The sequence below is a fragment of the Pelodiscus sinensis genome, chromosome 2 (genome assembly GCF_052426305.1).
Source record: "Pelodiscus sinensis isolate ZL-2025 chromosome 2, ASM5242630v1, whole genome shotgun sequence".
Taxonomy (NCBI): domain Eukaryota; kingdom Metazoa; phylum Chordata; order Testudines; family Trionychidae; genus Pelodiscus; species Pelodiscus sinensis.
Window position 1 is genome coordinate 140,979,340 of NC_143053.1, and position 144,179 is coordinate 141,123,518.

General features: G+C 46.1%; 2 protein-coding genes across 2 annotated transcripts; one reads left to right on the forward strand and one right to left on the reverse strand.

Moving 5' to 3' along the window:
* Positions 1 to 225: 225 nt before the first annotated feature.
* SRD5A1 (steroid 5 alpha-reductase 1) lies at positions 226 to 28,661 on the reverse strand. Its single transcript, XM_006127295.5, has 5 exons — positions 28,208 to 28,661; positions 17,925 to 18,091; positions 8,868 to 8,969; positions 7,007 to 7,157; positions 226 to 5,327 (listed from the first exon to the last, which is right to left on the reverse strand). Exons 1-5 carry the CDS (start codon positions 28,519 to 28,521, stop codon positions 5,261 to 5,263), a joined length of 801 nt encoding a protein of 266 aa, XP_006127357.3. The 5' UTR covers positions 28,522 to 28,661; the 3' UTR covers positions 226 to 5,260.
* Positions 28,662 to 28,847: 186 nt separating this feature from the next.
* Positions 28,848 to 72,027, forward strand: NSUN2 (NOP2/Sun RNA methyltransferase 2). Its single transcript, XM_075921501.2, has 19 exons — positions 28,848 to 29,393; positions 29,590 to 29,747; positions 33,838 to 33,942; positions 35,981 to 36,086; positions 37,727 to 37,798; positions 39,004 to 39,088; positions 40,017 to 40,209; positions 43,129 to 43,203; positions 48,472 to 48,602; positions 50,680 to 50,753; positions 54,562 to 54,692; positions 55,634 to 55,730; positions 58,456 to 58,631; positions 62,245 to 62,337; positions 64,119 to 64,254; positions 65,840 to 65,920; positions 68,031 to 68,169; positions 69,372 to 69,411; positions 71,446 to 72,027. The coding sequence occupies exons 1-19, from the start codon at positions 28,977 to 28,979 to the stop codon at positions 71,843 to 71,845; spliced, it is 2,709 nt and encodes a 902-aa protein (XP_075777616.2). The 5' UTR covers positions 28,848 to 28,976; the 3' UTR covers positions 71,846 to 72,027.
* Positions 72,028 to 144,179: the final 72,152 nt, after the last annotated feature.

Below are 144,179 nucleotides of genomic sequence, written 5' to 3' on the forward strand. Positions count from 1 at the left end.
TACGCAATTGCCAATTTAATTATCCATGTATGGTAGACTGAGGTGTATTTGACCAGTCAGCTAGAAATAACTGTCAGTTAAGTTAAACTTGGCTAAAGCAACTGTATTATTACTGAACAAAAAGTGGGGGAATGTAGTAGGCAGAGAGCCTGAAACATAAGCCCTTGTGTCAGCCTGGTAAGAGGCCTCAGCTAAAGTAATAATCAAAGTTTTGTTGATGTAAATCAAAATCAGGCTGTGAGCTAGAGACAGGACCTGCTCACAGAATCAGGTGAGAACTGTTTTTTTTGTTTGGTTTTTTTTGCAATATCAGCCCTGTTCTTAGCAGCAGAAAGCTAAGTGGAAAAGGTTCTCAATTTGGTCTCTTCAGAAGGGTACTCCTTTTTTGCAATCATCAGTTCCCCTCATCCTGGCCTAGTTTCTTTACCTAAAGCAGCAGAGTCTGGAGGTCTCAATAAAGATGCACCTGGCCACTATTTCAGCTTTGCATCACAGCTCAGGTAGTCAGTATTTGCTAAACTTGTGATTGGCTGCTTTCTTAAGGGGCAAGATAAATTGTTACCTCAAGACAGACAGCTTGGTGCTCTTGAGGCTGATGGGCCCTCCCTTGGAGCCCCTTTTCTCTATAAACATTTTTAGAGAGAAACCTTATAAGGTCTATCCTCTATCAATTAGGGATGCAAGCAACTAGTCATTCCCTTCCTCTTCCCCTCCCCCCACTGTCTATCAGAAAGAGGCAGCAAGGCAGGGAGCACAAGCCAATGCTTAAAAGCAAGTCCCCCCACCCCAGCACCATCTCCGCAGGGACAGTGAAGGCAGGGACCAATGGGGAAACTGGGTGAGTGGGAATTCAAACAGTCCTGCTTGCGCCGGTCCCACTGCCGCTCCTCTCCCTTTGGAATGTACAAGAGCTGCCTGCAACTCTTGTACATATCAAAGGAAGAGGCACAGAGGGGAACCAATGCCAGTGGGGACTGCCTTGCTCCCCTCTGGTGCAGGTTCCGACTGCCTCTCTCCCTTTGAAATACACAAGAACCGAAGGCAGTTTCAAAGAGGCTCAGTGGGGTAGTGAGCGCCTGCTCTCCCCCCCCCCCCCCGTGTCGAATACTCAATGCGCTGATTAATCAAAGTTTAACATCCCTGCTATCAAGGAGACATGCACAGTGGTTGCTCCCCTCCCCCCACAGGTAACAATTATTTACAATGGGCTTGATACTCAAATAATGAACATCAAGTAGAGTTCATCTTTACCTTGGCCTGGATCTACATATTTTTCAAAGTTCTTCATTGTCAGGTATCCTCTTCAGGTGGGCCAGGTAGTTTCAAAGGCCAACTGAAGGCAAAGAACTAATGGCTTCCCATTGCTTAAACAGACTTTCCTACAAGGTGAGAACCCTTTGTTTGGCACCGCCTTCCCTCATGGAAAAATACCAGGTTTATAATGGATCCCAGTACTGGGGGCATAGTCTCTTTCTAGGACCAACCACAGTTCGGGCTTACAGGACAAGCCCGAACATCCACAGGTTGTTGGTTTGAGTACTGAGTCATTATGTTTCCAAAGCACCAGTAATGGCCCTCATCAGCACATTTAGAATTATAAACAGACCCACACTTCCTACTTCTAATGTCACATACAAGAATAATACATGCACAAAATTGGGATATACAGATTCAGCAGATTGTAACCATAAATTGATGTTACATGACCTGTTTTGCATAAAGCATCTTTGAGTTATGCATAAGCCAACTAGACACCCAGGTTGGCACCTCTCAGTATCAGTGTTGCTGAGAGTGATGCCCTGCTCTTAATGAAGAGGAGGATTAATCCTTCTTTTGATTTCTGGAGCATGCAGAAATCCATTTTATGGGTTCTCTTTTGAGGGCATGCAAAATGTACAATCCCTTTCCTGGCTCTATGGCTGGTCAGAGCAGTGAGACTGTCCCCACAGAATTCTTCTGGGGAGGATGTCTAGGGACAGTTAGGGTACATCTAGACTACAGGGTTTCGTCGACAGAAGTTTTGTCGACAGTATCTGTCGACAAAACTTCTGTCGACATAGAGCGTCTAGACACATTCAGTTCTGTCGACAAAGCAAGCTGCTTTGTCGACAAAACCCTGTAGTCTAGACGCAACCCTACAGGCAATAACACCTTCTGTCGACAGAAGGTGTTATGCCTCGTAAAGCGAGGTTTACCAGTGTCGACAAAACTGCTGAGTTCTGTCGACATTATGTCGACAGAACTCAGCGGTAGTGTAGACGCAGGTATAGTTTTGTCGACAAAAGTCCACTTTAGTCGACAAAACTCAGTAGTCTAGACACACCCATAATTAAGTCATTGGAAGAGGATCCCAGTGCTAAGGCAGTCTCTTAGCCTATGTTAGCAGGTGTTGCTTTAAATTAAAAGGTGGTTTACTGTAATCTGTTGTCCTTGTTAATAGGAAGGATAAATAATTCACTGTGACTTTGTGTTCCTTGCTAAGACACACCAAGCAGTGCATGTGTGGGTTACTGTTAGGAATAGTGACCTCACATGACAGGCAATGTTTCAAACCAAATACAGGCATAAACAACTAACTCTGATCTAAAGTATTGATGCCAACTGTTGGTAACTAATTTCACTAGTGAAGACTGTATCACCAGTTATGATACAGCAGGAAAATATGGAGAAGAATCCAATACAGGGAGTTCCCACTCAAAATGCAGGTGCTAAGAAGAAACTGAGTGGACCTATGGCACTGCTGCTCTTTTATAGCCTTATGATCATGAGCAGCATAAAAAAACTGAACTAAAAAAAAATCTCTAGCCTACAACAGACATATGATGCCAATATGCCAGTGTGGAATACACTTCTGCATGCACTCAAAGAAGAGCCAGTACAGGCAGTCCCCGAGTTACGCGGATCCAACTTACGTTGGATCCGCAGTTACGAACGGGGCTTTTCTTGCCCCGGAGGACTGGAGCAGCAGGACTCCCAGATACGCTGCAGTCCCGCCGCCCCCATCCTCCGGGGCGAGAAAAGCTGCTCCACGTCTCCCTGGTCTGCTGGGGGGGAGTGAGCCCCCCCCAGCAGACCAGGGAGACGTGGAGCAAAGCTGCGGAGCATGCCCGCAGCGGGCGTGCTCCAAGGCTTTGCTCCCCGTCTCCCTGGTCAGCAGACCAGGGAGACGGAGCAAAGCCGTGGAGGATGCGGGCGGTCCCGCCACCTGCGTCTCCTTGGTCTGCTGGGGGGGGGAGCAACTAGCGCCCCTCCTTCCTCCTCCCCCCTAGCAGACCAGGCTTTTCTTGCCTACGCCTGGGGTAGAGCAGCTGGGGCGCTGCCGGGTTGGTCCTGCAGCGCCACTCCTCGGCGCTACTGTACCAACCCGGCAGCACCCCAGCTGCTCTGCCCCAGGCGTCCCCAAGTCAGCCGCTGCTGAAACTGACCAGGGGCTGACTACAGGAAGCCCGAGGCAGAGTTGCTCTGCCCCAGGCTTCCTGGAATCAGCCGCTGATCAGTTTCAGCAGCAGCTGACTTGGGGACGCCTGGGTTTCTTAAGTTGAATCCATATGTAAGTCAGAACTGGCGTCCAGATTCAGCCGCTGTTGAAACGGATCAGTTTCAGCAGCGGCTGACGCTAGTTCTGACTTACATACAGATTCAACTTGAGAACAAACCTACAGTCCCTATCTTGTACGTAACCCGGGGACTGCCTGTATTAACATTTTCCCATCACTTTGCACTCCTACTTAAATACAATGAAGTCCAATGAGCCATTCAATTTTAAAGAGTTCCTCAGACAATGAGTAAAACTTTCAAAAAACGGTTTTGTTCCTTCTCCCCACTCTCTAGCTTAAAATGTCAAGCATAGAACCTACTAGGAAAGAAACAGAATTTTAAAAGTTTATATTAACCACCTACCAAAATTTAAAAATGACAGCAAAGCTGTCTGAGGGAAGGAGATAGTGTGGGAGCTTAATTTCAGTATGGGTGGGTAAAGCCTAATTTGCTCGTCAGAAATGGGAGGCTAGTAGTCTCAAATGATGTTGAAGTTAAGAGTAGGCTTTAAAGAAGGCAATACATTTAAGGTCTAAAAAGTGTCCAGGCATATTGAGAATATTTAAGGGAAAACAAAAACAACCCTCCTCTCACCCCACACAAAGGAAAAATTTGGCTTGTGCCTTTCATTAGGATTTATATAAAGGAAAACAAAACTAGTTAAAACATTTTCTGCTTCTTTTTTGCATTTAAGATTCAGCACATCTACAGGAAGGCTATGGTGACTGGAGAAGTAGGATCACCACAAGAGAAAGGAGGAGACTGAAAACTGAGCAGTTGAGAAGAAAAGGGATCTTTAACCACTATTTAAAAATTCCATTTACTTTTATAGTTCCTATTTAAAAATCCAATTAGGCCTCTATTTAAGAGAGGCTGAGGGTGGCTCTCACCACTAACTCTTGGCCCTGGGCTAGACATAATATTGAATACAAGAACTACAATCTGTGATACTACTAGCACTAGATTTTATACAGAGTGGGAGTGAAGCAAGTCAGTCCTCTGAGGCAGGATAGTGCAGAAGCACTGTGCACTGAAGTGGTACAATATGGGTGGCTGCACTCCCCAGGAGCTCTTGGAGGCACTGTGCCTGGCTTAGGCAGAAACAGTAACAGGCAGATGTAGAATAGGAAGTGGTATAGCCGCCACTGTAGTTCCAATTATGAAGATGTGATTTTACTAAGGCATTTATTACACTGTACTCCAAATAGGAACAGGATGTCTGACTCTTCTGTCAGTATCACCTAATCCAGTGTTTCCCAAATGGTATTCCGCAGAACCCTGCAGTTCCGCAAAGTGAAAATAAGGGTTCAGCAAGAAAATTCCATTACAATATTTTATGATTTACAAAAATAATTAATATGTAAGCATTTATGAATTTTATTGAAAACAATTTTTCATTTGTGTTTGCCATGATAAGTGTCCCTGTGTAATGCCATCTTAGCCATAGAGTGGGGATGATAATATCACTACTCAGCGCTGATGTCCATATATTAGGCTGTTATTGGGGGTTCTGCAAAATTCTTTCGAGTTTAAAAGGGTTCCGTGGCCAAATAAAGTTGGAAAACACTGACCTAGTCCATTAGCTGTATTTTATGTTAGGCACCAAACATAACTGGCACTGAATTAGAGTCTGTCATAATGTTCAGAAAAAGACTGAGCGGTTTGTGAAGTGAATATTTTCAGAATAGCAACCCCCATCATTTAAAATCAGCCAACACACACTTCAGAGCACAAATGGAATCAAAATCTTCCTGGACTTCGGGTAGTCTTCAAATTTCTCATGATACCATCTGGGAAAAAAAAAACCAAAACTACTTATTGTAGAAAACTGCCAGAACCACCCCCCTCACCACCACATTTATAAAAATATAAGTGGATTAATCTACAAAGAGACCTCTCCAAGTCTCAGTCTATGTAAATAACTTGTTTTAAAAATTATCATACCATCCTTATGAGATCAGAGTACTGACTACAAAAATTAAAACAAACCTATTATTGCCAACAATGGTGAAATAAAATGAAAGCTGTCTGTGTAGAACCAGAGCAAGTAGGTGGCCCATCATAAAAAATGGATAATGTATCACGTGTCCAGATTCCATTACAAGATAGATACAAAATATCAATTGTGGATGATGAAAGCTAAAATCCACCCACTTAGAGGCACAACAAGAAACAGCATGCGGAAAGACTGACAGGTTAGAATAATACTATATTACTCTAGTCTACACTAGGAGATAAGGTCAAATTTATTAAGGTTGATTTCTTACCACTTAATTTTGTAAAATTGAAGATCCAGGTCCTCACTGTATGCAAGGATGCCAAGTAGTTTGAAGTAATATGTGCTCACCCATGGCAGCACAGGGAACCCTGTTCCTACCACATTATCTGGGGGAACCCCCAAAATGGTGCCCTCCTACCCTCCCTGACTCATATCTGTTGCCAATACAGTGCGAGTGGCTCGGGATCCTGACATCCCACCCCAATGCCCCTTCCTCTGCTGCTGCAAACAGAGCCCAATGGCAGTAGGGAATCCATCTGCTCCACTTCGGACCAAGGGTTCAGGCTTCCTGACCTTGGGGAGCTGGAAGCACTGGGGTTCCTCCATCAGTCTCCATTTGCCATGAGGCTGACTGCATGCTGATGTGAGGATGCAGTGGGAGCAGGTGTGAAGAGAGGAGAACTCAGACAAAAAAGTTGACAAAGAAGCCAAACTGGGGTGGGTGGGTGGGAGTGAGTGAGTGAGGGGGAAGAGGGGCAAGGAGAAGCTCCAGGTAGGCCAGCAAGGAGCACAGGAAGGGGCTGGAGAGGAGAGCCTGTGCTGCCTCCACTAGGTTGCAGAAGATTGGGAGTGAGCTGGGCGGGGGCCTGCCTTGAATAGGCCCATTGCCATCGTGCCTTTGGTACCATTATAAATCCATTATTCCAGGAATTTCAGAATTCCTTAAGAGGAAGGGAAACTGTCAAGCCACCCTTTTGATCTATCCTCCACACCTAATTAATCAACTTTACAACTAGATGTCATGTTTAACTCTTTTCTATGTTCTAGACCAGCCGTGGCCACCAACCTGCAGCTATTGTCCCCCAAAAGTGTGGCTCCCGAAGCCACTCCTGCACTCTGCTGGCCCCCGCTGGCGCCCCTGTGCTTACCAGGTCAGAGCTGCGGGCTTTTAAAAACAGCACGCAAGATGGCAGCCATCTTAAAGGGGCAGCCTCTTTAAAAAAAAACAATCAAACAAACTGTGTGTTGTTTTTGCTTGACAATCCTGTTCTGGGGGACTTTTCTTGCTTGACAATTCTGGTGCGGCTCTTCACATTTTTTCCACCGCTGTTTTGGCTCTCTTTTTGTTAAATGGGTTGGCCGCCTCTGCTCTAGAAATATTTTTACACCATAGAATTTGAGATTCAATAGTAAATGACTTAGAGAAAAAAGTGAAGAGGAGAATAAAATTTTAAAATGTCAAAAACTTACTTATGATGTTGATGTGCCCTGGGACCAAGGATACAAAGTGTGCATATGGCAAAAGCAACACTTTCAATGGTGCAGCTGGCGAGAGCAAATCCAAACCATTCAAGGACCTCTCCAAAAAAGTTAGCTCCAGTTACATATTCAAACAACCCTCCTGAAGAACATAACACACTATTATCACTGTGTACAAGAAAAGTTATAATGAACTATAACTCAGTAATGTTTCCATCAGAAACAACTGGCTAGGTTTCCTTTAAAAATCACATTTGTGGTGAGATAATTACTTGTTTACTAGGTTTCTACTATGAATGGGCTTATTTTGGGGTAAACAGATCTGAAATCTCAATTTTCTTAAATTACTAAAGTATGGACAAAATAAGTTAAGTGGTTTCAGGAAGCACTTTTGTGCTTACACATACCACTATTTTAAACTGAAAAAGGCTGACTGCTCATCCATAAAAAAGTATTTTCATACGTAAAAACTTCTAAAATGGTTGAATTATTCCTATTTGTGTGCACGCTGGAGTCTTGACTCCTCTTATTTTAGTGAGACTACTCCCTGTAGTAATAAGAGCAGGAAATGGCCTAAGTTTTTCCCCTCCAATACTAACAAGCATATCTACATTCATAATGATGCAATATATGATAAAGTCTTGTAGATATCAGTTATGTTGATACAGTGGCTCTTATGGAGAATGAAAAGCCTTCTGAAATATATTTTTGCAAGGAGATGTATAAGGATGATCAAGGACTTCAAAGCACCTATAATAATTTACCATGTGACTTTGCAAGCAATCATACAAAATATCTTGAGTGCCTAGGACAAGCTGTCATTGCTATCGTAATGGTTATAAAAAATTATGCAACACTTGGCTGATTCCTTAAAAACCATAAATACTACTACAAAATGCAGTTTTTCCTTTCTATTCTTGCAGTTGTATAATTGCAGAGTTACTAGTGTATTCTACAGGAATTATTTCACAATGGGAAATATTTTTCCCCACCTGACAGTGATTTTTATGTAACCCAGCCTTAACAAAATGGACTGCCCCCTTAAGAGCAAAGATGTATTATATAAGTAAAATAAATCAAAGGGTTCCAGTGTCCATATTCATTTAGAGGCGCACTGACTCCGATAGCTCCTCTGTGTTCAGTAAGAGTCCTCAGATGAGCAAAGGCTATTAAGTTTAAGGAAGTAAAAAGTCAGGGACAAAAGTAACAGTTTTTTTTAAGTATGAAAAATAAAACTGGTATCAGAAAAGTACAAGAGATGTGTAAATGCTGTGCTTGACATTTGACAAAAATTCTTACATTACATGTTGGGTTAAAGTTGTTGATTTTATTTAGGTAAATACATTTGTAAAAATAGCCTCCTTCCACAGAAGTTAACCTCTTTATGTTTATTGTTTCATAGTAAGCCTACAAACAACTCTTGTGTGGGTGCTTTTATTCACAATTGTCAAGATTAGTGGGTAATCTCAAATTAAAGAAAGAAGAACGACTGCCAAAGGAAAGACTGCAAAATGGATGCAAAGGATGGTTACAAAATTCAGTGGAAAAGGACAGAGAAAGTTGTGTATAAGACAAGTATCTTAAAAAACTGCAGAGCATAAAGTATAACAGGTCTTGTTCTAGGACTAGATCCTACAGAAATAGCCTTCTACTCTCAGGCAATTGCACAGATAACTGTTTATCAGACAGTTTCTTTGTTTAGAGTAATAAGCCAATCTCTTGTTTCAGGAAATACATTGGAAAATTCTTACCGTTGGATTCCTTTTCCTGATACATGCTAAGACCTTTAAATACTACAGAACCAAGTTGAGACATTCTTTTGCAATTTTAAATTCCTTAACATTTTACTTACCTCTCGGTATTTTGTAGCCTGTTTCTCCTGGTTCTCTCAGATTTCTGAGAATGTGATCAGAAGAGATATTAATTGCCATGCCACCCAGCCATCCTGCAAAACCTAAAGAAAAACAGTCAAAGTAATAATATTAAAATACAGGACCAAACACACCTATTTTAATAGAACTACGATTTAAACTCTAAAATATAAAGCAGTATTGTACCTCCATATGAACCTGTAATTCCATCAAGCAGTTCTGGTGACTAAAGCAATGGCTCCAGTCCTACAAAGAATCAATTGTAGGATTGGTTGATATGAAATAGGGATGTTAAGAAGGGGATAATTTGATAATCATGTAGCCAATAAAAATGTTATGGATCAACTACACAATTAGTCAATAAGAGAAGTTAACCTCCCTTGTGGCTCTGCAGTTTAAATGTAGTAAGAGTTGGGCAGCCCACCTGGTTCTTACTACATTTAAAACAGCAGAGCTACAGTGGGGGGTAGGTCCCAGGCAAACCAGGACCCTCCCAGACAGGGGTTGCTGCCAGAGCATCTTCTGTCCGCAGCCAGCCCAGGTTGCTGCAAACAGGGGCTACTCCATGGGATGTGGAGCAGCCTCTGCCCACGGCAAGCCTGGGCCTGCTGTGAACAAAGGCTGCTTCAAGGTGGCCTCCCCTGTCCCCCCACTGCTGCCTCTGATAAGAGGCGGCAGCAGCAGGGGGGCAGGGTGGGACAAGCAAAACCATGGAGATAGTGGTGGGGGTGGAGGGGAGAAGCTCCTGCTTCCTCTTCTCCTTCCTTCCCCCCAGCCGCCTCTGATACAGAGTGGGGGGCTCAGGGGAGAATGTGAGCAGTTGACTAGTTTAATAGATAAGTCTAGGATTATCAATTAGTTGACTACTTGCTTATATCTCTACTATAAAAGCAAGGACAGAATGCTTTCTTCTTATCACTACCTTAGGATTTAATTTATATCTTTAATATATTATACATATGATCTCACACCCATAATGTGTAACTGAACTGCTAAAGCAAACATCCAAAAATAAGTTAAAGAAATTAATCTAAAATGATCACCAGTAAGGTGGCACACTTTAACCTTCTCTCTCTCTCTCATTGGACATGTTCCTGAATCTTCCACAGCAGATTCGCCAGTCTAGCTGTTACACAGAAGTTAGCACCGTGGATCTTGCTGCAGGCTAGCACAGAAATGTACATCCATGAGGTCTCTAATTCTGCAATTATATGTGCACCCTTAATTAGGTGTGAGTAGCCTTGTTATCTATACTGTTCCTGCATCAAATTTATTTGATCACTTTCCACAGATACAGCTTGTGGATCAGTGGTGGGCAGTAATTTTTAATGCGGGGGGGGGGGGGGGGGGCGTGCTACTCCAAGATTTTGCCAAGTGGTCAAGGGCCGCATTTCTACCGAGGGGGTGCAGGGTCTGGGACAGAGTTTGGGTGCAGAATGGAGGTTGGGGTTGGGGAATGGGGTGCAGGAGGAGGTATTGTAGAGAAAAATTTTAAACGTAATAATATCTTGTAATGTATATATGAATGCAGTGTAATGGTTAGCTAAGCAACTATAACTCTGCCAACCACCCTTCTATGGTTAGCAGGAAGGAACAGTCTTTCGAGCCATTGGATGCATCAAGCAGGCAGTTTGCAGAAAGTTATCAGAAGAATCCCTGAGATTCAGCATGATCATGCTATTACTCCTAGGGATAACCAGAATATAGGTTGCAGTGTAAAAGATAGTACAAAAATTAGTTAACAAGAGTCAATATTAGATTGTATACCCCTCTGCCTACACGATGCAATTATGTAGTCCTTGAGAAAGGGGTGTAGGAGAGAATGGGAAAGAAGTGTGAATGTTTGGAGAGAGAGAGAGAGAGAGAGAGAGAGAGAACGAGAACACTCTAAGGTTACCTCAGTGTCTAATGGCCAAAGGGGGAGTTAAAAGACTCGGGAGCACCAAGACACTATCTAATGGGCCCTGGGTAAAAGACTGTTCATCACCAGACAAACAGGCTTGACATTAAAGGCAAGCATCCCTAACTAAAATAGATAACATGAAATGCTGATAATAAATAATAATAATAATAAAAAAAACCACACACACTTAAACAGATGTTACACAAACTGATTAGAAGCTAAGTTCGCACAACACATAGAACTCAATGGAAGAAAAGTGCTATAAAATATGGGGTGTCTTGCATGGGTCTTCGGGTTTTGTCTTGTCAAGCTTGGAGCACCAGTCCAGACTGGAAGTCCTGCTCCCCATTTCCTCACGTCAAATCACCTGGCCAGTGACTAGATGTGAACAACAGACTGGTAACTATAACATCAACAAGGCGGGGTATGTGTGCATGTATGAGTATGTGGGAATGTATGAGTATGTGAGTATAAGTGCACTATATGCATGCGCTAGAATAATGTTACATTACCTGTAAGTGTGGCATTTTGCCTTATCCCCCTAAAAAAGATCCAGTGTTATTATTTAAAGTATAATAGTGTGGAGTCTGAGGGGAGTTTAGGTAAAGGAGGGGATTGTGATTTGGGGCAGAGGTTGGGGTGCAGAGTCCAAAAGGGTGTAGGAGATGATTCTGGCCTGGGATGCAGGGTCTGGGAGGCAGTTGTGACCTGGGGGGGAAAAGGGGTACAGAGGGTTTCAGGTGGTGGCCTGGGGCAGGTAGTTGAGGAGGGAAAAGGGGTGGATACTAGAGGCATGCTCTGGCTGGGAGTAGCTTATCTAGGAAGCCGCCAGCCCTGCAGGAATCTGAAGGCTGAAGTTGCAAGCTGCTCCACATGACTTTGCTCCGGAGAGGGGGGGGGGGGGGGGGAGAAGGGGAATGGGGGGAATGAAGAGGCTTTGACTGCCCCTGCTATCAGCAACATTTCTTAGCTCCTATTGGCTGGTAACTAGCCAATGGGAGACTGAGGGACTTTGCTGGGGGTGGGAGGGGAGAGCACAAAGCCTCCCTTCTCGCTCGCAGCATAGATCAGCCCCCTTAGCACAAGACCCTTTCCCTCCCCTACGTGGCTTCTGCCTTCCAGTTTGCGGAGCTGCTGGAGTCTCTGAATCTGGCGGTCGCTGGCCGTGACGTCACCACGCCAGCATCCTAGCGTCTGTTGGCATCCCGCCCTCTGGCTTGCACTCCGCCTCCTTGCGCTGGAGCTGCATGCAGGCAGCCCAGCGGCGAGAATTGCCGCACTTCCCCCTCCCCGGCGGTGCTCCATTCCTCCGACCGGCTGGCGGATTGGATTGGGCTGCACCACCTGTAGTTGGCACGGGCCGCACAGTGAACCCCTGCAGGCCGCATGCAGCCCTCGGGCCGTATGTTGTGCAGGCCTGGTCTAGGTTGCAGGGAAACTACCAGCATTCATATCAGCCTTCCTAAATTCCCTCTTAGCTGATTCTACAAGAAAGGCTGTCATTTGGAAAAGCGAATGTTATGCTAGAGACTCAAATGGAGATCCCACAAGAGCAGCGAGCACAACATTAAGATCCAAGAGAGGAATTACTTCTTTCATTGGTGGAAAGAGAATGACATCTCTCAAAAGTCTAACTACCTTGGAGCTGGGAAATACCGATTTGGAGACGAAACACCGAAATCACTGCTAAGTTGGCCCTCAATTAGAGACATATTTAACAACAGGGAGTTTGGAGAGGAAGCTGGGGAGTGGGAAGGGGGTGAGACACACTTGCCATTCTTTAAAATTTTTTCACTACATTCCTGCTTTTCAAGGAGGCATTTAAAAACAACTGAGGAATCTCTCAGAAAGAAGGTAGGTATGGATGGTGATAGGTCTGCTGTTAGCTGCACAGCATGTTTGTCTCTCTCCTGGAAAAAAGGGATTTCGTCTGCACTAAGTGCAAGATGGTCACCATTTTGGAAGAAAAGTTAGAGGATGTGAGGCCCAAGTATCGACTCTATGTTCTACCAGAGAAGAAGACAACTTCCTCGATAGAAGGCAGCGTTTAATCCTGCAGGCACAGCAGGCTGAAGAGCCAAACAGGGCAGTACAGGACAAGGAAGAAAACTGGCAGCATGTAATCTCAAGAAGGAGAAGGCAGACAACTCAGGTATCTCCCATTCCTGTAGAGGTAACCAACTGCTATCAGGCTCTCTCCACAGGCACTGCGATGGGGAATGCTTTAGCAGGGACTTCTCAGGGAAGAAATCAGAAGGGAACACAATCTACCGGAAGGCATGAGATACGTAGTCCTAGGAAAGGGGGTTACACAACCCCTCCCCCAAAAGACGACAACGGAAGGTAGTGGTCGGGGACTCCCTCCTAAGAGGGACTGAGTCATCCAGACCTGCAATCTCCAGAAGTGTGCATTCAGGATGTGACAGAGTCTTCCAAAAGTGATTAAACCTTTGGATCGCTTCCCCTTCCTGCTCCTCCACGCAGGAACCAACAATATGGCCAAAAATGACCATGAGCAGGTCACAGCAGATTATGTAGGACTGGGAAGAAGGATCAAGGAAGTATGCAAATCAGCCAAGATGGCTCCATGCACACCCGCCTTTTTCATCCCACAGAGGCTTTCCCTGCAGATCTTTCCAGGAGGCTTCTGCGGTATGGGAGTAGCAGGAGGCATCTTACATGGTGCCTGCCATGTGGCACAAAACAAGACGCCCCCCCCCCCTTTAATTCCCAGACCGCAACATCTTCAATCACCCCATCTCCCCGACCACATACCCCCTGCCCTCTGTCCATTCCAGTCTCCCAGCCTGCTGGCCAAAATATCTCCTGCCCCAACACCCTCTGGCCAAAATCCACACACACCCCCTCTAGCCAGTATTCTCACCCTACCCAGTCAGCTCCTGGCCAGTCATCCAGTCCCTGCCTGCTCCCTGGCCAGGCAGCCTTCCCCCAACCTGTTCCTGCCTCCCCACCAGGCCTTGCCCCCATCCTACATTCCACCTCCTCCCATCTAGATCCTGCACTCCCATCCCTATCCTATTCTCTGGCATCCCTGTCCCACACACTTAACCCCTCATTTTTAGCCCCAGCCCAGAGCTTAGGATGGCCCACAAAATCCACTGTTGAACTCCAGAAGACTAAATCTGACCTGAGGCCTTGAACCTCAGTCCTCTCTGCTCCTCTCCCCACCACTATGGGTCTGCAGTGCCAGAGGAGTGAGGGGTTTCAGTTGGGGGAAGAGAGCACATCAGTGAGGGTTGGGGGTTTCTGGAGGGGTTTTTTTTTTGCTTCCCACTTGTGTGGGCCCCAACTGATTTTTCTGTGGGTCAGTGGCCTCTGACTCAAAAAGGTTCCCCACTTCTGCCATAAATCAAGACAACATTGAAACCTTTTGCGTTGGATAAAATATTTTACTTGATCTAAAAATGAAACCTGGCCAACAAGCCCTCAATTGGGCCCAGTCCCCTTCTGGCCACAGCATCATAATACTCCTGTACCCCTCTCCCCCTGGGTCTAGCAGCACACTCACTTTGAGTGCCAATCCACCCTTTTCCTGCTGGTTGGGTTAGGTGCATTGCCCCGAGGTCCACGGGGACGCCCACCTCGTATTTTGTCTGAGGAATTGAGGGACTGATCCTGGCCTGACATGCTGGGACAGAGCGACGCAGAAGGGGGTAAAAATTGTACCGGTATGTGTCCTTTTGTTTTCAGTGCATGCATAGAATAGAGCTCTTTAAAGATTAAGCTGTCACTTGGTACCATTATTTTCTATTTTCCTTTGTAACCATTTAAGATCTGTATTTACTAGCAGTTAAGAAATAGAGCAATAGCCATTGTAACCATATGATTTATAATAAACCTGTAATTGTTTAAGCTTTAACCTGACTCCTTCAGTTGCTGTAACAGAACCAAGCACAATTTAAAAGAACTCCAGCTGGTCATAAGGGACAGATATAGGGAGAACTGGGGTGTTTGGATCTTGCTGCTTCCAGAGGACAGATCCATGGGGCATCTCTCAGCTTTCCATAGGCTGCCCGCTGCAAAGGTATCCTGTATCCTAGCAGTCAAAATCTGAGATGTAATAAGCTCTTCCTATAAACTCTGGGGTGTCTGTCAGCCTGTGTTGGCTGCCTGCTGCAAAGGGATCCCGATCCTAGCGGTTGAAGACAGGGACATTAAACTCCTTGGGGCACCCATAAGCCTCGCCAGGCTGCCTGCTGTGATGGGATCTTGTGTCCCAGCAGTTGAAGACTCGGGTGTAACATACATACACACACTGCCCTGATCACCGGCTGACACCCGGACCCCCATTAACCAGGCTTCAGGAGAGAACACGCTCGGGGCAAGATGGACACATGACCAGAAGTAAAAGGTGTCATGTCACCCTTCTCGAAGGACTTTTCCCCACCATCCTCCTACCAACAGGCATTAGTTTGCCCGCCCCCCCCCCCCCCCCCAACTATCCTGCAATTGCATTAACCCAACGGGTGTGACATTAACTCGGGGGGCAGAGAGGCTATGTCTATACTCACTGCTTCTTGAGCAAGTACAGGTGTTCTTGTGCAAGAACCCACAGAGCAGCCACACTGCCCGCCTGCTCTTGCGCAAGGAAGTTTACAGTACAGTGTGGTAAGAGAGAGCATCTTGCACAAGAGTTACACTCTTTTCTAACAGGTGTAACATCTGCACTTGCGAAAGAAGGCAGCGTGGAAGCTCAGCAGGGATTTCTTGCGCAAGAAACCCCTATGATTAAAATGGTCATTGGAGCTTTCTTGCGCAACAGAGCGTCCACACTGCCATGGATGCTCTTGCGCAAAAGCACAACTTGCACATGGCAGTGCGGACATGTTCTTGCGCAAGAAGCCGCCAGTGTAGACATAGCCTAAGAGTTTCCTCCCATGAACAGAATGAATTGTGTTGTGCACCTGTACTGAGTTCATGTGGCTTGTTTGGATGTGCCACTGAGGCACCCAAGTTATTAATAAATATTTTATAAACCTCTACCTTTTCTCTGCTGCCATGTCTCCTCCCCTTGCTCCATCAGCTCCCCGGTGCCTGCTGCCCCACAAACTCCTCACCCTCCTCTGCTGTCCTGACTCCTGCCTGTCTCACTGCCCTCAGCCCTCCTGCAATCTGCCCCCCTCCACCAGCCCTTCTCTGCCCCCTGTGCCCACTCGTCCAGTAGCCCCACTCTGATCATGTGAGCTACCCCTCCTCATCCTCTCTCCTGACACCTCCCTCTACACACCTGCCCTGCCTCTCCCCTCTGGTGCTGGTCCCTCCCTTGCAGGTGTCTGCCCTTCTGCTTCACCCCAGAAACCCCTGGCACCTGCACCTTCCTTTAGCCCTGCATCCTCCTGGTGCCTCCCCCTTCTCCCTGATGCCCACCCCCTCACCACTCTCTGCCCCCATTCTCCTCATACTCCTGTGCCCTCACACAGGACTTGCTCCATCTCCACCTCACACCCACCCTTCTTTCAAGCCTTCTCCCAGCACCTTCCTCTACCCTCCCCCAGCCTCCAATGCCCTTACTCTCTCCACTCCCAGTTTCCCCCCTCCCAAAGACACCTCCCCTCCTGCCCTTTTCCTCATTGTCTGCACTTGGCCCCCTGGCATTTGTCTCTCCTCCATGCTGTCCCTTGGTGCCTTCCTCTTTCTTCCCCTATTCTCCCGCTCCCCACAAACCCCTTCCTCCCCCATGCCTTCTCCTATTTTCTCCCCCTCACCTTACCTTCTGCCTTCCACTTTGCAGGGCCAGAGTCTGCGCTCTGGCCCCAGATGTCCCTGGACTCTGAACCCAGAGCCAGGCTCCACAGTGCAATACCGCACCAGGCAGTTTTATAGTCCCAGGCCATGACATCACGTCATGCCATGCCCGGGCGTCTCCCTGCTTACTGGTAAACACTGCACATGGCAGCAGCAGCCGGACTGAAAGCTGCACATGGCAGGGATGGGATGGGTCAGGGTCGGGGGGAGAGAACACTCTGGGGCCGGGGTGGGAGGACATGCAAGGGGGCTGGCAGGTGGCGGCCGAAGCCCGCTCCAGGCAGGGCCAGGGGAGAGACCTAGCTCCAAATATTGCTGGAGTAGGGGCACCATGAGCCCATATAGCTCGCCGCCCATGGTTGTGGGGTCCCAAATTGTTAGTGCTAAATGGAGGAATTGTGAGATGATCAATAATGCTTGCAGTTATTGGGAGAATCTGATAGAGGGAGCGGCAGGGGGGTGGGGGGGGAGGGGACTAGTAGACTAGTCTTTAGCATCTTCAGGTGAGAGTGCTGCAGGGAGCACACGGGCATAGCTGGAGAGGAAATTCCATCAACTACTTAATTAGCTGATTAAATGTGATTTAACATTCCTAGATGCTACCTGACAGAAGGGTTACACATATGGCTTGGTAATTGGGGAGCAAGTAGTATGGCAGAGCTATCTAGAGTGACTAGTCATTATCTACGCTTATTTTCCTATCTACAATGTAACAATTTTGTATTTTTTCCAGATCACCACCAGAAACATTAAAAAGCATAAGGCTAAGAGAACAAATCATTGTGGGATGCCAGTAAAAATACAATCAATGAATAAGCCTACATTTACATTGAGACCTGCAATTTAGCCAGCTATTAATCCATTTAATGTATTCCATGTTCATTTTCTTCTGGCTTCGTAACCAAGTCAAGCACATTCCAGAAATCAAACAATACCACATCAACAGTATTACCCTTTTATTAATGAGACTACAAGTTTCATTGATAAAGGTATTAATTTTGTCTGCTTTCCATAATGGCTGACTTTAATTTTAATGATTTTCTTTATCTCGGTGTTAATCTGGACTCTTTTCAGCCATTCCTTTTTTTGCTGAGGACCAAGTTCACATTAATAGATGTACAATTGCTCAGACAGCACACCAGAAGAGAAAACCAAAACTCAAAGATGGAGGTGAGAAAAAAAAAACAACCCTCCCCCAAAAAACGAAGATTAAATTACTTCCATTGTATTACAATAAGCATATCTAACAAAAAAAGGCCGGACCATTGGATTCTCCTCTGACAACTATAATTGTGTGACATTTTTACAAGGTTTATGCGAATCAATTTTGCTTTTGGTCATCATAACACCATGCTTTTATTCAACTTACCTACAATGAAACAAGGACTTGTCAGCCAGCCAGAAGGATATTCTGCATAATTACTTAAACTCCGGCCTTGCAAATATCCATTATAGATACAAAATATAAGTGCTAATGCAAAAGTAATGAATGGTGTTGGCTTTCCTCCACGAATCAAGAAAGGAAAAATGAGTGCCCTGCAACAAATAGGAAAAGAAACAATTTTAGAGTACCAAGTAACTATTCCTGCAACAACCAGGTAACATGTGTTTTAAGAATCCAAACCTACAATCCTTGGGCTCACAAAACTCCCTCAGAATTTTGCTTAAGATGATAAATGAGCAAAGGGCTAAAGCATAGACAAAGCAACAAACATGAATTTTCCCATTTACTATGTTTGGACTGCATGACCAGGTACAAACAGGCAAATTTAATCTTTACCAAACAAACTTATTTTAGTAAGTTCTTTACTGAAGATAAATAAAAACTAATATTCAATACATTTTAGTTTTATGGTAAACTTATTATATTTAAGTTGGATCTAGACTTCCAGCACTCCAGTCATCTGAAGAAGTGTGTTGTGCCTATGAAAGCTCATGATACCATGTACACATTTTGTTAGTCTTTAAAGTGCTACTAGACTAGTTGCTGTTTAAGTTTTTCCTGTTACAGACTAACTCGGCTACCCTTCTGAAGCGGTTATATTTAGTAAAGCTACTTAGCTTCTTGCTTGGAAAAGGACTATATGCAGCTGGTCTCTAAGTTTCAACTCACATTATGTGCTACATAAGCTAGGGGGAAGCAGTATGAACAGGGGCGGCCCGTCCATATAGGCAAACTAGGTGGTCGCCTAGGGTGCCAAGCTAAATGGGGCACCAAATGGTGGTGCAATATCATTGAGGGGTTTGGAGATGGGGGCGTCGATTGCATGGTTTGCCTAGGGCGCCAGTTGCTGGCAGCTAGTCTAGGGCCACCCCTGAATATGAAGACTACTTCTCTTAACTCTAAGGGACCTCAACAGGTTGCCTCTGGAAAGCTGATTTGGCAGATGCATCTTCCAATTCTTGTTTTGTTTTGTCACTCTCTTCTCATTAAGTATCCAGCCTCTGAAAAAAAAATCAGTTATTCTGAAGGTCTATTATAAATTAATGGAGATTGCCTATCTCCTAGAACTGGAAGGGACCTTGGGTCATCGAGTCCAGAGTCCAGTCCCCTGCCTTCACAGAAGAACCAAGTACCATCCCTGACAAATTTTTGCCCCAAATCCCTAAATGGCCTCCACAAGAATTGAACTCACAAACCTGGGTTTAGCACGCCACTGCTCAAACCACTAAGCTATCTCTCCCTCAGTCTTTAACTGAGCCTCCAAAACAAACAAACACACACCAAATCATCAGTCATTACAAGAATGACTATTTGGCCTCAATTGCTAACAGGTTTTGTAGGAAATAAGGGCATTGCACACCTCCACTTGCATTCCATCTGTGAAAATGTGGAAAACTGCTCAAACAACATTCCAGAAAAAAAACATTAAATAATATCTGAAATCTTGATAATGTACCATTTTCATATAACCAACCTCTGATCCCAAAAGATCTTTTTAGTCAAATTATGTAGTCATTAAAAGAGCACTCCTGAAATCTATTTGGCATGGATACAAAAGCAACAGGCCTTGGGGGAACAAATTTAGGTTTTACAAGATCAGGTAACCATCACTCCATTCTCAGAGCTAGTATGAAAACCTGGGGTATAGGTTCCTCAGTGCTGTGATCCACAGAGCCACACTACCTGCTCCAGTGAAACATACCCTGCTTTCTCAAATGTTTTTACATACTGGTATGTTTTCCGTTATATACATTTTCAGTTTGCTGAACTTGCTACTGCCCCGCACCTGTATCTTAAGGCAACTGTAAGGGTGCATCTAGACAGCACTGTTATTTCAGAACAATGGGACTGTCTACCCAGCAATTCAATTTCAAAATAAGCCAGCCATTATTTTGAAATCTGTAAACAAGGAATAATGCCCATTTCAAAATAGCTATTTTGAACTAGGGCCTGTGTAGATGTGACCAGCTGGAATTATTTGGAAATAAGGGGCCTCCAGGAAATCACACAGAATAGTTCAGAAATTTGCCCTTCGAGAAGACGCCACCTTCCCGCGTCCCCAATACCAGACAAGTCGTCTCTGTTTCTGTAGCGGGGCCGGTGTAGTGAGCAAAACACTAACTTCTCCGAATTTGCTACTTTGGGTGCACTGAGCATGCGCACCCGAACTGAGCAAACTCAGTATGCCTCGCTGTAGCCGCTGCCCTCTCTCTGCCCTCACTGCCTCCTCAGATTTGCTTCCTCCTCTTCGGAGGTGTTTAAAATGATGAAGGGGGGCAAATTGCAGGGGGGGGGGTGTCAGGTTCTGATCATGGGACAGAAATTTACTGGCTGGAGGCATCAATCTTCTTTTTTTAGCTGCATAAGATGTGCAAAATTGAAAAAATCGGGGGGTGGGGGGTGGTAGCCTTGGTTAACCCCGGGCGGGGGGACACTGCCAGACCCTGTGCACGACAAAACCCCCGTTTACGTAGGGGGAGAGGTGGGAACAGTCACCCAGCAGGACAAGCCACCTGATGTCCTTGTAAAAATTGGTTTTCCATGGGTGCAAAGTCTTTTTTTCTTTATTTTACCTGGACGCTGCCTGTCAGCCCCCGAGCAGGGGGCGGGCTCCTCGGCTTGAGTTCTTAAAGGGACAGGCCTCCCAATTCCTAGATGGTCAATGCTTAGACACCACCGTTCCTCTGTATGTGTACAAGTGTGAAATATTCTACATACAGTTCCTGTCTCAAACTCTGCCTCTCACTTTTTTAGTATTTAATAGTTTTCTCTTCGATTCTCTGTCTATCAGAAGTCACTGCATCTCCTTTCTCTTGTGTACTATGCTGATATGCTAAAGTCCCTCCCATCCATACCCTCTCCTGTACTGCAATCCCCTGACCCATGGCAGAGCCCACACCTGTCCCCCAAACTCCCCCTAGCAAGCACCCCTTATGCACCCAAACTCTGTCCCAGATCCTGATCACCAAACATGGGCAAGTATCGGAGGGGTAGCCGTGTTAGTCTGAATCTGAAGAATCGTTGAGGAGTCCTGTGGCACTATCTTCAGTTCGTCTATAAGGTGCCACAGGACTCCTCGCCAACATGGCCAAGTGAAATTTTAGTGATTCCTCCCGTAGTCAATGGGGACATGGGTCAGAGAGCTCAGAGGAGGGGGCTCCAACGTTTTCAAAGTGCAATCCAATATGTACCTTATATATAAATACCCTTTCCCCGCTTCCTTCCTACCCCTTCTCCAAGTCCCAGATCCTGCTCCCTCTATCCTCCCTCTCTTGCCCATCCTCAGTCTCTTTCATCAGCCTGGGACAGACGGTTGGTTGCGCATGCTCTGGTCTTTGCTTAAGGGATCTGGAGTGTGAGAAGGGCTCTGATCAGCTCTTGGAGCATGCATTTACTGTGATGTTCTAGGTGCAGGCTTTGGCAGGGTATTTGGATGCATGGGTGCTCAGAGCAATGATAAGGGCTTGGATACAGGACTGGGTTCATGCCAGGGGTAGGAGTTAGTGATGTATGCTCCATTTTGTCACTGCTGGTGACTCCTAGATGGTGGTGGAGTGTGCCTAAGGCAGGCTCACCCATGCCCTTGCCCTGTAACACTACCTATAGCTGCAAGAAAACTCCATCCCTGGTCCTGTGTTGAAAGGATACAGAATGGTATATGTTGAACCCTGACATCAGCACCCATCTTTTTCCTCCCCTGCCGTGCACACAAAGCAGCAGACTCCCAGGGGTGGTATCAGCTGCAAGGCAAAGTGCAGGACATCCACAGCAGTGGGGGGAGGGGCATGTAAGTGCTGGCACTTGATATCCTCTTGCCCACACCAGTCAGGATCACCTGACAGAGGATCCAAGATTTACCAGTATATCCCTATCTACTGGTTGGTGACCACTGCCTCATAGCGACTGTCTGTCCAGGGTCAATGTGTCATATCATAAGAACATAAGAACGGCCGTACTGGGTCAGACCAAAGGTCCATCTAGCCCAGTATCCTGTCTACCGACTGGCCAGCACCAGGTGCCCCAGAGAGGGTGGACCGAAGACAATGATCAAGCGATTTGTCTCCTGCCATCCCTCTCCAGCCTCTGACAAACAGAGGCCAAGGACACCATTTTATCCCCTGGCTAATAGCCTTTTATGGATCTAACCTCCATGAATTTATCCAGTTTCTCTTTAAACTCTATTATAGTCCTAGCCTTCACAGCCTCCTCTGGCAAGGAGTTCCACAGGTTGACAACACGCTGTGTGAAGAAGAACTTCCTTTTATTAATTTTAAACCTGCTCCCCATTAATTTCATTTGGTGTCCTCTAGTTCTTCTATTATGGGAACTAATAAATAACTTTTCTTTATCGGCCCTCTCCACACCACTCATGATTTTATAGACCTCTATCATATCCCCCCTCAGTCTCCTCTTTTTCTAAACTGAAAAGTCCCAGTCTCTTTAGCCTCCCCTCATATGGGACTCGTTCCAAACCCCTAATCATTTTAGTTGCCCTTTTCTGAACCCTTTCCAAGGCCAAAATATCTTTTTTTAGGTGAGGAGACCACATCTGTACACAGTATTCAAGATGTGGGCGTACCATAGTTTTATACAGGGGCAGTAAGATATTCTGGGTCTTATTTTCTATCCCTTTCTTAATAATTTCTAGCATCCTATTTGCCTTTTTGACCGCCGCTGCACTATCTGTGGAAGTTTTCAGAGAACTGTCCACGATAACTCCAAGATCTCTTTCCTGATTTGTCGTAGCCAAATTAGCCCCCGTCATACTGTACGTATAGTTGGGGTTATTTTTCCTGATGTGCATTACTTTACACTTAGCCACATTAAATTTCATTTGCCATTTTGTTGCCCAATCACTCAGTTTGGTGAGATCTTCTTGGAGTCCCTCACAGTTTGCTTCTGACTTGACTATCCTAAACAGTTTGGTATCATCTGCAAACTTTACTACCTCACTGCTTACCCCTTTCTCCAGATCATTTATGAATAAGTTGAAAAGGATTGGTCCCAGGACTGACCCTTGGGGTACACCACTAGTTACCCCCCTCCAATCTGAAAATTTACCATTTATTCCTACCTGTCTTTGTTTCCTATCTTTTAACCAGTTCTCAATCCAAGAAAGGACCTTCCCTCTTATCCCATGGCCATGTAATTTACACAAGTATACTATAATCCAAGTATACTATATCTACTGGATCCCCCTTGTCCGCATGTTTGTTAACCCCTTCAAAGAACTCTAATAGATTAGTAAGACAGGATTTCCCTTTACAGAAACCATGTTGACTTTTGTCCAACAAATTATGTTCTTCTACATGCTTCACTATTTTATTCTTTACTATTGTTTCGACTAGTTTGCCCGGTACTGAAGTTAGACTTACCGGTCTGTAATTGCCAGGATCGCCTCTAGAGCCCTTTTTAAATATTGGTGTCACGTTGGCTACCTTCCAGTCATTAGGTACGGAAGCCGATTTAAAGGATAGGTTACAGATCACAGATCATAGCTCAGCAATTTCCCATTTAAGTTCTTTTAGAACCCTTGGATGAATGCCATCTGGTCCCGGAGATTTGTTAACATTAAGTTTTTCTATTTGTTCCAAAACCTCCTCTAATAACACTTCAATCCGGGACAGTTCCTCAGATTCATCACCCACAAAGGACGGTGCAGATTCAGGAATCTCCCCAATGTCCTCAGCCGTGAAGACTGAAGCAAAGAAATCATTTAGTTTCTCCGCAATGGCTTTATCATCCTTGATTGCTCCTTTTATAGCTTGATCATCTAGGGGACCCACAGGCTTTTTAGCAGGCTTCCTGCTTCTAATGTACTTAAAAAACATTTTGTTATTTCTTTTTGAGTTTTTGGCTAGCTGTTCCTCAAAATCTTTTTTTGCTTTTCTTATTACATGTTTACACTTGATTTGACAGTGTTTCTGTTCCTTTCTATTTATCTCACTAGGATTGGACTGCCACTTCTTAAAAGATACCTTTTTGTCCCTCACTGCTTCTTTTACATGGTGGTTAAGCCACGGTGACTCTTTTTTAGGTCTCTTGCTATGTTTTTTAATTTGGGGTATACATTTAAGTTGAGCCTCTATTATGGTGTCTTTAAAAAGTTTCCATGCAGCTTTCAGGGATTTGGCTCTAGTCACTGTGCCTTTTAATTTCTGTTTAACTAACCTCCTCATTTTTGCATAATTCCCCTTTTTGAAATTAAATGCCAGGGTGCTGGACTGCTGAGGTGTTCTTCCCACCACAGGAATGTTGAATGTTATTATATTATGGTCACTATTCCAAAGCGGTCCTGTAACGGTTATATCCTGGACCTGATCCTGCACTCCACTCAGGACTAAATCGAGAATTGCCTCTCCCCTTGTGGGTTCCTGCACCAGCTGCTCCAAGAAGCAGTCATTTAAGCCATTGAGAAATTTGATCTCCACTTCTCTTCCTGAGGTGACATGTATCCAGTCAATATAGGGGTAATTAGAATCACCCATTATTATAGAGTTCTTTATTTTGGTAGCCTCTCTAATCTCCCTCAGCATTTCTATGTCAGTATCGCTGTCCTGGTCAGGTGGTCGGTAATATATCCCTACTGATAATTTCTTATTATTATATCACCGCAGGTCCAGCCCTGCTCCACCCAGCCTCGTACAAGGGCACTGCTTACAAACTGACATACAGTAGCCCTCCTGGCACTGAGCTGATGCCATCATGCTTCTTCTTATTGTGGGCAGGCCCTTGCCGCACTGTGCTACCCTGCCTAGCACCCCTCTAGCCCCCTAGACCCAATGCCACAGCACCCAGAGACCCCCACAAATTACTACGCCTATTGCCCTCCCACAGACCGCTATGCCCTGTGCCCCCACATAATCCCCCGCCAATATTCATTAACTGTTCAGTTCCCCCCATATTCCCACCAGCACAACTGCAGTGCTCCTCAGACCCCCCACGCTTCACAGTGCACTGACACCCATAGATCTATCTCCCCCACTGCACATCCCCCCTTCACTTCCCACCACCTCACCAGTCCACTGTCCACAATACCAAGCCTTGATAACAGGCGAGGGTCCAGACGCATCTGTGTTACTGTGCCTGCTGCCACAGTGCCATTGTATTTCCCTTAATAAAACTCAGTTGTGGTGTTTGGCTTGGCTATTTCACAACACCAACAGAAAGTGGAGGGTTGAATCTGAAATCATTGCCTTGATACTGACAGTCCCCTTGAAAAACGGTTAGAGTCCAATCGTCTAGGCTATCCACATTAACAGGGTGGTCAGGCTAATCCGGGAGCAAGGATGCTCTTAGTTTCCTGTGCTCTGTGTGTGCTTGATTACCCTTGTTCAGACACATTTGGCCCCAGCTTAGCATAGAGCTAGTCTTGCCAGATGTTTTCACCAATACTGCGCACACTTCCCATTACGTCACAATGGACATTCCATCGTCGTCCTGATCACATGCTGAAGACAGTGCTATTGAATCAATAATACTTTATAAATTGTTTTCGAAAAAAGAAATTTAAAATAATGGACTGACTGCCTGTGTGTTCAAAACTGTACACCTGGGAACCCTACATAGAGCATTTCTCAGAGCTGAGCTGTGGATCTGAGCAGGGCCAGAGACACAGGTGCCACAAAATCAGCACAGGAAGCATGTCAGTGTTCGTAGCAGAGTCACAGAAGCAGGCCACAGAGCAGACTTGTGCTGTATTCAAAGCTGCAACAACCAGAGCCAGGGTGGCCAGACAATCATCCATGTGAACTAGACGCAGATTAGAATCATTTCTAAGGAACAGTGAAACTGGAGATGAGTCATAGGGATGGAGCTGGAACCATCTGGAGCCAGTTTCATTCAGGGGGACACTGGGCAGTGGTCCTAGTGTACTGAGATTCCCCCAGGCAAGAGTACAGCTGCAACATGAGAGGATTTTTCCAGCGCCAGAGCACGTGTCTGAGCCACATCATGTCCGCACTACAGCCAGGTCCTGAGATGGGGCCTGTGACTTGTGATGAACAGAAATAACTTCCCTTGCATTCCTCATACACTGTGATATCCCAGCGTATGTCTACACTACAAAGTTAGTTCGAACTAACTTTCATAGCCGCTACACGAGCGCTCTGTTAGTTCGAACTTAATTAGAACTAGCGGAGCACTTAATTCGAACTAGGTAAACCTCATTCTACGAGGACTAACGCCTAGTTCGAATTAACTAGTTCGAATTAATGGCTGTGTAGAATAGATAGAATTGCTAAGCTCACCCCAGTACTATATCTGTAACAGGGACCAATTTTGTGCAGAACCTCACATCCATTACTAAGTGATATACAATTTTCTCTATAATCTAGTTACAATATATTATTTTTGACACTTAACATTTTTGTTAACTGATTCTTTAAATGCAGTATTGAGTATCAAGTCATACTCATATGTATGGGTATGTCTAGACTACAGGGTTTTGTCAACAGAATTTTTGTCGACAGATACTGTCGACAAAGCTTCTGTCGACAAAGAGCGTCTAGACTACATCCAGTTCTGTCAACAAAGCAAGCCGCTTTGTCGACATAACAGTGTGGACGCAAAGGACAGTGTAGATGCAATAATGTCTTCTATCAACAGAACTCTGTCGATAAAAGGCATTATTCCTCGTAGAATGAGGTTTACATATGTCGACAAAACTGCTGAGTTTTCTCGACGTTATGTCGACATAACTCAAAGGCAGTGTGGACGCAGGTATAGTTTTGTTGACAAAAGTCCACTTTTGTCAACAAAACCCCGTAGTCTAGACACACCCCATATGTTCTACTTATTTATTTTAATTCACATCCATAATACTTTTTCTACAGTATCTGTTCCACATATATTTTCAACACGCAAAAACTTTCATGTACTACACACATCATTATGGAAGGTACGTTTACTTGTCCAATATTCATACAGAACTGTTTTATTGTTCATTCATCTGCTTTATGAACAATGAGTTTTAGGGGTTAGGAGGCAGCATTTTATAGGGTAGCTTCTGGAGCAATGGGAGGAAACATGGAAAAATAGGGCAGAAAGTTGAAGATTATAATGCATGCATTGATAACAGGGAGCATATTTTATTACTAATGTATTTGCAAATACTGTTCTTATGATTACTTGGAATTTATTAGCTTTAAGTACATTTTTTTTCTTGTGGTGGCCAGTCCCTTTTCTGTCTGTCACGTCATGTTTCTATTATTTGTCAAGCAATGACTATAACCAAGGTTCTAGGTAATATCACTCTCAAAAAACATTAGATCATCATTGATGGAATACATCCTTTTTTGATTACACATCAATAATGGAGAATTGTGCATGGTCCTTAACTTAATTTATGTCTGTGTTGTCAGTGGCTTGACAATCAGGCCATGTTAATATTCTTGAATATTGCATACATATAAGCAAGGTCAATCTCATATTTTCTAATTGAACTGACTGTTATATGGATTGATTTTCCTATTTTCAAATTCACTAACTATTTCCTGTTTTGAACAATTCTCAGGGAAATGTTTTGAGGGAAATGTTTTGAGGACCAAAAACCCCAGTTCCTCTGAATTTGTGACCCATGGACCAGGAGCAAAAGGCCCCCGGCCAAGGCAAAACACCCGCATCCCCTGAGTCCGTTAGACAGGAGGTAGCAAATTGAGAGATTTTTCAACCAAAAAACACAGTTCCTCTGAATTTGCAACCATCCAGCAAAAGTAGCAATTCCTCTACCAAAAAACACAGTTCCCCCCGCATCCCCTGAGTCCGTTAGACAGGAGGTAGCAAATTGAGGGATTTTTCTACCAAAAACACAGTTCCTCTGAATTTGTGACCCATGGACCAGGAGCAAAAGGCCCCGCCAAGGCAAAACACCCGCATCCCCTGAGTCCGTTAGACAGGAGGTAGCAAATTGAGAGATTTTTCTACCAAAAAACACAGTTCCTCTGAATTTGCAACCAGCCAGCAAAAGTAGCAATTCCTGAGCAGTTATACCGAATGTCATGTTTGTTTGACAGAAACTGTGACCGTCACAAAAACGGTTTCACTTTTTGCCTATACACCGGCCCGCGACACGCCAAAGGGCGAGGTCGGGGCTGCGCTTGTCACGCTCAGGAGGGACTGAGCCCCGCTACCCCGCGGACGCTCCCGAGCCCAGCAGCCCCCCGGGGTTGCGGAGCCCGGCCGGCCCAGAGGACAAGCCGCGCCGGTACCTGTGCGCGTAGTGCCCGATGAAGAGCGCCAGCAGCACCCGGTTGGGCCACTCGGAGACGCGGGCCGCGCCGCTGAAGAGGCTCAGCCCCAGCGGGACCAGCAGCGAGGGCAGCTCCTGGAGCATCCAAGCCAGGCGGACAGGCAGGGGGCAGCCGAAGCTGCGCGAGGAGTAGCGCCCGTAGGGCGTCGGCACGAAGCACAGCGCCACCGCGCAGACCCCGCTCGCGCCCATCAGCCCATAGGACAGGTTCTGCAGCAGCTGCCGCTCCGCCGGCTCCGACAGCAGCGGCCAGAGCCCGCGCGACGCCGCCATGCCCAGGCGCGCTCAGCCCTCCACGGCCGCAGCCCGGTGCGCGAGCGGCGACAGTTGGCTCCAGCCTTGCGGCGCTAACGACCAAACCGCGTGGGAAAGTTGCCCGACTTCGCGGCAGCGACCTAGCCAATCAGGATGAGGGGGGTGGGGCTAACAACCTTGCGTCCCTACCTGCCCTCTCCTTAAGCAATGACCCCGCCCACATCCGCTGCCACGTGAGGCGAGGCGCGATTGGGGGGCGCGGCCTTAGGCGCCTGTGACGCAATGTGTCTTCCACTTTTGACTGTCACGTGCCCGACTGATTGCTTGGAGGGGCTGGGCTGGCTGCTGTTCCGATCAGCCCGTACAAAAATGAGAGCGCGGGCGGAGCCCTGACGCTGTTTCGTCCTGCTGGCGGCACACAGGTGCCCGTGCAGAGCCTGCCCCGACACGCGCAAGCCCCACGCTATGAACCAATGGCTCTCAAGTGCCACACAGATGCTAGGAAGCCCCCGAGTCATGAATACAACGTCGAGTCCCTCTGCTGGCGGGCTCGGTGGAGGAGGCCGATTGAACAGTTGTGCTCGTGCTGCGGGCGCGTACTCAGGCAGCCCAAGCGGGGGGGGGCGGGGCTTTCCATGCGGTGCAGTCAGCGAGCAAGGACCCCCGCGCAAGCGCAAAGGCCCGCGAGCCTGGGTACGGCGCGCCGCGTGACAAGAGGAGTAACGGCCGCTCTTGGAGCCCGAGCGAAGAGCGTCGTGGGAGCAGCTGCCGGCTTCGTGCGGCTCGTGGGCGCGATGGGCCGCAGGCAGCGCAACCGCCAGAGGCAGCAGCAGCAGCAGCAGCGCCGCGAGCGGGGAGGCGGCGGGGACGGGTCGGGCGGGGACCAAGCGGTGAGCAGCGTCCGGCGGGGTGGAGTCGATGGCGCCGTGAGCCGCGCGCCTGTTGTTGTCCCGGGCGCATGGGCTGCTCGGCCCCCTCGGGGCTCCCGCGTTAGTGCCCCGCGCAGGAGGCCCGGGGGCGGCACGGGCCTGTCTGCGCCCCCGCCCCGCGCTGTGTCTGACCCCCCCCGCCCGCCGCCTCTTGCAGGGCTGGGAAGGAGGCTACCCTGAAATCGTCAAGGAGAACGCGCTGTTCGAGCGCTACTACCGGGAGCTGCGGATCGTGCCCGAGGGCGAGTGGGAGCCGTTTATGGCGGCGCTGAGGGAGCCGCTGCCCGCAACCCTGCGCATCACTGGCTACAAGAGGTGAGAGCGGCCAGGGCTGGATTACCCAATAGGCAGACTAAGTACGTGCTTAGGGCACCAGCAAAGGAGGGGCACCAAGAAAAAAAAAAGAGATTTGACAGTATAGTATAGATTTTATTTTGAATTACATATGGGGGGGGGGCACCATAATCTTTTCAGTGCTTAGGGCCTCTAAAGGTCTTAATCCGGCCCTGAGAGTGGCCTTGGGGGGGAGAGCATGCACTTCATGCTCAATAGCCGCCCTGTGCTGGGACTCCTGCCTGGAGAGGTGCCCTGTGAGGCAGGGAGTCCGGTTTTGTCATGGCAGTATGTTCGTCTGGCATGATTTGTAACTAGTTTAATAGATCAAGCCTTGCAGGGTTATACATGTCTACACGCGGATGTGGATATTGGCATTGGTATCCACCGATCTGCAAGGCTCTATTCCCAAGAGACATTGTGGTCAATAGGATTGTGGTCCTCCTGCCACTCCTGGGAGCCAGTGCCCTGTGCCAGCGGCGCCTCCTGACAGTGAACTGTGCTCCACCCATCGATAAGTCTTGTTTGAGGTCGTACAGCTCTGTTGGCAGTGGGACAGTGAGCTGTATTGCCGCACTGCCTGGAGAAGCTGCCGAGTGTCAAATGTGGGGCATTGGCTCCTGGGAGCCACAGGATCACATTCCTCTTGGGGATAGAACCCTGCAGATCAGCAGATACCAATGTCTGTTCATGGATATTTGCATGTGCAGATAGACATTTGTATCTGTGCAGGGCTCTATTCACCTGTAGAGTATAAATAGCAATGATGGCATCAGGTTCATGGTCCTCTGCAATTCATCCATCCTCTACTTTAGTAATGAGCAGCCTAGGCTAGTGAGTGGCCCTCCTTCATCTCAGTGGGCCACAAGATTGTCGTAACCAAGATAGTCTCCTAGGGTAGGTTAGTTTTGCTAACTGCATATGCCTACCTGGAATTTGTGGGGTGTGTCAATTGAACTGCAGCAGTGCTTTGAATAGATGCAGAGGCAGTGTACTGCTGTCATAGTCAATGTTGTGTGTAATCAGCAGGCACCTCGCTTCATGTGCCTTTGCATTAGGGATGTGTAAGTGTAACCGGATACACGGTTAACTGATGAGCCTGGGCTCACTGGTTAACGTTCATGGTTATGCATTATACATAGGCTTCTGGTACAGAGCCAACTTTCCTCTTCACCCCAGGCAGCTTCTGATACAGAGGCAGCATCAGGAGGCAGAAAGAGGCAGGAGCCCATATGCATGGGGAGATGGTTTAAAAGCTAGTTCCCCGCACACATCAGCTCCCTACAAGCTGACTCCTACCCTGCGTATAACTGCTGAAATGTTCAGCTATTACGTGGTTATTTAATTTATGCATTTTAAATCTCTACTTTAAATCATATTACTTTAGTAGTATCAATAGGAAAAAACTAAGTTGATGGAAACTAGTGGAATCTGGGAATTGTGTATGTGGGCAATGGTAAACAAAATATCTCCTGGACCATGCAGAACCTCAATGGTCTACATAAAGCCTGCAGGTTATTCACCACTGTTTTAGTTCCTGATTGCACATCCCCAGACCAGTTCCCCCTAGGGATGTTATATTTAGATTAATGAGCTAGTCGAATAGTCAATGCAATTTGCATCGACTATTTGATTAGTTGATAAGGGCACCTCTACTTTTGAAGTGTAGCAACACCCCAAGCGCTGCTATTCTTCAAAGGCAAAACTGCTGCAGAGAGCACTGGGTCTGCTGCAGATCAAGGCTGCATGTGGTATTTCAAAGTAGTAGACCCGGGCTCAACACACTGTCACTTTGAAACGCCATGTGCAGCTTGGGCCAGCTGGGGACTCTACACCGTGCTGCCACTTTGACGCACTCCTCCCTCCCCCCAGCCTCTTTCTGATAAGGGCAGCAAGGGGGGGAAGCAACTAGTCGATCACATCCCTAGTGCCCCCAGAAACAGCAATAGTAACATAAAATTGTACTAGTGAACATAGCACTTCAACCAACGGGAAGAGCAAAGTGAAACGGAAATCAGCTTCATTGTGTTACTACAACTGATGGCGAGGAGTCCTGTGGCACCTTATAGACTAACTGAAGTGTAGGAGCATAAGCTTTCGTGGGCAAAGACCCACTTTGTCAGATGCATGTAGTGGAAATTTCCAGAGTCAGGTATAAATATGCAGGCCAGAATCAGGCTGGAGATGACAAGGTGGATCCAATCAGGGAGGATGAGGCCCACTTCTAGTAGCTGATCCGGAGGTGTGAATTCCAAGAGAGGAGAAGCTGCTTTTGTAGTTAGCGAGCTATTCCATGTCTTTGTTTTATCCAGAGTTGATTGTGTCAAACTTGAAGATGAACTGTAGCTCAGCAGTTTCTCTTTGAAGTCTGGTCCTGAAGTTTTTTTGCTGCAGGGTGGCTACCTTTAGATCTGCAATTGTGTGTCCAGGGAGATTGAAGTGTTCCCCTACAGGTTTTTGTATGTTGCCATTCCTAATATCAGATTTGTGTCCATTGATTCTTTTACGTAGGGACTGTCCAGTTTGGCCGATGTATATGGCAGTGGGGCATTGTTGGCACATGATGGCATATATTACGTTAGTAGCTGTGCAGGAGAATGAACCAGTGACAATATGGCTGATCTGGTTAGGTCCTGTGATGGTGTTGCTGGTGTATATATGTGAGCAGAGTTGGCACTGAGGTTTGTTGCATGGATTGGTTCCTGAGTTAGAGTTATTATGGTACGGTGTGTAGTTGCTGGTGAGAATATGCTTCAGGTTGGTGGGTTGTCTGTGGGCAAGGACTGGTTACCCCTCTGATACAACTGATGGGCAAACAGTATATGCAGGACGATCAGCAAAAGTATGATCTTGCTTTTTAAAGTGGGGAGGATAAAATCTTGATACAGGCAGTCCCCGACTTACGCGGATCCGACTTATGTCGACACCCGTGTCCTCCGGGGCGAGAAAAGCTTCTCCCGGTCTCCCTGGTCTGCTGGGGAGGTCCAGCAAAGGCGCTGGACCCCCCCAGCAGACCAGGGATACCCGAGCAAAGCCGCCCAGGCGGCGGGACTCCTGCCGCCTGGGCGGCTTTGCTCCTGGCCCCGTGGTCTGCTGGGGAGGTCCAGTGGCTTTGTTGGACCCCCCCCAGCAGACTAGGGGGACAGGAGCAAAGCCTTGGAGCACGCCCGCAGTGGAACAGCCCGGGCGTGCTTGGGCTGTCCCGCTGCGGGCGTGCTCAGCGGCTTTGCTCCTGTCCCCCTGGTCTGCTGGGGCGGGGGTGCAGCCCCTGGGGTAGAGCAGCTGGGGGCTGCCGGGTTGGTCCCGCAGCGCCGCTCCGGACCAACCCGGCAGCACCCCAGTTGCTCTGCCCCAGGCGTCCTGATTCAGCCGCTGCTGGTCAGTTTCAGCAGTGGCTGAATCAGGATGCCTGAGGCAGAGCAGCTGGGGTGCTGCTGGGTTGCTCCAGTAGTGCCGAGGAGCCGCGCTATTGGAGCAACCCAGCAGCACCCCAGCTGCTCTGCCCCAGGCGTCCCCAAGTCACCCGCTGCTGAAACTGACCAGCGGCTCACTACAGGAAGCCCGAGGCAGAGTTGCTCTGCCCCAGGTTCCTGGAATCAGCCACTGATCAGTTTCAGCAGCAGCTGACTTGGGGACGCCTGGGTTTCTTAAGTTGAATCTGTATGTAAGTCAGAACTGGCATCCAGATTCAGCCGCGGTTGAAACTGATCAGTTTCAGCAGTGGCTGACTCCAGTTCCGACTTACATACAGATTCAACTTAAGAACAAACCTACAGTCCCTATCTTGTACGTAACCCGGGGACTGCCTGTAGTAGAAGATAGCTACCAAACAGAAATAGGAGAGAATTGATAATAAAATGAGGTAATTGGTCTGTTTTCCCTGTTTATGGATATCATAAATATGTTTTGGGTCAATACTGGTTACTTGCTTTCTGGACCATGAGTGATTCAGAACGTTGTGGAGTTGGTGTATTCAGTCCTTGAGGAGAGTGTTAAGCTCAGAACAGTTATGTTTTATTGCGCTTTTCAAATCAATAATTTTAAAATCACAAATGTTTTGTTCTTTTTGTAGCCATGCAAAAGAAATTCTCCACTGCCTGAAGAACAAGTATTTCAAGGAGTTGCAGGACCTGGTGGTAGATGGGCAAAAAATCGAAATGCCACAACCACTAACGTGGTAAGAAAACTAAGACACTTTATAAACTCAGAATATGTTGTTTCAGTCACTTAGCTTGCTCTCTTTTTTTACCTTATAACTAACATATATACTATTAGTAGAAATGTACTGGTTTTACAGTTGAATCCTGGATTTGGATAATATTTTTTTTTTTTCTTGGAAGATACCCAATGGCTAATCAAATCTTAACTGTGTATAGCTAGTCACCTTTTTAGCATTATAGAGAGATTTTTTTATATGTATTATCAGGACTCAACAAATACACTCACCTGCTCGCCCATGGCAAGTAGGTTTTACCAGCTGGCGAGTGCAGGGGCGGACTGGACCAGTGGGCCGTTGTGACTACGGGTGGCAGCTCGGCTCTGGCCACATGTCCCTGGGAGCTGGCTGCGGCGTGCGGCGCAGTCAGGCCCCACCCCGCCACGCCGGCCCCAGTCCTGCCAGGGCTCCAGTCCCTTCACATTGCTGCCCGTTCCTTGCACTGCCCCTAGACCCCAATCCCTCTGCTCTTCCCGTTCCCCACGTCCCATTCCCCGTGCCTCCACCGCACCCTGCTCCCCCGATCCCTGCATCCCTCTGTGCCTCCCATTCCCCGTGCCACCCCTGTACACCCCCACTTTTCCCTGCACCCCTCTGGCTCTGTGCTGTCCCTGCACCCCCTGTGGGTCGGGAGTGAGGGGTGCTTGTCCAGCCCCTCCCTATGGACAGGGCAGGGAAAAGGCTGCTGCAACCCAGCAGCAGTGAAAGGGGGAGTTCACCTGAAGCGCCTTTGCCTTTATGGAAAAAAACAAATTAATATGCTATTTGCTATTTATAGGACTAAAAAGGGGGAGGGGAGAGCTGCCAAAAAATGTTTTGCCTGGGGCAGCAAAAAACCTAGAGCTGACCCTGGAGGAGGGGAAGGGGCTGGGCTGGGGGGAGGAGAAGAGAGAGGAGGGGAAAAATATGGGAAATGGGCTTGTGCTGAGGGGAGAGAAGGGGAGGAGATCAAGAGGAGAAGGAGAGGGAAGGCACCAAGGGACGGGTGGTGTCAGTGGGAGGGGGGAACAGGGTGATGCTAGGAGAGGGTAAGGGCACTGGGGGCTAGAGGGCGGACGGGGAGGTGCTGGAAGAAGGCTTGAAAGAAGGGGTGGGCATGAGGAAGGAGGGGATGGAGCACGTCATGTGTGAACAAGTCATGTGTGAGGGCACGGGGCTTGAGGGGAACGGGGGCAGAGGGTGGTGAGGGGGTGGGTATCAGGGAAAAAGAGGGCAAAGGGGGCAGGGGCAGGGGCAGTGAGGAAAGGGGGAGGCACCAGGAGGATGCAGGTGCCAGGGGATTCTGGGGGTGAAGCAGAAGGGCAGACATTTGCAGGGGAGGGACCAGCACCAGAGGAGAGAGGCAGGACAGGTTTGTAGAGGGAGGTGTTAGGAGTGGGGATGAGGAGGGGTAGCTCACACGAGCAGAGTGGGGCTACTGGAGGAGTGGGCACAGGGGGGAGAGAAGGGCTGGTGAAGGGGGACAGGTCTCAGGAAGGCTGAGGGCAGTGAGAAGGGCAGGAGTCAAGACAGCAGAGGAGGGTGAGGGGTTGGGGGGCAGCAGGCACCAGGGGAGCTGATGGACCAAGGGGAGGAGACATGGCAGCAGAGGGAAAAGGTAAAGGTTTATAAGATATTTATTAATAACTTGGGTGATATTTATTAGTAACTTATTAGTAATTACTGTTTTTATTCTTATTACGAATTTATGCCATTAAAAAAACACTTTTTTGGGGGGTGGGTGGCGAGTTCCTTTTTTGTCTGGCGAGTAGGGTTTTCCATAATTTGTCGAGCCCTGCGTATTATAACTTTCTTGATGCCAGGCTGCTCAGTCGTAGTGGTTTTGGTAGCTATTTCTCCATCACATTTTAATACCTACAATTAAGTTTTTTGTAGAATTAATTTTTTTGTATCACATATATCTGCTAGTAAAAGGGAAAAACCACATGTTTATTTGTAATTTGAGGTTGGATTAGTTTGTGGTGAGTTGCACTGTGTATCTGGGTCTCTCTTTTATCAGGTATCCAGAAGAGCTAGCATGGCACACTAACTTGAGCAGAAAAATCTTGCGGAAGTCACCACAGCTGGAAAAGTTTCATCAGTTTCTGGTTAGCGAGACAGAATGTGTAAGATCTTCTTTTAAAAATTAAATGTTACAAATACATGATTTGTGTTCAAAGCTGACTTTCTTTTTTCAGTCAGAATGCTTTTTATGGGCAAGGGAAGACTTGTCTATGTATTAAAGTGCTCTGGAGGCATCTCCTTTGTAAAGCCTTAACATGCTATACTTTAACTGCTCCATATAGTTAAAAGTTCTGATGCACCTAGCTTGTGTTAATGCCAGCAGAATCTACATGGGACAGTTAATATGAACTAAGCACTTTAGAGTGTCAGCAGCTAGTGACTGCTTGGTCTATAATTAGAGCTTCTGTTTTGCGGGGGTGGAGGGAGGTTATTGGTGATTGGCCATGTCAAAGTTAGGGATGTAAAATGCTGGGTAATCAGTCAACCAGTTAAACAATTGAAGGTGGGGGCACTGCTCCAGCACAGCTGGGCTGCAGTGCCCCCATCTGCTCACTGCAGCAGGGCTGTAGTGGTTCCCCTGTCATGGGCAGGGGGATGCTCTGGGCAGGCTAGTATCCTTACCCGTTATGGTAGTTCCCTGCCCATGGTGGGCCCTCTTGTGCAGCCTCACTGCCTGTGGCACATGAGGAGGAGGACCCGCTCCAGGATGATGCTTACTGGTTAACCATTCATATCAGTAGTCAAACCTGGCTGACTTCAAGGAGGATGAGGATGGATTTACTAGTTCTGAGTTTTGGATAAAAAGATTTAGATATTTTGGCAAGAGGACTTACAGTAGAGCACAAAGGGCAGCAACCAGATTGGAGAAGGTTTAAGAGGGAATTGAAGAGGAGCTCAGGACTGGGATTGTGCACAGCAGATTGTAGTTCTGGAAGTTTAGTAGTAGAAGGGAGATAGAACAGTAGTGGGATAAATAAGTGGGTGAAGGGTGGGATTTAAGATTGGAGAGACTGAGGCATGTATAAATTGTGAGGTGAAGGAGGCAGAGGAAAGTAGTAAGGGTATGTCTGCACTTGCTCCCTAGTTCAAATTAGGGATGCAAATGTAGCTGACCGAAATTGCTAATGAAGCGGGGATTTAAATAGCCCGTGCTTCATTAGTATAATCTCGCCCGTGCGCTATTCCGCTCGCCAGCTGATTCGAATCAGGAAGTGCGCTCTGGGTTGCGTTAGTTAGTGCATTAAATGAGGAGTAATGTTAGTTCAAACCAAAGGGTTTGATTCGAACTAATGCGTCCCGGAGCGCACTTCCTGGTTCGAATCAGCTGGCGAGCGGAATAGCATGCCGGCAAGATTATGCTAATGAAGCATGGGATATTTAAATCCCCGCTTCATTAGCAATTTCGGTCAGCTACATTTGCATCCCTAGTTCGAACTAGGGAGTAAGTGTAGATGTACTCTAAGGAACTGAGGCGTGAGTGTGAAAGAGGTATGGGGTCATTGTAGCAAGTGGAGTGGCTAGTGGAGGAGAGCAAAAGAGAAACTTTCTGCATCTGTGACAGGAGGGAAAATGGTTTGGGTGGGGAAGGTAGGTTGAGGGAAGATGGAAAGTTGCATGGTGTTTTGTCATACTGGCTTTTTCAATGTAAATTTGTTCATACAGCACTGTTAATGTTTTTGTGAAGTGACTCACATATGTATAAGATCTAATAGATACTACATGCGTGTACATTTTATTTTAGGGAAACATTAGTCGTCAAGAAGCTGTCAGTATGATTCCTCCTCTGTTGCTTAACGTTAATCCTCATCATAAGGTAATCTTTAACATGGGAATTGGAACTCTTATAGGAAAAATAAGAAAATTACAAACTCCATAATATTTGTATTGATGTTTTATTCATGAAGACAGACCATGTATTCTGCATGCAGAGGTTAGCAAAGACTGTATGTTCCAGTTCATGTGTATTGAAAAACAAGAACAGATTTTCAACTGTGTGCTTAAAGTTTAATCAGATGATTGCCACCGCTCTTCAAAATATTTTATCTTCAAAATTCAACAGTATTCATATATATTTTCCCCTTTCTTTTCTGGGAGTGTCTCTGTTTATGATACTGAATCACCTTTTGCAAGCTCTCCATTCCATTATGACCATGAGCTGTTTAGGAGCACTGTTTTGTTTTGCTTTGTTTGGAGTGTTATCAACACCACAAGATGTGTGAATCAAGCCAGCGTGATTGGTCATTATAGTTCAGGTTGATTGCCAGTTATCTAACTTGTTTATAAAGTTAGATCAAGATACTTCTCCTATGTTTGTTCATGGATCTGTAACTGGTTATAAGATATGGAATAAACAATAGGAAAAATAGCTTTCAGAATGGAAAGCACTGGAACCAGTGCTGATTATCATTCATATATGATCTGGGAAAAGGAGTAACGAGGTGACAGAATTTCAAATGATACACAACTACTCAAGATGGTTCCACCCAAAGCAAACCCAGAAGTGTTACAAGTGTTACAAAACTTGGTGATAGGACAGCAAAATAACAGATGAAATTAGATGTTGACAATTGCAAAGCATTAGAAAACATAATGCTAACTAAACATAAAATGACGGAGTTTAAATTAGCTGTCAACACTCAGGCAAGAGATCTGGGTATCCTTGTGGACAGATCTTTGAAAACATACGCTCAATGTGCAGCGGCAGTCAAAAAACCAAACAGAATAGTGGGATTCATTAGTAAAGGGATAAATAAAGACACGGGAAATATTATATTGCCTCTCTCTAAATCTGTGGTAGTGTAGACGTAGTCTGATCTTATGCATACATGCTCAAAACAAGGGTAACTCATCTGAGAAACAGCTAGAATGGAGTGTTTCATGTCCTATTTTTGAACTTGCTATTTTATGCCTGAAAAATATTATTTATTTTTGCAAGAAATTATAGTTTAAAATCAAAACTACTGAATATGTTTGACAAATCTTGAAATATTTTACTGTTTTAAAATTTTGTATTGATAGATTCTAGATATGTGTGCTGCACCTGGATCTAAGACTGCACAGCTCATTGAAATGTTGCATGCAGACATGAATGTTCCTTTCCCAGGTAAGTCTGTCAGGACTACTTCAAGCTTCTGAAGTTTTAGATTTTCAACATTTTTATTATAAAAGATCATTTTCAACTATTACACATATATAACAAAACTAGTTTTGTGCTTAAATTCCACAAGTAGTAAAGAGCGGTTGGAGAGGTGTTCAGCATGTAATACGTTTTAAGCTTGTGTTTTTAAAGCTTGATTATACTATCAGCTTCTACTTCATGAGCTAACAGTTGGCTTCTGAAAGCATTTGCAGATTGCCTTTAAAACTCTTTGCCTCATGAGAGAAGTTAGTGGATTCCATACTTGTGTAGGTTGAGGTAACAGTAAATGTGATCAGAGATTAATTTTAAGTGAGTGTGAATTCAATAGACTATATCTTGAGAATTTTTGTTCTAGTGCTCTCATTAGATATTATGTTAGTTGTGTGTTCTTCCTTCTAAGAATAGTCTGTTTACCATTAGTCTGCTTTAACTTCAGAATCCTTTTTACTTCCTTTGAAATGGCTGCAAAAAATACCGTGTATTATTTTCAGCAGAGCAGTTTTGTCCTTTTCTTCAGGTATCAGTATAATCTCTGCAGTAAAGCTCCACTAACTCTGGACGAGATGCAGAAGAACTGTTATTTTGTTTTCATTGCATAGTGCCAAGATTTATCCCTTCTAATTTCACAAAACACTCCCAAGTTCCAAATTTTTGAAATATGGCTTAAAAATTATGACTGTAAAATAGTCATCTTCAAACAATTTATGCAATCTGAACAGAAGATAGTAAACTATATTTTTAAAATATAATTATTTAATAGTAAAGCCATTCTTCAGCTTCTGGGATAGAGATGTTTTGCTGAATATTTGTTGGTTAATGTATGAACACCTGAAGTTGAATGCAAAACACAGCTATTTCCAGTTAACTTGTATATTTTATTTTATGTTCCCAGAGGGATTTGTAATTGCCAATGATGTTGACAACAAGCGCTGCTATTTGCTGGTTCATCAGGCTAAGAGGTTAAGCAGTCCGTGCATCATGGTGGTAAATCACGATGCTTCCAGCATCCCTACTCTACAGATAGACATTAAAGGAAGAAAAGAGGCCCTCTTCTATGATAGGATTTTATGTGATGTTCCCTGCAGGTATATTGCATTTATTTTTTAATACACAGATTCATTTTGCTATTTATAATATAATAGTTTTTTTGTTATTAATTTGTTCCTTTGTTTTTTCTGCCAAGAAAGGTAGCATTCATCGTGATTTTTCAAAACAGTCTTTGTCTCCTTTTGCATCAAATAAGCTAGAATTCTTTATCTAAAGATAAGTGATCTTTTTGCCGCACTCTAGGCTCTCCTTAATTTCCATTAGCCAATAGACTAAGTTTGTCTTCTGAACCTTTAAATCAAGAATGGCAGGGAATATAGAGAGCATATATATGTGATCTCACACTTCCTAGATCGGGGTGGGATAAAGGGCCTCGGTGGGTCAGACCCGGCCCACTGAAGCCCTGCCCCTCCCCTCGTCCCTAGGCCCAGGGGCGGCAGGAAGTGTGCAAAGTCTCCTCTTGCCCTGCAAGGAGTGCACAGTGCTTAGAAACACTGCGTTCCTGGCAGGGCAGGAGGAGATTTCGTGCATTCCCCCCACCTCCAAGCCCTGATTGGTCTGAGAGCAGGGAGAGTGTGTGAAGTCTCCTCCTGTCCTGCAAGGGGCGCTGTGCTTCTAAGCACCGCACGCTCCTTGCAGGACAAGGGCAGGGTGGGAGGAGGCTTCCCGTGCTCCCCCTACACCCAGGCCAATCAGGGCTTTGGGGTGGGGGAAGCTCATGAAATCTCCTCCCGCCTTGCAAGGGGCTCAGCACTTAATGTCAACCACTAGTTCCTGCTCAGCTAGTGGTTTACTCTAAATGTGACGATCCCTACAGGACAGGGACGGGGAGCAAGAGACTTCATGTGTTCCCCTTCCCCAAGCCTTGCTTGACCTGTGGGCAGCAGGGAGAGTACACAAAGTCTCCTCCCACTGCCAGGGGCACTGGTACCTAGAGGGTTCTCTTTATGGAGAGCAAAGACTGCGCGCTCCCCCATCCCAGACCAATTGGTCTGTGGGTGAGTAGGGTTACCAGAAGGTTTCAAGAAAATACCGGACACGCTTGACTCAGATCGGGGTCGGAGGGGCACTGGCTGGGAAGGGAGCAGGGGGGAGCAGGGCTGATTGGGGATGGGGAATTGACTGGCTGAAAGGGGGTTGGAAGGAGCATGTCTGGCCAGGGGAAAACAAGCTGCGGGGGAGCGGAGCTGGATGGGAGTGGGGGCGGGGGAACCGGCAGGGAGTAGGGCTGGCCCGGGCACACGCAGATCCCAGGGTGCTGCCCGTCTTGCTCACGGTCCTGGCGGGCACACAGGCAAGTCCAACCCCAGGGATTCCATCCTGCCCCAGACACACCCTCTCCTCTCTATTGTGTAGTTGCATATTGCCTGGCTGGTAGACACGCTCATGCAGTGTCTATCAGCCAGGCAGTATGCAACTACGTACTGATACTCATGATCAGGGCTCGACAATCTATTGAATCTACTCACTCGTGGCAAGTAGATTTCAGCCCGGTGCCCCGTTTTCCGGGGGCACGCGCAGTGCGGGGCTGGCGAGCAGCTTTCGACACGGTTCGTCAAGCCCTGCTCACGATAATAATAAAACCTCCTTAATTAGAAAATACTGGACATTTATATGTCCATTATTTTCTCAATTTGTTTCCCAGACAGAAAGCTCAAATATTCTACTGTCCGGTTCAAAACCGGACACCTGGCAACCTTATGGGCGAGGAAGCACAAAAGTGTCCTGACCCCACCTCTTCAACGTGAAGCCCGCCCCTTCCAGGGTAGCCAGGGGCCACTTCAGAAATTTTTTAAGTGGCCCCTGGTTAAAAATTATTGCCCACCTCTGTTCTAGATTTTATTTAATTCCTAAACTGCTGAGTTAATGAAAACAATAATCATATTAAAAGCAAATACAATCTTATACACTAATACTGCATCTGAAATAAGATAGATTGTCTAAATAACTATTGAGCACTACTAAATGGTGCACTAATCTTAATTTTTTGTAGTTGAAACAAGTCATACAAGCATAGGCGGGTTTTTATTTCTTTCAGGGCTTAAAAATGCAATTCTGTTCTGAAAAGGAACTCTTTCTGAAAATGGCATTGTAGGATTCCTAGTTCCTGTATCGATCACTTCCATTTCCAGTCTACCTAATTTACAAGTACAATTTTTTTTACCCCAGCTTTCTGGAAATTTAGCTTGGAATTTGAGTCAGTATTTTTCCTAGTTCATGCATCATCAGGAAAAAAAGTTAAAGGAAATTAATGGAATTCAAAGAGATGCTGTCAACAAAAAAATATGTACATGATTTATTCTGTATTGTTATCGCCTTTGCCTATGAAAAGGAAACATTTTAACAATGCAGTGTAGTAGCCACTGTTTATTGATTTTCATTATCCAAGAAATGCAAAAAAGTAAATCACCTGATTGTTTATGGTCTCTTAATTTCAAGTTTTTAGTGGGGCAGTGTTTCTTTCAAATACTGCAAAGATATTTTGAACACTTTCTGGAAAAGTCTGTTAGAATTTTTTTTTTCTCTGTATATGTATAAAAATAAATTTCCTGCAAGACGACAGAGTGATGTCATCAGTGTGTGCACCAGACTTGAGATGTCCAAAGTGCAGCTTTCTGGCTTAAAGGCAGACATCACCAGTTATTGCCAAGGCAGGATAGTCCAGGCTCTCCTACACTAGAGTGCTGTCAAAACATGCTATTTCAGTTTAGTGGGTATTCTGGGTGATAACTGTGACTGTTGTTTCACAATTGGCTGATATTAGAAGCTGAGATGTGATCTGCTGGGGTGGGGGGTTAATATTCTCTTGATATGAATTGCCAGTGGTTAGTATCAAAATAGATTGTCTCTTCCTGGTTTAAAATACCATTTTTGGATTTACTTAGTTTTCAGAATATAGTTAAATGTCTATCAGAAAATCTTTTATTTATGAATTAACATATCAACTTCTGTTGCAGTGGAGATGGAACTATGAGAAAAAACATTGATGTGTGGAAAAAATGGACAACTCAAAATAGCCTGCAGTTACATGGGTAAAATTGCATATTATAATTGCTTTGTTTGTGGAAATAGTAACGGTTTTACAAAGAGAACCAAAAAAGTGCCATCGTGGCTTAACAACCAGGTAAAAGAAGCAGTGACAGATAAAAAGATATCTTTTAAAAACTGGAAGTCAAATCCTAGTGAGGAAAATAGAAGGGACCATAAATTTTGTCAAATTAAGTGTAAAAAGATAATAAGAAAAGCCAAAAAGGAGTTTAAAGAACAGCTAGCCAAAAAGTAATAATAAAATGTTTAAGTACATCAGAAGCAGGAAACCGTCTAAACAACCAGTGGGGCCCTTGGACAATCGAGATGCTAAAGCAGCACTTAATGATGATAAAGTCATAGCGGAGAAGGTAAATGAATTCTTTGTTTCGGTCGTCATGGCTGAGGCTATTGGGGAAATTCCCAAACCTGAGCCATTCTGTTTAGGTAACAAATCTGAGGAATTGTTCCACTTTGAGTTGTCATTAGAGGAAGTTTTTGAACGAATTCATAAACTTAACAATAACAAGTCACCGGTACCAGATTGCATTCACCCAAGAGTTCTGAAAGAACTCAAAAGTGAAATTGCAGAACTGTTAACTGTGGTTTGTAACCTATCCTTTTAATTGGCTTCTGTACCTAGTGATTGGAAGATAGCTAACTGATGCCAATATTTAAAAAGGCTCTAGAGGTGATCCTGGCAGTTACAGACTGGTAAGTCTAATGTCAATACTGGGCAAATTAGTTGAAACTATAGCGAAGAATAAAATTGTCAGACACATAGATGAATGTAATTTGTTGGGGGAAAGTCAACATTGTTTCTATAAAGGAAAATCATGCCTTGCTAATCTGCTAGAGTTCTTTGAGGAGATCAACAAGCATGTGGACAAGGGGGATCAGGTGGATATAATATACTTAGATTTCCAGAAAGCCTTTGACAGGGTCCCTCACCAAAGGCTCTTAAGTAAAGTAAATTGTCATGGGATAAGAGGGAAGGTCCTTTTGTGGATTGATAACTGGTTGAAAGACAGGAAGCAAAGGATAGGAACAAACGGTAAGTTTTCCAAGTGGAGAGAGGTAACTAGTGGAGTCCCCCAACAAGCTGTCATGGGACCAGTCCTATTCAACTTATTTATAAATGATCTAGAGAAATGAGTAAACAGTGAAGTGGCAAAATTTGCAGATGGTACTAAACTGCTCAAGATAGTTAAGAACAAAGCAGACTGTGAAGAGCTTCAAAAAGATCTCACCAAACTAATTGGGCAACAAAATGGCAAATTAAATGTAATGTTGATAAATGTAAAGTAATGCACATTGGAAAAAATAATCCCAACTATATATGCAATATGATGGGGACTAATTTGGCTACAGCTACTCAAGAGAAAGATCTTGGAGTCATTGTGGATAGTTCTCTGAAAACATCCACTCAGTGTGCAGCGGCAATCAAAAAAGCAAATAGAACGTTAGGAATAATTTAAAAAGAGAGAGAGAGAATAAGACAGAAAATATCTTATTGTCTCTATATAAAAGCATGGTACACCCCATCTTGAATACTGCATACAGATGTGGTCGCCTCATCTAAAAAAAAAATACTGGCATTGGAAAAGATTCAGAAAAGGGCAACAAAACAGATTAGGGGTTTAGAACGGGTCCTATATGAAGAACGGATCCTATATGAAGAGACTTGGACTTTTCAGCTTAGAAAAGAGGAGACTAAGGGGAGAATAAAATAGACGTCTATAAAATTATGAAAGTGGAAAAAGTAAATAAGGAAAAGGTATTTACTTATACCCACAATATAAGAGTTAGGAGTCACCAAATGAAATTAATAGGCAGCAGGTTTAAAACAAAGAAAATGACGGTTTTCTTCACTCAGCACACAGTCAACCTGTGGAACTCCTTGCCAGAGGATGCGGTGAAGGCTAGAGCTTTAACAGGGTTAAAAAAAGAGCTAGATTCATGGAGTTTAGGTGTATCAATGACTTTTAGCTAGGATAGGTAGGAATGGTATCCCTAGCCTCTGTTTCTCTGGAGGTGGGGTGACGGAGGGATTATGTAAGGATTACCTGTTGTGATTCCTCCCTCTGGGGCATCTGGTATTGGGCCACTGTTGGCAGGCAGGATACTGGTCTTGATGGACCTTTGGTCTGACCCAGTATGGCATTCTTATGGTCTTATAGAAATTATGAAATGTCCCCTTTCCTTTCCCTGGCAAACAGCTAATTTCCTTGTATTTTCCCCTGATAATCATCCAAATCTGGGATAGGGATGTAAGCGACTAGTTGACTATCCCATAAGCATGAGCTTATGGGATAGTCAACTAGTGATGTGACTAGTCGCTTCCCCTCCGCTTGCTGCCTCTATCAGAGGAAGCAAAAGCCAGTGCTAGGGGGAGCTGGCTTAAAAGCCGATTTCCCCCCAGCACCATCTCCACGGGGGACAGGACAGGTAGAGAGACAGTTGGAAACAGCATGAGCGGGGACTGAAGCAGTCTCTGCTTGCACCGGTTCTACTGCAATTCAGCCTTTGAAATGTACAATTTCAAAAGCAGAAGCCCTGTAGGGAGCATGTGGCCAGAGTCCCCCACTGGCCCTGTGCTCCCGGCGAAGTTTCTGCTTTTGAACTGTAGCAAGAGTCCACCAGGGCTCTTGCTACAGTTCAAAGGCGGAAGCTCCCTCATTGATTAATTGAATAGTGGATGGAAATCCCATTGGCTATTCGATTAGCTAATTAATCTAAATTTAACATCCCTAATTTGGGTAGCATTTGTATTGTTTTAGAGTTTTATGAAAACTGAAATAACTAGAGCCCTTCTGTTTACAACCATGAAAAACACATAGGCTGTGTCTACATTGGCAAGATTTTGCGCAAAAGCGGCCGCTTTTGTGCAAAATCTTGCCGCCTGTCTACACTGACGGCGAGTATTTGCGCAAGAACACTGATGTTCTACTGTATGAAATCAGTGCTTCTTGCGCAAATACTCTGACGCTCCTGCTCAGGGATTAGTCCTCTTGCTCAAGTGTTCTTGCGCAAGAGGCCAGTGTAAACAGGTAACATCAATTTCTTGCGCAAGAAAGCCCGATGGCTAAAATAGCCATCGGAGCTTTCTTGCGCAAGAGAGCATCTATGCTGGCACGGATGCTTTTGCTCAAAAGCAAATCTTTTGCCCAAAGGCACATGCCAGTATAAACGCGCTCTTGTGCAAATACTTTTAATGGAAAAACTCTTCCGTTAAAAGTATTTGCTCAAAATCATACCAATGTAGACGCAGGCATAGAGAACTAAGAAATCTGATCTCCCCGAGAATAACTAGCTTTTGTAGCTCGGGGCTTCTGCTTTCCATTGGGCTCTAGCTGCTTGTCCTGGTGGGTTTAGGGAGTGATTGGACTTCCACTGCAGGAGCCACTCCTGAAGCCAAGTTCATACCCCCACCAACCTTCCCTGGGCTATAAGAAGCAACATGGCTGTACTGCCTTCACAGCCCAGCTCTGAAGGCAGCAATCCCCACCAACAGCAACGCAGAAGGAAGGATACAGTCTTGCAACCTGTCCCCACAGTAGCTTTGCAACCCTTTATACTCCTCTTTTGATTGGTGACCCCCACTTCTACAATGCCATGACATTTCAGATTTAAAGATCTGAAACTGAAATTGACTTTTAAAAATCTTGTGACCGTGAAATTGACCAATATGAAATTGCTAGGTCTATACAAATAACTAATGCTAAGGCATGGAATCCATTGCGAGGGTGCTGCTAGCACTGGGGGCATAGTGAGCAACTTACCTCCTTTCCAACTACAGTAAAACTACAGTGGTCCGGCATCCAATGGTCTGGCACTCCTGATGGTCCGGCACCATCTGGAACCCGGAAGTGCTCCGGGCAGTTGGACAATTGGAGCTGCTCTGCCCCCAGCTTTCCCGATTCAGCCACTGCTGAAACTGACCAGCGACTGACTCAGGGAAGCCGGGGGCAGAGCAGCTCTGCCCTGGGCTTCCCGGAGTCAGCCACTAGTCAGTTTCAGCAGTGGCTGACTCGGGGAAGTCTGGGTCAGAGCGGCTGGGGTGCTGCCAGGTTGGTCCCTTAGCACTGCCTCTCGGTGCTGCGGGACGAACCCGGCAGAACCCCAGCTGCTCTGCCCCAGACTTCCCCAAGTCAGCTGCTGCTGAAATTGACCAGTGGCTGACTCCGGGAAGCCCGGGTTGGTCCTGCAGAACTGAGGGGCGCATCCCCGCACTCCATCCTAGACCCCTCATAGCCCCCCCTTCCGATAGTCCGGCATATTTGATAATCTGGCACCCCCTGGGTCCTAAAGGTGCCAGATTATCGGAAGTTTACTGTATGTGGCAAGTGCTGCAGGAATGATCATGCAAGCCTAAAGTGTCAGTGTCCACTTTGTACATTGAAAAATAACATATGAATATTGGTGAAATCTTCCTAATGAATATGAATAAAAGATTGGCCCTGACCTTGTCTTACAAATAATCCGTATGAGTTCTTGGCTATTGTAATGCATCAAACATGGATGTTAGTTTAACCCTGTAGTTTGGTGGGTAAAGGGTTTATGTGAATTCTGTAATTAAATTAATCTTATTTTTGTAAATTGCTATTTTTTAGAAAAAGAGATTATAGAAATCTTATTTAAAAATTAATTTTACTAAATCTCTCAGTGTATATATGGTTTTATATGTGAACTATCTTTTTGTTGTACAGATTTATATATGCTACTTTCCAACAGTGCAGGTGTTTTCCCAATTTTTTTTTTTAATTCTATGGATTGCAAATTGCTTAGTATAGATTAAGTTCTTTTAAAATTAAATGGTTTTTAATATACCTAAGAGAGTGTGTTTGAAATAAAATAGTTTATTAGATTCATTTTAGAGACAGAATTGTATTTTGGATGCACCCCTCTGTCCAGGATATTTTATTGTATGATATGTGTTTTTTCTAGTACAACAATAGCCAGACTGTGTTGTATATGTTGCTGCTAGTGCTTTTCAGACTTTTAATTTTAATGCCTGAATTCCTGAACAATAGGGGGATTGTGGGTAAGATAAATGACATTCAGATATTATGGTAATAGGCACGTTCAATAGAGGAGTAAGGAAATAAAGCACTGTTGTGTGTCCTGTTTTAGTACCTGATTTAATATAGATAGAATGTCTGTAAGTTTTCCCTGAGGTTTCAAGTAGGCTTCAGCTGTAACAGACTGTTGTGTACAAGGAACTCCTGCTGGTCCCTGAATGGTAACTCTACAGATAATCATTTTTCTTTTAGATTGCAGTTAAGGATTGCAACCCGGGGTGTAGAACAGCTGGCAGAAGGTGGTAGGATGGTCTATTCTACATGTTCATTGAATCCTGTTGAGAATGAAGCTGTGATAGCATCCCTTCTGGAAAAAAGTGAAGGTAAGGAAATGAGTTACCTTGGCTGAATATTTACTGAATAATACATTAAAATTGTTTCATGGTGATGGGGGAGATGTGCACATTACAATGCCAAGTATGAGTGTAGTATAAATGAGAGAGTCCTCTTAGGTGAATGTCAGTAATAAAAGTTCTCTAGACTAAGGGTGTGTCTAGACTACAGAGTTTTGTCAACAAAAGTGGACTTTTGTCGACAAAACTATACCTGCGTCCACACTACCGCTGAGTTCTGTCGACATAACGTCGACAGAACTCAGCAGTTTTGTCGACGCTGGTAAACCTCATTTTATGAGGCATAACACCTTCTGTCGACAGATTTTCTGTCGACAGAAGGTGTTATTGAATGTAAACTGTCCTTTGCGTCTACACTACCATGTCGACAAAGCAGCTTGCTTTGTCGACAGAACTCAATGTAGTCTAGACGCTCTTTGTCAACAGAAGTTTTGTCGACAGTATCTGTCGACAAAACTTCTGTCGACAGAAGCCTGTAGTCTAGACGTACCCTAGATGTGCCATTTTAACACAACAAGTACTCCATACAGAACCCCACCTTAAAGTTGGCTGCCATTGACTGCTTTTGCTGGATGGAACCCATATTGTCTTGTGATAAAGCTAAGCCTGGCTTTAGGGAACGTGCTTGGGCAGCACTGTCAGGCTGCTATGGAAGAGTACAGAATTGGGGTAGTAGCTTGTTTAAAAAGCAAAGATGTAGGTAAAATAATTTTCACTAGGGGTGTAAGTGTATCCTTTTAAATGGGTAACCAGTTACCCAAATGGTTACATGCCAGCTCCCCAGGAGCAGGGAGTCAAGCAGGGACCAGAACATGCAGGAAACGGACTTAAAAGCCAGCTCCTTGCATACACCAGCTCCCTGGGAGGCAACTGCTGTCCCACACTGCTGCCTCTGTATCGGAGGCTGCAGCATGGGGGCAGCAACCAGCTCCCCAGGAGAGGAGCTGGCAGCTGAGTGTGCACTGGCTGCTGGCCTAAACCTAGGGAGCCAGTGTGTGACTGTGTAACCACTAAAAATTTTAGCGGCTACAGTAATGACCGTTTTTTAACATCCCCAATTTTCACACTCTATTGGTCCCCCAACATAGGGTGGGAAGAAAATCAGATGCAGCAGTAGTTGGTAGTAAATACGTTAGGACTGTTTGAGGGATGTTACCAAATATCAAGGAATGGCACTATCTAATGGGCAAGTATGTTCTAGTGGCTTCTTCCTTGGGGCTGGTAGTTATAAGGTCTGGATTCTATTGCTGAGTCTGCGGACATCCTTTGTGTTCTTGACTAAAACACTTGATATCTCTGGTGTTTATTCCATGGGTAGACTTTCCCATGCAGTTTTTATAAACTATATTAGCCACACTATACCCACTCCAAGCAAAGGACTTTTCTGGCTGAATCAGCTAACTGCACATTTGAAAATTATTTCCAGTAATTTTGAATGTCTGTCTTTACTGAAGCTTAAATCAAGGGATTTACTGTATGTGGAGTTATTCTAATAGTTGTGATTAACTTCAAATGGAGTTGCTTTGGAAAAAAAGGATTCCCCATGTTAGTTTTTAGATGTTTACAATCATGTTTTTCTGCTTTAAGATTTTTATCTCTTTACTGTGTGGAATACTTGTGCAAGCAAGAAAGGGTGGCTGCTTGATTGACAAAGGAGAGAAAACTAACAAAAGTGCTGCAAAATGAACAGATGCAAATAAACTGAAAATCAGTAAAACCTTTTTCTGTTCTTTCATTTATAGCAAATTTGAGTTACAGTAATTTAATAATAATAAAAACAGTAATGTGATCTTTTTTGAATGAGTGATATTCAGGTATTAAAGGAATAATAGAAAATATTTTATTCATGTTTAGGCTATTTTAAGCACTTTACAAAGTAATCAGCTAACTGCTGAAAATTAGTGTTTGTTGAAGGACTGTTATGGTGTATAATTTTATAGAAAACAATGTTTGAAGGAAAGGATACTTAGAAGTACACCTCTAAGCATTTTCCCTAAAGTTTATATTTTCAAGAACACTTATTTCTTTTGCATATTTGGCTTTCTAGGTGCCTTAGAACTAGCTGATGTCTCTTCTGAGTTGCCAGGCTTGAAGTGGATGCCAGGGATTAAACAATGGAAGGTACTCAGAAGATACCTCTGTAAAGATATATATCATAGTCCCAGTCTTGATGAATTGCTTGGTACCCACACAGTTTTAGGGCTCTCGCCCTCCTACCTTCTCTCTTTGGGTACTCAGGAAGTAAGGGACACAACTTTACTTACCTTTGGGCTTCAGACTCTATTCCTCTGTGGACTCAGGGTTAACAGCCATTCCTGGTGGACTCAGGGCTCTCTGTGGCCATTTATCAGTGAAAGAGCCTTATATCCTTAACTTCTGTTAACAGTCACCAAAACAGAAAATACACACTAACCACACAGTGCTTACCATTCCAATAAAGGCAGACAAACTTCTTGATGACCAGTTAAAATTAGATTGTCCAGGGCTCTAGTTTCTGTACAGTATGTTCAGCATGTTGTTCCTGGAACTTCTCTTTGGACCCCAATTTATATAGTTAAAACTTGTCGTATCTAGCTACACGTCAACCCAGAGGAAGGAAACTTTTTGGAATGAGGCTCACGTATCTGCATGGATATGGTGGGCAATGCATACTAACAAAATTGGGGGCTGGGATGCATGAGGGGTTGAAGGCTGGCTGGAGGTGAGAGTTCTGCGATGGGGCCAGGGATGAGGACTTGGGCTATAGGAGGGTGCTCCAGGCTTGGGGTCTGAGGGATTCGTTGGCCAGGAGTGGGAGGCTTGGGTGCAGGCTCTGGCTGGCTTTTATTTCAAAAACTGCTCAGAAGCAGCAGCGCATGTCCCCTCTAGTTCTTACATGGAGGCACAGCCAGGTGGCTCTGTACACTACCCTGTCTGAAAATGCTGCCCTGCAGCTCACATTGTTCATGGTTCCTGGAGTCCCTTAGCTGCCCCTATGTACAAATCAGAAGGGGGACATGCTGCTGCTGCTGCTTCTAGAAGCCAAGTGGAGTGGCACAGGTCCCCAGCCCTGCTCCTTGATGGAAGTTTGAGGGCTGGATTTAAAGGTGTGATAGGCTGAACATGTCTGCAGGTCATAGTTTCCCACTCCTGCTATAACCAGTCATTTCAAGCTAAAGTGCAACAAAATAATTTTTTAACCAATCGTACCCCACCACCTTAATTGAGATACATTTTGCTAAATTAGTTATGTAACAGACAGGAACAATTAAATAACAGAAACCACAAAGATAAGGACCAGAGAAGTAGGGACCATAAATGCCAAACAGTGGAGAAGTATAGATTTCAGAATCACAACAGTTGATAAGGGGGTTCTTTCTAGACAGAATGTTACCAAATGACGTTTTCTTTAAACATTTTAAGCTCATTTCTTCATCTGGTGATGGTGGGTACCATTAGGACAGGAATCAACAACCCAATACTACATTGTTTTGGTGCAGTTTGTATGGGAAGTGAGGATGTGACTCTCCATCTTCTCTCATGGGTGCTTTTTCTCACTCTGGCTGCTGCTTTTACTGCAGAAAAAGGCTCCAGACCTTATAAATTTGGGTGTAAAATCAGGCAGGAATTTAGAGAGTTCTAAAATTGAGCTAAAAATATTCCATTTTGTTGATAATGCTAAAAAGTTACAATCTGTCAAAAGAAGCCACCTTGCTCCTTTACCATTCATTTTTAGCTGCTGGAACACTCCAGCAAGTCACCTGTCCTTGAGACTCTGTAGCTGACTGAATATTTATGAAAAATGGTCAAGAAGTGGAAGGTCCTTCAGACTTACGGAAATACTCTTTCAGCAGAAAGCAAACGTAGCAGGTTGCTTTAAGTTTGTTGCTCTTCTGACACTGAAGGCTGAACCTTAAAATGTATGCCTGTATTGTAAATACAAATTGGTAATGAATGGTATTTGGAATCTTACAATTTAAGTACACACTTTTTGAAATTTCATGTGAAATAAAATCTGTTTGCAGAGTCATTAGCAAAACAGACCTACCTACAAATGAAGGTGATGCTAAAAAAAAAAAAAAAAAAAAAGAAAGAAAAGAAAACAAGTAAATACTAAAACAAACATCTTGTTTTAGTATTTACCTCAAAGGATCCTAACAAATTAAATGTATTTATGGGTAGAATGTGGGTGGGGAGCACGATTCCATTTGTTTTAGGAATCTCCAGCTTGACAATAAATGGAAAGGATTTCAAGTAGCATCCATTGTTGTACTCAGATAGCAAAGCACAAAGTGAAAAGCCTTTGCTTGAGTGGAATTCATGCTTTACTTTTTAAATGGACAAAAATATAGGGTTTACACACACACTGCTCCAGGCAGGACACACAATGTCTAAAAATAATGTTAACTGATACACTGCATTTCTGTGATAATTTATGCTAAAAGTTGGTCGTGGGATAAAAAATCTTCCTCAAAACATTAAGATGTATATTCAGAATAAAACACAAACACCATGCAGAGACATACTGGCAGATTTACTTCTCTGGAACCCGTGTCTTCTACTTGAGAATGTGTGTTAAGCCTTATGTTAGTGTGTTTGCATGTTGTGAAAACAGCAGTAAAGATTAACTACAAGACTTCTATTAAATTCCTGGTTTTCATTGTATGTAAGCGTTTCAGTGGTAAAAATTTGGGAAAATTAATGCTTGTTTTTTTCCCAAAGGTGTAACCAGCATTCTTCAAAATTACAATCTTTGTGATGGCTTTTAAGTTAGCTGATCATTATTCCAGGGAAGAGAACATATCTTATTCAAAGATACGCTTTACAATTCCAATACACCAATATGTATAGAACTCTCTCAGGCCAAAGTTATGAAGTTCAGCAGAAGTCCCCATATGCTATTTTTGCTGTGATGTATGTAGGCATTCCTTAGTATTTCCATGGCTATTTTCTTTCTGATTATGTCAGAACACCACGCTGAAGGAGACCCCATCATGGTGAAGTTAGGATGTGGACCCGAGAATGAAAATGTGGTGTGATAAATGTTTTCATAGAGTGAAGACGGGAAGGGACCAGTAGATCCATCCCGTCTGACCTCTTATGTAACACCACAGAATTTCATCGAAGTACTCTTGCACTGAGTCCTATAATTTGTATAAAGCAGGGTTTCCCAACCTATGGGTCGTGACCCAAATATGGCCCACCATTATATTTCAAAAGGGTCACCAAGTGTCTCCCCTGGCTCTGCCCCTTCTCCTCCTGTTTTTGAATTACCTTGGGTCACCAAGTTTTCCTGAATTGTCAAAATGGGTCCCCATCTGGAAAAGATTGGGAACTGCTGGTATAAAGTATATCTTCAAGAAAAACAGGTTTTGTACAAAGCTAATTAAAAAATGTCAGAATTTTGTAAGTTGAAACTTCATGTGATAATCTTGACAATTCTTTAAGTGTGACTGAAATTTAGTACAAGCTATTATTACTTCTGTTATAACAGAGTAATATAAAACCATCAATACTCTATGCACACAATGTAGGTATGGTTTCATTCTATTGTTTCATTGTCTTTCCATCGCTTTTGATATTGTCAGAAGTACAAATATGCAGTAAATTCAGCAGATTAGTGCTACACCTTTTTGTCTGAAAATAATCATACGAGTCAGGAAAATGTTACCATTCTTATAAAAATGTTGACTTGATAATTTTGCACTAATAGACGTACAAATTTACTCAGACTATAACATTACCAGTTAAGATTCCTATAGGGATTTTGCATTTCCTGCCTTTTTGATGTGACTGTGTATCTGTTCCATTTGCATGTTAACAAGTAACTTAACATCAAATTTTAATTCTAAGTGGACAACTGGCACTAGTAATCTTGGTACGGCAGTTTTTAATTGTTTCCCAATGCAGAATTGCAGGCTGAAACACCATTGTCCCATTTCCCATTCAGGTAATGTTAAAAGATGGACAGTGGTTTGAATCCTGGAAGGACGTGCCTGCTAACAGGCAGACCCAAATTCGTCCCACTATGTTCCCAATAGAAGATGAAGAAAAACTAAAAGCACTGAATCTGGAGCGTTGGTAAGTTTTTCCAGAGTGGTTTAAAGTGACAGGGAAACTTGATGTCTGGATTTTATGATGGCGGAAAGATACTTTGCAGTGACAAATAAATGTTAGGAATGAATATTGAGCTAGATCAGAATTTAAGTGGCTAGGCTACAGTGTTCATTATAAGCATTGGTAACTGAATAATATGATTAGAACCCTAAAATAAGGTAGTAAGAGGTAATTATAGGTTGATTTCAAGGAAAATTCTACTATATGATGAGAACATAAGGACAAATTCTGGCTTCATATACAATAAGGCTACGTCTACACTGGCCCCTTTTCCGGAAGGGGCATGTAAATTTCATGAGTCGTAGTAGGGAAATGCGCGGGGGATTTAAATATCCCCCGCGGCATTTAAATAAAAATGTCCGCCGCTTTTTTCCGGCTTTTAAAAAAGCCGGAAAAGAGCGTCTACACTGGCCCCGATCCTCCGGAAAAAGTGCCCTTTTCCGGAGGCTCTTATTCCTACTTCGAAGTGAAATTTACATGCCCCTTCCGGAAAAGGGGCCAGTGTAGACGAGCCCATTGTGTATACAGGGCATGGTCAATGCTGTATAACAGCTACGCATTATGGTTAGAACTTTTTATTTTAAAATAGTACAGTTAACCAGTTGTATACAAATCAGAAAGCCTTTCTTAGTGAATATTCTATTAAAAAACACCAAGAATTTGAAATTCAGGTTTTATCATAGCTAAAGTTTTTAGTCCAATATAAAACTAAGGATATTTTGCAACTGATGTAGTTCACAGTGGAAGTTAGAATATTTCATTTAGACTTTGTTTCTAACTTGATTTCATCTTCCTAATTTTAACAGATACATAATTTACACTAATGTAAATGTGAGCATATTTCTTTCAGTATTTTATAAAAAACCCAATTGCTGGTATTGACCGAGTACTTTCCCCCTCTCCAGTCTTAGAATATTGCCACATCACCAGAACACAGGAGGTTTCTTTGTGGCTGTATTAATAAAAAAATCTCCAATGCCATGGAATAAACGCCAACCGAAGGTAATGTTCCTTTTTGAAGAGCAGTAATATCATCTATTGTGTTTTGGAAGCTTTCCTAAAATTTTTAGATTAGAGTATTATTGGAAAAACCACAGTTAGCAAAAGTAGTTGTCTTTCATGCCCATCTGTTAAGTATTTTTTTAAGTTCATCACAAGTTCAGTTTTTTAATGTGATGTAAATAAAATATGAATTTGTATAAACCGTAACTGTTTCTAGTTGTATATTAAACACGTGTGGAATCCCTTCCAGTGTGAAACTTACTTATACAAATATTCCAGAAACTAGAATGCTAGAATTACCTTTCCAAGATACAGAAATGAAACGCCCTTCTTTACGAGATTTTTGTGAGAGAAAGAGAGAAAGGGGTGTGTGGTCATGTTAGCAATGTGCTATATTAAAGGTACTTCATCAACCCAAATCACATTTATATGTAAATTTTCTTTCTATTGTTAGAAGTAATACCTAAGGGTACGTCTAGACTACATGGCTCCGTCGATGGAGCTATGTATAATAGTTTACTCGCCTTAGTCAGTGAAGCAGGGATTTAAATAATCCCCGCTTTGTTAAAATGAAAATGGTCGCCACACTGTGCCGACGATCAGCTGATCCGGCACGGCGCGGCAATCTAGACATGGCACAGTCGACAAGCGAAGCATTTCCAAGGCATAGCGGAGTGGTGGACAAAGGCTTCCCTTGTCGACTGTGCCACATCTAGACTGCTGCACTGTGCTGGATCAGCTGATTGTCGGCACAGTGTGGCGGCCATTTTTATTTTAATGCAGCGGGGATTATTTAAATCCCCACTTCATTGACTATGCTGAGTAAACTATTTTACATGGCTCCGTCGACAGCCATGTAGTCTAGACGTACCCTAAAATTGCTATACAGCCGGTCCCCAAGTTGCGAATGGTCAACTTACAACCGTTCGCATTTATGACTGAAGCTGTTGTAAATGATGGACCCTGAGTTATGAACGCAATCCATGCTTACGAGCAGCGTGGTCGTGTGTAACTCTGTGGGGTCTGACTTACGAACAAATTGAGTTACGACCAATTGTTTGGTCCGTAACTGGCTTGTAAGTTGGGGAGAGGCTGTATCTGAAAAAAAATAAGATTACTTTTCTGTTTGTTGTTTTACTTTGTGTAGTCAATCAGTTAGCTTGTCAATAAGGATGTCAGTATTTAGATGACTACATGATTAACCGATAAAAGGAGGCTTATTGGTTAATCCTGTCAACTACATACATTTCTGCACACCTTCCCCTTACCTTTGTAGCCTCTGTATAAGAGGCAGCATGGCAGGGGAGGTGGAAGCCATTGCGCCCCCCCCCCCCCCCCCATCCATGTTGTAGAGGGTGAGGGATGCAGGCGGGAGTCAATACTCGTGCAGGAGATGACTTTAAAGCAGACTCTCCACACGTGCCAACTCTGGACCTGTCTGCCCCCCTTCTTGTGCTGCTTCCTATGGGGGAGCAGAGGGTGAAGGGGAACAGGCAGGAGTCGGTGCTTTTAAGCCAGTTTCCCACTGCAGAGGCAGCAGTGCAGGGAGAGTGGTGGCAGAGGAGGCTGCTGTGAAGAAGCCTCTGTCCGTAATGGTTGCTGCATGGCAGCAGTACCTGTCTGTGGGGGGTCTGAGCTCCCCATGAATGGAGGCTGTGCCGGAATCCCACAGAGCATACTCCTGTTTGCGGGAAGCTTGGACCCCCACGGACATGGACTGCTGCCACCCTGTGCTGCTGTCTCTGAATCAGAAACAGCAGCACAGGGTGGCAGGCAGGGCCGGTCTGCGCGGGAAGCCGGTTTTTAAAGGCAGCAGCATAGAGTGGCAGGGGGCTCCCTGGGAGTAGGAGTGAAATGGCTGCTGGCTCCATTCCCAGGGAGTAGTGGGGTTCAGCTTCCTGCTGAAAGGTAGGGCTTTCATATATACCAGCATACACACTTATAGGGAAATGTGAGCGCTGACATGTCTACTTCCCAGTCTCTGGTATTCCTAATATTTTCCAGCTACTCTTGTGTTCTCCTTTTCCACTTTCCCTTAATTTCTACCCTATCCTTACTAGAGCATCCTCCCTCCAATTTCTCTTTCTCAATGGAGACCCAGAGCCCTTTCCCCCTATTATCTGTTCTTATACTCCCAGTGTCCCTCCCTTCCAAATAAGCCTTCTCAAGAGTGTTTTTTTTCTTTTCAGAAGAAATTTTAGTGCCTACTGTACTCAGATTACATTTCTCAAAATAGACACACACTCACACAACTTAATAAATGACCCAAAATTTGGACCAATAACAGTCTCTCTCCTCCAAAGAGCACACTGAATTTCAAGGCAACCTAAGCAAATGTGTCCATTATAGAGCAGTACTCCCTCTAAGCTGTGCAGCAGCTCAGCTTCACAGGTGATTAATCAGCTCTGCCCAGTCAGTGAGCTCAGTGCATGGAGCCCTGAGCCCCTGACTGGGCGGGGCTGATTCATCACCTGTGAAGCTGTGCTGCTGGTCCGTAGCTTAGGGGGAACACTGCTGAAGAGAACTTAGAAAAGTTGAGGTTTAAATGAAAGCTGGTCATAAACTTAACTGTATCAGAGTGCTCGCTCTGTTATAATGTGGTGCATAAAAATCAAATACATGTAACTTTGAAAGTTAGTGAAAGCTGAGAATGTTCATTTAGGGATAACAGATATTTTATTACAACAGTTGTGTAAAATATTTTCTTCATAATTATCTGAAACAGCTTCAGCGCAAGTTACCACAGAGAACAGGAGAAATTTCAGTGACTGCAACTGCCATAGATGATGGCTCTGTAGAATCTGTTGAAGAATCACCAGCTACTAAGGATGAGGAGACTAAGGAAACTCAGCACTTGCTGAATGTAGGGTGTGAGCAAAGCAAGAAAGAAGGAGTGTGCGGGTAAGAGAGTACATCTAAGCAGTCCTTGCTTCCTAACTGCTCAGTGTCTAATGTTGGCGAGCTGCATGCAATTCTTTGGCTTTACCCTTGCGGCTCTTTGGGGATTCTCCCAGCTGATTGTGATCACCCTGCCTGCCTGGGTCCCATGATGCTCTTGGGAGTAACTTTCATGGTCCCAGGAGGGGGAGGGTGTCTTGGTGTGATGCTCCTGCCTCCAAGCACTGCCCCTGCAACTCCCATTAGCAGAGAATGGTGAACTGTGGCCAGTGGGAGCTGAGGAGGTGGTGAGAGGGGCAGCGTACAGTCATGGGCCCCTCATACACAGGGGCATGTTCCGGGAGCAGCATGGGGCCTGGGCAGGCAGGAATACTGCTTAGTCTCACTATACTGCCTATTGGAAGCCACTCCTGGTAAGTACTGTCCGGTGGGAGGTAGCACCTCAGCTCCCTCCTAGAGTCAATACCCCATGACCTCTTCTGCATCCCAGCACTCTGCCCCAGCTTGGAGCCCACTCCTGCACCCAGTGCTTCCATGAGCTTTGCACCCCTTGCCGCCTCCCAGTACAGTTTTTGAAAGATCTCTTAACAGCAGAAATCATATTAAAAGTATTGGTGAGTAGTAATAACTTGAGTTTGTTCAATTATAATTAGTTGGTAAATTCTTACTTTGTTCAAACCAATTTTAAACATAATTTAATGTAAAGATAATAAGCAGTTAATTAAATGTGACAGGGAATGGGTCACTGTGTAATGTCCTGTTGACAACAAAATGTAGTTAAACTGTCGTTTTAATAACAATCTAAATAGAAGTTTATCCCATCACCTATTTTGTTTGTCAGAATTTGTTGGTTGTTTGCTGTATACTTACTATCTTTGTGTATGTGTACAGCTAGGTTTGTGTATGACATAGCTCTTGAAATATTTTGGTCAAAGACCAAAACAAAAAAAAGATCATCATCTTTGAAGGGTTTTCAACTGCTGGTCTAACGCAAGATCCCCATGGCCTGTGTAGAACTCCAGTTCTGTTTAGTTCTTAAAGCATATGTCTAATTTGAAAAAAGATCTAATGGAATACAAATTGCACTTTCCGTACATTTGTTTCTGTTTTGTCTAGTTCCCTTGCTCCTGTCCTTAGGTTGGTGCTAAAGACATTTAAAGAGCATACAAACACATTGTCAGCAATATGTTTTTTTGCTGTACAAGACTCAGTGAGTGGCACAGTTCCAGTTGTGATAATCTTACTGTCTGAATGCTCAAAAAAAATCGGTCTGAAGAACTGGGCAGCCCACAAGGGAGAGCTCACTTAGAATACCTTTTTAATTAGTGGAGTAGTGATGGCTTTTTGCATATAGACATGGTATTTGAGTATTTTTAATAAATTATTTTAAACAAGGAATTTAAATGAAGAGACTAGGTCTGAGGTGCATTGGAATGGAAGTGGAGTTTTAGGCAGAGACGGCATCATTAGAAGTAGAGATGTAAAGCGACTAGTCGATTAGCCGATAAGCTTATGCTTATTGGATAGTTAACTTGTCCCTCAGCTAGTCGCTTCCCCTGCCACGCCCCCCAGCTCCCTCCGTCTTCCCCCCGCTGCCTTTATAAGAGGCAGCAAGGGGGGAAGCAGGACTAGTGCCGGTTCCCCCCAGCACTGGCTCCACAGGGAACAAGGGAGATAGAGGGTTAGCAGGGACTGAGCGCAAGCCGGGAATCAGCTGCTTCCTGGCTTGCACCCAGTCTTAGAGGCTGCGCCTCTGCTTTTAAAATGTATTATTAAGAGCTGTCAGGCTTTTAATACATTTAAAAGGCTGGTGCACAGCGTGAGGGACCTGGCGCAAGCTGGGAATCAGCTGTCCCGGCTCATGCTGGCTCCCCCACGCTGCTCTTCAGCCTTTTAAACATACGGGCTATGTCTACACTGGCTGGTTCTTGCGTAAGAACATCTTGTGCAAGAGTTCCTGCCCAAGAACTCTTGCACGAGAACACGTCCACACTGCCATGTGCTTTTGCGCAAGGACATCCAGTGTGGATGCTCTCTTGCGCAAGAATGCTCTGATGGCCATTTTAGCCATAGGGCTTTCTTGTGCAAGAAACTCCTGCTCCACGTCCACTTTGCCTTCTTGCGCAAGAGGGCTTACACCGATTAGAAAAGAGCGTAGCTCTTGCGCAAGAAGCCCTCTCTTCCAACGCCATACTGTAAATCTACTTGCACAAGTGCGGGTGGGCAGTGTGGACGCTCTGCGGAAGAACGGCCGTTCTTGTGCAAGAACCCGCTAATGTAGACAGAGCCTTTAAGAGCCTGCTGGCTCCTAATACATCGAAAAGGCAGAGCTGCAGCAGGATTAGCTCCCAGGGGTCGGGAGCTAACCCTGCTGTGGCTCCCCCGCTTATCAACTAGTTGATGGAAATTCCATCAACTAGTCAATTAGTTGATTAAATTTAACATCCCTAATTAGAAGAGGAGATCTAAGAATGAGGATAGAAAAGGGTTTCACTAGTGAAGTCACAAGCTTGATTATGGATAGGCAAGAAATGATACCACTCAACTCTTAAGGTTTCTATGGTTTATGGAATCATTTGTGAGGCTTCAAAAATATTTTATGGGTACAGGCGGATCTCCCTGTTCTGGCACCTTCAGGGGCCTAATGAGAGAACTTGCCAGACCAGGGGAGGTCTCCTTCTACCAGCTCCCCAAACCATTGCCTGCTGCTGGCAGACTGCCCCAGCAGGCACCCTGCCTCACCTCTCCACCCCCAATCTGGCTGGGCTGCTTACCCAGCTGCTGCTGGCTTCCTGGGTAGCTGAGGCTCCGGCTCCTGCCATAGGGCTCTGGTCCTGTGCTCCAGGGAGCTGCTGCAGGGCTCCGGCCCCAACCCCATGCTCCAGAGGACTGCTGTGGGGCTCCGGTTCTGCACTAATATGGGGTTGCAGCCACAGTGTCTTGCACCCGGGAACTGCTGGAGGGCTCCAGTCCTGTGGTGCTCTGGTTCCAGTCTCACATTGTCCCCAGCTGGGCTGCTGACCCTATTGCCCCAGCCCCAATTGGTGGTCCTGCCCTTAGGCTCCTGGCTCAGGAGCATCCATGGTCCTGTTGGACAAGGGATATTACCAGACCAGAGAGTGCTGGGTTTTGGAGTACAACTTGTATTTTAAACCCTTTTCAATGTGCCAGCTGTGCAAGCAAAGGTTTATATCACATTAAACATATAGTGTTTGATTTCCACTTTCACTTCATCAACCTCTTATCTGCACTGACATGAATCACCTAGCATAGTAGTATGGAAGCAATTAACTCTTCTGGTTCCTCCAGAGTCCATTTTTTCTCTCTCCCTTACTAAGAATGGTAGCACTACTTTCAGGAGTTAAAACTGTTCCCTCTCCTGACCCTCTTCTCTTTTCCTTTTCTTCCACCTGCCTTCCCAAGTATATCTAAGGAAACTTCTCATCATGATTCATCTTCCTGCTGCCACATATTTCCCTTCTGCCATTTCCATCTATGAGTTTTCAGTGGTTAAATTGTAGAAGAGTATTGAATGCTAGGTGAAGCATTGAAAAATGTGCAGAATAAGCATATATATGCCGGGTTTAACAAAGTATTTACATGAATTTGCTTTTAGACCACCACCTTCTAAAAAAATGAAGCTGTTTGGATTTAAAGAAGATCCGTTTGTATTCCTTTCTGAAGATGATCCATTGTTTCTGCCCATTGAGTAAGGAGAAATTCTGTCCTTTTATTTTGTAATAAGTTTCAAAGTCTCAGAGGGATAGCTGTGTTAGTCTGTAACTTTAAAAACAAAGAGCAAATCAATCCCAGGGTAACAGTGTCAAATTCGTGGATGGGCATGGATAAAGACATTAACTGGCTGGCACATTACAAAGCTAATTTCTCCTGCTTTTAACATCCACATTTTCATATCAAAAGCTATGAATGGGACACATCCAGCCCACTTAATTAGTCTCATTAACATGGACCCTACAATTGACAGATATTACTTCTGCTGTAATATATTGATTTTTGTTATTTCCACTCCAACTCACCTGATGAAGTGAGTTTTACCCATAAAAGCTCATGATGCTATATATTTTTCAGTCTCCATGGTGCCACAGGACTATTTGTTTTTAAAGTTTCAAAATAATTCAAGATCAGTTTCACAGTGAATAGGTCTAGTAGTATTTCTTAGAGGGAAGGGAGGATCTGGATTATTGCTTATACATAGAACAAGTTTTTCTTAATTTTTAGATTAACATACTCAAAACTATAATTCTTCCTTTTAAATAGAAATAACAGTAAGAATGAAAATTGAATTAAGCTTACAAATATATTCAGATTGCAGAGACGGCATCGATCATGGAAATTTCAACTTTATTTTTAAAATGTATTTTTTTAATTGTGAATCCTTTACAATGCTATGATTCTGTGGAGAGCATGTAACCTCATATAATCTGAAGCCAAACTATCTACTAAGATGAAAGATGAGTCAGAAGGGTATTGTAGGAAATAGGTTCGTCCAGCGTTTCCCAAACTGTGGGCTACGGCCCGGTACCGGTCCATGGGGAAAAAAATACCGGGCCTCAGAAAATTTTTTGCGAGAGAGCCCACCTTGCTACCCCCAAGATGCAAGCCATGCTGATGCTACCTCCAGAGACCACAGAAGTAGCACGGGCTTCCTGCGGGGTCGGGAGGCAGTTCTGCAGCTGCGCACCAGGTCCTGGCAGTGTGCAGGCTGCTGTGCCCCTGCCCCAACAACTGGCGCGGTACCTAAAATGCCGGATCATTGTGCACTGGGGACTTTGTTCCCCTTCTGCCTTCCTGCGCGTGGGGAAGTGGGTGGGGAGCCAGGACTGCACCTGCTTGGGTGGTGCATGCTGCCATGGGGAGTAGAGGAGCAAGGCACGTGCTGCCCAAGCGGTTGGGGCTGGCGTGGTCCAGGACACTACCCCTCCCCCTATGCAGGAAGGCATCAGGCGTGCAACGGACCAGCGTGTCAGGTACCGCGCCACTGTTTGGGGGACGGTGGAGCACCCCACGCACTTCCTGGGCCTTGGCAGCTACAGGATCCCCAGGTATCGGTCCCTGTCCCCTCCCCCCCAGACCCACACAAGCACCCTGTCCCAGCACTCATTGGCACTCTTCCCCAGAACTCTGTCCCAGCACCCACAAGCACAGTTGGGGCCACATTAGTGAAGTTTGAGGTGTTTGGAGGGGTTGTGTTTTTGTATCTCACTTGTGTGGCCCTGACTGACTTTTCTGTGGGCTAAAGTTAGCACTGGGGGCTATGGGAGGACCAGAAACAATTTTATTTGCATATTCATTATTTTCTTAATGAATATGCAAATATGCAAATAAAGTTACCAGTCTTCCAAAAGCTCATGAATGGATTTACTGGTCCCTGGTGTCAAAAAGTTTGGGAAAGCCATGCATTAGTTAATAATTTGTCATTTATTCAATATTGAACTTGGGCAAACAAAACATAATTTTTTATGACCATAGGAAGTTTTATGCATTGGATCCTTCATTCCCCAAGATGAATTTACTAACGCGAACTCAAGAAGGAAAGAAGAGGCAGCTGTACATGGTTTCTAAGGAACTAAGGAATGTATTGCTAAATAACAGTGAGAGAATGAAGGTATGATTCTTATTTTTGGACTCTCAATTAATAACAACTCCAAGATGATCATAATGGTCCCTTCTGACCTTAAAATCTATGAGTCTATGAGATTTAACATTGCCATGCATATTTTAAACAACTTTTGAGAAATATTGCTTTCCTCCTCTCTGATTTGAGCAATAGTGTCTCTGAGGTTTCTTTCCAGACTCATAGTTTCACATTTAGCAACGTACTTGGCGATATAATAGGCAACGGCAGGAGCAACTCCACCCAGTTGAATGTCCATGTTTGCACGCCAGTGGCTTAAGATTGAACCTTCTTGAAACTTCTGGTACCCATCCCAGTCAAACTGAACTTTCCAGAAGCCCTTCCAACCTTTGCAATACAAATACAATTCCTCAAAAAAGGAGTCATACAGATCTTATGCAAAAAGGAGTTTTTGTGCAAAACGGATCCATCTACACTGCTTGTTTTTGTGCAAAAAGCCTCGGACAGAGAATATGCTAATGACAGCACGACAAATGAGTGCTTCATTAGCATACTCTCTGCAGGCAAAACCCTGTAGTGTAGACATTGCCTGAGGGAACAGAAGAAGGTGGAGCAACTAACCAGCCCTCATTTCCTTTCACTGTTAGAACCAGATGACAGCATCCCATCTTGTCAACTCATATATTAGTTTACCTGTAATAGTTCAGCTGTTGGTATTTAGGGTATATTGCAATTGATCTGTTCGGTTTTTAGTTTGTTTTTTGTTTTTCCTGGTAGGGAAGTTTCCTCATATCTGACTAAAACTGTGCTTTTCACGTGAGGCAGTTTTGCCCCTTAATGGCAATACTCCAAATTGTTTTTACTGCCTGACTGAAGGACGACTTAGGGGAAAATGTAAGGATTGTAAGTCCCTTATGAAAAGGTCTTCCAAATACAAAGAAAGCAGGCTAAAACTTCTTCTGTTAGAAAAATCAGTGTAACCTGCCTCAGACCCTGAAGGGGAAGTAGGATTCTTCCAATCTGGAACAGTTGTCAGCTAAAAACCTTCCTACTGTGGCCTAAGCGGTGTGTGTGTGACTCTGGCAGATGGCAGAAAACCCCTATTCCTGTAAAGTAGCATGTAGCTCGGTTGTCTTCTAAGATGCTCCTAAAAGGGATTCCCCCCTTTCTTGCTCTTCAAAGAGATCTGCTTCTAAAATTACTTCATGTCCCTTCAGATCTCAGAGAGCCTCTAAAATCTTGGAGCTGCTGGTGTCTGTTTTTCCAGCACCAAGCGGAAAGCTTCCCTCAGCATGGACACTGCACTTCTCAGCTCTGCTTCCTTCAGTTCCAACCATCAGAGTTGTTAGTTGGAGACAGCCCGTTTGTGGCAGTGCTTTAAGGTGCCAAGATTGCTGCTGCTATCTGTACCAGCTACTGTATATCTTTGTCTCAAACCTTGATACTGGATCTGTCCCAGCATAGTAACAGAATGGTAATGTACACAGCACCCTGGGATCGGACACATAACTTCCTCTTTTTGAGCCTTGTTTGCATTTAAGCAGTTTCTAGATGAGCTCCCTAACTCTTAAACTTGTTTTTTCTTTAAAACTTCATTGATATTTTACTTTGACAGGTTATTAATACGGGGATAAAAGTCTGGTCTCGCAACAGTGATGGTGAACAGTTCGGCTGTGCCTTCAGACTAGCACAAGAGGTAATTGCAAAGCACTGTGCTTTCATATCTTGGGATCTCTATTAATATTTCCTTTAATACCTGCTGTATCCTGAATATAAGTGTGGCACATTATGAAGTGCAGCCTCCAAATATGGTATTTTAAAGTGCATTAAACAAATGGATTGCATTCTGATGTGACTATTCAGAGCTTTTTTAAAATTTAATCTTTTGTCAGAAAGCAGTAGGACACTGTCATGAGGTTTGATTTATTTTAGATCCAAGGGAAAGCAGTCCATTCCAGGGCTACTTAACCACTTTCTTATTTATTGCAAGCTTTAAGCAGTTAATACAGTTGTTTAAGTTTTACAAGCCTTAGGAACAATTACTATACAATTTAAACCTTAAATACTGTAAATTCTAAAGCAATTAATACAGCACAAAGCAATGCAAAAGCAATTACTAAAAGATCTACTGTATACAGTAATAAAGCCTAATTCACTTACACTTCACCTATATGCTACCTACAGTGCCACGCAGGAGGTTGTGGTTCCATTTTTTACCGTGCATTGGAACGCCATGCACTGGGCCACAAGTGTGAAGGACCTTATTCCTTCTAGTTACATCGAGCAGGACATATGGGTCAGTCCTGCCCATTCTCTCCCATTGATTGTTTTTATTTAGCCCGATTTTTAGCAAAGTGAGACTTGGTTGTTCTAATAATATTTATCAATTGATTACGTATTGTGTAGGATACGTAAAATGCCCAATGCCCCTATTTGGGGTACATCCTGCTGCTCAGGATGTTGCTGCCATGTGCATAGTTGACAGCTTTATGACTGCATCTGTACTTTTTGCTTATCAGAAATAAGCCCTGTGTTTTCTTGATGTGGTCTTGCGTAACATACTTAATCTGAATTCTTATGCAAAACACTTTCTGACTCAGTTTCCCTATTAACCCAAGCCATGCCTGCATGCTTTGTCACACTAGACTTGAGACAGGCCAGAAATCCACACTGTGGCCAAGACAGACATCACATTTATTGCCAAGGCAGGGTAGTCCAGACTCCCCTACAGACATTGGCTGGTGTCAGATACAGCTGAAAATGCCAACCTCATGACAGACTGATTAAAAATAGGACAGAAACTCCTAATACTGGTGGTTATTCTGACGTTGCTTTTACCAAACCAGTAACATAATGAGCTTCTGGTTAACCAGCGTGATGCTACAGAAGCTAACAACACAGTCCCCTTAGGCATCCAGCACTTACCACCACACAGACGTCTGGTCTTCATGGTGAGAGGTTACTGAAAATCAGATTAATCACATATGAAGTTCTTCCTACCCCAAAGGTCTGTCCATTTCTGCTGGTTATGCTAAATACTTAGACTGAAGCCAGTTCCTTTAGTTGAAACTGAAGATTTTATAATAAAAAAGGGGAATAGTTCTGTGATCAGAGGAATCATATATATTGCAAGTGATTGTAGAGTTTGTAGATCGGGATCGTAGCAGAGGAGATAATTATGCTAGTTTGCAAAAGTTGATTTCTGGATCAGGCCCAAAAGCTTGAGTCATTCAGTCCTTTGTTCAAAGCTTCCATTGTAGAAAGTTACACTTCTGAGAAATGAAGCAGGAATGATGATGAAGCAGCAATTTCACAGCTGCAATTTATAATTCACAGCACAGATGCAGAAATTTACACTCAAATGGAGTCCAGGGTTAAATACCCTTACCACGTGTCCTTACGTGCTCTGCTGAATGATAGGACAGCCAGTGGCTCTATGCTGTCTGAGGTGAAGGAAAAACTTGCTGAGGGAGTTGAATCCCTTCTGTGGCCTCTTAGCTGGTGGATGGGCAATCAGCACAGAGGCGAGCAGTGTTAATGAAAATCTGTCTGAAAGTGTCACGAAGGAACAATTCAAGTTTGTGATACAAATATAAAGCAGATAGAAAGATAATATGTGCAAACAAACAGTATTATGAGATTTAGCAAATCATCGCTTTTGTAAAGATATTTACATGATTTGCACAAGACTTTTTGCAATTATATAATGTTATCAATAATCTGATAAATGGATACCTGTCTTTTATATATTACCACATGCAGAGATTGCATCTTTAAACTGATTGATTGTATTTTTTTACCTCCAGGGTATATATACACTGTATCCATTCATTAATGCAAGGATTATAAATGTGTGCATAGAAGATGTTAAAGTGCTGCTAACTCAAGAGAATCCATTCTTAAGTAAATTTAGCAGTGAAACACACAAACGGGTCAAGGAGTTGGGTAAGCTTTCTGTTTTTATTATGGCAAAATGGAACACTATTTTGCATCTGTAGAACTTGAGAACTCTGCAATGAGTTATCCATTCAAATAAATGGAAAATCGAACATCCAGCGATGTTAGCATGTTTTCTTAGCCATCCATAGTGCAATAGTTAATATAGACATTCTAATGTTGCTGGAGCCACAGACTCTGGAAAGGCTTGTCTATATCTGGCCCCAAGTCTGGAAGCTTACTAGACTAAGCTTTGTAAACCTGCATGACCCAGACAGCCTGGTCTCTTGCATAGAGCTTGCCCTTTATAGAACCAGAAGAGTCATCAGGTCTGGGATTCCCACAAATCGTGAATCCAGCAAGAACTTTGGATTAGCGAAATTTCTTAACTCTGCCTACTTCTGTTCCTGCATATATTTCAATGGAAGCTGTTCCTAACCCATGCAGGTGTCTTTAAAACACCTTCATTAGTTTTATGACATTGGCCATATCTTGATTACATCTACTAATATTTTATCTAAACAAGTAGGAAAAATGCCACTCTGGACCTTTTTCTCTCCATGAAAAATCCTTACAAACAGGACACTGACAATGCAAGCGAAACAGCGTAAGCATGGTTCTCTCAAATGTACGTGGTAAAGCAAAAGAAAAATATTTTTTGTTAAACTCTTGCAGTGTTAGTAGTCTAGGTATTAAAAATCCAGACAGAAATTTGGTTTTATACAATATTGCATCCATACTCCTCATGATGGTATCTGTATGCCTGATGCCATCCCTTTAAGATAAAATGTAGGCACAAAAGCTTTCTTCCAAACCACTAACTTTTCTTTTGGTCAGCCCTCTGCCCTGTTTGTTTATTTAATGTGTTCTGACTTCTGCTTTATTTTTTGGATATTTCCTGTAGAGATAAATGTTTGTTCTAGAATTCAGGCACATGTTTGTTCCTATGAGAGTGGTGGTGGTTGGGATTTTTTTTGGGGGGGGGAGGGGAGAAGGCTTGTTCAAGATTCTTTTTTTTCCATCTGAAATATGAAACTGGAATAAAAATCTATACAGTTTTATAATCGTTTTATTGTATTGCTACACATAGCAATCGTGCAATTTTTGAACGAGGTCATTCTGATTGCTGTACAACTATACACATTTTGCTCTCATAACATTTTGGAATCACAAGTATTTCCAAGTAAATGTACCTAATCTTTCTTTTTTAGCTATGGGGAGCATTGTCTTGAAGTATGAACCAGATCCCAGGTAAACAGATGCTTTTCTAAAACATTTTTTTCACTTATCCTCACTCAGAAAAGGTACAAGAGAAATACATGTGAATATAGAAACAAAAGCATGTAACTCATTACCATGGGTATTTATCTTGAATTTCAGCGTAAGTTTAAAGCATTTGTACCTCTCTGGAAATGAAAATATTTGCTGTGAACTATTTTTCACTGCATTTACTAATAAGAAACATAGTCTTCAAGTATTTTAGTGATTATGCCTAGCAACAGCCAAGTGCTACATCACTCCATCTTAGGTGGTATTTCAGCATGAAAATTATTCACAAATATGACATTAGCATGTCTTATGTAAAACAGCTAACGCTGAATCTCCTAGAATGTGGTCAAGCAGTATTGTTTATTTGTTAATATTCAGTCACCATTGATGTTAAGGGCCCCTGTTTTTGTTTGATCCTGAACCTGTCCTTCAGGATTGTAGGTGCAGCTTGATGCTTCTTATAGTACCTATTTACTAATCAAAATGATTTGTAAATGTGATTGCACAGTTAGGATTCTAAATGGGTGCAGTTTTGGAGGCCATTCTTGTAAGCTTATGTCTAGATGTACATTTCTAAGAAGCCATTGCCGATTAGAGGCTAAGCAGGTTTGCACTTCACCTTCACTGTTGTCAGAGTTCTGATTGTAAATGCAAGGCTTGACATATACTTATTAACTCAAAGACTAAGCCAACTAGCCTCAAGTAATAAAGAAAAATGTGGATGGGTTCCCACCGGTAAGGTGAAGAGAAATAGCAAATAGGAGAGCTCATCTAACACACAGTTCCAATTCCTTCTTATGGTCTTAGGTTTTTTGGTTCCTCCTTTCCCTTTTTCAATTACTGTGCTTACCTCTGTGGCTGCTAATAGCTTTGTAGAGCACCGCTCCATAGTGAAACTTACATGGTTTTTTACCAGTTCCACTGCTGCCTGCAGAGTTTTGAATAAAAGAGTGAAAATCATAAGACTCTGATCAGAAGTTGAGGTATTGGAGTTCTCAGTTGACTGAGGAAGGTAACAGCTGTCATATAGTTCACGTTGAGAAAATTACCTTTGAAACTTTAAGAACCAGACATTTTTATTTTAAATTAAGGCTTAAATGATGGAGAAATGGATAGCTTAATAGGAAACCTGTTTGCTAATGGCAAGTTGGATGGGTATATAATTTTTGCATCCTTTTGTATATCTAGTTTAACTTTAATTTGTGGATTCTGTCAGTCTTTTCCATTTAAGGAAAGAATCCCAGGATTTAAAAATTCGTCCCTTCATTGCTATTGTGTAAGGAAACTGAAAAAAATGTTGGAAAATTGGGGAGGGTACAGAAAAGAAAAAAAAATTCAAGGACTTAAGAAAATGCTTTACAGAGTTCAGTCAGTTTTGGTTAGCAGAAGATTGCGAGGTGACTTGATTATATTGCATTGTACCTTCATGGGGAAAGAAAACTGAGTACTTAGGGCTTTTAGGTGTAGGAGAGAAGGGTGTAACAGAAACCAGTGATTGGAAAATGAAGCCAGACAAATGAAAATTAGAAATAAAGCTTTAAATAGGGAAGCTGATTTTTCTTGGCACTTTCTTCCTGTGGTTAGTGAGAGAGATTCTCCAATTCCATTTTTTCAGATCAAGAGTGGATACCTTTCTGGAAGGCATAATTTAGTCAGCACAGGTTATTAGGCTCAGTACTGGTTAATTAGGTGAAATGTAATGGCCTGTTACTATTTGATCTAGTCTAACTTCCTAAGTGTATCTGTTGGCCTTAAACTTCATGAATCTATGAAATAAATGTTTATAGTTATTGCTCGTGTTGCCTGTATGTTCCTCTCACAGTTAGTAATGTTGACTTGTCCTTATCAGTGTTTAAACAGTGCTGAATTAGATACCGCTTTAAAAGTAAAATACATAATACTGTTGGCTTGCTCCGTTGAAACCACATGTAAAGCTATTAAATTAAAATATTTCTGTAGACATGAATTCTCAAGATTGCGTAAATTAATTTTTATCAAACAACTAATTTTTAATAGCATACCTGATACTCTTCAGTGTCCTATTGTTCTGTGTGGCTGGCATGGAAAGACCTCACTTCGTGCATTTGTGCCCAAGAATGAGAGACTTCATTACCTGAGGATGATGGGAGTTGAAGTGTTTAAAGCAAAGAGGAAAGAGGAGGATTTTGACAGTAAAATGGAGGAAGGAGATCAGGACAACACAAAGCAGATGGAGGAAGAGATGGACATGGAACATAGAGCTGAGGATCACAATGAATTAGCCACAACAATGGAGGCAGAAGTGGATGAAGAACCTATTCATGAGCTTGTGAAAAGCAGTGTTTTAGAACCAGAGACTACAATGGAAAGTTCCCGGCCTTCCAGTGAAAATGCTGAAAACAGAGACATTACTGACCTTAGTAGTGTGAAAGATTGAGTTTTCTATCCATTACTTTGGTGGTATTTTCATAAAATGTAATCTAGACTTGTTTTTGGCATCTAAATACACTTTTAAAACTGCTTCAGTTTCTTGGGGGAAGTTGAAATGTTGGTGTGAGGTATTCTTTTACTGACGTTTCTTCTTGTTTTATTTTTTAAATAAAAAATCTTCCCCAGTGAGTCTGTCCTGTTCTTCCCATTTAACTCCATATAGTTGGTAATGTCTGTTGCTGGCAGTGGACTGTGCACCAGTAAATTCTAACACCTGGTGTGTAGAGATTAAATAATTCATATTTAAAATCTGTATAACCTGAGCTTGTCTTAGTAGGATCATTTTTAAAAGAAGATCAATAGGTTTCCATGCAAAATGCATGATGTTTTCAGAGAAGCATAATTATGAGATAAGTAATTTTCCTTTGTAGTAAATGTTGCTAAATAGACTATTGTAAATGTATAAAATATACCAGACAGATATACCAAGTAGTACAGTTGCCAGAAAAATTATACTTGTTACTAAATACATTCAAAGTGTGAAGAAGTCTCAATAGAAAATAAAGAACATATATTTGTACATTGAGTGATCAGTATGTGAAAAAGTCCTAGAGAGGCAATTTCTCAAGTTTGAGAGCCAGTAAATGTCTTTGTACATTTCCAGGTCTTGGGTGAACACCTTATAGCAATGCTATTTATCATGTGCCCAGCTGGGAAAACTGCAGCAGTCTCTTTCTGATGCCCACCAGGCTTCTGTAACCCATGCCTCTGTCAATTCGACTGGACTGCTGCAGTGGACTCAACCAAATACCTTAATTGTACCTGGGAACAGGCTGCCACAGAAGGCAATCCTGGGTAAGCGGTGCTTCCTAGCAGAAGCACATGACACAAGTGTTCCATGATCTGTACTAACTGCCCTACTGGGTAATTATAAATGGAATTTAAAATGTTGAGTTTGATACACAAAGTACTAAATGATTCAGCCACTTTCACCAGCTCAGCGATACAACAGCTATGACTTTCAGTGATGACATCAGACAAACTGGTCTCTTCAGTTTTGTGTAATTTCATAAAGAAGGATGTCCCATCTTCTGATGTGTTTAAAAACAATACAAGAAGAAACAATATGGGTGATATATGGGTAATCCCATTTATTCGACCAATTTCTGTTGGTGAGACAGAAAAGCTTTTGAGCTACGCAGAGCTGCTTTTCAGGTCTGAGAGGTACTCAAGTAAGTTTGGGGGTGTTTTTTGGTCTCATATATTAATAAACTCATTTCTCTTAATAATCTATTATAAAAAAGTTACAAAAACTTAATCTTCAAACTCATTTCATTTGTTAAAGATGAGTCTATTTTGGGAATTAACTGCCTGCTAAATATATTTTAAATAGAAGTTAGAATTTTTTTCTCTATTGTTTGATCAAATCAACTGGAAATTGTCTGAGCTGTTTTTGGGCAGCTTTTATAAAATGGAAAATGGCATAGCAGAGATGTCTGTATGCCAACAACTTCCAAATAAGTTCCTAACTCTGTGTAATTCTCTTGGATTTCATGCTGTTTTTATATTTGCATCCAATATTAAAACTGCATGAATATTGAATTAATATTTGCTTGTCTGCATTTGAGAATTAAGACTTTTATTTGAACGGAAGAGGGGGTGAAATATGTCTTGTACATGAAACTTTAAGGTTCAAAAATACAAGTTCTGTAATGCCCTGTCCCCCTTCGTAGTAACTGATCCAATCAATACTGGTGGGCAATCTGTAAGAACATAGCATTGAAATTCACCCACATTCTTATTTTTATATATGGATTTTTATGTTCATGATACCTGCTATTATGTTTGTATCGAATTAAAAGAAAATAATGAGCAGGTTACATGAGCTGTCAGGATTTACTAACTAAGGAAGTCTAGACTTGCAGGAAGATTGATGCTGCAGTGGTTGATCTTCTGGCATTTGATTTAGTGGGTCTAGTAAAGATCTGCTAAATTGAGCACTGAGGGCACCCCTGCTAGCACTAGTGCTCCTTACTGTCATGAAGAATAAGGGAAGTCAATGGGAGTTTCTCCCATTGACCTCCTGCTGTGAGTACTCCAGCAATGTTGTTTACGTAGCTGGAATTGCATACCTTAAGCTGATCTTTCCCCATAGTATAGATTTGGCTTAAGTCAAGAATTTCACATCTTCAGTTTATTTAAATACTTCCAAATAGTATTTTTTTTCCTGCTTACATCTCTCAGGGCTGTTCCTCACTCTGGCAGAAGAGTACAGAAGGTGGAAGCGCACAAGGAACTTTAAATACCTTGCCTTTATAGACTGTGCTTATAAAAACTCCCTGGAGTCACGGATTTACTGACTTGGGAGGTAACTGCCACCATCAAGTGATTTAACCCTGAAAAAATAGGAAGGAACACTTGAATCCCTTCCTTGGGATACCCCAAGCTCTTTTGCCCCAAGAGAGCTTGAAAAAAGAAGCAAAAAGCACAGAAAAACAAACTATCTCTGATAGCTGACCTCCAAGACTAGGCACACACACACAAACCTCCTGTTACCTTCTAGGACACAAGAATCAAATCATCACCTTAAAAAAGATATACTTGATAAGCATACTTGGTTGCTAAGTGTTACAGAGCAAATAAGAAAAGAACAGATCAAAAACATAAAGAATCATAGTTCTTCAAGCTGTAACTTAAATGGTGAGTGGGGGAAGGAAGGCATAGGTTTACACAGAGAAGTTTAACCAAACAATCAAAATAAAAATACCCCAATTGCGACTAAATATGTGTTTTCCCTCTATTCACGATCTGTGCTGATTCGTACTTCAAGGCCCAGTTCACTCCCATGTCCAATATTTCTTATTGGCATGGTAATTCTGATTACTACATCTGCTTGCTTTAGCCCTTAACTTAGAATTGTACTACAAAGAAAGCAGGCAAGATATCTAAATACAATTCAGATTTCAGCACTGTATCCCCATTGGTTCTTCTGGCCCCCTTCCAACACCCTTTCTAGATACCTGAATTTAACTTCTTAGGCACTCGGTGCTGGCCAGCCCTCCTCCTATCCATCATAACATCAATAAAAAGACTTCGGGGTTTGTGGTTTTTTTGTTTGTTTCTAAAGATAATGAAAAGCGAAGAATACTCAATATCTGCCATTGGTTACCATTTGTGTCTTCTCTCTCCAGAGGCTGAAAGAAAGAGGGAGGACTACCATAAGGAGAGAGGCTTGTGAGGGAACTGTGGAGACTTTCTAATTATCTGATCCATTTGCCCTGTTGACCCGCAGAAGCCCATTCTAATTTATATTTTTAAAAGCGCATAGATTTTAATAATGCCTGCGATTTGTATCAAAATTAGGAGACTACACGCTGCTATGGATTTGCGGTGAGATTTTTGAAAACTAAGTAATTTGGGAAAACAAAAATCTATTAAGTGGTTGAAAATTTCACTGAGGGTACTTAGTGTTTGCTCTCACAGTGAGTAATACTTAGTTCTTGCATTGCTCCTCATCCACAGATCTCAAAAGTGCTTTATGAAAATGAGTGCTGGTATTACAGATGAAGAAACTGAGGCTTGGGGAGAGGCAGTGATTTACCAGTCACAAAGCAGATTAGTAGCAGATCTGGGAATAGAACTCATGTCTTCTACTGAGTAGGTCAATGCTCATTAGAAAGAAGACATAGGCAACCTGAACGAGTTAAATGGCTAGCCAGCAATGTGATTATTTATTGACTTATCATAGTGCTTAGGAGCCCTAGCCATAGACTAGCATTCTATTATGCAAGGCACTATATAGCCACAACAAGACAGTCCTTGTCCAAAAGTGAAGCTTACTATGTACATATATTTGGTCATCTCTGTCCTGAAGTCTTGTATAGGTTGGATCTCCTCGATCTAGCACCCTTGGGAGCTGACCAGTCCTGAATAAGGGGATTTACCGGACATGGGGAGGTTGCTTCCCTCACAGCCCAGGTTGCCTTGCTGCCCCCAGGCTAGGCCTCCAGCCCGGCCCCACTTCTGCCCCAGCCCCGTGGGGTTCTCTAGTTGCTGCCGGGATGTTTACTGCTGGAGCTGCAGCTCTGCAGTCACCTGGCTCCATGGTTGGGGATGGAACTCCCTGGCCAATGGAGCCAGGACCAGAGCTTCTTGGCTGCTGCCGGGCCCTGAGCTCCTTGGCCGCTGGAGCCAGAACTCCCCGTTGCACTGCTCCCCATCCCCCCCAACACGGGGCTCTCCCTGCCCCCTTTGCACTCCTGCTGGGTTGCCAGATCAAAGAGTCCTATATGGAGCTTGACAGACCTAGAGCAGCTGGCTGCTGCACACTAGTGCAGGGATGATATCTGGTGTTTGGGTGAACAGCTTTCTCTTCCCTGAATAAAAAAAAAGACCAAGCCTAATTGCAGCATAATCAGGCAGGCACCTAAGGTCAATTAGAGTGTGCTAGAAGCTACAAATTAATTAGACACCTGCAGACAATTAAGGCCTATGGAACAGCTTTAAAAGGTCTCTGCCAGGCAAGGAAGAGCAAAGGACAGGAAAGAGGAAGTGCGGTATAGAAGAACTGTGTGAGCGTGAGCTGAGAACTGACAAGCAGGTACCAAAGGAAAAGTGCTGGAAGGGATCATTTGGGGAAGTGGCCCAGGGAAAAGCTGCCAGACTGGAAATGGCAATAACCTTGCCTGTTGCCGCTGCCTTAGGGTCCCTGGGCTGGAACAGGCTGTCATTCGATGGTCAGGGCAGTGTGTGTGTTACACCCAAGTCTTCAACTGCTGGGACACAAGGTCCTGTCGCAGTGGGCAGTCTAGGAGAGACTGACGGGCGCCCCGAGGAGTTTAACGTCCGTGTCTTAGTTCTCTAGGATTGGGATCCCTATGCAGAGGGCAGCCAACAGGCTGACAGACACCCCAGAGTTTATAGGAAGAGCTTATTACATCTCAGATTTTAACTGCTAGGATACAGGATCCCTTCACAGCAGGCAGCCTAGGGAAGGCTGAGAGATGCCCCTATGGATCTGTCCTCCGGAAGCGACACAATCCAGATGCCCCAGCTCTCCCTATATCTGTCCTTTATGACCGGCTGAAGTTCTTTTAAATTGTGCTTGGTTCTGTTACAGCAACTGAAGGAGTCAGGTTAAAGCTTAAACAATTACAGGTTTATTAAAGAAGCTTATAAATCATATGGTTACAATGGCTATTGCTCTATTTCTTAACTGCTAGCAAATATAGATTTTAAAAATGGTTACAAAGAAAATAAAGATAGAAAATAGAAATAATGGTACCAAGTGACAGCTTAATCTTTAAAGAGCTCTAAGTCTATGTGTACACTTAAGACAAAGGACCACATCCAGGTACAATTTTTACCCCCTTCTGTGCCTCTCGACTCCAGAGTATCAGGCCAGGGCTGGTCCCTCAATTCCTAGGAAAGACAAATACAAGGTGGGCGTCCCTGTGGAAACTCGGGAGGTCAAACACCTAACCCGGCCAGCAGATAGATGATAGATCGACACTCAGTGTAAGTGTGCTGCTGGACCCATCTTTATACCCATAGGGGCCCGTATCCTCTTTCTTATCTAAGATGCCAAATTGTGTTGGTCTGTCTTTGTGATACCAGTTCTTACAAGGGAGTTTCAACTTAATTTACACTTGCAAGAGAGATAACTAAAGTGTGAGTTCTGGACATTTTTTTACTGGGTGGGAGATTCCTCCCCCCCGGACAGTGTGTGTTCGTATCAATATGGGTTTCAGTCAAGGGCACTCCTTGGCAGCCTCTAGGTCAACAATTGGCGTATCTCTGTTTACAGCCATCCAGGGTCACAGCAGCCTACATATCCGGGCCTTCTCTTCAAGGCTTTCAAAGACTATGCTGTTTTACTGCTCTGTGTGCCCTGAATGCTCCAGGCAAGCAAAAATGGATGTTACAGGGGGGTTCCTGTCTGGCTACACAGGCCCAGTAGTGGATGGGCCCAGATTCCCCCCCCCCCCCGCCAATCTCCCCCTTGACATCACAAAGATCTCCCCCAAGAGGGAAGACCAGAACTCCAGAGGGGAGTTTACCACCAAAACTAGCTTGTGATGAGTATGGCTCAGTAGGCTGTGGCTCCTACCTCTAGTAAAGAGAAAGAGGCTGTGTGGAGGACCACAGTGAATCTGAGGCTAACACTATCCACCAGTAACGCGAACCCCACGGGGCACGGCTGGAGCTTTGCCACAGGAGCTACAACCTATAATTGTTACAGAGCGTTAGCATCATCTGAGGTTTGTAACAATCATATAGCTGTATTCAGTACTAATGTCAACAATCATTTGTACACTTGATTTTTTTTATCCAGAGTATAACTTACTTGGTATAAGGTATACAATTGCATAACTACAAAATCTCACTATACATCTGTGAGATATCTTCGGTATCTTACACTGCCCAATGTGTGCTTCCAAAATGAGGTGGTTCTCTCCTCTATTCCCCAAGAAGTAGATTCATTCTAATGTTTCCATTATCAAAGAATCCCACTTGCTTACCTGCTGAGAAACATTGGGCACAGCAGGGGGCAGCACAAAGATATAAATAAATGCAATGTTCTGCATTTCTGGGTATTAGAAGTGTTTGGGCTATTTAGGTTCAGTTAGTACAACACTAATTAAATATGGCTTTGCAGTGTTTTTAAAGAAAATTTCTGAAGGTTACTTTTGCTTGGCTGAATTTTGATTGAACAGTTAAACCTATTTTTAGAAAGGCTACACGTTGTAGATTTACAGTTCTTATGTCCATTTCTTGTATTAATGTATCCAGTTCAGCTGTAACTAGAAGAAAATAAAAATTCACATCTGAGTGCAGTATACTTTTCTCCTAAAATTATACTTAAGGTGCCTGTATGTAGTCTAATTTTGTCACCCATAATTGTTTTATCAATTGTCTACAGGATACTTATCAAGTGTAATACAGAATGAAAAGACTCAGTGTTCTTAGAGTGCTTGCTCATGTCCATTCAGTTTAGGGTATGTGTGCTCGCCACATGCACCAACACTGGAAAATTTTCCCTCAGTAATACCTATAGGGGACTGGCTCTGGCACCCTCTGGAGTGGTGCATGTATACCACAGTGTAGAGGGTGCCACCAGCTTCCCCCACCCTCAGTTCCTTCTTGCCGCCAGTGACGGTGCTGGGACTGTTGCGGCTTCAGGTAGCGCTATTGCTTCTTTTTGTTCAGACTCTTCTAACTCTTGCATTGTAGTGTATGTAGTTTCCCTCTTAGCTTGCATCTATACTGTAGCCTTCTTCCACAAAAGCTAATGCATTTCCTGAAAAAATGAGGAAGAACGGCTCTTGCGCAAGAGGAGGTTTTTGTGCAAAAATGAGCCGTCTACACAGCTCCTTTTTGCGCAAAAGCCTCTTGCGCAAAAAAGCTGCTAATTAATTATGCGAATGAAGCGCAGTGATATTCTACTCCGCACTTCATTTGCATTAGCTTTTGCGGAAGAAGGCTGCAGTATAGACGTAGCCTTAGTGTTAGTAACCTACCTAATCGTTAGAGACTTACAGGTCCCAAATGGGACTTTGCCTTTGGACAGAGTGTTCCTGGTCTCCATGCTCATTAGTGATTCACATAATAGTTGTTTACAGCTCTTGGGCTAAGGACAAAATAGGAGCATGACCTTCCCTTAAAAGCACTTTGTATGGAGTTATTCTTCCCCATGATGATGGAGCAGCACTCAGGTTCATCACTGAGCACTGTGGCCCCAGTGCAAAGCACCCCACTAGTACCATCACTGGCTGGCATTCATCCCCTTCTGAGACTCTAGCCAAGAAGCCCAGGAAGTTGGGGCAAGGATGGTCTTCAATCTCCTTCCAGGGAAAGGAAAAGACTGGGGAAGAGCGGGGCCCATGCTAAGCAGCTCTTCACCCCGTCAGGAACTTGGGCCCCAGCTCAGTTTGAGAGGTGTAGTACAGTCCACTCCCCACCTGCCACCGTGAATAGTGACAGCAGTCCCTGTCCATTCCAGGTACCATCAATGCAGGAGGCCCTGCAGACAGCACAGAAGATCATGTCCCTCCCAGTGCTGCCTACTCTGCTCCCTGCAGTTTCTTGGTCATAGGATAAACCTGTGTTTGGACCACCACAGTTCCTGCCTCAACAGCATCAGTTCCCATTGCAGGGAATGTTCCGCCAGCTCTCATCCTCTTGCAGCCAGCACACTTCTGATTCTGAAAGGTAGATACAATGCAGCCCCATTTGGTTCCTGGATCTTGGGCACAAGCAGAGAGGTTTGAGGCCAGGCTCACCAGTGACTGGGTGCAGACCTCTGGAGGCACACACGCCCCAGGAGGAGTACTGGACTTGTCATCTCTGAGGCCCCGGTGCTGTTTGAGAGACAGGTGGAGACATTTTTGGTGCCATTCTCAGGGCCATTGCTGATCCCCCTGTGTGGCATCATCACATGGAGGTGCACCTTCCCAGCACTGTACCCATTCTTGTTTCCAGTCCCACTCCAGATCCTGGTACTGTTCATCAAGGCATAGATCACTGTCCCCAGGTTATCATGGAGTGTCTCCATCATTCTTTGAGTGATTTCTCATGTCCATTCCATGTAGGTGTGCATGTGCTGAATGCACCAGTGAGAAGATTTTTTCCCTCAGTGGTACCTGTTGGGCCAGCCTGTGATGGTCATTGGAACATGTTCTGCTTGCTTTGCAGGTGCGCTTAGCAGTTCTCGTTTCTTCCAGTTTTCTTGTTCAAACTTAGCTTAGTCCAGTGTTAGTAGTTGTTAGTAATAACTTGTAAATAGTTAGGGGGTTGCATTTGCATTCCCAAACCCTGAGTGCAAGGCATGCCCAGACCCCAAGGCTTCAATCCCTGTGTGAAGTGTCTGGAGTGGATGCCCTATGGCCATGGTCACCAATCGGTAGATCGCGATCTACCGGTCAATCTCAGGGGCTCTAAGAGTCGCTCTTGAGCCCTCTCTGAACTGCGCGCCTGCATAGTACATTTAAATTTGATTTCCTCATTTGAGGAGCAGCTACTCACCGAGCAACAACACAGGCAAGTAGCTGTGCGGAATGGTGGAAGCTGGGAGATCGGGAGGGCTGAAACACCCCAGCCAGCTGGCTGTGGCTTTCAGCTGAAAGAGGCTGCCCCGTGCTCCAGCTGATCGGGCGGCTTCTCCTCTGCGCCTGCCCATGTGGAGCGTGGGGCACCCTGGCTGAGCGCCATGGCCAGTTGGCCAGGCACTTCCCCTCTGCACCAGCCCACGTGGAGCATGGTGCACCTTGGCTGAGCGCCATGGCCAACTGGCCAGGCAGCCACTTCTCTTCCCTCCAGCCCGGCTGCCCTGCGCTCAGCCCGGAGGGACCACGAATCAGACGCTTCCCTCCATGGCTGGTGTAGGGAACTCCCTGCCCCCAACCTTGTTCCCTCTCTCCTGCCCCAAACCTGTCCCCCACCCCCCTGTTTCCTCTCCCTTGCCCCCCCACCCCGCTGCAGAAACCTGCCTCCTGGCACCCTGCCCCCCCTGCAGAAACCAGTTCCCTCTGGCACCCTGTCCCCTAGTGCAGAAACCTGTCCCCCTGCCTTCCCCACTACAGAAACCTGTCCTCCCCAGCACCCTGTCCCCTGCTGCAGAAACCTGTCATTGTGGCACCCTGCCCCCTCTCCCCTGCCCCCACTGGCACCCTGTTCCCTGCCCCAGAACCCACTAGCACCCCTCCCCAGTACTGTGCCCCTGCTCCCAAATGACTTTTTATGGGTCAGTGGCCCCTGACTCAAGGCAGGTTCCCTACCATTCTCATAAATAAAGACAATGCAGAAACTTTTTGGCTACGTCTAGACTGGCATGATTTCCCGCAAATGCTTTTAACGGAAAGTTTTCTGTTGAAAGCATTTGTGGAAAAGAGCGTCTAGATTGGCACGGACGCTTTTCCGCAAAAGCTCTTTTTGTGAAAAAGCGTCCGTGCCAATCTAGACATGCTTTTCCACAAAAAAGCCCCGATCGCTATTTTCGCGATCAGGGCTTTTTTTGCGCAAAACAACTCTGAGCTGTCTACACTGGCCCTTTTGCGCAAAAACTTTGCGCAAAAGGACTTTTGCCTGAACAGGAGCAGCATAGTATTTCTGCAAGAAGCACTGATTTCAGACAGTAGGAAGTCAGTGTTCTTGCAGAAATTCAAGCGGCCAGTGTAGACTTGCCAGTCTAGTCACAGCCTCTGTGTTTAACATAGTATTTTATTTAAAAATGAAGCCTGGCCAACAAACCCCCAACTGGGGCCAAGCCCCCATCTGGCCACAACCACTCCTGCGCTCCCCCTTTCCCAGACCCTAGATCTGAGCCTATCAAACACTGGAACCCCCTGCCCAAGCCCCTCACATACCCCAACCCAAATTCCTGCACCCTCACGTCCAGAAGCCTGTGGTTTGCTTAGTACCCCAACACGGACCGGCCTGGAACCCCCTCCCTGAGCCAGTGTCCCCTTCTCCACCTCCTCCTGCATCCAGATTTCCTCCCAGAGCTTGCACCTCTCACTCCTTTCCACACCTAAATCCCTCATTCCCACCCCAGAGCCTACACATCCTGTCTCAGCCCAGTGAGGGGCCGGCTAGACTGCAGGAGTTTTTCAGGATTCTGGAGATATCCCAGAAAAACTCTTCTGCATCCAGGGTTGCGTTTGTTCTTCCGCTTTTTTAGTGGAAGAACAAACAGGCTCTTTCGGTCACCCCTATATTCCTCTTTCCACAAGGAATAAGGGGGCTTCCAAAAGAAGGGGTTTTTTTTCTGACATTTGGTCTAGTCTAGACAGGCCGAATGTTGGAAAAACCTCTTCCTATAGAAGATTTTTTTTTTAAAGCAGCAGTATAAGGATTGGGGATAGCAAGTGATGGAGAGGAGGAGAATAGAGAGGGCGGGGCTTCAAGGAAGGGGCGGGGCTTCGAGGAAGGGGCGGGGTGGTAGATTGTGGCTTGGTCTGTCATTTAAAAAGTGATCTTGGGTGTAAAAAGGTTGGAGACCACTGCCCTATGGATACCAGAGTTCCCGCTAAGCTGCATAGCTTCACAGGTGATTAATCGGCCCCGCCCAGTCAGAGGCTCAGTGCACAGAGCTGATTAATTGGGTGGAGCTGATTAATCACCTGTGAAGCTGTGCTGCCCTGGAGCTTAGAGTGAACACTGGTGGGGACTCGGGCGAAGCCTGTCTCAGGTGTTTGGGTGAGGTTCATCTGATGGACAATTGTAAAATGTGCCAAAGCTTCAAACCCTGAATGAAGTGACAGAGGGTTTGAAGATACTCCTGCTAGAAGATACTCCTCATGGAGGCAACTCTTCATCTGTCACTGGCAGCTGAGGTGGCACTAGCCACTCGGGGTGCAGCGGGTTTGGTGCAGGAGGCAAAGGGACATTTGCATAGCTCTCCAGCACACTGCGCGGCACTGCTCCCAGGCCCCCATGGCTCAGAAGAAACAGAGACCTAGCAGGGGCAGGTCTCTGTGAAGGCAGGTGCCGAAAGTGTGCCCGCAGTTGGGGCACTTGCTCTCTGCAAGCATGGCACATAGGGCACCGGCCCCAGCTGGCACCAGCCGAGCCCTCACCGTGACTCCAGCCTGGACAAGGATCTTGTGGAGGTGAACCTTTTGACTCCAGACACATTTGAGGCTGCAAGGGAGCTCATTGAGCTCATGTCATCCCCGGCCTCTCCATCCAGTACTGGGAGAACCCCAGGACTCTCATCCTCCCTGCACCAGGGACTGTGGCACTGGCACCAAGGCCTCATCAGAGAGCACTGTCTTTACCTTCCAAACCGACCCCTGGACCATCCCCTGTACAGAGAGCTCCAGCACCGGCTGTTCCTGCACCAGCGACAGACATACCATGCTGCCCCCTCTGCCCCGGCACCGGGGAAGCTGAAGTCGATAGCTAGGCATGTACTGGCCCACTGCTCTTTGGCACCAACGGCATCGGCACTGCTTTGGTTGGCCTCAGATTGCTCCACTGATTCTGAATCCGAGTCGATGTTTTCCACAGTGGGTGCATCCCGGTCATGGCACTGCTCTTACTCGTGGCACTGGAGCATTTCCACCACATCCATCATGGCCACTCCAGTGGCAACCACCAGTACAGTGGCTTTTCTGGACTGTCTGGGCTTTACCATTAGGCCCAAAGTGCAGGCCCCTCTAGATTGGATTCCACGTACCCTGGCCCTAGGGCCTTGCCTTTGGTGACCTGCTCCCCAACCTTTGGCCGTTCCCAGGCCCCCGCAAACCTTCCCTGAGACCTTCTGGGATGGGGTCACTGAGCCTGTCCAGACAGTGGCCTCGATCTGTGGTGTCGCAGGACCCATTGCAGCACCACAAATTGGAGGAGCAGGTCTTGAAGGAGTCGTCCTTTTCCTCCCCAGCCGAGGCACTTGGAGACTCTCTTCCGTCCATGCTCCCTGCCTTCAAAGACTCCTGCATGACCCTCAAAACATGGGGCCTGTGTCTTCCTGGCCATGTCCATAAATATTTCAAGCCTCAAGAGTCTCAGTGGGTTTTTTTGGGGGGAGAGGGGAAGGATCCTCACCAGGACCCTTCTCATAAGAAATGGAGGTGCTATAAGTGGTGTCCTAGTCACCAGCCTCCATCAACATCCCAATTGGGGCTGACCTGCAGAAAACAGGTTAGCCAAGAGCCCATTTGGAAGGTAAACCTGAGGGCAACCTAGCAGACTGTTCCCTGGATGGTTTCTTCCATCTGTTTGCCAATTGCCTTTCTTCATTCCTTGTGTGAGACTCTATAACATCAGACCGATGGATCTGCAATACTGTGGCACCAAGTTGCATCCTCCAGTTGCTTTCTATCCTTCCTTCCCGCCCTCCTCAACATCTCTCTTCAGGGACCATTCTCACAAGTGTCTCCTCATGCAGTAGGCTGAGGAGTAACTGCAGTTAGGAGTGTGCAGAGGAGGTATTAGAATGCAGGAACAGGGGGTTCTATTCTCAATCCTTTAATGCCCCCAGGCCAAGGGCAGCTTAGATCTGTGAGATTTGAACTAATACTCAGCAAAACTGAAGTTCTGCATGGTCTCCTTCAGCTCCATCATTCCTTCCCTGGATCCAGGAGACTGGTACACCACCCTCGATCTGAAAGATGCATACCACGTTGCCATCTTTGAGGGACAAAGATTCTTCCTCCAGTTTATAGTATGTCCCAACCACCATCCGTTTGTGATCATTTCATTTGTGCTAGTGATAGATAAAAATCCATGATGCTAAGTGCATGTCAGTGGTGGCTGCTTACCTCGGAGGTTGGGGTATCCAAATATATCCATACCTATGCCATTGGCGTGTCAAATGCAGCTCTAGATCATGGATCCAAAGGGATGTCACGGTGCTGCTGACCGCGTGCAGTTGACTCAGCCTTCTGGTGAACAGCAAAACATCCACGTTAGTTCTGGTACAGGGGACAGAGATAATCAGAGTGATGCTCGACTTGACCTGCACCAGAGTGTTCCTGCAGTTGGAGAAAATCCTGATCTGTGACTGTGGTTTTTTCTAACTCTCAGTGGTTTATGATGTCCAATTTCTCTTCAAAACATATGGCTTTCCTTTCCTTGTTACAGGTGTATAACTCCCACTAGTTGTCTGCTTATCTGCCATGCTTATGGCCTTGGATTGCCTTAATGCAGTGGTCCCCAACCATTTGGAGTTGCCAGGCACCAGAGGGCAGGGACACTCGCGCGCTTGGGGGTGGGGCCGCGCATACGCCACACCCCCATGGGCCACGTGCCTGGGGCCAGCAACCCCATGCACCGCGTGGCCACGGGGGGGCTGCCCATTCGCCGCAAGCCTGGGGCTGGCGCCCTCCAGAGCCATGCGCCCAAGGCTGGCACCCCCCATAGCCACGCGCCCAGAGCTGGCACCCTCCATAGCTGCGCACCCGGGGGCAGGGAGGCCAATTCGCCGTGCACCCGGGACCGGCGCTCCCCATGCGCCCGGGGCTAGCGCCGTGTATGCACAGCGCGCCTGGGGCTGGCACTGCGCATGCGCCACACGCCCAGGGCGGGGCCAGCCCCGAGCACTTGGCGGGCGCACACAAATGCCCCTGCGGGCGCCATGGCACTGTGTTGGGGACCACTGCCTTAATGTAACCCTGCCTGCAGCAGGTGATAGATTTAAATCAGGCCCATACTTGCTTTACTGACAATTAGTTCACAGTTCCATCTTTTAAATGCTTTGAATTGTTCAGACTCGCATGGGGATGCTTTGTTTCTTAATTCAGTAGCATGGGGAGCAATCTTTTCACACATCTTCAGCTTTGTGCTTAGCAGACCCATGTCTTTCCGATATCGACTTTTTCCTAGGAGTGCAATGTGTGTGTAATTCTCAATTACTTAATATTTAATTCCATGCCTTCATGATCCCACTGGAAAGAAAGATGCAATTATAGTACTGCAATGCTGAGGATTTTGCTGCATATGCCAGTCAGCTAGGCAGTTGCAGCTAGCCTTTCTCATCTGTTCTCAGCATCCTTCCATTTAAAGTGAGGTGACTCAATAGTCATATTTATGCTGATGATTTGCACACACCCACGCCTCACCTTTTTATCATTCATAGCCTGAATCCAGCCAATTAGTTGTTTAGGCTTCCCTCCATCTGAGTGTCTTGATTAGGATGCTCTGTCTTGTCTGCCAAAGTGACAGGGTGTTAGCTATGGGTTTGTCCATGCTGCCCACTAAGCCTAGGTCTGTGAGACCTGGGCACTTGTGTTTCCAGGGCTGAGCTTAGAGTATCCATGCTGCAATGGAAACCCAATCCTCGCAAACATGTTGGCACATCTGTGCTGCTCTCTGCAGACCTGGATAAGAACTTGAGCTCGGTGGGCATGTACAATACTATCCCAGGGTTTGTAGCTCTCTCAAAAGCAGAAGCGAGTCTGGGGCTTTCCCTAGAGTGGGTTGTCAGCAAACTTGTCTGGTTGTCATTTGGAAGTCATCTAAAGATTTTTTTTAAAGATGTGTAGCCCACAAATACATCCAGCTAAGCTATTTTGTGTCCACACACTCCCTGCAGCCAGAATCACCCTAGTAGAAGAACTCCTATTTCTGGAAACCAGTGGAGCATCTGTAGGATGCTGGTGGACATTTTGTCCTCAGATTTTGAACTGCTAAAGACACCTCCCAGTGGGGTATGCTAACATGTCAGCTGCAAACCAACTGATGCTGCTTATGCCTATTGTTTTATAGGTAGATCAGCATTTCTGGAGTAGGGCCATAAGAACAGACTGGTGAGATCATGTTGTCAGGCACGTGACCAGCATTGGCTCCTGAACTTTTGCAGGAAGCAGCAGACATTCCTGAAGTTTGTCCCTACCCTCCAGTGCAAGGTGGGCAAGACAGCCTCTGTGGGCTGGATTTGGCCCACCAGGCTAGTGGATCCAGTCCACAGCTGCCTTGCTGTTCTTCCACCCCAAGGCCAATGGAGACCTGGGGACAGGGGAGCACACAGAGTCTCCTTCCCTGCCTGGGGCACATGACATCACAAGGAACTGCTGGCAGTTTTAAAACAGCTAGTGGTTCTAGCCACCACACGCCCCTGGCAGGGTGGGGGCGGGGAGCAAAGACTTCATGTGCTCCTCTGCCCCTGGCCTTAAGATGCCCTGCTTATGACTTCTCCTTTTATACACGGAGGCTACGTCTAGACTGGCATGATTTTCCAGAAATACTTTTAATGGAAAAGGTTTTCCGTTAAAAGTATTTCCGGAAAAGCACGTCTAGATTGGTCCCGGAGTTATCATTAGAACGATGCACTTTTGCGGAAAAGCGCGTCTAGATTGGTGGCGCGCTTTTTCGCAAAAGCAGAAGCCCGGAACCATTTTGAAGAGGGCAAAAGGCCACCAGACCTTTCTGGGGGCGGGGCGGGGCCGGACCTCCGTTCAGACACGTGCTTAAAAGGGTCTCGCCGGACAGCCGTTTGTCTCCTGCTCCGTGCGTTGGGACCTCTGGCAGGGACTGACAGCCCCTAGCAGGTTTGGTGGTTGCCCTCTGACTTTTGGGGACACCACCCTTTTGCCCCCAGCTGCTTTTTCCTGCGTTTTCTTTCTTATGTCCTGCTCTGTCTGCCATGGAGCCGTGGGTGGCCATATGCCTGCTCAGGCCCTTGTTGGACATGTGCAAGTGCCTGCAGCTTGTGCTGCAGGCCAGTGCCCTGGTGTTCCAGGACCAGGAGGCAGAGATCGCGTTCGACTCCTTCACCAGGGAGGCCATGGCGGCCCTGTGGCATCAGCACCCCAGGGTGGAGAGGCCAGACTGGAGATTGGACACCAATACCGACTGGTGGGACCGGCTGGTCCTCGGACAATGGGACGACCAGCAATGGCTCCGGAATTTTCGCATGCGAAAGCGGACGTTCCTGCAGCTGTGTGCCTGGCTCACCCCCACGCTACAGAGAGTAACCACCCGGCTGCGTGCACCCATTCCCGTCAACAAGAGGGTCACCATCACGCTGTGGAAGCTGGCCACACTGGACAGCTACCGCTTGGTGGCACACCAATTCGGGGTGGGAAGATCCACCGTCGGTGTGATCATCGTGGAGGTAAGTCCCAGCGGGGGTGGGGTGGGAGGAGGGTGCTGCACTCCATGCCCAGGGGCAGCCTAGACTCCAGGCTTGGTTGCCCAGGGGTTTGGGCTGTCCCTCCCTTGCACAGGCCTGCTGGTGGGGGGCGTGGGGTGAGGGGGGCCCTGGTGTGTGTGGGGGTGTGTGTGTGAGGACAGAGGGAATCAAGGGGGGGGGGCCAAGGGAGCGCACACTCACCCCTACCGTATGTGATGTGTTCCCTTGTGTTTCTCTGCACCCTTCTGCAGGTCGTCCACGCCATCAATGACGTCCTGCTCCCAAGAGTCATCTTTCTGCACGATGTGGATGCTACCATGGCCGGCTTCGCTGCCCTCGGGTTCCCCAACTGCGGGTGAATCCTGGACGCAACCCACATCCTCGTCCGGGCCCCGGAGCATCGAGCAGCCCATTTCATGAACCGCAAGGGGTACTGCTCCATTGTTCTGCAGGCCCTCGTGGACCACCGGGGCCGCTTCCTGGACATTTACGGGGGCTGGTCCGGCTGGGCACACAACACCCGCATCCTCTGCAACTCCGGACTCTTTCTCAGGCTGGAGGTAGGCACCTACTTCCCCCGGTGGGACTTGACTGTCGGGGATGTGCCTATGCCCATCTGCATCATTGGGGATGCGGCCTACCCCTTGCTGTCCTGGCTAATGTGGCCCTACACGGGGCAGCTGGACCAAAACCGGGCCCGGTTCAACGACCGCCTCAACCGGGCCCGAAATCTGGTGGAGCTAGCCTTCGGATGTTTAAAGGCTCGCTTCCGTTGTTTGCTCACCCGTCTCGAAATGGGTGAGCGGAATGCAACGGAGGTCCTGGCCGCGTGCTGCGTGCTCCACAACATTGTGGAGCGCAGTGGGGAGGCCTTCCTCCCTGCATGGATGGCAGCTGAGGCACAGACGTTTGAACAGCCCCACACAGCTGCCGTCCGCCAGGCGCGCCAGGATGCGGTGCGCATCAGAGAGGCCCTGGTGGACATGTTTGCCCAAGCCCCGTAGTAGGGTCACCTGGGTCTCCCCAGACTACTCCCTCCCATCCCCCATCCTTCCCCGCCCTCTCCCCTTACCTCCCCCCAATTGTAAAGCGTCGGTTCAAAGCACATCGACTGTCATCGTGACTGTTAGTCGGGTGCGTTGGACATAGTTAGGGTTTTTCCTTTTAGTTTAGGCCACCATCGCCTGTCCGAGCTGTCCCGAAGAACAGGAAAGAGGATTCGTGGTTCGTGCGGAAGGCTCAAGTCAGCGTACCTGATTCCAGTCGTCTGCGAGGGATCTCCTGGCTGTTCCTCTCCCAAGGCCCGGAAGGACCAAAGGATTGAGGTTGCCAGCAACACTACCAATCATTCTCCCCTGCATCTGGACTATGTTACATAATCTTTAGTGTGCGTCTTTTAACCGTTCTTGCTTGTTTGTTATCTATGTTAATCTAGTTTGCGGTTTAAATTTTACTTAAAAGTCTCAGTATTTATTTATGCGCCACAAACCAATGACCACTTAAAAAGGGACCACCAGTGATAGAATACAGAATTTGGTGTCCGCATTTTGTAACCCTTTTAAATTTAGGTGGCTAATTGACATCTCAAATCATTTCTTACAGTTACCTCGAGTAACACAATAATCAACTGAACAATAGACTTTTTATTTACAAGGGGGAGGGTAGGAGACCTTCAACTGCGACGGGGAGGGGGAGGAGCTACTGGTATGGGTGGCCCCTGCGAGCGCCCCTCGGAGCAGGGGCCATTGCAGAGGCAAGAGGGGCATGGGCAGTGCTACGGGAGGGATGGCGGGGGCATGGGGTACGGCCATGCCCTAGTGGACAGCGTGCACAAAGTGTGTTGTGAGGATGGCCATGGAGTCGGCCATCCACGTGCATTGTGCCTGGAAGGCACCCCAGACCTCCTGCCACCGCTGCTGGTCCCCCTGGCCGCGGTCCCTAATGGAGCCCTGGATTGCCTCCACTGCTAGGACGTGGCAGCGAAGCAGCTGGTCCCAGTGGCGGAGCCTATGCCTCCGTGGTTAGCCAGCTGGGGGTGCCGCTGCTGCCGGACTGGAGGGTCCCCGGCTTGTGCTCGGTCCCGCTGCAGGGAAGAGGAGAAAGGCTGGGTCAGTCAGGCAGGCCGTCCACTGTCCCCACACCTCATGCCCTCCACCCCTGAGCCCAGGTGACCCCACAATTGTGTGGCTTGGGCCCACTTGGTTCCCCCTCTGCCCCCCGTGTTGTATGTTTGCAAGGAGGACTGCCCCTGGAGTAGGGTCCTCCTCCAGGTATTGTAACCACCGGTCTGTGTCCTGGCCCTGTGGAGGGCGGGAGGGTGCGTGTGTTGCGTTCACCTGTGGAACTTCCTGCCGGTGGAGACTGTGAAAAGCTTTGGGCTAATCACTAGTGTTTGACAGGGAGAGAGATGCATCCCCACACAATGCCTGGGAGCACATCTAGCAGAGGTGGTCTGGGCTCTCAGATCCCATCGCGTGGGATATCTCCTGGACAGAACCAGAAGAGTGACTGGGGGAGTGTGTCCCATCCTTGCAGCAAAACTCAGGGTGGCCCTTCTCCCTCCCACTATCCTTCCCACAACCCTGGTAGCCCAGGGACATGTGTGGCCACAGTGGGGACTTCCCTCGGGGAGCCAGCCAAGGCACCGGGAGCAGGCGAGGGGCTCGGTGGGGGCCACGGTCACAGGACTGTGACGCTGCGGTTTACCCAAGAGCAGCTGGCTGTGCCTCACAGCCAGGCATGGGACAGTGTTGCCGTTCTCCGTGCTGCACCCTTGGCGGAGGTGCGGGCTCTGGTCTGAGTCCCTGGGGCCCTGGCCGGTTCCAGCCGGCATCCACCCTTTCCCTGGTCCCGCTGAATGTGTGTGAGCAGCACAGTCCCAGGCGTGCCCTGCAGCTGCCTGCCACAGCCACCTGCCACTCAGTCACCAGGCTGCACGTGGTTGCACGTGCTGCTTGCTGCCTAATGCTACACAGCGTGCAGCTCACGTGGCCTGAGTGACATGCTCTCCTCCTCCCCCCTCTGGGCGTCTGGCTCCCCCCCTGCCCTCTGCCCTTGTGAGTGCAAAGACTCACCAGTGGATCCTTCCCTGGCCTCGGAGGAGCTGCTAGAGGGGGCCTGCTGGGTGGCAACGCTGGCCTCCTCTCCCGAAGCGCCGCTGCTGTGCTCTCCCTCCCCTGCCGCGGTGGTTCGGATGACGGGGGCGCTGGCAGGTGTCCACCGGAACGTCCGGGCTTTGCGGGGCTGGCTGGCCCAGGATGGAGTGCAGCCGGTCGTAATGGGGGCAGGTGTCTGGTCCTGCCCCCCTGCCCTCACTGGCCCACACGTACCCCAGCCGGAGCTCTTTGACCTTTGCCCGGACTTGCTCAGTGTTCCAGGCAGGGTGTCCCTGTTGGGCCAGAGCCTCGGCCATACGGCCGAATATGTCCGCATTGCGGCGCCGGGACCAGGTATCATGGAGACCCTCCTTCTCCTGCCATAGGTCAAGGAGGGTCTCCAGCTCCCTGGGGGTCCAGGAGGGAGCCCATTTTTTGCAGCCCCTGGGGGCCTCCTGCGCTGGGGGTGCAGGTGGCTCACCACCCGGAGCTGCCATGGCTGGCTTGGTGATGGCTGCTGGTCACAGCAGGGGCACCGTGGCAGAGCTCAGGCCGCAGGTATGAGGCATGTTCCTGCCACGTGCGCTCAGCAGCCTGCGACTGCTTTAAGAGCTCGGGTTACCAGGAAGTCCGGGGCTCTTACGGGGTCTCTAGGCGTCCAAACCGCTTTTTTTCCGTTTATTCTGCTTTTTTGGAAAAGCGTTAGCTAGCTGTCTACTCTGGCTCTTTTCCGCAACAGTTTTTCGGAAAAAGGACTTTTGCCTGAATAGGAGCGGCAAAGCTTTTCCGGAAAAGTGGCTGATTTCGCACAGTAGATCGTCATTGCTTTTGTGGAAAATCAAGCGGCCAGTCTAGACACAGCCTGATACAAACAAGTTGCATATTACACTCTAGGGCTACGTCTACACTGGCCCCTTTTCCGGAAGGGGCATGTTAATTTCACCTATCGTAGTAGGGAAATCCGCGGGGGATTTAAATATCCCCCGCGGCATTTAAATAAAAATGTCCGCCGCTTTTTTCCAGCTTTTAAAAAAGCCGGAAAAGAGCGTCTACACTGGCCCCGATCCTCCGGAAAAAGCGCCCTTTTCCGGAGGCTCTTATTCCTACTTCAAAGTAGGCTCTTCAAAGTAGGAATAAGAGCCTCCGGAAAAGGGCGCTTTTTCCGGAGGATCGGGGCCAGTGTAGACGCTCTTTTCCGGCTTTTTTAAAAGCTGGAAAAAAGCGGCGGACATTTTTATTTAAATGCCGCGGGGGATATTTAAATCCCCCGCGGATTTCCCTACTACGATAGGTGAAATTAACATGCCCCTTCCGGAAAAGGGGCCAGTGTAGACGTAGCCTAGATGTTGTTAGCTACCACTTTGATCTTCATTCTAGCTAGTGTGAACAAAACATGTTCCTATCATCCCATCCTAATCTTTGAGGGGTCAATGTCATCTGTACCATTTCTTGGGAATATATCTATGCAGTTATGTGGGAGATCTGTATGTATCATTGTCTCTAGTTAAGAATGTACTTACTTAGCTGACACCTTATGTGTTACTACTCTGCCCAGGCCAGGCCTACTTTGGTTCACAGCCTTCACACTGCTATTTACGGTTAGGGTTCCAGCAGGGGTGGCCCGTCCATATAGGCGAGCTAGGCGGTCACATAGGGCGCTAAGTTAAATGGGGCACCAAATGGTGGTGCAATATCATTGAGGGGTTTGGAGGTGGGGGCGCCGATTGCATGGTTTGCCTAGGGCGCCAGTTGCTGCCAGCTAGTCTAGAGCCGCCCCTGGGCTCCAGCAAGGTGTTCATTGCCATCTCAAAGCTGGCTACCAGAGATTGCTACAGGTCCAAAAGTAACTAGTTTGGAGTTGGCAAATTGTTGTGGCAAAGGTTTGTGAGCTGATCAAGACTGTGATTTGCCTAGTAATAGTGAGCATAATAAATGTGCCTGAAATAATTGCTAGTTTTCAGAATAGGCTTTCCAGACTGCATCAGGGCCATTGATGGAACACATGTGCCTATAGTTTGACAAGTACATAAAACACAAAGGGTAGTACTCCATTGTTATACAAAACCTGTTATGACTGGTTTTGGATCCTGACATGCAAAGGAAATTAGGAATGCTTTGTATCCCTGTATTATAGGCTTGCAGAGGCTCATGCATAAGTAGGAAATGAAAAGGTAATTGAGGTTGTTCTGTAAGTGAGGTTTTTGTAAATGTGTAAGTACTGTGTATCATGAATTCTGTAAACACTTTCATGTAGGTAAGGAGATGCATTTTATCCCTATTGGTTATGTACTGCCATTCACAGTTTATGGATTATTGTGATGACCATTTGTTAATTTCTATTATGACAGTTTGAAATTGGGTTTGTGATTACATTCACTAAAGTTTGTGCCATAGTTATTTATGACAAGTATCATAAAAACTTGTTATAGCAGCCTTGTGTGGAAATTAAATATTTACACGGGTGCATTGTCATATCAAATACTACAGATCAACTATTGTGGTATGCAGAGCAATAATAGACTGAAACTTAGTCCAAAAAATCCCCAAAGGTCTGTGTTTTTCTTGACCTTTCTGGGACGTTCTGCACTGTGAGCTGTTCCTGGATAGGAATGGATGAATGCACAAGGTACATTTGTCTGGTTCATACGGTAGTGTTTGTGACTTGGTCCAGCCATTCCCTGAATTGCTTGGAAGACAAATACTCTACAGAGCACAATAGTGAGGAGGCAACTCAGGCCCTGGGTGGTGAAGATTGCACTGGGACCTGCTGTCATGAGCTCTAGTAAATACTCAAACAGCTCCTGTTGTGCGCAGTCTCCATCCCACAAACGGCAATCATGCTCCTATCTGTCAATCTCTCCTTGCACTGCGCAGCCTCTCTCTCAGTCTCTGTCTGTCTCTCTCTCCCTCTCTCCCTCCCCTCACTTCCCCCCGTGAGCATTCTTATTCTTTTGGTTCTTGAGTTGAGCCTCGTGGACCTGGATCTACCAATTAATTTTATTAAGACCTCCCATCACTTCCCCTTGACTTTCTCTTCTGTATTAGGGTGATCTGCACCGCTCCTGGTGCCATGTGTTTGCTCTGTGGAAGTGCAATGGCCTTGAAAAGAGAAAGACAGAGGACATTGTCTGAGCAAGGCAAAAAAATATCTATTTCACAGTTTATGAAAGGAGTGACTATAATTCAAGATCAAAAGAGAATGCAGGTGACCCCCGCGCTTAGAACCTAATTGGTTCCTGGAGAACAGTGGTAAGTGGAGCCATTGTAAGTCGAAACCTTATTTTCCATAGGCACAATGATATAAATGGAGGTTCCATTCCTGGTCCACTTTGCCTTCTGGGAGTTGTAGTCCCCAGCTGGACCAGGTGAAAGCGGTGCGATGCAAGCTCCCATAGCCGGCTGGGGCTGTGCCAGGAGGAAGGAAAAGACCCGCACTGGAGAGCTAGTGGAGCAGCTGGTGGGTGTGCTGAGAGGGAGGAAGGAAAGGACCCAGGCTTGAGAGCTGGCTGAGCAGCCAGTGTGCTGAGTGGGAAGGGAAGGTAGGAAAGGACCCGTGCTGCAGTGCTGGTGGAGCAGCCATAGCCAGCTGGGGCTGTGCTGGGTGGAAGCTGCTCCCATAGCTGGCCTGGGGCAGGTGGGCTTGAGAGGCTGGGCCGGAGCAGGGCAGTCGTAAATGCGGGGGGTCATAAGTTGGGGGTCCCGGTAGTGTTTTATCTGTGGGCTGGCTGCATTCTATTCAGACAAAAAAGTGCCATCCTCCTCGGACATCTTTTGAAGCAGCAGATGAAATAGTAAGACGTACAAAACTCTATTCAAATTATTTCTGTATCCCTCCTTTTGGAGGCTAGTAAGCTGTTTATTTGGAGAACTTATCATTATCCTTGTTTCAAGCTTATGTTTTTTCAGCCCCTTCAGGCAGTGCAAGCTTTGAAGAACCCTGATGTTCTGGAGCTTCTTGAGTGGAAGTGTTTTGTTCGAGGCCACTAGGACAGCTGTCAGCGTGTGCATAGCCCACAGGAATTATGAGATAGTGTTAGCAAACTCTCTAGACCCTATGGTGCTATTTTGGTACTGAATGACTGAACAGCACCTCATATATAGAGTGAGTTAATGAATTACAGAGGTGGCCTAAATAAATATTCCCTACTCTGGAATGTAGCAGACCATCTGGAATGCCTCTGTGGGAAGTTTGCTTTCATCACCAGCTAGCAATGGGTGAAAATTGGTGGCAAGATGAACAAAATGCGGGATTAGCATGGAGATGTAGTACAGCCTCCTTATAAGTACTCTGCATCCATCCAAACACCCAGCTCAGTGACAGCCACTGTGACTCAGCCAGACTGATATCTTCTGCTGCAGTTTGGACTTACACCTTAAAGCTATTAGCAAACCAAATACACAATCCATTTTTGTTTGAACTCATAACAGCCAGGTTTTTGGTGACTTGGGTTCACAGGCAGGTAGGAACAGTATGTACATGGCCAGTGCATAAGATACTGCATTTCATGGAAAGAGTATGTGAGGCTATTGAGCAATAACCCATACATGTACCAATTAGCGAGGAACTAGAAAAAAAATGTCATAGCTGCTTTAATTTTTTCTTCTTTTTCTGGGTGTCCATTTTCAATGCACATGGCATTGGGGTATGGTAAGGGAATGGCATGGATTCTCCCCTGCATGGAAGCACACAACCCCCCAGCATGTATTTATAACTCAATAAGCCCTAAACTGGAAATCCCTCCCATCCACATATTACTAAAAACAAACATGGAGGCAGAAACTTACATATTCCAGCTCCAGCACTGTTTCTATGGCTATAGCAGAGTGCACCCTTGGGCAGTCCGTAAATGGGTCCTCTGAGTCCTGACTAGGCTGTTCTGTAGCTGCTCCAATGGCATAGCCTCTTTGGTTATTGGAACTGGCTCCAGGGTCCTTTCTTGCCCTTCAGCTGGTGGCTGGCTCTCCTCCCAGCGTATCTGTGAGGGGTGTGAAGCGGTCATCATCCTCCCTGTCATGGACATCAGAAGTTCAATGCTTGATGCAGTTTCCATTAGTGGATTGAATTCCTTATAAAAAAGGCAAGAAGATGGGGAGTTGCAGTTAACGTCCTTGACTTTGCAGTAGTCTGGCTTCAGCCACTGGAGCTGATTTCTGCCTTGTTCTGCTCTCTGGTCAATCCCCAACACCATGGCTGCTCAAACACAATATTATGTAGCTGATCTTTTCTCATGCTATAGTTAAAGTCAAAAATCTTGTTCACTGTGTGCCAGTGGTTAAGCCAGGATCTGGATCTGTTCCTCTGGTCAGCTATTGAGTACTTTGTTCAAGAATGCATCTTACTGCTAGCCATACTTCACACAGTAAAAGCTCTGCTATCCAGCATGTTGCAGGAATGGGGAGGTTAATCCAATATTCTGCTTAACTGAGAGTTATACTTTACCAACTGAATACCAGTTTTTAAAGAATTAAAATGCAATAAAATATAAAATAGTACACAGATACTCCCCAATCCAGGATTAGGACTGCACTGCAGGGTGGTGGGTTTCTTGAGGCACTTAGGTATATACAAGTAAAGTTTTCTTTATACAGTAGATTATCTCATGACACTACATATCACTATGGGCAGTGCCTGACTTGCACTCAGATCACTAAAAATACACTACCTCCTAGAATTATACTGAACTTAATTTAATCTTTGAGGATTCAGAAGGCAGTTCAGGATCTTGCAGTGCCTTGGTTATTATGATTAGGGAAGCAAGCGACTTGTCAACTACACAATAAGCACATGCTTATCAGATAGCCAAGCTGTGACTCAACTAGTCACTCCCCACCTCCACCCCACCCCACCCCGGCTGCATCTATCAGGGTATGTCTACACTACCCTGCTAGTTCAAACTAGGAGGGTAATGTAGGCATACCGCACTTGCAAATGAAGCCCAGGATTTGAATTTCCTGGGCTTCATTTGCATAAGCCGGGCGCTGCCATTTTTAAATCCCGGCTGGTTCGAACCCCGTGCCCCGCGGCCACACGCGGCACGAACTAGGTAGTTCGGACTAGGCTTCCTAGTCCGAACTACCGTTACTCCTCATTCCACGAGGCACGGGGTCCGACCTAGCCGGCATTTAAAAATGGCGCCGGCCGGCTTTATGCAAATGAAGCCTGGGAAATTCAAATCCCGGGCTTCATTTGCAACTCCGTATGACTACATTACCCCCCCTAGTTCGAACTAGGGGGGTAGTGTAGACATACCCTCGCTCCGTGTCTCTTTCTCTCTCTCTCTCTCCTCCTTCTCCTCCTGCTTTCCCCTCTCTCTCTCAGCTCTCCTCCGCCTTCTGCCTTTCTCTCCATCTATCTCTTTCTCTTCTCCCCTTCCTGCCTCTCACTCTCTCTCCACTCTCCTCTGTCTCTGTCGGATGCACACTTGTCCAGGTCCCGCCCCCTGGGCGTGTATGTCACTGCCCTGCCCCCCTTCGCCTCCCGCCGTGGCGCTCGGCTGACTTCTGCGCCGCTCTGCCGGGCCGCTGCATGGGAGGAAGCAGTGCAAATGGCCTCTCTCTCTCTCTCCTCCTCCCACTGCCTGGCCCTCTCTCTCAGCTCTCATCCACCTCCTGCCTCTCTCTCCCTCTTTCTCTTCTTCCCCTCCCGCCTCTCACTCTGTGTTTCTCTTCTCCTCTTCCTGCTGCGTCTCTCTCACTGTCTCTCTCACTGTACTCTGTCTCCTCTCTGCCTCCTCCACGTCCTCTGTGTCTGCTCCGCTTTCCTCCTTTTGAATCCGGTGCCCTTTCCTGACATCAGAGACACACACTCGTCCAGGCCCCACCCCCTGGCTGTTCCCTTTGGGCAGTGCTGTTGCCTCCCGCCGTGGTGCTCGGCTGACTTCTGTGCTGGTCAGTCGGGCCACTGTGTGGGAGCAAGTAACGCAAGCGGCTGTTTGGGATCCGCGCTCCACATGCAGCATGGATGTGTTGCATGGGGAGCATGGGGCCCAAACGGCTGCTTGCTCCCACGCGGTGGCCTGGCTGAGTGGTGCGGAAGTCAGCCACGCACCACAGCGGGAGGCAACAGCACTGCCCAGAGGGAACAGCCAGTGTTTCAGCATTACAAAATCTCAGACATTGGGCTACTTTATATATGATAGCTCCTCCCCCAGGTCGTTCAAAATAATTACTCCCCAGTGCTTCCTGGAGCTCTAAATTGAGGTAGCACATCCACTGTAGGGAAATTTGTCTTGGACTAATTTCTAGGCTTCCCTGTAGTGTAGACACACTATTTCGAAATAAGCTATTTCAGAGTATTTCTTCCAGAATAGCTTACTCCAAAATAATCGTGCAGTGTAGATGTAGCCTAAGAGATGTACATTTCTGGGAAACAAGAGTGGGACTAGAGGATTTGCGGGTGTTGCCCTGTAGGTAATTCATGAGTGACTGGGCAGAGTGCTCATGTACTTAGCTGTAGTGAATTTGCTGAAGGTTGGCTGAGCAGAGCAGAACAGGATATTCTGAGAGCAAGACAGTGTGAAAAGCACTCCCAGCTAGAGAATTAAGAGGACACAGCTGTTCATCAGTCCAGATTGTACCTGGGGGTTAATGTCATACATATTCTTCCAGCCTTCCCAAAAGTAGAGGATCCCAATCTCACCCTCTCTGCAGGCTAAAGGTATTTGAGAGGGAGGGTTACCTCTGACATGATTCTGCGTGGGCTGTTCCCAGCTGGATTATGGGGGTACTTGTTGGATTTTCCCCACATCAAAATGGGAATATATGGGAATAATAAAACCAAAGTTGTCAGGACTGAGGTCAGGAAAGCCAAAACTCTGGCAAATTTCTTGGTTTTCTGTCAGGACAGCAGGGCTGAACAGAGTGATATAGCTGCCTACATCCTTATTGAAAGCTGGCAGGTTCAAAGTACACATGAGAGGCTATTTCTTTGTTAATTGCTATAGACAGAGCTGGTCTTTGGGGTGGGCAACAGAGCTCGACGGAAGCCTGCTTGGGACATGCAGCATTTAAAGGGGCCATGACCACATTTCGGCCCCTTCTTCTTTGCTTGAGACATTTTCTCCAGCAGTGTCCTGGAGCAACCCTGGCCTATAGATTCTGTTTTACCATTGAAATATAGTGTTTTAACTTATTAATTGGTACCTTGATTTTCTTTCATTGTAACCCTACTTTGTCCATTTAAACCAGCTTTTTAACTGTTCCTCTGAAACTGTTACAGAAATTAAATAAAACTTCCAGTGCCCCATTTTATTTTTATATTTTATTCTGATTAAACTTTCTGATTAAACTCTGATTTGCAGCCTGTACAACTACATCAGCCTGCAAATTGCAAGTACTCTGTTGTCAGGAGGCATCAGAATGAGATGCAGCCAGGAGCAAGTGTTTGTTCCATGTAAATGCTATCCAGATGCTCAGAGATGTATCTGACATTGTGACTCCCTGCTTTGCTATATATATAACATTTACAGAATTAGCTCATTCAAAGGTAATAGTGACTAGAAATGTCTTCTGGGAGGGGAAGAACTACAGGCATGTACATTATAACCTGAAACATGGCTACTGGATTCCCTGATGGAAATACTGATTTTCCCAGCTGATTATCTGTAACTTTGAAGTCTTCAGACCATGATTTGAAGAGCACAGGGTGGGAGACAGCACAGAGAACCCCACCAGATCCTAGATCTCTGTAGGGACCAGACCAGGCACAATCTTGACACTCACCTGAGTACAGTGACACTGTAGGGCTAGTGTTTCTAGAAGCACATGCCATTTCAAATAGGGAAGGGGAGGTGGGATCAGGACCTTCCTGCCTCTGGAACTGCCAGGAGAGCTGACCTGCTCCGAAAGTGAATATGTGCAGCTCTCCTTTCTGCAGTAACATTCCCATTTGCTTCTGCACATTACAGCACTCCTGAAGCCCCCATGCAGTGCCTGAACAGTGTCACACCCAGAACCTTAACAGTGCTGTGTGCCCCTACTGTTTATTAAAAGCTTTGAAGATGAAAAGCATTTCCAGTTGGAAGTAGCTATTATGCCTACTCTCCTTGAATATTTGTAGCTTCAGCACTTAGGAGTGGAACATGGAAAGAGCCCAAGTTACATATAGCCCTGTTTTGAATATAGAATATTTTCTTCTGGTTTTTAGCATGCACATTCCCAAAACATCCAATCGGAGTATCTGTTTCAAAGATAATTTTATTTGCTACAAAGTTTGGATTTGGATACACACTTCAATTGATATAAGCACAATTCCTTCTTTTTGCTGTCTTTGCCCATTCTCCTCTATGGTTTCTAAACACACAAGCCTCTCCTCTCTTGTTCTGTTAAGCAATTGAGGATAATGATCACTACTCAGAGCAGCCGAGTTCTGCAAAACTCATGGTGAGCTTTTCTTCCTGTAGGATCTATAGATTTTTATCACTGCAAACGTCATTCTGCTGGAGCAGATGTGATTACATAAGAATGGACATAAAAGCTTTGGAAGTTAATTGTTGCATTATCTCTGAAATTGAATGTACATGGCAGAAAATGGTGATTGTTAACCTGAATCAAGAAGCATCCCTCGAGCCTCGTTAAATCAATCCCAAGAGTCAGTAAAGAGCCTGAGCTGTCTGCCCTTTGATAGGAGAGAGTGCAAGGAGGGAGGGGGAAGGAGGGAGGGGGGAAGTTAGGTTCTTTCATGCACCACATATGCTCCTGTGCAATCAGAAATTGTGGGTATATTGCCCTATCTAAAGCCTTTCCAAACAAAACGTAAGCATATTTCACTCTCCAGTATTTTTGGGAAGGGTTCATGTTTTGAATGTTATCTTTTCTCTCTTTAGACCATTAAAATGTAATGTTATGAGCTTTAAGCTTGATTAGGTTTGAAAGACTGAGTTTAACATGAAGAAAGTGCCTTGTGTTCTTTCCAGTTAAAATCAGTACTTTCAGTTCAAATCATTGTAATTTGTTCTACCTTAAGTATGAATTTTTATTTCTAGCACAGGCCATCCTTTTCAGCTGAGCAACAAAATTATGGTCTCCCCCTGTGTATAATACACAAGGCCATTCATCCATATTCCCCTAAGTCATAAAGCAAGCCTGGAAAACATTTAATCAAAAAGTGCCACTCTCTTCTTTGTGTTCTTAGGTTTTAGTCACTGCTATGAACAATTCATGTTGGAAGCACTGAAAGGGATTATTTATAAACACTACAGAATTTCTAAATGCTTTCAGCACTTCTTGGCTTATCAAATTGGAAGAAAAAATGCTTTCGTACTGACCCCATGGTACCTTTTTTCCATAAATCTACTGTATATTTGTGAGAATTTGTGTGTCTGTCTGTCTGGCTGAGTCCATTTGTTCAAGAACTCCTCCTAAATGGTAAAAACTATGACCACCAAATTTGGTATGCAGCTTCCTCTTATAACTTACAAAGCAAGGTCAGGCTTGAGTTGTGCCATGACTATGGAATGTGACTTTCTCTTCAAACAGAGAGGGATGTGATACCAGGGACAGTTTTACTTATGAATGACCATAGAAAGGCAGTAAGTACAAGCTATACTTATACCCCTGAATGATCACAGAGAAGAAGCAAGCACCCCTGCTTGCCATCAGCATGGCCTCTGCTACCCCTGGATGTCCCAGGCTGGTGCCAGGGAGCAGCCACTGGCTGGCCCATGCCAGTTCTGGAGAGAAGCTGGCAGGTGAGCTATGCAGCTCCACCCTTGCCTGCCTGGGGCCAGCCCTAGGGAGAAGGTGATGGGCAGATTGTGCACCCCCTCCCATCCCAGGGAGAAGCTGATGGGCACTCCCATCCTCTGCCCTGAGCCCCCTACCTCCTTCCTTGTGCCCCCACCTTCCCAATCCCTGCCCTGGGCCCCTCCTCGCCCTTTAATGCTGATTCCTGTCCCTCCACACCTCCAGTCCCTTGCCCTGAAGGACCCAAGCAATGTTGGATAAGTCTTCTAGTATATTTTCTGTGTGTTTAAAAGTGGCCTTACTGACATCTGTGTACATTTCTGTAGCAGGAGAGGTGCCTCACTCCAGCCATGAGAGGTCAAAGCAGGCTGGAGGGGAGCCTGTGCAGAGACCCAGCCAATCAGGAAAAGGCTGAAAGGCAGCCAGGCAGAGGGTGGCTTGCTAGGGCAGCCCTGTTTATAAGCCCAGTGCTGCCATCCACCCAGGAGCCCTTAAAATTGCCAATTTGCAAACCCCCTCTTCCATTCCACTGACTTCTAAAAAAGCAGAAAAGAAGTACTGCAACCCTGCAAAAGGGTTCAAATACCTATATATACACCCTCCAGGTGTGTCACTAGTTGTGTCTGCTGTTAGAAGGACAGGTAGGACCACGTTGCACACCAATGAACAAAGATGCGAAGAGATTTGATTTTATTTGGTAGGAGGATTTATTCGATGGCTAGGCTACAATTCAGGGTGTCTAATCACCAGACTCTGTTAGCAAGTACAATTTTAACTTGTGGGACTTTTTTAACAAATTGAAATACTCCCTCCCACAGGATCCAGTCCAGGAGTTCATTACTTTGGTTAATTAGGACACAGCAATGGTGAGATGTCCTGTTATGTTACTAACTCGGAGGCCAGAATGGCTGCCTGTGTGGTGGCCATGAGGTGCAACTCCTCGTTGCAGTCCTCTGGCTTGACTCAAGAGATATAGGCCACTATTCAAGACCACACATTTAAGGGGGTGGAGCTCTTCTCTGAGTTCATGGACTCAAAGTTCCATGGCCTCCTGAGATTTATGCCAACACTCTGATTCTATGATTTCTTGGGTCTACCATACAAGCTGTGTGTTTACGTCCAACCATGTCAAAGTCAGTGAGTGAGTCTTGGTCTCCTAGTCCTCAGCATGGTTGCCATGTGCTGCTTTGGATGGTGCCCAGTAGCCATGTTGAGGGTCCTCCTATGTGATCTCCCTGTACCTGATTACATTGTTGGTTTAAATCTTTTGCTGTGTGTGTGACTTCTACTCATACAGTGATAGATGGACTGCATGATGTTTCCCATTTCCCTCTATGATATGTACATGAAGCTCTTCTCATACCTTGTTCTCTGCTTCCCCTCATCTGTTGCTAGTCTAGCTCCTCAACCCATTGGCCCACTTGCTCTTCCCCCATCACTAGCTCTTCTGGTTACAGCAGTTGCTCCTCACTGGTTCTTTTGGAAACCTTGTACCTCTGCCCTTCCTGCTCTCAATTCTTCCAGACCTGATTTGTGGCTGCCCAGCTCAAATGTGACTTTCTTTCCACAGCCTATCTAAGGCTTCTATGCCCACACGTCACCTTCCATCTACCGGGTCCCATTGATACTCCTGTTTGAGTCATTCCCCTTCCTAAGGATTGGGTGTGTTACCCAGTAAAGATTCAGTAGGTTTGCTACACTAGCCTGTCATCTGAAAAGATTGCTACGCCATACCCATAGCGGCAAGTTGCCCTATACAGTCCTCCAAGTGGGAGGTTGTGACGGACCGGGCCGTGTCTGGGCACAGCTGAGGGCGTCCGCTCAGGGCGAATTGCTCAAATCCGGGGCTTCTTACAGCCCCTCTGACTGGCGACCTCTCCAAACAGGCCACAAACCAGTCTCACAGAGTGCTTCAGCAGCCTGCCTGAAGCCTCCCGAGCAAAACCCCTCTGACACCCCAGCAATATCCGTGCCCCAGATGGCCCCGGGCCTATACACAGGTGGGAGGTCCTAACACCCAATCCCACCTACCCCGAACCAGTCCTGTCCGGTTCCAAGAAACCAGCCACAGATCCCTGGTCAATTTACCCTCTGGATCTTACCCACAAATCACGCTGGGCCAATCTTTTAGAATCTATATCTAAAGGTTTATTATCACAAGAAAGAAAAGCATGAGAGTAAGGTTATTAAAGTACAGTACGTTACATGCACCGAATCTCCCAGTCCTCGATGCAGGCTCGAGCAGAGATGTTGCAGCTGCTGGTTTAAAAGTTCTTATTGCACATCCTACGATCAGGATGGGTTCACAGGTCTTCCGGGCTCTTCAATCCCTGCAATGCTGCCTCTGGGATGAAGTGCTGAGCTGAGAACAAAATGGCATCGATCACATGGCCTCTTTATACCCCCTTCCTGGCCTCTTCTGGTATGCAGCAGGTCACCTGGTCCTCAGCCTCTCTCTGCTGGCCGCTCTTAGATGTCCGACCTCATGCTTTAGGTGTGTCTTTGGGCCATCAAGTGCCATTGTTCCACAGGGCTTCACTACTCAGCCTGTCCATAGCAATGCTTAACCACATTCAGAGAAATATTCAGCTTCCACACAGATTACAGATCTACACACACAGACATTATATACTCACATAAACAGTGTACACAGGATCAGAAAACAACAAGCTCCCATTCAATACCCCACATGGCTCCCTTTCATACCCATTTCTGGGGCCAACACCCCCACCTAGGGGTGCAGCAGCGATCTGGCTGCTTCCCTCCAATTCAGTAATGTGACAGAGGTGAGGGGTAAAAAGGGTCATAGGTTTCTAGGGGGCACATTCATCAGGGAACTGCAGCAGCAAAGGGAGCAGAGTGTAGGGTTCTGGCAGCCCTTCCTGGAGTCCACACAGCCCTGCCGGAGGAGATGGTTGGCTGTACTTGAGAAGCTGCTGGTGTGGAGCTGCCCGATGACCCCACAATCTGTTTCTTTTGTTGCTGCAATTCCAGAGAGTCCTGTGGTTCAGAAATCTGTATCTGCCACAGCGGAAGGACAGGAAGTGTGGGATGGGGAGGGAACATGGCGAGCATGAGGGCCCCGGGCTGTCACATGGGGTGTCACTTGGAGGTCACATGCCACCCTTTGTGTTCCTCCCATAAGTAGTCTATTGGTATGTGTCTCATTGACATAGTTTGCTCCAGTCTTTGGTAGGCCTGTTATAAACTGACCAGTAATGTGGCTCCTTCCATGTGTTCTCCTACTGTGTGCCACATAGTGATCCTAAAGCAGTGGTCTCCAACCTTTTTAACCACAAGATCACTATTTCAGTTTAAGTGCAATGTAAGCTCTACCTCCACCCCAAATACCCATGTCTCACTTCCCTCTCGCCCCTGCTTTGAGCCCCCCCCCCGCTTCACCCCTTTTCTGAGGCCTCACCCTGCTCACTCCATCTCCCTTTATCCCTCATCCTCACTCACTTTCACCAGGCTGGGGAAGGGGGTTGTGGTGGAGGGGCTTTGGGCTTAGCCCAGGGCAGGGGATTGGGGCTCAGGAGAGGTTTCAGGGTGCAAGCTCTGGGAAGGAGTTTGGGTGCTGGGAACTCAGGTCTGGGGCAGGAGGTTGGGTGCAGGAGGAGGTTCAGGGCTGGGACACGGGTTCAGGAAGCAGGGTCCAGGTAGGCTCCGTTTAACTGAGATGGCTTCTAGGCAGTGGAGCAGTGGGGTTAAGGCAGGCAGAGTTACTCCTGTCCTGGCCCTACACCACTCCTGAAAGCAGCTGGCATGCACAGCAATGGCCCATGGTGCCATGTGTGCTCCTCATATACAGGCACTGAGCCCCCAGCTTCTACTGGCCACAGTTTCCCATTATTGATCAATGGGAGCTGAAGGAGTGGTTTCTGCAGGCAAGGATGGCATGTGAAGACACTCCCCCGCCCCCTGCTCTGCCTTTTCCGGGAGCTGCAATTACCACAGGGATAATTACTGGTTAGGCATTTGAGAACTCACTACCCAAAGAATTAAATTTAAGCATAAGAGAGAAATGAAAAGGATGAAATGCACAGACCAGTCAAAAACCAAAAAGAACCCACTTTGCAGGCAGTAAAAGGAGAAACAACAACCCCCCACCCAAATATGTGTTGGGTCAGGAGATGAGAGGGAAGGACAGGGTGTGTTTGTGAGAATGATAGATACACACACAGAGTGTGAGTGACAGAGATTTGCATTGCCAAACTCCCTCCATTCCCTTCTCTCTGTGTGGAGATAGTGTACAGAAGTGGGAGAAGGAGGGACCCCAGACATTCGTGCCCCTCCTCTTGTCCCTCGCACACCCTGCACAGCAAGCAGGAGGCTTTCAGGGGGCAAAGGGCAGCTCCAAAGCAGAGGGCAGGAGCAGCATGACAGTGGGGAGAGGGGCAACTGAAGTGCCAGCACACGATAACTTCCCGGCCAAACTAGTCAGGATCCCCTGTCAGAGGTTCCAAGATCTACTGGTAGATTCCAATCTATTGGTGGTGACCACTGTCCTAAAGCCTAAGATATCCCGTTTAGGGACCACTCTGATTGTGGTACACCGTTCTCTCCTTTGGCCTTCGCTTTCTAACTCAGAATTCTTGTTCCAAGTGTAGCTCAGGTCAGACACTGCTGCTCTTTGACTTCTAGGAAGTTCATTTGTCTGTCCTTTATTTCAGCATCTCTGCAGGTTTCATTTCCTGTGATTTCCTTATGACTTCCAGTGGCTTGTGTCTTACTTAAACATTTCCATATATTGAAGCTAGTGTCCTCATATTTCAGGGCCATCATCCAGTATCTGAAGACAGTATTTTCTTATGTACAATCTGATTGTTTATCCTTCTTCCAATCCTTGTCACTATAATAGCTCTGTTGGCCAGTCTATGGTGTGTTCTTCCAAGTATGACAGCCTGCTGCATATTCACAGCTTTGTGTCAACATCCTAGCAGAGTCTGTGACATTCACAGATGCTGTGCCCTTCCAGCCACATCAGACTCCCCATTCTCTCCGTAGAACTGGTAAGAAATGTTTGGACACAATGCCTTGATCTGCTGGCAATGCTCCCACTAATGCAGTCTAATATGCTGTTACCCTTCTTGGCAACAAACACACACCATTGGCTGATATCCAGCTTCTCAGCCACAATCACCCCCAGGTACTTTTCTGCAGAACTGCCACTTAGCTGTTTCCTTTTGGTCCAATCGTCCAATTTGTCTAGGTCATGCTGGACCCTATCCTTTACTTTCCAGCATATCTACCTTTCCCCAGCATAGTATCATCCCTGAACTTGCTGAGGGTGAAATCCATCCCATCATCCAGATCACTGATGAATATGTTGAACAAAAGCACCTCAGGACTGAACCCTGGCCTACTCCGACAGATACCAGCTGCCAACTTGACATTGAGCCATTGATCGAGCCATTCATTGAGACCAGCAATCTAGCCAGCTTTCTGTCTACCTTATAGTCCATTCATCCAATCCATACTTCTTCAACGTGCTGGCAAAAATACTGTGGTTGACTATATGAAAAGACTTGCTAAAGTCAAAGAATAACTCACCCACTGCTTTCTCCATATCCACAGAGTCACTTATCTCATCATAGAAGGTAATTCAGTTGGTCAGGCATGACTTGTCCTTGGTGAATCCATGTTGTCTGTTCCTGATCACCTTCCTCTCCTCCACGTGTATTGAAATGGATTTCTTGAGGAGATTTTTCCAGGGACTGAAGTGAGACTGACTGGTCTGTAGTTTCCCCAGATTCTCCTCCTTCCCTTCTTTTTAAAGATGGGCACTACATTTGCCTTTTCCAGTCATCCAGGACCTTCCATGGTCGCCAAGCGTTTTCAAAGACAATGGCCAATGGCTCTGCAATCACATCAGCCAACTCTCTCAGCACCTTCCGATGCATTGCATATCATCATCATCAACAACCACCACAGGCTCAATGCCTGTTTGTGTCCGATGCCTCCCTCACTATTTCCTTCAATTTTTTCCTGAGCAGTGCGGAGTGGCTTAGTTTCTGTAGATTATATCATCTACCCATCTAATCTACTAAATCATCTACCCATTCTCTGTGGAGTCTGCCTCTCCTATTCGGACCATCCATTATGCCGAATAGCATGGTCTTAACTTTTCGCTCGTCATTCATTCTGCAGAAATGCCCGAATAGCTATAACTCCTGTTGTATAACCTTCTGCAATAGGTTCTCTTTTGTCTGTATCTTCCTATATAATTTCTCATTGGTGACCTTCTGCATCCATCCTATTCTCAGGATCTTTCTATAACAACTCCTCTCGAATTCCAATGTCCTTCTCTTCGACTCTTTTGTTATCACCCATGTCTCACATCCGTACAACATGCTGCTAAATACACACATTTTCAATGGATGGACTACATGCATCTGACGAAGTGGGTCTTTGCCCACGAAAGCTTATGCTCCTACACTTCAGTTAGTCTATAAGGTGCCACAGGACTCCTCGTCGCTTTTGCAAACTCAGACTAACACGGCTACCCCTCTGATACTTGACACATTTTCAAGATACTCAGTATCATTCCTAAGATAATCACTTTACTTTATCAGATCTTATCCATTGCCTTCAAACTCACTCTTGCTTTCACTATTCTAGTCACTATTTCCTTCTTACAATCTAGATCATACGTCATGTTGCTCCCCAAATACATGAACTTCTCTACGTTCTCTAGTTCAATCCCATCTACATTGATCTTCCATCCTATTTCCTTACCTCCAAATACCATTGTCTTCATTTAATCGATATTCATAATCAGTCTATACCACTTCCCTTCCTCATTTAGCACCTGCACCATTCTTGCTAACTTCTCTTCATTTTCCTCGATGATAACTATATCATCTGCGAACTTCTCCCATGGATTTGTGCATGTCTAGCTTTTCTAAATAACCGTTAACCTGTTTGTTCACCACTGAGGGCTGCTCACCTCCTCCCCATCCTGTATTGCCAAGCGCAGCAGTCTGGGAGCTGACCTTGTCTGTGAAGATTAGGGCAAACAAACAAACAAAAAGCATTGAGTACTTGATCTTTTTTCACATCATCTATCACTAGCTTGCCTTCTCCATTCAGTTAAAGTTCCACACTTTCCTTGACCTACTCTTGTTGCTAACTTGCCTGTAGAAATTCTTTTTGTTATCCTTCACATCCCTTTCTAGCTGCAGCTCCAATTGTATATTGGCCTTCCTGATTATACCCTTCTATGTTAGAGCAGTGATCTCTGTTATGCCAAGCTGGCAGCCTGTCAAATTTTCTATTCTTTCTGCACATCATTTTGTTTTGTTCCTAGGGTTGCCAGGTGTCTGGTATTGACCCAGACAGTCTGGTATTTTCGCCTCCTGTCCCGTAAAAAAATTCAGAAAATATCGGACACTTAAAATGTCTGGTATTTTCTGATTTTTTTTCCCAGCCAGGGGGCAAAAATACCGGACTGTCTGGGTCAATACCGGACACCTGGCAACGCTATGACACAGTCAGCAATCAGGCCCAACTCCCCCCTCACCGCTTACCTGGTTCTGCAGTGGAGCTGTCTGGCCCAGAGCAGGGATGGAGGCAAGATGGCCACTGGTTGCTGGCAGCCTGTTAGGAGAGGCAGAGCCCAGCCCCTCCTGTTCTTAAAGGGGCCATGCTGTTTTCTTTCTTTATTTTTTTTTATTTTTATTTTTTTTGCTTAAGAATTCTCTGGGTCTTTTGTGTGTGTGTGTGTGTGTGTGTGTGTGCTCAACAACTTTGGTCCGCCTCCCTTTTCTTCAACAAAAATTTTTCCCCATTTTTTTTGGGGGGGGGGAAGGGGGAAGTGTTCAGTATTTTTGGTTAAACCATCTGGCAACCCTATTTGTTCCTGCGCTCTCAATAAGGTTTCTTTGAAGTACAGCCAGCACTTCTGGACTCCTTTCCTCCTGTATTAACCCATCATTCTGCCCATAAATTCCCTGAGGGAGCCAAAGTCTGCTTTGCTGAAGTCCAGGGTCTATATTCTGTTGCTCTCCTTTCTTCCTTTTGTCAGGATCCTCAACTTGACCACCTCAGTGGGGCCAGTGTCTGCTTTTTGGCAGCAGCAAAGCATGTAGCTGAGGAGTTGTGTCTTCACCAATAGATGTCACCGTATCTTCAGTAGAAATTATTCCAGGACTGGCTTTCACCAACTGAAAAAAAGGTAACTGGCTAGTCCTTCTTTTGTCAACCATGTTAAAGAAGCAGCACACTGAGAGGTTATTTTTCAGGCTCTGCAATAATCAAATTGGTTCATTGTTGGAGGCAGAATTGCTTGTACTCTGCAACACAGCAGAGGGATTATTCATCTGTCACTAAAACACAGATGCAGATTGCAGGGTGGAATTTAAATGCTGTGCTGCACAAACACTAGTTTAGAGGAGAAAAATAAGCTTTTCTCCTGCGAGAGGAATGGAGGTAAGCAGAATGCAATTCCTCACAAATGGACTCTGGCTCAGAACATCAAGTTAAACAGCCATCCCACATTAGGAAAAAGTGTTGTCAGATTTGTAATGTCCATTGTTTGTCAACGTTTTGTTCCACATCATCTGTGGAAAAATTCTCCCCTAGATGCAGCAGTGGAGTCCTTAAAAGCAGGTCAAGGCTTCTCCAGGAGGAAACATTTAAAAATGTGTGCTCCCACTAGCACTTCCCTTAACACTTGTATGTGCCTATGATGTCTCATATTAAAGCCTCACCCTGCTTTAATCAACAAGAGCTGAGCCCTTGTCAACCCAAGGTGCTTGCAGGCTGAAGAATTACATCTTTCCTCATTAATGAACTTTTCCATATTGAATATTGAACCAGAGATTAGCGCACCGTAACTGTTAATACATGCGAACACCAGTTCAAGTCAGTGCTTTCATGTGAGGTACAATCTATTAGCAATATGCCATTTATGAGTAAATCTGTTTAGGGGAACAGAATTCTGGCTTGATTTTTGGGAGGGTGTCAGTAGGCAGTATTGTATCCTTTAACGATGCAATAAACAGACATTTTTATTGTCATATACATTTTGCATGAATGATATACTCAAGAGTTATAAACAGCATTTAACGCAGTGTTTTTCATTGTCCAGCAGTATCAGATGGACTATAGGAAAAAGACATACCAGATCAGCAGCTCTGGCTTTATTTAGCAAGACAATTTCTGCAAGAGGGAAAGGTCATATCACAGTCTTTGATTTCTTTTTTCATAGTAATGATGTCTATTTATAAATGATGATTAAATGAAATCATATTATGGAACAGGGGCTGGAAAACTGACCCCAGGCTATAACTGTACTGCAGTGTAATATTTGCTCTGAGTAAAATAAAGTTTTGGGGATATTTGATGAGTCATTTGTTATAGCTGTAATTTGATTTTAAACAAGGATGATCAGTGATCCACTGCTGAGAAAATCATGCTGTCCTGTTCTCAGTCTCCCTACTGTTATCTGCTTCAGCATGGCAAGTAAACAGTGCAGGTAGGCTCCTCAAAACAACATCACAGAAAGTAATTATCAGCAAATTCCACTTAGTAGATATTCTTGCTGCTTTGAGGGGGTGGGGTTATTTTGTATAACATGACACTTAATCCTTCCTGCTAAGTAGAGACAGTGTAGTATCTAGACAGAGGTGTTTGACTAAGACGATGTCAGTATCACAGAGTTAAGACAACACACGTTACATCAACAATCATAAACCATTAAAATTACATCAATTATCATGCACCTTGTGTCCATGGAGCAATTCCATAGTTGGCACTCTAGCAGCGAGAGAGCAAAGCACTGTGAATAGAAATTCACCACCCTTCTGCCACTAGGAATTATGGAATGGATCGCAGCGTCTCATGGGTGCAGGCTCACCATCACATGATGTGATTTTTTTTTTTTTTTTGGTCCCATCGTTTCATGGCCTTCTGATTATATTTTACATTGTTTTTCCTTAGTGCCTGTAAACTATGTGCCACTAGCTCTGACTTAAAGCATGAGTACTACACCACTCTCCACTCTCATGATAAGTATTATAAATACAATGTGGCACTATTTCATGATCTGTGAATCCAAACAGATGCCTACCTTGTTGTGTGCCATGGGCAGAAATAATTCCAAATTACTTTTGGCATTCATAGAGCAGCTGCACGTGGTGGACTTTTTGATTCTGGGTTTGGGAAACAAGCACTGAATGAGGGGATCACATTGTGAGGGGATCACATGCATTGGATGACAAGCGGTTTTTGAAAAATGTTTGGAATGTAGCTCTGCGTGTCCTAGAACTTTTATGGAGCTTGCCTCTGGACTGCAGCACAAAGGACCCAAACTGAGAGCGGCGCTCTTTGTGGAGAAGTGTATGGTGATCGCTGTGTGGTAACTGGCCGCTCCAGACTTCTACTGGTCAGTTGTGAATTCATTTGGAATCAGAAAGTCAACTATTGGAGCTAAATTCGTTCAAATGTGCATAGTCATTAACTGCCTCCTGCTGAGAAGAACTGTGACTGTAGGAAATGTGCATGAAATAGGAGATGACTTTGCAGCTATGGGAGTCCCTAACTGCAGCAGGGCTGTAAATGGTATGTGTATTCCAATTTTGGCTGTGGACCATCTTTAGATGGACTGCTTTTGTATCACTGGGGTCATTTCATGGATATAAATATGGGGTGGCCTGGGAAGGTGCATGAAGCATCTTCAGTAACACTGGCCTGTACAGAAAGCTGCAAACAGGAATGTTCTTTCTAGACCAGAGGATTCCAATGGGAGATGTTGAAATATCCACAGTGATCCAAACAACAAATGGTCTGGTGGCACTTTATAGACTAACAAAACATGTAGATGGTGTCATGAGCTTTTGTGGGCACAGCCCACTTCTTCAGATGACTGGAGTTTTTACTACATGTTTTGTTAGTTTTTACTCGGGTCATCTGAAGAAGTGGGCTGTGCCCACAAAAGCTCATGACACCATCTACATGTTTTGTTAGTCTGTAAAGTGCTACCAGACAGTTTGTTGTTTTTTTCTGTACAGACTAACTCAGCTACCCCCTGAAGCTTCAACACAGTGATCCAGGCAGACCCACCCTACACCTTGCTCCCTTGGATCACGGAGCCTTTCACAGGAAATATTGACAGCAGCAGGAGAGTTTCAACAGTAGGCTGAACAGGAGCAGAATGACCATTGAGTGTACATTTGCCAAGATTAAAGGCTTGGTAGTGCTGCCTTTATTGCAGGTTAGACCTCAACGAGAAAATTATCCCATGGTCATGGAAGCCTGCTGTGCTCGGCAAAACAATTGTGAAGCTAAGGGAGGAAGTTTCCCCAGGGTGGTGTATTAAGATAGATTGACTGGCAGATGATTTTGAGCAGCCACGTACCAAAGGCTATTAGAGAGGCTCAATGGGAGGGATGGGATATTTGAATCAGGGAGGATTTGAAGCAGCTCTTTCATAATGATCCCTACAGGGAACATCTACAGAAGCACAAGAAACAATAAGCAGAGGCAATATTGTGAGTGAACTCACAGCATTAAATCAGAATAGTTAACACACCTCTTTCTTATTCTCCCTTTGCAAGCAAATACTCAGCAAGTGCCCTAAAAAAGGAGGTTTGGCTCAGTAGTGGTGAGAAGATCCAAGATGGGGCAGAAGGATCTGTGTTTTCCCACATGTCACTAACTTTTGGATACATTCCATCAAGGCAAGGCCCCATGCATTTATACTGCACCTGCCTCAGACTCTAGGGCTATGTCTACACTGCAGGCTTCTTGTGCAAGAGTTCTTGTGCAAAAAGTTCTTGTGCAAGAGTGCGTCCATGTGACACGGCGGCCTTTCTTTCTGGGGAGGCCCAGGCCGCCTCCCGGGCCTTGGATGATGCAGCCGCAGCTGATTATGGGGCCATAAAAGCAGCCATCCTAGACTGTCTCGGAGTTTCCCCTGAGACCTACTGACAGCATTTCTGTGTGGAATCTTTTCCGGCTGGAGCCCGACCCCAAATGATTGCCCAGCGCCTCAAAGACTGGGCCTCCAGGTGGCTATGACCCGGGGCCCATTCAGCCTCTGAGATTATGGACTCTATAGTGTTTGAGCAGTATTTAGATATCCTGCCAGCAGCGATGCAAACTTGGGTGCGCTGGCAGCACTCGATTCACTAGAGGCAGTGGTCCAGAGCTCTGAGGATTTCCTGCTTGCAGCTGAGCCTACTAATCCCACCAGGTCTCACTTGGAGGGCTGCCCCCCGGTGTGAAGAACACCCCCAAGCCACAGAAAGAAGTGTCTATGGAACCCAAGCAATGATCGAGTGCTACCCAGCGCATGACCACTAAGGAGCATCATACCGCACAGAGGCCCTTTTCTCCCCGACCATCACCAAGTCAAGTTCCAGGGGGTCAAAAGGGGCTGAGTCAGATGGGTCCCACTCCAGGACCATTAGTGTGCTTCCGCTGTGGGAAGCCTGGACATTTCAGCAGGTCATGCTCCATCATGGAGTGTGACTTTTTGGACTGTGGGGTTGCTGAGATGTGTGGTGGTTTTGACCCAGGGACTGACCAGCAGCATATGACCTATGTGGTACCAGTCACTGTAGAGGGTCACGAGGTACTGGGGTTAATAGACTCAGGGTGCTCCCAGACCCTGGTTAGGGAGTTAGTGCTGGACCTTAGCACCCTCCAATATGATAGACCTCTAAAGGTGATGTGCATACATGGGGATGTGCACCCCTATCCTACTACCTGGGTCCAAGTGAAGGTGAAGGATTGTGATGCAAAAATCAGGGTGGGCATAGCCAAGCACCTTCCCTGGAACATCTCCTTGAGCAGATCCAAAATCCCTCTCGGCTGCCACCCATATAACAGTTCAAAGGGCGGGAAACCCGTTGAAGCTTGCGGCACCTCTCATACAGCAATCATTAAGTATGGCAGCAGTCAGTCCCAAGTGCGGGGGTCTGTACTTACAAATTTCCTTAGCGTGCTTTTTAAAGTCCAATTAAAGCCTCAATGAGGCCGTCTGTCTGAGGATGGTAAATGGAAGTACGAAGGGGCTTTACTTTGAAGAGAGCCCAGACCTCCCTTAATAGGCAGGACATAAAATTGGTCCCCTGGTCAGTTAGGATTTCCATGGGGAGGCCTACCCGTGAAAAAAGATGTACTAGTTTGGTGGCCACGGTGGAGGCCTTTATTGAGCGTAGGGGAATGGCCTTGGGGTAGTGCATAGCATAGTCTACAATGACCAGGATATGTTGGTGGCCCCGGGCGCTTTTCTCTAGGGGGTCCACAATATCGACTCCTACTCGACTTTAGAGCTGTCAATGCAATCTCCCAGTCTGACGCACATCCGATGCCATGTGTGGATGAACTCCTGGACCGGCTTGGAAAAGCCGCTATATCACTATGTTAGACTTAACGAAGGGCTACTGGCAGATACCACTCACAAAGGATTCATGAGAGAAGATGGCTTTTCCCACCCCGCTAGGACTCTTCCAGTTTAGAACTATTCCCAGCCACTTTCCAGCAACTAATGTATCAAGTGCTGCAACATTGTAGGCAATTCTCAGCAGCCTATCTAGATGACATAGTCATCTTTAGTGAAGACTAGAAATCACACTTGACCCACATGGCGACCATTTCACAGGTGTTGCAAGAAGCAGGACTTACTGCAAACCTCAAGAAATGCAAATTGGGTGTGCAGCAGACCAAATATTTGAGGTATCCAGTAGGAAATGGGAAAGTACAACCCCTCCAAGATAAAATGGATGCCCTGGACAAGACTCCTGTTCCTATGACTAAAAATCAGGTGAGGGCCTTTTTGGGACTGGCAAGCTATTACTGCCACTTTTTTCTCCAATTGCTACCCTGGCAGCTCTGTTATCTGGTCTTACCAAAGCCTCTGTTCCCAATGTGGTAAAGTGGACCCACAAATGCCAAAAGGCATTTCAAAGCATAAAAGACATTCTGGGACAACCACCAGTGCTCTGATGCCCTGACTTCTCCCGACCATTCATCTTGCATACGGATGCTTCGACAGTAGGTTTGGGAGCAGTGTTGTCCCAGAATTTCCAGGGAGTGGAACACTTTGTCCTGTACCTAAGCAAAAAACTGCACCCACGGGAAACCAAATATTCGACAGTGGAACGAGAATGTCTAGCTCTTCGCTGGGCAGTGGTAGTGTTGTGTTACTACTTATTGGGAGCCCCATTTCACCTCATCATGGATGATGCACCATTAAAATGTCTGCAAGAGATGAAGGACACAATCCCCCTAATTACACGGTGGTATCTCGCACTGCAGCCATATGCCTTCACAGTGGAACACCAACCAGGCGCCCACTATAGGAATGCAGACTTCTTCTCCAGTCCAGTTGCAGAGACAGATTGCGGGGATACCCCACCCGAACCTCTCAAGGGGGGAGGAGTTTGATGGGGCAGACAGAGCCCCATCTTCCACTGGAGGCTGTTCAGCACCCCTGGCCAGTAGCGAGGACCTCCAACCAGGGCAGAAGGGCAGCCGGCCCTGCAGCCAATCAGGGTTCGGCAGCCTGGTATATAAGGAGCTGCTGAGTGAAGGTCAGTTAGTTCCTTCCTGGAGCTCAGCCTGACCAGAACTCTGGGCTGGCTGGGAGCATCAGCACCTGGACCAGCTCTGAGTGGGAGTTGGACCTTTTCAAGGAACCAAGGCTAGATCCTACACCAGGAGGCTAGCCTGTGGCGGCATGGAAGAACCCCGGGCAAGGGGGGAACCCTGAGCCTCAGCCACCAATTGGACCGTATCTCACCCCGAGTGGGCGAGGTTATTGTTGTGAGCCCCTTATACTTACTAAGGGGTGCTCGCTGACAGGACTGAACCTGTTATAGTGTTACTCTATATTGCAAATAAACTAGAAAGTGACTTTAAAAAGGAGTGAAACTGACACTTTCAGGTCACTATTACAGTCTTGCCAACCCTAAATGTTCAAAAATTATGAATCAGGACATAAAAAATCATGAGATTGGCTTTGAAATCATGAATTTATGTAAAAATAGTAGCTTTGGTGTTTTTTTTTAATTTGCTTTCTGTTCTGAGCATGTAGAGTGAAAAGAGGTTTCATTTTGAAGCTTTCTCCACAGCCATGAGGGCTAGAAAATGGAGCACACCACTTGCTGCCTCTGCATCCAAAATGAAGCTTCCCTTTCTCTCCAGAAGTGGAATTCAATCTTTCCACAAGGCATCATGTAAATTATAGTCTCCAGGGTTGGATTGCAGTATGGAGTATCTTACCGGCTGGAAAACTCTGATTAAAGTTTAGAGGACCTCTAATATGGAGTGGTTACATATACAAAGTGGAGCAAACCTCAACAGGAGAAACTGAGAGCAAATTAGCCTGCAACTTATTGGTTAGGACATTTGGGGTACTGGAAAGGAGAGATCTGAGCTCTAGAGTGGGATTCAAATCAAGAGCCCTCATAACCCAAACAATTGACCTTACCTCTGGTGGAAAAGTAATGAGTGAGGAAATATACACAGTTCTCTGAGATTTTTTTTCCAATTTGATGATGAATTCCAAATATTTTTGGAACTGAACCCAATAATTGTCTATTTTTTGTTTGCTAACTGAGCCAAAAATCAATTATTCACCCAGTTCTACTCGTGACTAAAGATGATCTCTTCAGAGCAAGTTGAAATGTATTGGCAGTGTGGTGGAAAACTGTGGGGAAGCCTGCACTACTGTTGCCATGTTTCAGTCCTCTGTGAATAGCAAGAAGCATTTGGTTTCCAGGGCTGTTAAGTTATCATTTATTATTAGCATTTAATTCACTTTAAAATGAATTCCCTTCTGTAGTCCTAATATCCATTAGCAATCCATGTGTAGTCATCAATATTTTTTTCTTAAAAGTAAAATGATATTTTGAATCTAAAGTAGCAGCATTAGAACTAATTGGAAATTTCCCAACAGAACAGTTTTCTGCCTAAAAATGCAAATTCATCAAAATTAAAACATTCTATGCAGATGTGTTGATTTTGATTAAAGTTTTGATGACATGGAAACTTCCTGATTTTCTAGTGTATTGCTCTCTGACTCCTTAGCAGCTTATTTGGCAGCCCCTCAGCAGCCTATATTCCCAGATTTTTGTAGTACCCCAGGCTCCCAGTTCCATGGTTGCTCACCAAGCAGGTAGCTATGGGTATGGGTTACTAGTGCTTGCAGTCTCTGGGATCCCTGGTTGATTGCCTCATAGGCTTCCAAGGCTCCATAGCACCTGGCTGCCCACGTAGTGGGGTAGTTGCCTCCAAAGCTGTCAAGGTCTCTGGCCAGCTTGTTTACTGGGCAACCCACGAGCTGATTAGCAGGGCAGAAATTTCTGAAGAAAATCTATTTTGGGTCTTTTAAAATTGATTTTTTTCCCCAAAATTTCAATTTTGTAGTGGTTCTTGACAGTGTGCAGGATGGTTTACTATTGGTAACAATGAAATGCCAGTAGTTATCCTGGGTGACAAACCTAACCCTTGCTCTTCTGGCTCATGAAGCCATACGCTGGCCACCTCAACAGCACCAAGTAAAGATTTAATTATGATATAGAATGTCTGCTAAATTTGCTTTTAGAATCATAGAATAGAATAGAATCATAGAATACTACTAGGACTGGAAGGGACCTCGAGAAGTCATCAAATCCAGTCCCCTGCCCTCATGGCAGGACCAAATACTGTCTAGACCATTCCTGATAGACATTTATCTAACCTTAAATATCTTAAATATCTCCAGAGATGGAGATTCCACAACCTCCCTGGGCAATTTATTCCAGTGTTTGACCACCCTGACAGTTAGGAACTTTTTCCTAATGTCCAACCTAAACCTCCCTTGCTGCAGTTTAAGCCCATTGCCTCTTGTTCTATCTTCAGAGGCTAAGATGAACAAGTTTTCTTTCTCCTCCTTATGACACCCTTTTAGATACCTGAAAATGGTGATCATGTCCCCCTTCTCTTTTCTAAACTAAACAAACCAATTCTTTTAGCCTTCCTTTATAAGCCATGTTCTCTAGACCTTTAATCATTCTTGTTGCTCTTCTCTGGACCCTCTCCAATTTCTCCACATCCTTCTTGAAATGCGGTGCCCAGAACTGGACACAATACTCCAACTGAGGCCTAACTAGTGCAGAGTAGAGCAGAAGAATGACTTCTCGTGTCTTGCTCACAACACACCTGTTAATGCATCCCAGAATCATGTTTGCTTTCTTTGCAACAGCATCACACTGCTGACTCATATTCAGCTTGTGGTCCATTGAAAGAACACTGGTGCTATTTACTCACTAAATTGGGATCTCAAAGAGAAAAATAATTCCAATGGTTATAGATGCCTGTTGTGTCCTCCATAATATTTGTGAGGCAGAGGAAGAAAAGCTGCTACCAGGGTGGAGGGACTGTCTTCTGACTTTGATCAGCCTGACAAAAGGCCTATTACGAGAGCCCATTGTGGAGCCATGTGGTTGAAGGAGCCTTTGAAAGAGTACTCTAATGGTTAACCCCCTGTAGTGTTCTGTACTGCGGTGTTCTCTGGAGCTTTGAGTCTTTCTAGGAACTGAAGAGCATTGGTTGTACATTGATAATATAAGTGAGTGTTTTCTTGAAATCAAGTCACCCAAGTTCCCTTCCCCTTCATTAGGTTCACCCGTACTTCTCTTGAAGGGCTGGTTACACATGTTGGCAGAAGTTCCCTGCTATGTCTCTCCCTTTATCTTCCATATTCATGGTGCTGTAACTGTGCCACTCTTGCACCCACAATGTAGAGATGGCCTCAGTTAGGAAAGTCCACAGACATCTAGAAGAAGGGGCGTGGTAGTTACTAGACATGCTCAGTACCTGTTTCCAAAGTTACAGAGAAAGTTTCCGTTAAGGGCAAGCAAGCTTGCAAGTAACACATATTTAGCATCTGAGAGCACCAGTAACATATCTAGCAACACCTCCTAACTTCAAATACAATGATAGCACATATAATCTAATAGGATATTATTGTTCAACAAATCAACACTTACAAGACATACTTTGTACACAACACAGCATAATCATATCACAGTGGTGAATATGGTGGTTCCAGGGTGCTGCTTTGAGGTACAGTGTGCCACCTCCCTGTCTCTTTTGGAAGACTGGCTCCTACTCAACCCCTTTTCAGCTAACATCAGTATGCTATATGACAGTGCTCTTCCATTTATTTTTCATGAGGCTGATGCTACTCCTATTTTCTGCCCTCCCTCCTCCCTTCCCTCTTCCCTAAGTTCCCTTCCCTCTTCCCTTGTGATTGGCCTTCCATGCCTTTGGCATATTAGATGTCCAGGTATAGAACTTTCTATAATGGGGGTCTGGCAGGGTGAAATAGTTATTGGGGGATAAAGTCGTGAATTTCCATACTTTCATATGTTTAGGTTTCCTTTAAGTTTAAAAATTAAATTGGATTTTCCTGGCCTTTTCATGGCTGTTTGTTTTAATAAGTACAATGTTTAGTTAATGTGCTTTTTTTTTAAGGTTAAAAGATACCATCAACTTTCATTCTTTTTCCAAATCAACTAGATTTCTAATCATTTAAGGTTCTGCCCTTCCCCCCAAATCCTCCTATCAAGCTTGCATGGTTTACAACTAAACTTTACTTATTTTATTCTTTTACTATGAATTTTATTCTTTTACTCTGTTGCTATGTGAAAAACTCACTTAAATGCAGGAAACTGATTAACTTGCTATGCAGGGGAAACAGTGAAACTAAATTTGTGTAAAGTACTGCCAAGTGTAGAAAAAAATGGAGGCTTTTTCTATAATCTTTGTTCTAGTGATTTTAAGTTTTTTCTGCTGTTTACAAAGTTAATTTTAAAAAGTCCATTTCACACTGTACTCCAGGCTACTGCTATTTATATATCTCCGTGTAATCCGTTGCCACTGGTTAGAATCTGAGAAGGTATGAAATGATTGCTGAAGTCATTATTTATATTAAGTAAGCTGAAATATTTTGTTCAGCACCATAACAAACTGCTGTTTGATTAAAAATGTGGGTAATTACACATCTTTCTGAACCTGATAACATAAGAAAGATGGTTCCAATCAGAGTAACTCAATTTAAACTACATTTTCTAAATAGAACAGTTCACAGGTGAAATGAATTTTCTTGTGGAAATTAAAATCACTGCTTGGGGGTGGAAAATGGGGAAACGAACAACAGTATGACAGTCAGATTGCAAAATAATGCCACTACAAGTGCCAGTTTATTTTCTTTCTTGACATAATTTTGAAGGGTGCTATGCAAATGTCTGTCTAATAATGACTGACATTTACACAGTACTTTTCATCCAAAGAGGCCATATTGCAAATTTGTCAGACTGAATTACAAACTCTTTCTATAAATACACACATAGGTATATTGGCATATGCTTAGCTGATGTGAAAGTTAAAAGTATACATCACAATGTTAAAGGAAAATGAGCAATTTTTAAAAATCACTCTTTGGAAAATGTTTCACTATTATTTTATTGTTATTACATATAACACCAACATTTAATGTACATCTATAGCAGATGTGACCATTAGAATTGTAGGCTACGTCTAGACTGGCCCCTTCTCTGGAAGAGGCATGCAAAGCAGTCAAGTCAGAATAGGGAAATCCGCGGGGGATTTAAATATCCCCCGCGGGATTTAAATAAACATGGCCGCTGCTTGCAAGTAGGAATAAGAGATCCTCCGGAAAAGGGCTTTATTCCGGAGGATCGCGCCAGTCTAGACACTTTTTTCCGGCTTTTCCCCAAGCCGGAAAAAAAGCGGTGGCCATGTTTATTTAAATCCCGTGGGGGATATTTAAATCCCCCGTGGATTTCCCTATTCTGACTTGCCTGCTTTGCATGCCTCTTCCGGAGAAGGGGCCAGTCTAGACGTAGCCATGTAGTATTGAAGGAGCCATTACAATCTGGAGAAGGAGAAGGGTCATCTGCATGCCATGATTTTACTGAATTTAATAAAATTACCCAAATACTACTATAGGCATCTTTTGTCATTATTTTAGAAGATATTTTACACATTTATTTTAATTTGATTACTTCTGGTCACTGAAGATTTTGTGGCCTTTTAATATTTTTTCCAGCTCTGTTACTAACTCTCAGTGTGGTTGTGGGCAAACTTAAACTTCTCTTTCCCTACACTTCCCTATCTGGCACTTACTTATATAGCACTTTTTGTCTGAGGAACTCAGAGCAATTTACAAAAAAGATAAGTAGCACTATGGGTTTCACAACAGAAAGAACTCTGACTTCCTAGCCAAATTCCTTTGGGGTTGATTAATAATTAGCTTATATAAGCATTTCTCATCAAATTATTTCGAAGTGCTTTATTAATGAAGGCAAGTATCTCAATTTTTCCAAAGGGGAAACTGGGACACAAAAGTAGAGTGATTTTTTCCCCAGGGTTACAGAGCAGGTCACTGGCAGAACCAGGAATAGAATCTAGGTCTCGTGACTACCAATGCAAGTCCTATCCAGTGGAACATTTCGCCTTCCACAGTTACATAGGAGCTCTGTAATACTGAAGCTATGTCTAGACTATGGGGTTTTTCCGGGATACCGAGGCATCCTGGAAAAACTCCGCCACGTCCAGGGAACACGTCTGCTCTTCTGCTTTTTTTTGCGGAAAAGCATACATGCTCTTTTGGAAGCCATGTCTTTCTCCTCCCACGAGGACGAAGGGGTCTTACAAAAGAGGAGGTTTTTCCAAAATTTGGCCCAGTGTAGATGGGCCAAATTTCGGAAAAGCCTCTTCCGAAAAAACTATGAAAAAGGTATGCAAATTGCTGATAAATCAGTGTAGTCTAGATATAGCCTGAGTCAGATGGCCCATCTTTCTCAGTATCCTCTCTCTGACAGAGGCATATGCTGGAGCTTCAGAAGGAGTGTACAGATGAGGGCAATTATGGAATGATCTACTACTATCTTCCACTTCAAGCTTCTGCTAGACAGAGATTTTGGGTTATTTTGAGTATAGGATTGTGTCCCTGATCATATTGGCTTATAGTCACCTCTCCTCCATTCACTTATCCAGGTCTTTTTTGAACGCAGTTATATTTTTGACCTTCAAAACATTCTATGGCAATGAATTCCACAGGTTTGCTGTGCATTGTGTAGAAAAGTACTTTCTCTTGTTTGTATTATTTTTTTCTTCCGGTGACTCCTCGTTTTGTATTTTGAGAGAGAGTAAATAACATGTTTCTATTCACTTGTTCCACACCACTCATGATTTTATATTCCCACTTTGTCATCTCTTTTCTAAGCTGAACAGCCCTAATCATTTTTAGTGGTTGCTTCATGCAAGCCATTTCATACCCTTGATCATCTTTGTTGACTTTCTCTGTACTGCTTCCAGTTACACAATATGCTTTTTGAAATAGAGCAGCTAGAACTGGAGAACAATACTTAAGGTATAGTCACATCGTGAATTTATATATTAGCATTATGATATTTTCTTTTCTTATTTTTTATCTCTTTACTAGCAGTTTCTAATATATTATTAGCCTTTTAACTAATAGCTGTGTACTGAGCAGATCTTTTCAAATGGAGCGTGGTGACTCCAAGATCTCTTTCCTGAAAGATAACTAATCCAGATCCCATCATTATATATATGTAGTTGGGATTATTTTTCCAATATGCAATTACATTTCTGTTTGTGTAAATTCTCACTTTTCCTTTTATCTGTCTAACTAGAAACTTACAATTCTCCCATCACTGTAGTATCCAAGCTCTCACAAACAATACATTTATTCTCTCAGGCTATATCTACACTTGCACCCTCTTTTGAGCTAGGGATTCAAATGAAGACATTCAAAATTGTAAATGAAGACGGGATTTAATATCCCACGCTTCATTTGCATATTTGCATTATGGCACTATTTCGAAATAACAGACGCTGTTAAGACATGGTTATTTCGAGAGAAAACCCTTCTCTCTGTTATTTCAAAATAGCGCTATTTCGAAATAGCGCCATAACGTGAATATGCAAATGAAGCACTGGATATTTAAATCCCAGCTTCATTTGCAATTTTGAATGTGTTCATTTGCATCCCTCTCTCAAAAGAGGGTTCAAGTGTAGACATACCCTAAACCCCTTCATTTAATAGGTAGTTTTCAACCATCACTCTCATTTTGTAGGTTGGGAACTGGGATAAGAAAAATTAAGTGTCTTCCCCGAGGTCTCAGAAGTGTGTGGCAAATGCATCAACTGAACTCCCATCTTCTGAGCTCCAAATCAGCTCTTTAAACACAAGGTCATACTTCCCCAAATTGTTGTGTAGTGCTGCTGGAACACCCTAACTGTTGTCACTTCAGTCACACCTGAAGTTGTGTGGTCTACAAATGCACCTAATATATAAAAGGTCCTCATCCTTTAAATCAGGGGTCTCCAAACTACGGCCTGTGGGCCGGATGCGGCCCGCGAGGCCCTCTCATCCGGCCCGTGGAGACCTTTTTGTCTACGGAAAAAAAATTACGGAAATTTACGTGTATCCTGCCAAGATCAGCCGCCGCTTACGTGGATGTTATGTTTTTACCGAATTAAAATAGAGGCACGCAGTAGTGCGTTATGTTTTCCAACCGATCATTACATTGCAAAACCTTATTCGCTGCTTACTTTTTCTACTTCTTACTCTACTTTAATAAATAATTAAAAACAACATCCATGTTTTGATTGTTTTTTATTTGGACCTCAAGTGTGTAGTCGGCCCCCGAACTGCTGTTTGATAGTTAATGCGGCCCTCGGGCTGAAAAGTTTGGAGACACCTGCTTTAAATGTTAGTCTGTACATGCACTCATACACACATGTAACTTTGCATACAAGGCACCACATTTATTTCAATGGACTTACTTACATGTGCCAAGGGTTTAGAGAACTGAGGCCATAATTCTGTCAAGCACCTCAAGGCTTGAGAATGGATTACATAAATCAAGAGCTAAAAATAAATCAAGATAATAGTAATAGATGTGTGACAGGTTCCACGCCCCCTCCCCTCCCTTCCACAGTGCTGCCAGAGGTGTCCCACTCAACCCCCTTGTCCTGCCAACCTGAGTTTCCCCTGGACTGAGCTACTGTGCCAAGCACTCAAGCCTCTTTCCAGCACACACTCAGGCAAGGCTGCACCCAGCTAAATACCCACCCGGGGCTGGCCCACAACATTTTGGCACCTGAGGCGGGGAGCTCAAATGATGCCCCCCCTTGACCGCTTTTCTCCTGCCTGCCAGTTATGTCTCTTGTGCCTTCTTTCCTCCAGCACAGCACTCCACCATCTCTGTGCATCTAGCACTAGCAGCAGACACAATTTTCTACACTCTGGGTCCTACAGTTTAGCACCTGAGGCGGCTGCCTCAGTTCACCTCATGGTAAGGCCAGCCCTGTACCCACCCTGCAGTCAGACCTGTGTGTGAGGATTCATTCATCCACTACGGCAGAGTAAACCCCAAATTAATATTGTCTTGCACTGTACAGAGGGATTTACACAAGGCAAGCTCATAAAAATCACTCTCTCCCTCAATGTGTAGAAAGGTACAACTTCTTCCCCCTCAAATATAAATTATTTTCTAAACAAGAAATACATTTATTAGCTACAAAAAGGTGAATTTCAAGCAATTATAAGGAATAACAAGCAGAACAAAGCAGATTACCAAGCAAATAAAATAAAACATCCATACTAAGCTTAAGATCTTAAAATAACTGGTTACAAAGAGCCACTTCTCACCTAAATGTTGATTTTGGCAGGCTGCAAAAATTCTTGAAGGTTAGGTACCCTGTTTGCAGCTAAATCTTCAGGGGTATGTCTACACTACCACCCTAGTTTGAACTAGGGCGGTTAATGTAGGCATTCGAAGTTGCAAATGAAGCCCGGGATTTAAATATCCCGGGTTTCATTTGCATCTTGCCAGGCGCCGCCATTTTTAAATCCCCGCTAGTGCGGACTCCGTGCCCGCGCTACACACGGCACGGAGTAGGTAGTTCGAATTAGGCTTTCTAATTCGAACTACCGGTACACCTTGTTTTTATACCTACACAACCAAATTTTATCAACAAATTTTATATTGACACGCAGAAGTTGGCAAAGCAAAAATTGCCAGTGGGTGTTCACACTTACTTCTTTTGTCAACAGATCATGGCCACACTGGGGCTGCCATCAGCAGCAGTGTGAGCAATGCATTGTGGGCATGTTGTTATCTGAATAGTCCTGAAATCAGCATGGGTTCAGGTCATAGCAACACCCAGAAACATCATTCCCTACTGATGGGGAATTGTGGGCGATGTGTTGCATAGCCCTTTGCTCCAACTTCCTTACCCACTAACATTCCGCCTGTCTCCAGCCTTACTTCTCTTCCCTGTATGTGTGAATGAGTGATCAGAATGGAACCCTGACTTTTTTCTCCTACTCTTTGCTAATGCTGAGTGTTTCCTCACAACAGTATCCAAGGAAGCAGATGATGATTTCTCCCAGCATCATGGGATTTATCAGGTAAACGTCATTGTCAGTGGTAAGCAAGAAAGCACCCTGGCTTCATCTCCCCCTTGCCCGCACTGTTAATGTAGAGCTCGGAAACATCTCTGCACCTGCTGCACAGCCTCATCACTAATAAGGCAAAAACACAGATGTCCTGGGCACTCACTAGAATGCCTCATAATCTATGCACATGGTTGCTAGGTTACCATAGAATGATGGGGTGTTTGTGGTCAATCTGGCTGTTGTCACATGTGGTTTGTTTTTCAGCTCTGGCTGATGGTTGGGGAAAGGGTCAAACCGCTTTCCATCCCCCAGCGGAGACCCTTCCTGGATTTAGAGCAGAGATCTGTGCTTACACAAGTCCTTCTGAATCTGCAAGTGGGGAGTGTGGCCAATTGGCACCTCATAAAGACTCTGGGAAAAGGGGCACATGACCCTAAGCCAGTTGAGAGGTCAAGCCACTTTCTCCCGCCCCCCCCCCCCCAAAAAAAAGACAGCACGGGATAGTAAAGGAAGTGCTGCTAGAGGGAAACCATTTTTTTTACGGTTTGGAGTCCTTAGAACCTCAACCTGCAGGATGGGTTCATTGTCTACCCCAGCGCATGAACTCGGCAGAAGCCAGCCCTGTGTGTTCACTCACAAACTGACCCTTTCAGGTTTGCCACCACCTCCAAGAGCTCTCTCTGAAAGGGGTTGAAGGTCGTAATAGAATTCCATTCTTTCCTATGTTCTCTGTGTACCTTACAGCAAGCCAGCAAATCAATCTGTATTGCTCTGTATTCAGTCCACTGACAGGTGGCTTCTAGAAAGCCCAAATAAGTACAATAGTCTGTATAATGATTGAGATAGGGCTCTATCAAAAGAAACAGATCTCTTTGTTCATTATAACTCATAGGTAGCTTCAGACTGGAGGCAAGGAAATCTAATTATACACAATCCACTACAAAATTTCAACTAGCTCACAGAGCCATTCGTATTGTAATCTACAGCATCCTCACCCTGTCCCACAAGGATCAGAAAGAACTAGGTGTAATTGTGACAGTAACTACCATTTCCGATTTTTGTATAGTGTTATTTCATTATCAGTGGTTATAAGTATTCAATAGTAAAACAAATAGATTGCCAGTCACTTGCATTCAACACTCCTTCTCTCTTCCACCAATATAATGCAAAAGCAATGCTTTCTCACAGCCCTTCTAGAACAGTTGTACAGTACAACTTCAGCTTGTCCCATTTTAATTCACATTGTGACAAACTTTGCATCAGCTCATGCTTGAAAAATAATTCAAGCAATCTTATTTCCAAAGCTGCCATTGTCATTGTTTGGTGGTGCAATTCAGACCAGTAAGAGATTGTGCCATCACTTGTCCTGTAATGCTGGGTGCCTTAAATGCTTGGCTGATGTGACACACTACCCAGACAACAGACAAGTGTGTGGTTCTCTGAGTGTTGTGCAGGCTGGTTCAGCTCTCTGACCCTATCAGCCTGCCTACATCCCCACCCTGGTCTCCTGCACTCATTGATTACCACTAGTTAAGTGACCTCCAACACAACCCCAGTCCCAAATTTTCACCAAGACATCTACCCTGAAATATTCAGTGCTCTTCTGAAACATTCAGAGGAGTAAAAGCATATCACTTTGTTGTTTTAACTGAAGTTAATAATAATCACTTCAAGTCAAACAAAGTACTGTACTAGGTTGATTTAGAATAAAAGTAAAACATTTATTGAGTAAAAAAGGTAGAAGTTTTAAATAAAATTTAAGTACAAGAGCTAAAGACAAAATGGTTACAAGCAAAAGGAGTGAAACATGCTTTCTAGTGGCTAAGACTTCACTCAACAAGTTACAGCTTGGTTCAAGGCAGATTTCTTACCAATCTTTTTATTTTCTGTCATAGCTGACATTCCCAGGCTCTTCCACAGAAGTGCAAGGTGATGGTTCCCCTTGTTTTTCAAGGTGAAAGATATTTCACTTATTTTCAGTGCTCTGTATCGCCAACCCCATTGGTTGAAGAACCCATCTTTCTCTGATTGAAAAACTTACCCCTTGTGTTTTCTCTGTGATGGATACCAAGATGGTGTCTTCTCTCATTTTATATCTCCCACACTCACTATTTTGTCCCCAGACTCACTATGGCCTCATGCTGTTCTTCCCTGCTGGTGGACCACCCATCCCCTTGCTGATTCATATGTAAATGGGACTTCCATTGGTTTTGGTCACACCTTACTTAATTTCAGTGGAAACAGTAGATAGCTGCCTTCCCTCCTGTCCAAGCACATGGTTATGGGTGGGCCTGCCTTAGAACCTAGGCTCACCCAATCAGAGCAGGGGTGTAGTTCTGCTATAGTGTCCTGGAGCGTCACTCGGGCATCTGAAATCCAGGACAGAGCTTTGCGTCCATCATTCAGAAAGCTACGCTCTGGCAACTCTGCCTTGCCATTCTCTGAACCTTGCACCAGAAGGTTCCTACCACCTTTACCTCTCGGGGCTGCCTGGCTGTAGGAGCATGCTTTGGCATGCAGTAACCACACACAGTAAAGCAGTGAAGGACAGCACTGAAGAGACTCATTAGTGCCCCAGCTGCAGGGTTCAACAATGTGCAATGCCTCATCTGGCCCTTGTGAATGTGGGCTGAGGAGGAAGCACCATGGCTCCTCTCAGGAGAGGTGTGCCGAGCCCAGCTCTGCAGGTGAAGGGATAGGAAGAGGGCATGGTGTCGTGGGAAAAGCTAAGCTAGCACAGTCTTACATTGTCCAGCCACCCAAAAGCCAGACTGTCCTCCCCAAATTTCTACTCTTAGCTATGCCACTGCTCCTGTCTGGGTCAGGGAGGTGCTTCTCCCTTTGATTACAGACTTTAAACCATAATATTAAGGAGTATCCATAATTCCTCCTATAGCATTAAAGCGAACATTTCATAGTGATGTTAATCCAGTGTGCCATTGGCTTTCATAAAAGAAATCACTGTATACCTTTGTATAATACTGTGACGGGGCGGCCCCGCCCATGGCGGAGAGCCCCGTCCCAGCTGCCCTGTACAGCGGGAGGCGGAGCGCCCCCCGCCGCTGCCCGCGGTGTTCGGCGGCGGCGAGGAACGCGTTGGCCTCCGACGCACCGGAGGACGTCATCCGGGCGCGCCGGAGCCCAGGCCCCGTTGCCCCGGCAACGGGCAGACGCCCCGACGTGAGGGGCGGGGACGGCGCAGGACGCCGGGGCCGCGCCCCCGGCGCCAACTTTAAAATGGGACCGCGGCCCCAAGGGAAGGGGGGCAGCAGACCGCGGGCGGAGGACAGCGCCGTGCAGAGCGGCGCAGAGCAGCGCAGCACAGCGTCCCACCGCACAGCCCCCCACCGGCCAGGGGAGCAATGCCGAGGCAGCGGACCACCCCCAGGCTTACGGATACCCCGGACCGCAGCGAATTGGTGAGCTCGGGAGCAGAAGGGGAAGGAAGCAGCCCAGGGCAGAGTCAGGGATGACTGGTGGGCTGACGAGTTAAGGGGTCGTACCCCGTCAGCCGGGTTCGGGTCACTTGGACCAGAACCCTTAGGGCCCTGGGCTGGGGCCCGTGAGAGTGGGCGGGCCCGGGCCCCCCTTCCCCTCCTGCCTTGTTGCGGGGGGGAAACCGAAGACGAAAACGCGAATAAGACTAGCCGAGGGAGCTCAAGACTCAAGGACCATAGCGAGCCCTCTGGGCAAACGCCGCGGGGCGGCGTGGGGGACGTCACACGTGGTGGAGAATGTGGGTATAGTGGGGATCCTACCCCGGATGTAAGGGGCGTTGGAAAAAAAAAAAAACCCACTCACGAACCCAACCCCCCCCCCCCGGGAAAGGAAAGGGGGTGTGAGAAGGCTTAGGGAGCACTAACAGAGGGGTGTGTTTTGTGGTGTTTTTCGGAAAAAGGGGAGTGAGAACTGCACCGGGACCCGCCATGGATCCGACACAATTCATGGAGTGGGTTAAGGAGACCCAAAGGCAAAACCAACAGCAGCAGGCAGCCTTAATCCAGCAGCTCACCACCCAGCAACAAGAGCAGCAAAAACAACTGATCCAGGAGGTAGCCGAGCAAATGAAGGCGCAACAGGAAGAGTGGATGAGACGATATCCACCGGCAATGGTGACCCCCCTGAGTCCAGCATGCCCTGAGGAGGAGGGGCCAGCAGGAGAGGGGGAGGTGGCACGCCTGCCCATACGGCTAACTAAGATGGGGCTGGCTGACGATCCTGAGGCATACCTCGCCACCTTTGAGAGGGTGGCGACGGTAGCCTGGTGGCCAGAGTCCCACTGGGCTACACTACTGGCCCCATACCTAACGGGCCCGGCTCAGTTAGCATATAGGGGTCTAAGTGACCGCGAGGCCCTGCATTACTATCGATTGAAGGAGGCCATACTCGACCAAATGGGGATCACGCCTGAGACGCACCGCCAGAAGTTCCGGGGTGAACCCTACAGCGCCGAGGTTCGCCCCCGGGCCATGGCCCAGAAGCTAAGGGAGGCTGCCTGGCGCTGGCTGGAGCCTGAGCAACACACGGGGCCCCAGGTGGCGGAACAAGTCATCCTGGAACAATTCGTCAACATCCTCCCCGCCGGCGGACAGCGATGGGTCCGCAGACACCATCCCTCCACCCTCCAGGAAGCCGTGGAGTTGATGACAGACTAGGAGGCTGCCGAACGGGCCGACGGGCGCGACCGCGGGCGGAAAGCCACCCCCTCCCCGCGTATCGACATCGGGCGGGGAGTCCAAAGGAGAAGGAGCCCAGAGAGGGACGGACAGCGGAGATGGACCGCTGCAGCGAGGCCAGCGCTGGGTGAGGAGGGGCCACGGGAGGCACCGCAACCCCGGCCCGAACCCCCCCGGCGTCAGAGGCAGGGCACCCCACCTCCGGCCCGCGGGACCTGCTTCCGCTGTGGCCAAGAGGGGCACTTCATCCGGGACTGCCCCTATATGGACTGCTCCTACGCCCAGGCCCTGGCGGGGGCTGAACCCGAGGCCAGCGATGGGCAAGGTAAGATATTAAGGACCGTAGGGATAGGGGATAAGACGGTGGTAGCCCTTGTGGACTCTGGCTGCAGCCAGACGATTGTGAGAGCCGACCTACTCCTGGAGGGAGGACCACGGGGCCCGCCAGTCTGGGTGCAGTGCGTACACGGCGATTCCCACCAATACGCCACCGCGTGGACCCAGATATCGGATGGGGACCACCAAGAGTGGTGCTACGTGGTGGTCGCCCCTAAGCTAGTGTACCCAGCGCTCCTAGGACGGGATTGGCGGGGGTTCCGCCAGGCCCTGAACGCATGGCGGGAACGAGGGCCTCCCCAGAGAGAGGAGGGTATGATCGGGGACCCCCGCCCCGGCCCACAAGAGGGCGAGGCAGAAGGACCGCGAATACTGGAGCTAGTGGATGGTGACTTTATACAGGAGCAGCGGGAAGATCCGTCACTCCGACATGCATGGAGTGCCGCCCGGGATCCGCAGGACGAGGACGCTCCCCAGGCCGACAGGCCGACCGGCCCCTACTTTGAGGTACGGCACGATCGGTTGTACCGGGTGGACAGGGGTCAGGGGGGCGATTCGGGGGTCGAGCAGTTGCTGGTGCCAAAAAGGTACCGACAATGCCTCATGGAGCTAGCCCACGCTAACCCCTGGGTCGGGCACCTGGGGGCAGAAAAGACTGTGCAGCGTATCATTCGGCGGTTCTACTGGCCGGGTATCTTCCGCGAAGTACAGGACTTTTGTGGCTCCTGCCCCGAGTGCCAAAAGGTTAGGCCGAAGGGGGTACCCAAAGCCCCCCTGGTGCCGTTGCCCGTGGTGGGAGTGCCCTTCGCGAGGGTCGCCATGGATATAGTCGGCCCGTTAGACAAATCCAAAACCGGGCACCAGTATATTTTGGTGCTATTAGACTATGCAACACGATATCCGGAGGCCGTCCCGCTCAGAAACGTGCACGCCAGCACCCATGCCGCGGAACTCGTGAAGATTTTCGCCCGAGTGGGGCTGCCGGAGCAGATTCTGACTGACCAAGGGACTAACTTCACCTCGAGACTGATGAACGAGTTGTGTAAGCTGTTGCGGATCGAGCGGCTGAAAACGGCCATCTACCACCCACAAACAGACGGGTTAGTAGAACGTTTTAATAGAACGCTAAAGGAGATGCTGAGGAAGTTTGTAGGGCAAGAACCCCGGGACTGGGACGCGTTGTTGCCAGCACTCCTGTTCGCGATACGGGAGGTGCCCCAATCCTCTACAGGGTTTTCCCCGTTTGAACTATTGTTCGGCAGACACCCGCGGGGGATACTAGACATTATTCGTGAGAATTGGGAGGAACAGGGGACCCGAGTACAGGGGTCGGTGCAGTATGTCCTGAACCTCCGGGAAAAGCTACACAGGCTAGGGGAGTTCGCGAAAGAGAACCTAGAGCAAGCCCAAGCCAAGCAAGCCCGGTACTATAACCAAGGAGCTCAGTTGCGGGTGTTCGACCCGGGTCAACGGGTCCTGGTGCTGTTGCCGACCCCCGGCTCGAAGTTGTTGGCCAAGTGGCAAGGGCCCTTCGAGGTCCTGAGGCGAGTAGGGGAAGTCGATTATGAGGTTAAGGTGTCAGGGAGGAAGAATGACACACGCGTTTACCATATTAATCTCTTGAAAGCCTGGAAGCAGCGTGAGGCCTTCTGGATTAACCCAGTGCCCCCCGACCCAGAGTTAGGACCCGGGAACCTAGACGGGGCGGCCCCGCCCCAGAGCTTCCCCACAGGAACTGACCTAACCGAGACCCAGAGGAAGGACCTGGAGGAGTTGCTACGGACCTTCGGGGATGTCCTGACGGCCGAGCCGGGGCAAACCACCCTCATCCACCACCACATAGAGACGGAACCCCGGAAGACGGTGTGTGAACGAGTGCGGCCCGTGCCCCGGCGGATGTGGAAGACGGTGAGAGGGGAGGTGCAGAAGATGCTCCAGTGGGGAGTCGTGGAGGAATCCTTCAGCGAATGGCACAGCCCTATAGTGCTCGTCCTGAAGCCCGACGGATCACTGCGATTCTGCATTGACTTCCGTAAAGTCAATGCGCAGTCGCGCTTCGATGCCTACCCCATGCCACGGGTAGATGAACTGCTAGACCGGCTCGGAGGCGCCCGGTACCTGTCCACTTTGGATCTGACCCGAGGATACTGGCAGATTCCCCTGACGCCGACCTCCCGAGAGAAGACGGCCTTTTCGACCCCGTTTGGGCTATACCATTTCACCCGGATGCCCTTCGGGCTACATGGTGCCGCCGCAACGTTCCAGCGCCTTATGGACCGGGTGCTGAGAGAACAGGGAAGATGGGCGGCCGCCTACATCGACGACATCGTCGTGTATAGCCAGACATGGGGAGAACACCTCCAACACGTAGGGGCCGTGCTACAGGCTTTGCGGGAAGCCGGGCTGACCGCGAATCCACGGAAGTGCCGCTTCGGGGAAAAGGAGGTAGTCTATCTAGGGTATGTAGTGGGACGGGGTCAAATACGCCCCGTGGTAGAAAAGGTCGAAGCCTTGAAGAGCTACCCCCCACCCAAAACAAAGAAACAGGTGTGCCAGTTTCTCGGGCTAGCCGGATACTATCGGCGTTTTATCCCAAACTTCGCGGCAATAGCAGCGCCGCTAACAGACTTAACTCGGGCCGCGATGCCCCAGAAGGTGGGCTGGTCGACAGAGTGCGAGGTAGCCTTTCGGCGGTTAAAGGAAAGTTTAAGTCGCGACCCCGTATTGGCCCAACCTGACTTTAACCTCCCCTTTACGGTCCTAACAGACGCCTCCGAGACGGGGATTGGGGCGGTCCTCTCGCAGGGCGAAGGAGAGGAAGAACACCCGGTGGTGTACATCAGTTGCAAACTCTTCCCACGAGAGCGTCGCTACTCGACCATTGAGAAGGAGGCCCTCGCGGTAAAGTGGGCCTTAGACATGTTAAGATACTATCTTTTAGGGGGACGGTTCAAGGTGGTCACAGACCACGCCCCACTCCGCTGGATACAAACTATGAAGGACGCGAACCCGCGCCTGATGCGGTGGTACCTGGCCCTCCAGCCATACGCCTTTGACGTGGCCCACCGACCTGGCGCGCAGCACCAAAATGCGGACTTCTTTTCGAGAAGGTACGAGGCAGACTCGGAAGAAGAGGGAGGGCAGTTAAAGGGGGAGGTGTGTGACGGGGCGGCCCCGCCCATGGCGGAGAGCCCCGTCCCAGCCGCCCTGTACAGCGGGAGGCGGAGCGCCCCCCGCCGCTGCCCGCGGTGTTCGGCGGCGGCGAGGAACGCGTTGGCCTCCGATGCGCCGGAGGACGTCATCCGGGCGCGCCGGAGCCCAGGCCCCGTTGCCCCGGCAACGGGCAGACGCCCCGACGTGAGGGGCGGGGACGGCGCAGGACGCCGGGGCCGCGCCCCCGGCGCCAACTTTAAAATGGGACCGCGGCCCCAAGGGAAGGGGGGCAGCAGACCGCGGGCGGAGGACAGCGCCGTGCAGAGCGGCGCAGAGCAGCGCAGCACAGCGTCCCACCGCACAGCCCCCCACCGGCCAGGGGAGCAATGCCGAGGCAGCGGACCACCCCCAGGCTTACGGATACCCCGGACCGCAGCGAATTGGTGAGCTCGGGAGCAGAAGGGGAAGGAAGCAGCCCAGGGCAGAGTCAGGGATGACTGGTGGGCTGACGAGTTAAGGGGTCGTACCCCGTCAGCCGGGTTCGGGTCACTTGGACCAGAACCCTTAGGGCCCTGGGCTGGGGCCCGTGAGAGTGGGCGGGCCCGGGCCCCCCTTCCCCTCCTGCCTTGTTGCGGGGGGAAAACCGAAGACGAAAACGCGAATAAGACTAGCCGAAGGAGCTCGAGACTCAAGGACCATAGCGAGCCCTCTGGGCAAACGCCGCGGGGCGGCGTGGGGGACGTCACAAATACATTATATACAATCTGTTGATTCCACTGTTTATCGTTTGTGGTTCAGACCAGGGCAAGACGCTATGTCCCCCACTCAAAAGGTTGATGGCTTTGTTATCCTTTTATGCAAATGCACCTTAATTGTCAAACAGATTGCACAAGCCTTTGTCTAGGGCTGACTCTAGCCTGGACTCTTGTTTATGTACAGAATAGCTATAGCTCTAGTAGCAGCAATGCAAGTTTTCTGGCCCAGGAATTGGCCTGAATCCTGACCTGCAGGGAGCCCTAGTGATAAGAAAATAGGTTCGTACTCACCTGCAGTCATCAATTCAAATAGTTGAGGACATTTTAGTTCAATTGATCAAGCATCAGCTTAGGAGGAAGGGGGTGTCATATTCTGCTCCTAGCTCTGCCACTGACCTGCAGGGTGACCGTGAGCAAGTCACTTCACCTCTCTGAGTGTCACCCATCCCTCTGTAATCAGTGAATAACCATGCCCTTCTGTATAAAGCACTTGAAGTCTACGGATGAAAAACGCTGCATATGAGTTAAGTATGCATTAGCCAGCAGTGTTTAATCCCTGGGTTTTTCATCTGCCAATGTTCTCTAGTAATAAAGAAAAGAGGCACTTGCTCTTTGACAGGCTAGAGAGCTCAGTTAGTGATGTAAGGATGATTATAATTTAGTGCAGGGGTGGGCAATCACTTCTGAAGGGGGCGCCACTTCACGAATTTTAGAAGTGGTTGTGGGCTGCCCCAGAAGGGGCGGGGCTTTGGGCAGAAAGGTGGGGTCTCGGGCAGAAGGGGGCTGTTCCCTCTAGGTGCAACCCATCCCTGGCGGGAGGAGGAGACTTCCCGTGCTCCCCCGACCACAGACCTGGATTGGCCTAGGGGTGGGGGAGCGCACAAAATTTCTCAACACCCACCCCCACCCTGCCAGGGGCACACAGTGCCTAGAGGGAACTACCAGCCGTTTTGAACAGCTGATGGTTCCCTCTAGTGCCACATGCCCCTGGCGGGGGAAGGAGACTTCATGCGCTCTCCTGCCCCAAGTCTCAATTGATCTGGAGGCAGGGGAGCAGCAGATCAGCCACTGGCTGGACCAAATGACTTGGCAGGATGGATCTGTCCCGCAGACCCTGTCTCACCCACCCCGACTTAGTGCATCTCTTTAGAATCCCAGTGCATGATTAGCATTTAATTTTGCATTACAGCTTTATCATACACGAGAAACTAAAATAAGTGGACCAAGAAGGAATGTCACAGCTGTGTTATTTATTATTAATTATTATGATTATTATTAATGATAATTTATTTCCACTCTCACTGCATCTACATACTCATCAGGAATCAAATCATTGTCTCTCCAGCCTTCATGAGAAGCTGGGCAGAGTGGAAGGCAGACAGGTGAGGGTAGAAGGAAACCTCCCCACTCACTCCGGGAAGCCCAGCTCTTTAAGGCTGATGCACGGCCAGCCCCTACAAAGCAGTGTTTAGTCTGTGCAAACCCCAGATCCTTTCCCCTCATCTCATTGGGGTAGAATGGACTGTGTGAAGAGCAGGAATTCAGTATAATGAGCTGGATGCAGGATGAGAGATTTATGATGGTGACTCAACACCAAGTTAGAAAAAGAACATCCCCATTCATCTGTGCACAGACTGAGTCTGACAGGGAAGGCAGATGCTGCACTGACGCTGGGACTTCCTTCTTTGTGGTGTTTTTGTACAAACCCACTTTTCTAATCATTATATGAAGATATTATTTTAAATAGCATGGCAGCAGAACAGTGGCCTCGAATAAGATATATAGACAGCCCTCACGATAGGCCTAAATAGAGTCCAGAAAGAGAAAGGAGGCTGCTCAGTGTATGAGAGCAGGAACACAAAACCAACTCATTGATCTCAGTGTCTAACTGCAGGGATTAAATTATGTGTCCTGAGGTGAATTTTTCTGCTTCTTACAAAAAAATTGCACAAGGTAGAAAAAACATCCAGAAGTATTAACACATTCAATATTGGTAGTAAACTACACAGAGGCCATTATTTTATAACTCACACCAAAATAACAAACCATCTAGTCAACATAGAACAGCTGTGGTACATAGTTCATTATGATACCAAATGCTTTACGTTTGCACTGATATGGCTTTGCCATATCAAAAAGTCCTTTACTTTTGCCTTTCAATGCAACATTCCAGATATGTATGTTCCCAATATTATCTTATAGATAAAATAAAATATATAGAATATGTAGCTGCCTGTGTATATTATAGATCACTAGTAATGTATATGTTTGATCATAACCTTAACAGAAAATTTTGTATTCAAAAATTTAAAATCCCTCCCCCTTTTTTGGTCCTCTTACTGTCTTTTCCTTTATTCACTGAAGAAGTGGGTTGTGCCCACGAAAGCTGGTGATACTATTTATAATTTTGTTAGTCCTTAAGGTGCTGCAGAACCATTATGTTTTTTTTAAAGTTGTTTTCCTCAGTCCAATTCCATGACTGTTGTCCATTTTTCTTTCCCCGCCGGTCCTTCCCCAAAAGCTCTCCCTCCCCTTCTCTATCCTCCTCTCACAGTGTCCTTTGCACTTTTCCCTAAAATATACTGTTTGATTCTGCTTTTTACTTACCTCCCAGCCTCTATTATTCTCCTTTCATTTTTCTCTCTTTCCTTTGTATTTCTTCTCTTCCTTTCTCTAACCCTTCATTCCTACTTTTCTCTTTTCATTTCAGTGTGCTGTTGCCGTCCTTTTTTGGTTGTTTTGTTTTCTTCTGCTCCTCACCTCCAACAACTTCCTTTCACTTTCCTCCTAATGCTCCTCGCATGAATTCTCTCCACAACACTCTTCTGTCTGGCACTCCCCATGAGCATCTTCCCCACATGCACTCACAGTCATACACACACAAACAACCCAACTATTCTTCAGTTGCTGGGAGTCCATGCTCCTGCTGCTCATACCCACTGACAGGGCAAGGTGGGAGGCAACGGGGGAAATTGTCCAGGGGTCCAGGCAATTTAAAAGGGATCAGGATCCCAGCAGCGGCCAGGAGCCCTGAACCCTTTTAAAACCCCTGGGCAGGCTGCAGGGCTCCTGGGCACACATGCAGGGGTGTCACTGGGGAAGGGGGCGCAGGGCCCAGGACAAAGGTGCTGAGTTTCTAATCTGCTGATGGTGCTCCCTGGGGTTCTGCCCAGACTCTCCTCCCACTTCACCCCTCCCTCCAAGACCCCACTTCATCCTGCTCTTCCCACTCATGATCCATCCCACCTCCTCCTACCCTCACTCTGCCTCTTCCCTGATCACTTCTGCCTCCTCTCCCAAGCATGATGCACCTTGCTCCTCTCCTCCCCTCCCCCCAGCACCTCCTGATGCTGCAAAACATCTACTCCACATAGGTTCTGGGAGGACAGGGAAGGTTCTGGCAGGGGGACTGCTGGTGGCTGCTCACATCCACCATTTTCTCCCATGATGCCTCACACCCACCCACCTGCCGCTTGCCTCACCATTTGCCGCCTCACCCTGCTCACCTGCTTCCCATTTCACCTCCCCATTCACCTCCTCATGATTTTATAGCAGCCCCAGGGCCCCCAAAGCATGGGGCTAGGGCAGTCCCCCAATGTGCCGTGCCCAAGGGAAAGCTGTGTGTGTGAGGGGTGGTACCGGTGGTGATGAAGGCAGCCAGATGGACACGCAGAAGCCCTAGTTGTGCTGGAAGAGTGTGTGCAGCAGCTCACCGGGCGCTAACCAGCACCGGCGCAGCACCACCCACATGCCACGCAGACCATGTCCACACAGGTGTGGCTTGTGTGTGCCTGGATAACCAACACCAAATACAAATGTAAAATTACCTGTCCACTCTTCCTCCTGATTCCCCATTATGCCTCTAGTGATTGGCTGCAGTGTTTCAATGGGTGCTCAATTTCAACTGGTTATCCACCTCATAACCCAAATCTTTTTCAGAGTCATGGCTTCCCAGGTTAGAGTCCTCCATCCTGGACATATGGCCTGCATTCTTTGTTCCTAGATGTATACATTTACATTTTACCTTATTAAAAAGCATATTGTTCTCTTATGACCAGTTTATTAAGAGATCCAGATTGCTCTGTATCAGTGACCTGCCCTCATCCTAATTTACCACTTCCCCAATTTTTCTGTTATCTACAGACTTCATTGGTGATGATTTTGTGTTTTCTTCCAGGCCATTGATAAAAATGTTAAGTAGCATAGGGCCAAAAATGAATTCCCCAGAATCCCACTACAAACCCACCTCTTTAATGATGATTCCCCATTTATAAATACAACTTGAGATCAAGCAGTCCCCAGCTTTTCATTTACTGCGTATCAACTTAATTTTATATAATTCTATTTTTGTTATCAAAGTGTCATGCAGTAGCAAGTCAAATGCTTTATAGAGACCTTTTAATCCTAGTTCCTTTAGCTTTTACTCATAAATCCCATGTGCCCCAATCCTCTAATTATTTGTGTTGCTCTCTGTTGGATGCTCTCCAATTTGTCCACATCCTTTGTGTAATGGGAGGCCCAACACTGAATGCAATACTCCAGAGTTGGCCTCACCAGTGCTGAATAGAGGGGAATAATCACTTTCTTTAATCTGCTGGCAATGCTCCTGCTAATGCAGCCCAATATGCCATTAGCCTTCTTGGCATCAAGGGCACGCTGCTGACTCATATCCAGCTTCTCCTCTGCTTTAATGCCAGTTTGTCCCCAGCTTGTAGCAGTGCATGGGATTCTTCTGTCTTAAGTGCAGGACTCTTGTCCTTGTTGAACCTCATCAGATTCCTTTTGGGCCAATACTCCAATTCGTCTAGGTCACTCTGGACCCTATCCTCACCTTCCAGCATATCTATCTCCGCTGCCAGCTTTAGTGTCCTCCTGAAATGAGGCTGACTGGCCTGTTGTTCCCCAGATTCTCCTTTTCCCCCTTTTAAAAGATGGGTACGTCTTTCTGTCTTTTCTGTATAATAACGTGTCTTCATACTAGCACATTTTGTGAGGAAGGAAGGAAGGAACGAAGGAAGTGAAAATGTGCTTGTGTTGCAGATTGAATATTGCGCAGAAATGCAGAGATCTACTCTGCCCACTGTGAGATCTACTCTCCCAGCCCCATCAATACTAACAGTGCAGCTTCTATTACGGTGCACAAAAAAATACAATTTTTTCCAGTGTGAAATTTTTTGTTTTGGCTTTCTTTTTCTGTGCGTTTCCCTCCAAACAAGTACATAATTGATCCCCCAGTTGCAGGAGATAGATAAGTTGGATCTGGAAAAGAAATTTTATTAAAAACTAGTCAGTCGCCTTCATTAAGGATTCAGATTGACTATATTTTACTTTTTGTTTTTTTTTTTTCTGGGAAGTTATGTCTAAATAGTGAGAGAGGCTGGTCTAGTGATCAGAGCACCAGGCTTGAAAGCTAGAAACTCTTTGAATTCTAATCCCTCTGATCACACTCAGTCTTTCCTACCACACAGGAAGTCCTTATTGGTTTGGAAGAAAAGTTCCTTATTTCCAGCTGCTTTCACTGACTTACAGGCTCTTAGGCTGGAGTTGACATATCTTATGTGCCCTTAGAAAGCAACTGTAAGCAAGTCAGCGCTCTGTGACCAGCCACTGGCAAACTTGAACAAGCTTTTGGCACCTGCCAAGAAAATTGGACATCAACTCCATCTTTATTACCTCAAATCTATAAGAATTTGAGCCAATAGATAGCAGTCTTTTTGACTTAAGGAGCAGTTGAATAGCTTTCTAAGAATAACCAGGCATTATTAAATGTCTTTCTCAGAAAGCTAAGCAGCAGCCCTTGTCTAGAAGGGGCAGCAATACAGAACAGATCTCTGACTTGTTGAAGGCGGTGAAAGCAGTTCCCTAAAAAGTTAATGATATTGTGGAACCAAAATCATTTTAGCCACAGGAGTGTGGTTAGCCTACTACAGTGACTGAAAGTCTGAAATCTTGGTCTCTGTGCTCTTTGGACTTTGGTCTCTGTACACTTTCTGTTCTTTGCTCTCAGATGACAGAGACTACAATTTTAGGCAGTTTGTCACTGTTGAAAGCTAATAGCACTCTGGACTTGGGGGAACCCAGGTTCAATTCCCTGCTGTACAGTAAGCACATCATCCACATCCTGCGCTATTTGGGGTTTTCTATCTTGAGAAATCTTCCCAGTGAAGACTTTACTGAAAACGGACATGTTTGCTATAAATTTTAGTTGAAATGAAAATGCAGTATTTTCTGAGGGTAAAAGATTTGCTCAAACAATTTCAACCAGCTCTGCTTGAAAGCGTTACAGAGACAACCTCCAAAACCTACATGTGTGCCAGGAAGCTTGCCAGAGTTAGCCCTAGCTCTAAGATAGCAGAAGCAGTCCTTCAACCCCCCCTCCGCCCTCCTCCCACCACCACCACCACCACCACCACCACCATGCAAGGGGAGTCCCTGTGGTAACTGGTTCATCACCACTTCAGCACAGAACAAGCAACCAGTCTTATGAAGCTTCAGAAAGCCTAGTCCTTCCACTATTTCCATAAGGGCGTGGGCCCTCTGTGGACTAGAAGGCCTGTCAATTCAATGGATCAGGAAAAGGGCCCTGAATCAGCTGATACACAAGTTAGTTACCCAAAACCCCAGTGTGCAGGAATGGACCCTTAGCTGTTGACAAAAATGCTGATGCATCTCAACGTCATGCATGGCAGTCAAGTCATTCCTGAAGCTGTAAAGAGGCGCTGAGGAGTCCAAGCAACATTCATATGACATGAAACTTCCTGTGGCATCCACAAGGTGCTGACCACAGTGGAACGTCACTTTCTGGTTCAGAAAACAAGCGCGGAGTGGTGGGATCCCATCATTGTGCAAGCCTGGCATGAAAAGCAGTAGCTGCAGAACTTTTGGGGGAGGAAAGTCACTTTCATGGGACTGTGCACTGCGTTCGCCCCCACTCAGGGATGTGAGGACACACAAATGAGAGCTGCCCTGCTGGTTCATGGTGATTGAAATGGGGAAGCTGGCTACTCTAGACGGCTTTCACTCGGTTGCCAGTTTGGAGTGGGAAAGTTGACAGTTGGACTCGTGCTCATTGGCAGTGTGCAGAGCCATCAATCACATCCAACTCTGAAAGACCGTGTCTCTGGGCAATGTGCATGAAATTGTGGGTGGCTTTGCACAGATGGGCTTCCCAAACTGCAGTGGGGCGATAGATGGCATGCACGTTCCAATTCTGGCACCAGACCACCTACCCTCAGAGTACATTAACCACAAGGGGTATTTCTCCATGGTTCTGCAGGTGCCTGCAGATCATGGAGAGTGTTTCATGGGCATTAAGACGGGCTGGTCCTGAAAGGTGCATGATGCACATGTCTTTCAGCACACTGGCCTGTTCAGGAAGCTGCAAGTGGGGACTTTCTTCATGGACCAGAAGATCTGTGTGACCCTTGAAGACTCTGCTTACCCCTTAATGCCATGGCTCTTGAAACCATACGTGGGGAGCCTTGACAGCAGCAAAGAGCAGTTCAATAACAGGCTGAGCCAGTGCAGAATGACTGTGGAGTGTGCTTTTGGCCATTTGACGTTCCGCTGGCTGTGTATGTATGGGAAGCTGGACTTGTCCAATGATAACATCTTTATGATTCTCTGTGTGTGCTGTACCCTCCATGGTATTTGCAATGGCAAGGGTGAAAGCTTTTCTTGGGTGAGCCGCTGGGGCACAGCACCTGCAGGCTGAGTTTGAACAGCCCATGACCAGGGCTATAAGAGAAGCAGAGCATGGGGCCGTAAAGATCAGGAATATCTTGAGGCAGCAATTTGATGCCGAAAGTCATTAAAACTGGTTGCTATGCATGGGGGTGCAGTGGTTGTGTTGCTATATGGTTACTCTCACTGATCTATACACTGGACTTAACACTACACTGAGCGTAGCTTTGTTGGGGGACGCTTGCTTGCTCTCATGTAATGGAATAAAGATTTCTTTGAAACATATGACTCTTATTTAGTAAACTCAAAGTAAAGGTAGGACACCCGTGACACATGAAACAAACATTTTCACTGTGAGGCAGGGAGGGAACATGGAGGAGGCAGGAAGTGAGGCATGGCCTGAGAATGTAACAGGTTTGTGTTTGTCCACAGTTCTGTCTGATGCCCTGTGGAAAGGAGATGCAGTTCATCCAGGCTCAACTGCATGTGAATTGGTGTTGAGTGCCTCAGTGGCCTGTGGGAGGCTGCATGGTGGAGGGTGGGCAGGCAGGCGTGGAGTGCAACGGGTGGCGACCGGGGACAGAGTGGGGCCCAAATTGCTGTATTCACCCTGGAAGGACATTTAACTGCTTAAGGCAAGTAGGGAAGTGAAGGAGAGTCTTTGACTTGAGCGCAGGTTCCGTGCAGGACCATACACAGCTTGTCTTTGCACAGTGATGGTCGTCCCTCCCCCGGTGACAGCATAGTGGCATGGGAAGGTGAGGAAAAAGATGGCATAGTAGCTACATGGAGCTTTTGATGAGGTCTGTGTGGCAGATTACTGAGGTCTGTGAGACAAAATACACCACTGGCACCCTGGCACTCTATCCAAAGCACAATAAGCTCTACACCTCTCATCTAGATGTTTAGCTAGAGCGCACTAATTGCAGAGCCAGTGCA

Coding starts and splice junctions, on each gene's coding strand:
- SRD5A1 (XM_006127295.5), bottom strand. CDS start 28,521: ATGGCGGCGTCGCGCGGGCTCTGGCCGCTGCTGTCGGAGCCGGCGGAG. Junction 8,970..17,924: donor AAGTCCTTGTTTCATTGTAG/GTAAGTTGAATA, acceptor GTTTTTCTTTAG/GTTTTGCAGGATGGCTGGGT. Junction 5,328..7,006: donor AGGGCACATCAACATCATAA/GTAAGTTTTTGA, acceptor TTTTTTTCCCAG/ATGGTATCATGAGAAATTTG.
- NSUN2 (XM_075921501.2), top strand. CDS start 28,977: ATGGCTCTCAAGTGCCACACAGATGCTAGGAAGCCCCCGAGTCATGAA. Junction 62,338..64,118: donor CCATTGTTTCTGCCCATTGA/GTAAGGAGAAAT, acceptor TTATGACCATAG/GAAGTTTTATGCATTGGATC. Junction 65,921..68,030: donor CCTTCAGACTAGCACAAGAG/GTAATTGCAAAG, acceptor TTTTACCTCCAG/GGTATATATACACTGTATCC.